The sequence below is a fragment of the Jatropha curcas genome, chromosome 4 (genome assembly GCF_041381405.1).
Source record: "Jatropha curcas cultivar XTBG-Jc1 chromosome 4, XTBG_Jcur_1.0, whole genome shotgun sequence".
NCBI lineage: Eukaryota > Viridiplantae > Streptophyta > Magnoliopsida > Malpighiales > Euphorbiaceae > Jatropha > Jatropha curcas.
The window spans coordinates 24949253-25077469 of record NC_143154.1 but is presented as its reverse complement, the minus strand read 5'-3'; the positions used below and the strand labels follow the sequence as shown (position 1 = coordinate 25077469).

The 128217-nt window shown below is 30.8% G+C and overlaps 8 protein-coding genes and 2 long non-coding RNA genes across 16 annotated transcripts; 4 read left to right on the top strand and 6 right to left on the bottom strand.

Annotated features, from left to right (window-relative positions):
• Nucleotides 1–19488: 19488 nt before the first annotated feature.
• LOC149497044 (uncharacterized) lies at nucleotides 19489–21737 on the bottom strand. The gene is made up of 2 exons (XR_016320568.1): nucleotides 21314–21737; nucleotides 19489–20656 (listed from the first exon to the last, which is right to left on the bottom strand). It is a non-coding gene; the product is annotated as an uncharacterized LOC149497044 (long non-coding RNA).
• A 4799-nt stretch (nucleotides 21738–26536) lies between these two features.
• LOC105638576 (putative calcium-binding protein CML23) lies at nucleotides 26537–27361 on the top strand. The gene has a single exon (XM_012222396.3). The coding sequence runs from the start codon at nucleotides 26614–26616 to the stop codon at nucleotides 27091–27093; it is 480 nt and encodes a 159-aa protein (XP_012077786.1). The 5' UTR covers nucleotides 26537–26613; the 3' UTR covers nucleotides 27094–27361.
• Nucleotides 27362–31773: 4412 nt separating this feature from the next.
• LOC105638608 (GDP-L-galactose phosphorylase 1) lies at nucleotides 31774–34762 on the bottom strand. 3 transcript variants are annotated; one of them, XM_037639211.2, is made up of 6 exons: nucleotides 34321–34762; nucleotides 33629–33903; nucleotides 33048–33233; nucleotides 32563–32820; nucleotides 32209–32436; nucleotides 31774–32009 (listed from the first exon to the last, which is right to left on the bottom strand). In XM_037639211.2, the coding sequence occupies exons 1-6, from the start codon at nucleotides 34430–34432 to the stop codon at nucleotides 31896–31898; spliced, it is 1173 nt and encodes a 390-aa protein (XP_037495139.1). In that variant the 5' UTR covers nucleotides 34433–34762; the 3' UTR covers nucleotides 31774–31895. The 3 variants fall into 3 exon arrangements, with proteins under 3 accessions (XP_037495139.1, XP_012077829.2, XP_089576184.1); XM_012222439.4 differs by having other exon boundaries at nucleotides 33467–33903; nucleotides 34321–34757; XM_089720058.1 differs by having other exon boundaries at nucleotides 31774–32436; nucleotides 33467–33903; nucleotides 34321–34757.
• Nucleotides 34763–41407: 6645 nt separating this feature from the next.
• On the bottom strand, nucleotides 41408–43851 carry LOC105638578 (protein C2-DOMAIN ABA-RELATED 4). The gene is made up of 3 exons (XM_012222398.4): nucleotides 43578–43851; nucleotides 42804–42899; nucleotides 41408–41912 (listed from the first exon to the last, which is right to left on the bottom strand). Exons 1-3 carry the CDS (start codon nucleotides 43686–43688, stop codon nucleotides 41622–41624), a joined length of 498 nt encoding a protein of 165 aa, XP_012077788.1. The 5' UTR covers nucleotides 43689–43851; the 3' UTR covers nucleotides 41408–41621.
• A 5052-nt stretch (nucleotides 43852–48903) lies between these two features.
• On the top strand, nucleotides 48904–56733 carry LOC105638579 (PROTEIN TARGETING TO STARCH (PTST)). Its single transcript, XM_012222399.4, has 9 exons — nucleotides 48904–49050; nucleotides 49537–49573; nucleotides 49810–50107; nucleotides 50447–50536; nucleotides 51214–51282; nucleotides 53854–53959; nucleotides 54439–54527; nucleotides 56229–56341; nucleotides 56431–56733. Exons 2-9 carry the CDS (start codon nucleotides 49554–49556, stop codon nucleotides 56531–56533), a joined length of 888 nt encoding a protein of 295 aa, XP_012077789.1. The 5' UTR covers nucleotides 48904–49050; nucleotides 49537–49553; the 3' UTR covers nucleotides 56534–56733.
• A 5594-nt stretch (nucleotides 56734–62327) lies between these two features.
• LOC105638580 (uncharacterized protein At4g22758) lies at nucleotides 62328–64453 on the top strand. Its single transcript, XM_012222400.4, has 2 exons — nucleotides 62328–62908; nucleotides 64019–64453. The coding sequence occupies exons 1-2, from the start codon at nucleotides 62626–62628 to the stop codon at nucleotides 64195–64197; spliced, it is 462 nt and encodes a 153-aa protein (XP_012077790.2). The 5' UTR covers nucleotides 62328–62625; the 3' UTR covers nucleotides 64198–64453.
• A 7690-nt stretch (nucleotides 64454–72143) lies between these two features.
• On the top strand, nucleotides 72144–73630 carry LOC105638581 (uncharacterized protein At4g22758). Its single transcript, XM_012222401.4, has 2 exons — nucleotides 72144–72762; nucleotides 73167–73630. Exons 1-2 carry the CDS (start codon nucleotides 72480–72482, stop codon nucleotides 73343–73345), a joined length of 462 nt encoding a protein of 153 aa, XP_012077791.1. The 5' UTR covers nucleotides 72144–72479; the 3' UTR covers nucleotides 73346–73630.
• Nucleotides 73631–86778: 13148 nt separating this feature from the next.
• LOC105638582 (DELLA protein GAI) lies at nucleotides 86779–88989 on the bottom strand. The gene has a single exon (XM_089720469.1). The coding sequence runs from the start codon at nucleotides 88749–88751 to the stop codon at nucleotides 86967–86969; it is 1785 nt and encodes a 594-aa protein (XP_089576595.1). The 5' UTR covers nucleotides 88752–88989; the 3' UTR covers nucleotides 86779–86966.
• Nucleotides 88990–105605: 16616 nt separating this feature from the next.
• On the bottom strand, nucleotides 105606–112307 carry LOC105638585 (calcium-transporting ATPase 2, plasma membrane-type). 5 transcript variants are annotated; one of them, XR_016320643.1, is made up of 8 exons: nucleotides 111768–112307; nucleotides 110346–110372; nucleotides 108321–110242; nucleotides 108067–108225; nucleotides 107502–107673; nucleotides 107125–107423; nucleotides 105922–106950; nucleotides 105606–105825 (listed from the first exon to the last, which is right to left on the bottom strand). XR_016320643.1 is itself a non-coding variant. In XM_089720792.1 (7 exons), the coding sequence occupies exons 1-7, from the start codon at nucleotides 112009–112011 to the stop codon at nucleotides 106711–106713; spliced, it is 3063 nt and encodes a 1020-aa protein (XP_089576918.1). In that variant the 5' UTR covers nucleotides 112012–112307; the 3' UTR covers nucleotides 105606–106710. The 5 variants fall into 5 exon arrangements, 3 of the variants coding, with proteins under 3 accessions (XP_089576918.1, XP_089576920.1, XP_089576919.1); XR_016320644.1 differs by having other exon boundaries at nucleotides 105606–105809; XM_089720792.1 differs by having other exon boundaries at nucleotides 105606–106950.
• Nucleotides 112308–123496: 11189 nt separating this feature from the next.
• LOC149497043 (uncharacterized) lies at nucleotides 123497–126800 on the bottom strand. The gene is made up of 3 exons (XR_016320381.1): nucleotides 126147–126800; nucleotides 125100–125875; nucleotides 123497–123781 (listed from the first exon to the last, which is right to left on the bottom strand). It is a non-coding gene; the product is annotated as an uncharacterized LOC149497043 (long non-coding RNA).
• Nucleotides 126801–128217: the final 1417 nt, after the last annotated feature.

Sequence of the window (128217 nt, the reverse complement as noted above, 5' to 3'; positions counted from 1 at the left end):
AAATTAAACCCGTAAATATTATTTTTTTTATATATTATTATCAATTGAACTTAATAAGCTGATTTTGAGGATTTTGAATTGATTTCAAGTAATTGATTTTAGTTTGATTAATTTTTCAAACTATTTTAGCTAGTTTTAGAGAAGATGCAAAGCAGAATCCTTTTAAACGCGGAGGAAGGAGGAAACTTGAAGGGAGCCCTACTCCTTGAAATTCTTTTTTTTTTTTTTTTTTTTTAAAAAATTTTACCTCATAATTTAGAGTTCAAACCATGAAACTTATAGTACTATTCTAGATTTATTTTGGTTCAAAATGGGTATGTGATAGGATAACTTGCATTACATCAATTTCAACAACTAAATGCATAAATTTACCCTTAAATTTTACAACTTTAATTTTTTAACACTTTGAACTTTGCGGATAGCCTATTATACACTTGAACTTATAAATTTTGATAATATTACACATTTTTCGATACTAATATCAACATTTTTTAAAGTTTTTAACTTTTATCTATAAAATATCGATTTCATAACATGATTTTTGGAACAATAATTTTCACAAATTTCAACTTTTTAATGAGTATTCAATTATTCTAGTTTTGCAAGTTGAAGTGTTTAATAAAATAAATTTAAAAATTAAAAAGTTTAATAGGTGTAATTTTATAAATTGAAGTGTTTGATTGATTAAAGTAAAAACAGAGGGTGCCACAAGATTAAATTAATAAAATTTATGGGTGAATTTATATATTCGGGATTTCCATTTGATACTAAACTTGTATGAAGTCTATATGTTCTTTTAATGTCAAATAATGAAATGAATGCCTAATGAGATAGGTAAAGTCTATCTTTATATGTTAACATCTTGAGGGAAGTCAGGAGAAATGGAAATATCATTTGATTGCTAACTGAAGCATAGTTTATGTCATGTGAAGGTTTCCAAAAGAGAAAGTTTATATCATGTGAGACATTTCATATTCTGGTCAAAGAATGTAAAGAAGATGGAGCTAATTGGGGAATTTAAAGAAGGAACCGAAATTATGTTACTTGCTGATTGCTAATCACTTTATTCCAAGTCGATATAAAGAGCTTATACTTGATAATATTCCAATGGAAAGTATGATACTAAATGGTTAAATACTCCTCCATGGAGGGGTTTTGATTCCCATTACTTAGAAAAGTAATTCAATAAAATAAAGTTAAATTTCCTAAACATATGCAACTTAGTTTTTACCTTTACACGTGCAGTGAGAAATCTTTTTTTCATCTCAAATATTAGGGGTATTAAAATGAGTTTGCATGTCGAATTCAATACCAATCCACTTGATATGCCACGCGATTAGGTTCGATATGAATACGACTCCACTTGATATGCCACGCGATTAGGTTTAATATGAATACGACTCGTTAAATAATTGTATCAAATATTTAAATATGAATACAACATGGTAATTGAATGAGTAACAGATGCGTAACCTGTTTAATTAAATGAATCATATATGAGTTGAAAAAATTCAACTAAATTGATTAAATGAGTTATAAACGAGTCAAAAACATGATGCGTACCGGCATAACCTACTTAACATATATATTATATACGAAACCACATTTTTATCCTTAAATAAATGAATTAGACGGGTTAGATGAGTCAACCTGTAATACGGTCGGGTCCATATAAACCCGTGTTGTATACAGGTCATTTATTTGTGACACTAACACACAACTCTAACCCATTTAGACAAATATACTATTATTTGTCGCTTAATATTTAGGTATATAATGGTGTAGGAGGAAAGCTAATGTTGGAACTCATTCTCTTGCTCGGGTTTCCTATTATTATGCTGGGTTTAAAGTGTGAAATTCTATTTCGCAATGTTTATTACCTTTGTTTAATGCAAAAATCTGATTTTGCTTTAAAAAAAAATATATGTTGAGTTATTATTGTAATTTGTTTCACTTTATTTCATATGTTTCCATAAACTAACCAAATACTGTAATTGTACATCTCAAAATAAAAATTATTTTATAACCAAACATGATCACGATACATTCTTAAAATTATTTGCTTGAAACCTTATTTTCTCAGGAAATATTACACATATAACTCTTAAATTTTGACAAAAAAAAATCTCGTGGCACTCTGAATTCCTCCTCACATTAAAAATAATAATTTTTAAAGTTTCTTTTTACTTTGATGTGTAAAATATTATTTTGTCATGTGATTAATATAATTTTTGGAACAATACTTTATACTTCCTCTATCCCAAGAAGATAGTTCATCTTTTTTTTTTTTTTTGGTTTGTCCCAAAAAAATGTCCACTTTTCTTTTTTGCATTATAGTTAATATTTAAATTGTCTACTATACCCTTATTAAATTTTACCTTATTTTCAATAACCCTAATTAATTTTTAGTTATTTTCCAATATAATAATTACTCATGTGTTATTTAAGATAACATAATATAAAAGTTATATGAATAGAATTATTTTTTAATCATATTTCTTAATCTGTGTAAAAATAGAGAGTGAACTATTTTTTTAGAACGGAGGGAATATAATTTTTAACTATTCAATAAATATTTATCCAGTCTAATTTTGCTAATTGAAGTGTCCAATAAGTCAAATAAAATATTTAAACTGTTGAATAAATTAAAGTAAAAATTAATAACTCCACAAAAATTTTCCATGCAAGTACAATGATAAATTTGTACATTGAGCGGTATTCAAACTCCAAACTATAGCAGCATGTTTTTTTATACCTGTTGCTAAAGATGGAATTTAGCTTTAACATTTTGTACGGGAGTCAGTATTGGGCTTGGGCTAGGGCTTTTAGTTAGGATCCTCAAGTTGCCACGTTGTCATTTACTTTGCTTCTCCTTAGCTTGTAATCCAAAAGCGTTTTAGGTTATGTAGAATTTTTCTACACCAAAATTTTCTCATTACGTGTCTCATTTCATTCCTTCAACTTTATGTTTGATCACTTCCATATATTTTAACAAAACGTATAGTAAGGTTCATTCAATTTCAAGGAGAGGATTTTAAGTTTCAAGTTTCAATCTCGGTTGTGTTATTTGGTTGACACTTAAGGGAGTGTTAAAACTCCCATGTTGTTCAAACATTAAATCCATATACGCATATAACGATGGAAAACATACAAGGATTGAAAGCTAACTAGCTAATTGGTTAGTACTAAACATAAACTCTCTCTTGTACTTTTTTATGAAAAATCTTATGGCACCTTCAACTTTTACGTTAACTCCTCAAACACTTCAACTTGTAAAATTAGACTAATTAAACACTTGTTTAAATAATTAAAAATGTAAATATTATTATTCTAAAAGGCATATTAATCTTATATCAAAATCAATATTTTACATATAAAATCAAAAATCTTAAAAATTGCTATTTTTAGTGCTTGGAGATGTGAGATTATTAGAAAAGACGAAATTCAGGGTGCCACAAAATTTTATTTATCAAAGTTCAAGGAGGGATAGTGAAACAACCCGAATTTTTATTTTCAAATATTTTTCAATTAAATTTAATAAACTGACAGCCTGGAAATGTATTTAATTATTTAAATGCAAATCAATAATTCGTACAGTGACAAACCGAACCAAAAACCAATTGGAAAAATCTAGAATCGATCAAAAACCAAGATTTGGGCTGATTCGAACCTGAATCGAACCAAACCAGCCCAAACCATCTAGAAACATCTCCTCCCCTCTTATCTTCAACGCTCATATCCCTCCCTCACTCTGTCTTGCGCCTCCCGACCACCCACCCAGCACCACTGCCTTCCTCTCCTTTCTTCTTCTTCTTCTTCTTCTTCTTCTTCTTTCCTTTCTTTTCTTTCTTTCCCTTTCTTCTTCTCTGCGATTGTGTCTGTGTCGCGTCCCAACTGCTCCAGCAGAAACGCAAGCCACCAGCACGAGCTCAGCCACGTAGCGCCACCTCGCCGCTGGTCCACGCTGCAGTAGCTCCGCCATCGCTGTCTCTCTCTCCGTTCGATTCCAGCGAGGTCGACAGTCCACTACCTCCATCGCGCCGGCGAGCCTGTCACGTCTCCCTTGAAGTTGCGTCGCCAGCTGCTCCGCCACAACAGATTACGCATCCGCCGACGTCACAGCAGCTCTGCTGCTGCTGCAGTGCATCTCCGGCCACCGCTTGACAGTCGCAGCGTGTATACTTCGATCCAACACGCGTAAGAATCCCCGATCTAGCGCAAATTCGACAAAAATTATATTTTGGGGTAAAAATTAATTTTAATAATTTTAGTTACTTGAATTAATTTTATTATTGTAGTTAATTAATTTAGTTCATTTAATTTTTAGTTATTTTGCGTAGTTAATTAATTTTATGTAGTGAAATTAATTTAAGTAGTATTAATTTATTGATTAATAAAAATATTTAGTTAGCAATTTTCGTTATTTAGTTAGTTAAAATTAAATTCAGTATGAAATAATTTATTGAGGAATTTTGATAATAATATTATGAATGGAATGAAATGAGGAATTGAGAATTTAAGGTAATGTTGATATTGATATTCAGATGGAGGATGAGAAAATTGAATTGATTGATTGCCCGATGGATGGGCTGTGTGATTTGGAGTTATTAGATATATTGTTGATATTTTAACAGGTGGATAGTCCAATTTTTAGGGGAGATGCTGCCGAAATTTCGGTAGAAAATAAAATAAATTTTAATAGAAAATAAAAATAAGAAATAAAATATAATTCAAACGAAAACAAATAAAATAGAGTTAGATAGGAAGATAAAAATTTTAGTACAGAAAAGAAATTAGATATTGAGATTATATTACGTAGAAAAAAAAAAAAAATTTAGAATATAAAATAAAATTCTTAGATGGGTAAGGAGATATTTTGTCTGATAGAATTATTTCTTTTTGTGTCATTCTTATTTTGCTTAGATCGCCCGGGTCCATCTAGTGCTCCTCCAGGACAGAATCAAAGCTAGAATTTCGCTCTCCACCACTGTGAGTAATAATAAATAATGCATATCAACATGCATTTGCATAGCATTTTTTTTACAAACCTTATATATACATATATATTTTTTGTTATATTAAAGCTCATATTTATTTTATGTTGCATAATTGTATATTTTTATGTATTTGGTGCAGTACATTGAAAGAATTGTTTGAATAATTGTGTTGTGCATATATTGTGATTTGTTTGTGTGGAATTGGGATGAAGTGGGTCACCATGGGACTGTGAGACCGTACCGTTATATGGATCCAATATGATTACTGTTAGCCGGGTAAATGGGAGATCGGCGCCCCCGTGTGCACCTACTGCTATGATCTGTGTGATATGGAAAACCACAGGTTGGTTTCTTTATTGGGCGCACCTGATAATCTAGATTTGATCGCAGCCCGCAGGGTGGCCTCCTGTTGTGAGCGCCTGATGATCTAGATTTGATGGAGACGACCGGGTTACCTCCTGTTGGTATGAAAAAGAAAAGAGAGAATGGAAAAACAATGAGAGGGCTGGTCAAGTGAGGATTAGACCGGTCGGCCAGTATGGGGGATCGGCTCCCTGGTGCACATGTGAGAGGATGAGCCATGTGGGAGGACGGCTCATCGGGGGTTCGGTGACTCCACTGACTAATCTCCACGTGATGTGATTAATTGAAGGTGATATTGTTTGTGGGTGCTGATGTAATGTCATCTGATTGACTGATGTGTGTTCATTCAGTATACTAGGGTGCATTTTGCTTGACTGTATGTGGTGTGTATTATTTATTATTATTCACTGAGTTGCAAAACTCACCCCCTAAACAAATCTCCCAGGTACTAGGAAGTTGCCGGTTCGACTGAAGCTCTGCACTCTTCTCCGCAGAGTTATAAATGTAAAATTTGTATTCCTGTTATTTAATTTGGACTGTATAAATTATATTTTTATCTGACTATTATTGAGCTCCGCAGTTATAGGGTTGTGTATTTAAATTGGTTTTTATTGTTAGCACTACGCTATAAATTAATTATTGTTTAATTAGCTGCAGGTGAATCAGTAAGCCCATATTGTGATTATGATTTATTATGAACAGGCCCTGGTTAAATTTTATGTATTATTGAGATTGGGTCAGATGTTTGAAAAATTTTATCAACTTGTATCTTAAGTCATATGGGCTTACTGTTTTGATGAAATTGGGACAGATAGTTAGATAGATTGGATAATTTAGGCTTACTACGGGCCTCGGGGGCCTTAAGCTTACCTGGGCCCTAGTGCCGGTCCGGCCCACGGAAACGGGTCGTGACAAAAGTGGTATCAGAGCAAAAGTTCATAAGTCTAGATATAACTGCGGAGTAATTCCTGTCATGTCTTGACATAGTCTTCCTTGCTTTCCTCTTCAGCGTTGTTCCCAACTAGATTAGGGTCAAGTTGTTTAATAAGTAAAATTTGTATCCTTGTTCTTTAGAGATGTGATTTAGTTACTGATGCTAAGGGGATGGTTTAAACAAAAACCCTTTTATGGAATAAATAATATTCATATATAATTTAAGTATGTAAGAAGATAAGTTATATAGGATTAATAAGTTGAAGTTAGTTGATGAAAGTGTGCTATTTTTATTTAATACGTGTTGAATATGGAATACATATATAAGAATGCATGAATGTGTTTAGATGTGTGCCTGCGGAATTGAGAATGAGTTGCTAATTATTTAATAAGAGAACTAAATGATTCGTATTCGAGGACATTAGAATCTATTTATTTAGAGTATTGAATGAGTATATGAATTTGATGAAATTTACATGATGTTGGTTAGTGGAATTTCTTATATTTATTGAGATAAATATTTTCTGGATGGAATGGATATACATGATTTTTATAAGGTCTGAATGTTGAAGGATTTGGTGCGATTTGGTATAATAATTGGTGATGAGTATTTTTCATAAAGAATAATGTTGGTGGAATTATTGTATGAAGTGAGTTTTATTTATGAGTAATCACTGCTTGGTAGAGTAGAGTGTATTGTTGTAGTCATCAACTATTCTTTTTTAGGTGTGTGAATATAAGGAATAATATAAATTATTGTGGTTATAAGAAAAGTAAATTGTGATTCTTAGTGAAAGATAAATTACTCTAATCTTTATGTATTTAGTGGTGGATATTGTGTGGATCGTGACATCTTATGGTTTAATATGGTATAAGTAAGAATTAAATCTAATGGTATTTAGTCTTTTGATGTTTAAAATAATTGTTGCATACTCGATGATATGTGAATTACAAACAATGATTTTTGTTTAATGGGAGATACTATGATCTAAGGAGTTAACGACTCTATGAGGGAATTAAAGTAATTATGTTATGTAAATAGTGGGCTATGATGATTAAGTATTGATGAATGACATTGGACATGGAAAGATAATTGTCCAATTATTGAATTGATGTTATACTAATGAATTAGATAAGTAAGGATGGATCTAGTCCTATTATTGTATGGATATTAAGAAAAGAATCAATTACAGAAACGTGAAGAGTATGAATTAGTGTGATTTAAATGAGGATAATTAGTATTTAGAGGTTTGACAAATTAAGAATAATTGTTATAAGATTTGATGCAAATAGGAATAATGATACATCAAAGGATCTAAGACGAAGATTTTTTTTTATTTTTGGGGATTTCACTGAGTGTAAAAAAAAAAAAAAAAAAGTTGAGTATGTAGTTAGTATTAGGCAGTAATATGGAGTATTTAGTGATAAGTTGGGTAATTGTGTTGAATTGTCTATAGAATATTAAATAAATAATTGATAATGTTATAACCAAACTTTTGAGTTGAGTTAATCGGGTCTTTGCGAGGTGAGTTTCGAGAATTTAGTGGTTCATAAATAGTAAATTTAAATCTAAAAAGGGATCAAATGTAGGAAGCTATTGAATGTCTTATGTTAAACAAATAGATAAATGATTCGAGGATTGTAATCCCGATGACAAAAGAATTTAGTACTTATATTCAGAAAGAAAGATAGACTTTCTATTGGAGAGAAAGAGAGAAGAGAATTTTGACTACTGTAATTTGATAGCATCTAGTTGGAATAATAGTTGATAAAGGATCACGGGACTTAGCTTGAGATGACAACGAATGTAAATAAATTTAAATTTCTTGACGTAAAGCAATTAAAATAAGGAATTTCTATTAATTAGTGCAACTTTTGCAAGTTACTTGTTTTATTAGATAAAGAAGGGAAGTTATATTTATGTCCTTAGTAGAACATGAAGGTAATTAGAGTATTTTCATTCATTAGTAAGCAAGCTGAGTTTTAATTTACTATTTGCATGGAACAGTGAAACTTGGTATAAGAAGGAAAAGGTGAATTTGGGATAGTTTTAACAAATTAATGAAGAGAATACATGTTAGTGTTTGAAGACTAAGGATATAAACTAGAGGATTATTGGATGTGATAACAGGATGGTTTAAGACTACATCTTGATTATATTGGAGTGCCAACTCATGTGTGTCGATTAGATCACTAATCAATTCAAATTGCTCATGGGACTATTGAGGTACCAATTAGAGTGAAAATTATTGATACATAATGTAGAATCAATGTAAACCTACTCTAAATTCCTTAGCAATTGGTAGCAATTATGATTGAATGAATAGAATTGTGTTATAAATGGTAGTTGCGACATATCTAATGGTTTAAGGGAATATTTAATTAGTTAGGTGCATTTGAGGACTGGTACATTAAAACTCAGATGTTGAGGAATTCAATGAGCTATTAACCTTGTTTGGAGTAAAGAATATAGAGAGAACATAATTGAGGATGAGGATATTCCTAGATCGTATTAGGTATAAATTTTACAGGTGATAGACACTACGATAGACTTGGAGAAAAGGAATAACCCAATGATATTATTATCTGAATATTCATAGGCATTCATGGGATTAAGAATAAACATAAGACAAAGGACATAGTCTAATCAGGAGCTGAATTATGGGTTTAACATTCTTAATCTCTTAATTAGCTAGAGCAAAAGGCATTACTTGTTTAAGATTCTTGATTTCTAGATATGTAAACTTAGATCTAAAGGATTGATTAAAGACGGAAGAAATATGTAAATTGGCTTGGAGAATTTTATATCACGATTAAGCTTGTAAAAAAAAAAAAAAAAAATGTAGGCTGGATTTCTTTATGGAATTGAGTATAATAGAATGGTGTTTGCAAATTTTCAAAAATAAATTAAGAATTATCCGGCATGACAACAGCTAACTTGGCTAGTTGCATAAATTCTTGTCATAATTAGTTAAGAAATGGTATGGTATGACAATTTGGGAAGAGGGATAGAGAAGTTAATAACTAAAATAGGGACTTGATGGTCAATTTAAATTCTCTCTACATAATTGATGCACTACTTGTTTTATGGGATTCTCATTAGTAGGATTTGAAATGAGATTGTATATCTATCTTTCGTTGGAAAATTGTTAAGTTGATAAATAGGTGATGTGCTTGGGATAGAAGCCAAAATCTCCTATCAGTTGATAGCAATTAGCTAGAGAAATGTCATGATTTTGTTTGAAATAAGCTTGTAGTAATGCCATGAATTTGTTCTCTTTAATTGGAAAGGATTGAATGGTAATGGTAGAATTGATAATAATAATAAGGATTCTTGTATCAGTAAGATTAAATACTTGATTTGTGTATGAGCTTCTTATGGAATGATGATCATTGCCTATAATAGCTAATGAGAGAAAAATGAGGCGATACATCAATGCAGGACACATGATATATAGCTAATGAAATTAATATCCCTTACTTAAGCAGAGGTTATGAAGAGCTTAAATTCTTACGTGTAAAGGTGAATATTAGTGTTGAATCTGTGCCTTGGGTTATGAATGGTTTACTTGATTTGACTTGTGGATATAGTACAACTCAAGTTTAAATTAACTATGGTGATAAGGTAGATATCTAGCTGTTCATAAGAAGAAGTATTCTCCTGAATGTGAATGTAATAATTTTTAGTAGTTGCAGCATTATGTGAGAAGTACAACCACCGTTATCGTAAACAACTATTGCATCCTAGTTTCTTGCTACTTTTAAAATTCGAGGACGAATTTTTATAAGGGGGGAAGATTGAAACAACCCGAATTTTTATTTTCAAATATTTTTCAATTAAATTTAATAAACTGACAGCCTGGAAATGTATTTAATTATTTAAATGCAAATCAATAATTCGTACAGTGACAAACCGAACCAAAAACCAATTGGAAAAATCTAGAATCGATCAAAAACCAAGATTTGGGCTGATTCGAACCTGAATCGAACCAAACCAGCCCAAACCATCTAGAAACATCTCCTCCCCTCTTATCTTCAACGCTCATATCCCTCCCTCACTCTGTCTTGCGCCTCCCGACCACCCACCCAGCACCACTGCCTTCCTCTCCTTTCTTCTTCTTCTTCTTCTTCTTCTTCTTCTTTCCTTTCTTTTCTTTCTTTCCCTTTCTTCTTCTCTGCGATTGTGTCTGTGTCGCGTCCCAACTGCTCCAGCAGAAACGCAAGCCACCAGCACGAGCTCAGCCACGTAGCGCCACCTCGCCGCTGGTCCACGCTGCAGTAGCTCCGCCATCGCTGTCTCTCTCTCCGTTCGATTCCAGCGAGGTCGACAGTCCACTACCTCCATCGCGCCGGCGAGCCTGTCACGTCTCCCTTGAAGTTGCGTCGCCAGCTGCTCCGCCACAACAGATTACGCATCCGCCGACGTCACAGCAGCTCTGCTGCTGCTGCAGTGCATCTCCGGCCACCGCTTGACAGTCGCAGCGTGTATACTTCGATCCAACACGCGTAAGAATCCCCGATCTAGCGCAAATTCGACAAAAATTATATTTTGGGGTAAAAATTAATTTTAATAATTTTAGTTACTTGAATTAATTTTATTATTGTAGTTAATTAATTTAGTTCATTTAATTTTTAGTTATTTTGCGTAGTTAATTAATTTTATGTAGTGAAATTAATTTAAGTAGTATTAATTTATTGATTAATAAAAATATTTAGTTAGCAATTTTCGTTATTTAGTTAGTTAAAATTAAATTCAGTATGAAATAATTTATTGAGGAATTTTGATAATAATATTATGAATGGAATGAAATGAGGAATTGAGAATTTAAGGTAATGTTGATATTGATATTCAGATGGAGGATGAGAAAATTGAATTGATTGATTGCCCGATGGATGGGCTGTGTGATTTGGAGTTATTAGATATATTGTTGATATTTTAACAGGTGGATAGTCCAATTTTTAGGGGAGATGCTGCCGAAATTTCGGTAGAAAATAAAATAAATTTTAATAGAAAATAAAAATAAGAAATAAAATATAATTCAAACGAAAACAAATAAAATAGAGTTAGATAGGAAGATAAAAATTTTAGTACAGAAAAGAAATTAGATATTGAGATTATATTACGTAGAAAAAAAAAAAAAAAATTTAGAATATAAAATAAAATTCTTAGATGGGTAAGGAGATATTTTGTCTGATAGAATTATTTCTTTTTGTGTCATTCTTATTTTGCTTAGATCGCCCGGGTCCATCTAGTGCTCCTCCAGGACAGAATCAAAGCTAGAATTTCGCTCTCCACCACTGTGAGTAATAATAAATAATGCATATCAACATGCATTTGCATAGCATTTTTTTTACAAACCTTATATATACATATATATTTTTTGTTATATTAAAGCTCATATTTATTTTATGTTGCATAATTGTATATTTTTATGTATTTGGTGCAGTACATTGAAAGAATTGTTTGAATAATTGTGTTGTGCATATATTGTGATTTGTTTGTGTGGAATTGGGATGAAGTGGGTCACCATGGGACTGTGAGACCGTACCGTTATATGGATCCAATATGATTACTGTTAGCCGGGTAAATGGGAGATCGGCGCCCCCGTGTGCACCTACTGCTATGATCTGTGTGATATGGAAAACCACAGGTTGGTTTCTTTATTGGGCGCACCTGATAATCTAGATTTGATCGCAGCCCGCAGGGTGGCCTCCTGTTGTGAGCGCCTGATGATCTAGATTTGATGGAGACGACCGGGTTACCTCCTGTTGGTATGAAAAAGAAAAGAGAGAATGGAAAAACAATGAGAGGGCTGGTCAAGTGAGGATTAGACCGGTCGGCCAGTATGGGGGATCGGCTCCCTGGTGCACATGTGAGAGGATGAGCCATGTGGGAGGACGGCTCATCGGGGGTTCGGTGACTCCACTGACTAATCTCCACGTGATGTGATTAATTGAAGGTGATATTGTTTGTGGGTGCTGATGTAATGTCATCTGATTGACTGATGTGTGTTCATTCAGTATACTAGGGTGCATTTTGCTTGACTGTATGTGGTGTGTATTATTTATTATTATTCACTGAGTTGCAAAACTCACCCCCTAAACAAATCTCCCAGGTACTAGGAAGTTGCCGGTTCGACTGAAGCTCTGCACTCTTCTCCGCAGAGTTATAAATGTAAAATTTGTATTCCTGTTATTTAATTTGGACTGTATAAATTATATTTTTATCTGACTATTATTGAGCTCCGCAGTTATAGGGTTGTGTATTTAAATTGGTTTTTATTGTTAGCACTACGCTATAAATTAATTATTGTTTAATTAGCTGCAGGTGAATCAGTAAGCCCATATTGTGATTATGATTTATTATGAACAGGCCCTGGTTAAATTTTATGTATTATTGAGATTGGGTCAGATGTTTGAAAAATTTTATCAACTTGTATCTTAAGTCATATGGGCTTACTGTTTTGATGAAATTGGGACAGATAGTTAGATAGATTGGATAATTTAGGCTTACTACGGGCCTCGGGGGCCTTAAGCTTACCTGGGCCCTAGTGCCGGTCCGGCCCACGGAAACGGGTCGTGACAGATAGATTTACCAATATCCAAGGCAAGAGAAAAATTAACTCTCCTAGCAACTGGCACCTTACAAAGAAAGATGCTCACGAAAGACCAGCAGCAAAATAAAGGCCTTAACAACCAGAGAATAGTTTTAGTTAACCTGGTTTACTGTTTGTTACCGGTCCTGTTAGAAGTTTCCCCGAGGAAGGCTCATTTCATGTAGTTAGCCAGTGGGAAGGAAGCAGGAGTTTCTGGCATCCCCCATCTCTCCCTGCTATTAGTACGCTTCATCTCGGATGATGGACTGGCTATCTCCCTCTCCTTGACTGAGGCAAGGAGTGGCTCTTCCCGACGTTTCACTTTCTCATGAGAAAAGGCTTGATCGCTGTTTTCATCCAACAAGAAATCTCGTAAGATAAGACAGCAACTTTTACGCCTAAATTATGTATTCCACCAAATTCATTTGCTTGTATTTCATAAAATATCAAATTTATGTGAGGTTATTAGTGTTGATTGTTAACTGATTTCATAAAATGAATTCATTTTCTGTGTTTGCATATTTTTGTTTCTTTGAGATTATGTGATTTGACGGGCGTCGAATCCGCCAAAAATAATTAACCTGCTCCCCTACAAAATAAAACTTGTAAATATGGTGAGAAGGATCGAACCCTAGGGATTAGCTTTGTCGAAAATAGACCAAAACTGAAAATAAAATTAAAAATAGATATTGAAACGGGGGAATTTAATAATCGAACTAAACGAATTAAAATTAAATCAAAGAAATAAATGCAATAAAATTAAAAATTGAACCTGAACAATTGATAGAAAATTCAGCCAAGGCATACCGCGGATCGAAAATTTGATTCGAGTGATCATTGATTCAAGATTAATTCCTTAATTCATATTACAGACAAGTGGCAAAATAAAACTTTAACCTGCTCCCCTACAAAGCTCTTTCTCTGTGGTAGAGTAGTTGCATTGGGCATTGTCCAGCGTTCTTGATGCATAGTATATGACATGAGGATTCTTCTCAATACGCTGTCCAAGAACAGCCCCTACAGCATAGTTACTCGCATCGCACATAATCTCGAAAGGATAGTTCCAATTCGGTGGTTGGACTATTGGAGCAGAAATGAGCTTCTCCTTCAACATATCAAACGCTTCTCTACACTCCCCATTGAACACAAAAGGCACATCTTTTTGCAAAAGCTTGCAAAGCGGTTGAGCTATCTTTGAAAAATCCTTAATAAAGCGTCTGTAGAAACCTGCATGGCCAAGGAAAGAACGAATCTCCCGCACACTTGCAGGGTAAGGTAAGGATTTAATTACATCAATTTTAGCTTTGTCAACCTCAATGCCTCTTGATGAAACAATGTGTCCTAGAATCAAACCTTGGTCCACCATAAAATGGCATTTTTCATAATTTAGCACTAGGTTTGATTCTATACACCTCTTTAAGACTTTTGTAAGGTTAGTTAAGCATTCATCAAAACAATTACCATAGACAGTAAAATCATCCATAAATACCTCAATAATCTCCTCTACAAAATCTGAAAATATACTAACCATACACCTTTGGAATGTGGCTGGTGCGTTGCAAAGACCAAACGGCATCCGTCGATAAGCAAATGTACCAAAAGGGCAAGTGAAAGTCGTCTTCTCTTGGTCTTCGGGTGCCACTGGTATTTGAAAGAAGCCTGAAAAACCATCAAGACAACAATAATGAGAACGACCAGCTAATCTTTCCAACATTTGGTCAATAAATGGAAGTGGGAAGTGATCTTTTCTTGTGGCTGCATTTAACTTCCTGTAATCTATGCACATCCTCCACCCATTTTGAACTCTTGTAGGAACCAACTCTCCTTCAGCATTCTCCACTACAGTAATTCCTGTCTTCTTAGGCACTACCTGTACGGGGCTTACCCATTTGCTATCAGAAATCGGGTAAATCATACCAGCATCTAACAACTTCAGTATTTCCTTCTTCACCACCTCCATCATAGGTGGATTCAACCTCCTTTGAGCTTCTCTTGTGGGTTTGCTTCCTTCTTCTAGAAGAATCTTGTGCATACAAGTTGATGGACTCAACCCTTTAATATCTGCTATTGTCCATCCTATGGCCTCTTTATGCTCCCTAAGAACTTGAACCAAGCACTCTTCTTCAACCTCACTAAGTTTGCTTGAGATGATAACAGGCAGTGTGTCTCCATTCCCCAAAAATGCATATTTTAAGTGGCCGGGCAGCGGTTTCAACTCTAACTTGGGTGCCTGCAAAACAGATGGTAAAAGCTTCTCATGGTGAGAAGGCAAAACAATATGGCTGTGGCTGCTTGTTAGGGGCTGATTTGTCTCCATCTCACACACAATTTCCTGTACATTTTCATTAACCAAGAAGGTTTCCTCAATCTCTTTAATACTGTCCATATTAATATTCCTGCAAAGCACTAAATCAAGCTCGTCAACAGCATTTAATTCAAACATTTCTTGTGCTAAAGGATCAATTGCATCAATAGAACAAATACTAGACACATCACTAGGGTACTTCATAGCCTCATAAACATTAAATTCGACTTTCTCACCATCGAACTCCATAGATAATGTGCCTTCATAAGCATCAATTTTTGTCCTTGCAGTGCGGAGAAAAGGTCTCCCAAGCAATAAATCAGCTACAGTCGAGGATTTATCATCCTCCATATTAAGTACATAAAAATCTGCTGGAAAAATTAAATCACCAACCTGAACCAAAACATCTTCTAGCAATCCCACGGGATACACTATAGACCTGTCTGCCAATTGAATAATAATACGCATTTCTTTCAAGGGACAACCCTTGAAAGATGAGTAGATAGATAAAGGCATGACATTTATAGAAGCTCCTAAATCACACATAGATCTCTTAATCCCTACATTGCCTATTTTACAAGGAATAGCAAACATACCTCGATCTTTACACTTTGGTGGGAGTCTCTTCCTTTGAATCATGGCGGAGCAAACTTCACCCATCTCTACCTTCTCAACATTATCTACCTTCCTTTTGTTGGTACAAAGTTCCTTGAGAAACTTTGCGTACTTCGGTATTTGCTTAATAGCATCCAATAATGGAATATTCACCTCCACCTTGCGAAAGGTCTCCAAAATGTCTTTCTCTTCACTTTCCTTCCTTGTTTTAACCAATCTCTCGGGAAAAGGAGGCTGAACAGTAAAGGTTTGGGGCTGCCGTACTTCAGGTTGTTCGGAAGGCCCATTTCGGTGAATTTCTACCTCCTTTTCAGCTTCTTCCTTAGAACTGCTGCTGCCTTTTTTAGGGCTGCTGTGTTTAGCTCTTTACCACTCCTCAAAGTGATCGCACTTGCATTTTCCCTTGGGTTTACCACCGTTTGGGAAGGAAGCTTCCCTTGTGTTTCCAATCTACTCAAGGAAGATGCAAGTTGACTAATTTGTTGTTCCATATTCTGCATTCCCTTTCTTGTTTCTTGCTGGAATTCTTGTTGAGAAGTGGCAAGTGACCTCACAATATCTTCCAATGGTATTTTTGGGGGAGGAGCTTGTTGAGGAGGTGGTCTAGCTGGTTGGTATCCTTGGAAATTTTGGTAGTGGCTTCCATAGCTAAGATTAGGATGATTCTTCCAATTACTATTGAAGGTGTTACCCATCGGTCTTTGGGGCTGCCCGAAATATCCTCCCATAGCGTTAACTTGCTCTTGATCACCATACCATGATGGACATGTGTCAGTTGGGTGATCGCTGCAACATACCTCGCACACACTTCTCTTCACAGGTTGCCCTGCAGCAATAGATTTAACAATAGAGGTTAGTTCATTCAGTTGAGACTGAATGGAAGAATCACATACCTGATATAGCTTCCTGGAGGGTTCTTCAACTTGGCCAAATTGTTGTGAATTGGCGGGGAATGTGACCATCTTTGCTGAAATTTTTAATTTTACTGCCATGTGTTGTTCTTAGTACTTGCTTATGTTTATGCTGCTGCCATGTGCATATTTGGTATGAAACTTGACCGGTTTTGACTGTTTTGTAAAAATGCTCCTAGAGTTTTTATTTACCACTTATCCCATGAATATTTTGAGTAAAATTTTTTATTTTTGAGCTGCATTTGGGATTACTCTGGGACTTAATTGTGTCTTTAAACATGATTTAGAATTTATAGGATATCTAGAGAGGATAACTTTGCTTTTGAAACTTGGTCTGACTATTGTGAGAGCCCTAGACGACAAGACTTAGCAAGCGAAAACCATAACTTGAAATTGACCGTCATTGCACTCGTGAATCTTGGTTTAAATTGTTTACACTTTGAATTCTCAAATCGGGTTTTCGAAACTTAGCCTCTTTTGATAAGTGTTTTTGAGAGCAATCGTTGAAAAAAAAAAATTTTAGGATAGCTTCCGAACACTAGAACTCTCTTCTACGTTCCCTTGAGGCGAAATCCTAGGTGAGTCTCGACTTTGGAAATGATCTAGGCATTCTTTGGTCGATCTAAAAAAAAAAAAAAAAATTCTACGTTTTCCCACCTTGACGTTACCATCCTTCTTACCCCTTCTAGCCAACGAAGCATGCTAAATGCGTGTTTCCAAATTCTTTTCATAACCCCCAATATAACCATATAACACAAAAAGCTCTTTGCCCACCACCTTTGAACAAGGAAATACTCTTTTTAATCGTTGTTGAGCATGCATGTTTAAGTTTCAAGTTTTGGCGCGAATGCATTTTTGTTTCGTGTTTATGTTTGTGTTTTGGAATAAATAGTCATAGCGACTTATATGTAATTAGTCGTTGTGATGTCGAAAAAAAAAAGGAAAAGAAAATCAGAAAAGAAATAAAAAAAAAAAGAAAAAAGAAAAAAAAAGAAAGGAAGAAAGAATAAATAAACAGCAGCAATAAAATAAAAAAAAAAAAAGAAAAATAGAGGGAAAGGCTACAATGTTATGTTTTGTTTTGTGAAGTTGCATTTGTTGCCATCTAAACATTAAAGTTAATAACGTGCATTGCTCTTTGAACTTAATGTGAAAGACTTATTTTCTTGTTACTCTCTAGCCTTACATTATCCTTTTCTTTTGTAACCATTACCCTAGCCTAACCCATATAAAAGACCTGATGATCCTTAGTTGAGACTTGTCCTACATTAGTGGAGAGGGAACCGCGAGGAGAGCTTATGGTTGTTCATTATCTTGTTTTCTTGAAGCTACGAAAATGTATTTTATATGCTTTGATTATTGCTCGATAAAACATTTGTTGATTCAAGCTTCGTATGTGTGCGTGAGTGTTTTCAGAATTCTTAGTGTAACCTTTTTCGATTGAGTTCACGATGATGGGATGATTTTGACGGTTTGATATCCAATTGCGATGTTGCGTTGTTTGCGGTTTTTGCATATGTTGAATCGAGTTTCGTTGTGAAGTTGTGGTCTCCTATATAGAATAGATGTCGAATTCTAAGTCATGCTTAAGGACAAGCATGGGATAAGTGTGGGGAAATTTGATAACTTGCAAATCCAATTTTCTTTTATTGTTATATTTGTGTTGATTTGGTGTCATTTTGTGCTTAAAAGAGTGGTTTAACTTGATTTATTGTTTTTATGCTAGGAAAAGTTGGATTTGATATGAATGAAGCAAAAAGGAGCACAATTGAAATGTTTTGGAGCAAGGAAGGAGCTGCTGGAATTTTGGAACACAAATGCAAGTTGTTAGGCTCTTAGCCTTGGGCAAGACTAAGCAGGAAATCAGACCAGCGGACTGATTGTGACATTATTGGCTGGTCACGACTTCTTCAACTAATTCCAGCACGTTTTACAGCCACAGGATGATATTAGACACAGGTTTTAGTGGGTATTTTTATTGTATTAGTGGACCCCACCTTCTAGGGGCTATTTAAGTCGAAATTAGGTCTTTTTGTGGATTATCTTTCGCCTCCCTTGGGTTGTGACGAATTTGACAGAATTTTTTGAGAGATTTCTACCGAACTTTCAATTCTTGTGAGGATGTTTTCTTCCATAGTCATGTGTGGCTAAATGTTCTGTTCAGTTAAGGCTAAACCAAGGTAGAAGTTTGATTTCGATTGTGAGATTATATTGAACTTAATTAAATTTCTTTATTCTATTGCATTTATATCCTTTCTGTGATTTATTGGGAAAATATATCCCCTAGCGAAATTCTATTGAATGATTTAACATGCCCGTTATGTTGTTTGGTAGAAATTTCCATAGCTATTCGGCGTAATCAAATCCGTAATTGTTTGGTTAGGTTGATGCAGTAGTAATTAATATAACTTAATTGGGTAGAACTTTCTAGGTTGTATTAAGAAAGAATATAATCAGATTTAAATGGATGCTCGTAGTTTCTGTTAATCTGGACAGGGTTCTATTAGATTTTAAAGCGGTTAACAGTTAAATCCTTCGTCTTACTTAGGATTGCTAGTTGATTAGGGGTTGTTATTAGATCGTATCTTAGCAACCTATTCCTACGGTAGAATTGGTTGGGTTGACGTTCTTTCTGGCTATAACTTGTCTGTAATATGAATTAAGGAATTAATCTTGAATCAATGATCACTCGAATCAAATTTTCGATCCGCGGTATGCCTTGGCTGAACAGAACGTTTAGCCACACATGACTATGGAAGAAAACATCCTCACAAGAATTGAAAGTTCGGTAGAAATCTCTCAAAAAATTCTGTCAAATTCGTCACAACCCAAGGGAGGCGAAAGATAATCCACAAAAAGACCTAATTTCGACTTAAATAGCCCCTAGAAGGTGGGGTCCACTAATACAATAAAAATACCCACTAAAACCTGTGTCTAATATCATCCTGTGGCTGTAAAACGTGCTGGAATTAGTTGAAGAAGTCGTGACCAGCCAATAATGTCACAATCAGTCCGCTGGTCTGATTTCCTGCTTAGTCTTGCCCAAGGCTAAGAGCCTAACAACTTGCATTTGTGTTCCAAAATTCCAGCAGCTCCTTCCTTGCTCCAAAACATTTCAATTGTGCTCCTTTTTGCTTCATTCATATCAAATCCAACTTTTCCTAGCATAAAAACAATAAATCAAGTTAAACCACTCTTTTAAGCACAAAATGACACCAAATCAACACAAATATAACAATAAAAGAAAATTGGATTTGCAAGTTATCATGATTCGTTTTATGAAATCAGTTAACAATTAACACTAATTAACCTTTTTTTGCTCTCGCTCTACATGAATGTATAATCGCAGATGTGTTTTGATTAGTGCTAGGTTGTTGGATTAAACAGGAAAAAGAAAAGATTAATGCTTGGTTATTGATTTGAGTGTGCAGTGTCTATAGTGTAATGGCATCTTTGATTGCGCAAATGGTTTTCCCATTGAAAAGTGCACACAAGGTTTGGGAAGATCAGATTTTTATAGCTCAAATCATCATTTGCACTTAAACTTATGCAAAAAAAATGTCCTGTGGCCTTCTCTACTTTCAAAATGATCTTTTGGCGAACTGAATTCTTTATTTTTTTTTTATAACAATTACACATCTTATCAGAGCAGTAAATTGATTGTGCAACGCACGCGCGAATGACGTGGAAAATTACAATTTCAAGTCACAGTTAATTTTGCCACGTGGAATATACAACAAAAAATTATTGTACCGAATCAAATCAAACCTAAATCGAACCAAATCAGTGACTAACCCAAAATCCTTTCTCCCCCTTCCTGATCGCACCACAGCCCCCTCCCCTATCCCTTTTATTTTCTGTTCACCGGAGCTCAAAGCTCCACTGATCTGACCACCTCACATCACTGGCAGCACCTCTAGAGGGGCTTCATCTACACTGTTATCATCACTTACTGTTATCATCCACACTCAACATGAAAACAGCATACTTGAACAAAAAGAAAAAAAGAAGTTAAAAGTCCAAAACATTATAGAAAAAGCTCCAAAAACTGTGTCCTCTGTTTGATAATGGCGAAAATAGAAGAGGTGAAGTGCTCAGGTCACCAAACACTATACCAAAACTTTGATAAGCTAATAGAAGAAAAAGTTTTCGTCGAGGTTTAGGTTCGACTTGCAAAAGCAGAAAACAAACACTAAGCTCAATCAACACAGTGAAAGCCTACAGTTAGCATAATTTCACATTTGTCATTAGTAATCTGTAAAATTGAACTTGAATGAAAGCAAATTCAACAAATGCAGGTAAGCGCAATGGTTTAAAATGGAAAAGATTAGGCTTTTTTTTTTTCAGAAATGGAAATCGAAAAGCAAATTTTAGGCGACAAATGGAGTCAAGAAATTTACCATGGCTATGTCTCTGGTTTTGACTAATCCTTTAATAAGAATTGAAAGGTTCTTTTTATTGTTTGTTAGAATAATCTGGTTGCTGCCATATTGAATTTTTTTTTTTGTACCCTTAACTGATCCAAATCTCGCGGGTTCTTTTCGTGTTCTATTTTATGTGACTGGGTCTATGAATGTTGGAGTAGGACCTCACCTCGAGCTCAAGTCGCGCCGAGCAGTGCTTCTTGTCGTCGTTCCTCCGCCGCTCACTCCATCTCCGGTCTCTCTCTTTCTCTTCCGATGATCGCAGCAGAGAGTGAGACGCAGTCTTGCTTTTCCGCTTCAGCGCTACTCTCTGCTTCTCCGGTAAGACCAACCACAAGTCGGCGAGACCAATCAAGGGACATCTTAGAACGGAAGAAAGCAATTTCGCCTACAAATTTGAAAGTCCCACTAAAGTCCATTGTAGTTATATTAATTTAAAATTCAGAAAGATGAAACAAATAGGAAATTTTCATTAAAGGGACATCTTCAAACATCTAACTTAAAAAAAGGCACTTTTTATGATCTTATATGAATCTAAAGATTCACACTTTTGTGGATCGAGCAGTAGCATCATAAAAGAAAAATAGAGAGAAAAAGTGCAAAATAAACTCAACACGTTAATATTACATTTTGGTTTTATTATTATTAACTCAGCTGGTTCAATTTTGCTTTTACGTTAATATTAAACTCAACACGTTAATATTAATTTGTCATTCACATTAATATTAAATAAAACAATATTATATCATTACTTTTATGTTTTACTTTTATATTTTACTTTCTAACTTTTTTAGAATACTCTATTTTTAATTTTGCTTTCATGTTAACATTAAATTTAATAATACTATAATATTTTGGTTAAAAAAAATATAATATTAATTTGCTAATAAAATATTTTCCTTTTATGAAAGTTTTATCATAATTATAAGTTAATTAAGAATCTTAAAAAAAATTAATTTAATCAAGTATATTAGTTTTCTATTTGAATTTAATTCTATTGAATAGAAAAATAAATTATTAAAATAAAATAAGAAATCTTTAATAGTTTACAATATATAATTATAAATTTAATAAAGTAAAAATTTTAATGTCATCCTAATTGAAAATTTTTATACTCCTTTCATCCTAAAATTATAGTCCTAGTGTATTTTTTAGGTGTCTCAAAATAATAATCCAATTTATATTTTTAAAATTATTTGTTGTACTTTTCCAGAATACCTTATATAGTAATTTGTATCAATAATTAATATTAATTGCATTTACCAAATAACAAAAAAAAAGTCTTAATATAATCAACTTTGAAATCTTATATACTAATTATTCATCATATTTTGAAAGTCTCAAAGAATTATTATTATTATATTTTTAGTGTTTTTAAGGATAATATATTAAAAATAAGAAGAAAATTATAATTAAACTAATTAAACTATTTTTTAAATTGTGTGAAAAAATTTGGGATTATAATTTTAAAACAGATGGAGTGTTAATTAAAATTATAAATTATTATGAATATTTTTATTCAAATTTTATATGAAAACTATATTGAATATTATATTTAACTATAAGCTATTTTTATAATTTTGTTATAGGAATTAAAATAACGAATATCTATAATGCAAAGCACACTCTTAAATATTACTCCTTCTATCCCGAAAAAATAGTTCACTTTCTATTTTCACACAGATTAAGAAATATGGTTAAAAAATAATTTTATTCATATAACTTTTTTATTATGCCTATCTTAAATTACACGTGAGTAATTATTATATTGGAATATAACTAAGAATTAATAAGGGTTATTCAAAATAAGGTAAAATTTAGAAGGGTCTATTGGATTAAGAGCCTATTAGATTTTAAAAGATTTTAAAATTTCAATGGTATTTAATCTAGATTCTTTTAGAATCTATTAAAATTTTGTGGTATTCAATTCAGACTTTAATAAAATCCATAAAATTTGACAATATTCAATTATAACTTTTTAAAACTCCATACAAATTTGATGGTATTTAAAAAATTGCTAATTTGAAATAATTCTATAAAATTATTGATTTCGTTAGATTTTAGAGTGTTATGTACGAATAAAAATAGTCATTCACAAATCCATCTTTTAACTCAAAGATTTCAAAAAACTTTTAAAATCTAACAAATTCTCGATCCGAAAGCGAAGCGGTTATCCGCGAATTTTAAACTACTTGTATAGGTATCCATTTAAAATTTTACTATCCGTATTCATTCTAAACCCGTTTAAATACCTATTTAAGTATCCATATTCGAACCCGTTTAAATATTTACAACTTGTACCATCCAAAAACCCGTTGAAAGTATCTCTTACATGGGTAGGGCACCCGCGAATATTTAACTATTTAAATTTCGAACTTATTTAAAATACACTTTTTACTAATAATAGATAGGGTACCTACTACCGAACCCATTTAATATTGCGGTTAATAAGAGCGGGATGGCCGCTGCTGACGCTAGCCATTGCAGCCTTTGACTATTGGTGGTGATAAGTTTTTAATGAAGAAAATAATGATTTTGGAGAAGACGACGCATTTTGCTTTTTAGTCCCTCATTGTTTTTCAATTTTTATTTGGCTATAAAACCTTTTAATTTGTTCAATTAGGTCTTGAAATTAATTTTGATTGGATATATAAAAATCACTGTGATTCCATTAAAGTCAATCAAAATCTATAAAAAAAATCTCACAAATTCCATAAAACTCTATGTAGAATTCTGGTGGAATCTGTAGAAATCTTAAAAAATCCTTCAATTCTGTCAAACTCAGTAATTCTTTTAAAATTTAACACAATCCTGATCTAATAGACTCTCTTAATAAAAATATAGTAGACAATTTAAGAATTAACTATAGTGTAAAAAAAAATTATATTTAAAGAAAATTAAAAAGGAAAAATAAATTATCTTTTTACAACACATCGGTACCCATTTTTAGTAAAGAAGAAAATTTTTATTAAATTGTAGATTTGTAAAGTCTCGTTTCTGTCCCTATTCAATTCAGTTCACGCGTAAACAGATACGATCTCCAATCACGTACGAAAGAGGAAAATACTTTACTTGCAAGCTGAATATTCACTAATAAATCCCAAAAATAAATTACCTGTTCCGTTACTTCCGTATACTTCACTCACACTCCACGTGTCCAAACATGACAGGTTCTGTAAGCCATCGACCAAAAACAGAACGAGCTCTGACACACGGCACGAATCGTACATGTGTATCGGGCTTTTTTAATTAAAATGGTGGGCCATTGTTGTCAGTGTTAGTAAACTTTTGCACATCAGACTGTAAAGGCAGTTGAATAAAAAGGGCAAAGGGACTGAAACGTAGCTCAATTTATGAATGATGTAAGCATCGTTTGAAGCAGTGCAGCGCTTTGACAAGGAGGTAGAATCATGAACAGGACGCAGCCCCCTGAATTTTCTTTTATATTTAAATAATTTTTATTCAAAAAAGTTAAAATTTACTTAATTTGTGTAATTTTGTTTCCTTTTAAATTTTACTCTTTATAGCCTATTAATTTTAGTTTAATAATTATTGGTTTCTCCTGATGCATTATAATTTTGCAAGTTTAATAAATTAATTTAGATTATAATATTCAACTTAATGACATATTATATTTAATCTAATTTTAGTATTTAATAAATTAATTAATTTACAAGCGAAAGCGTGAATTTTTTAATTTTATATAATAACCATGTGCTTATTATTGACTTATGGAACAATATTTTTAAAAAATAAAAATCAGCACCATTAGATATTAATTAATCAACTATTCAGTTTGGTCATTTAACACCTTATAAATAAAATGTAAAAAATTTTAAGTTTGATATAAAAAATATTAGACATCTGGTAGGTAAAATTTACTTATTAATACATACGTGAGCTATTGATGATTGTTCAGTAATTTATATTAAAAGATATAAATTTTCAAGCATAACAGCGCAGTAATTATGAATAAATTCTAGTAAATAAAAAATAGGGAATGACTCTTGTAATAGGTAATTTTCTTTTTGTAAAGAATTCTCCTCACTTATATTTATTTTTTATATATTATTTTTATAAATTATAGGTTTTGATTTGTCCCCTCCGTGAATTTTCTGGGTGAAACCATGGAGTCATGCATGAGTGGATGTTGTATCTTGCTAAGAATTGTCGCATGTTTGAAATTTGAATTAGAGAAAACATCTAATCGTGCACAGTAATGCATTTGAATGAGCATTAACAATGAAATCATAGGTTATTAGTGCGGATTATAACTAGGGATGGTAATTTTACTGGATGGTAATTTTGCTTAACTCAGCGGATACCCGATCCGATTTAACGGATTATAAAGTATTTTTACTACCTGTATTGAGTTTGAATTCAAGGACTCTGGTATCTACTAGCTGTTTAATTAATATTTTAAAAATATTTAAACTAATTATTTTTTAAAAAGAAAATTATACATATACACTATTTTAATTATAATTAATGCTATAATTATATATAGTATTTATATTAATTTTTTATTAAGTTAAATTACAGTTTTATAATTTTTACTTGTTTTTATTTTTGAAAAATAAAAATAAAAATTTTTAATGGTAAAAGAGTATTTAAACAGGTTCGGGTACGTTAATGAATAATTATAATCAGATTTGAAATGGATTTGGACATTAAAAGTGAATTTTTAGATGGATTTAGATATTTAATTCCTAATCGAATTTGAATGCATAATTTATAATCGAGTTCGAATTCAAATAATAAATTTTAGATAAATACAGATTTATATACCTAATTTATAACTGAATTTGGACACATAATTTATAATGACTTTGGATTTCAACGGTAAATTTTAGGCGGTACCCCCACATTGCTGTCCTTAATTATAGATTGAAAGTAGAAGAGGATAAGCTGGAAGACTAACCCGAGAATGGCTTGGATGCAGGGACCGTAGCTCGAGGTCAATGAAGCCACCTCGTTCAAACGCCTTCTTTGTTATTCCGTCTAGGGTTTTAACCCTCGCTTCGTAAAACAAAAGATTCTTGTGGGTCCCATGTACATCATTAGCCTTTCCCTACGTGTTTCACTTTTTTTATTTTTGAAATTACATAATTAACCTTTCCCCTCTATAATTCCCTTCCCATGTACTGATTGACTTGCGTCCGGGTCTCCACACAACACTATACACTTGCATTATATTATTGTCGTACATACGTGCGATTCGAGCTGTTGATAATTTTCCAAAACGGAGACAAAAGTACTCCTGTCCCACCTGCAGCGAATCAGAACCCACACGAAAAGTAAACCTATGGCAGGTTTAGGAATTTAACTTCCTTAGCGCGTCTAAAGCGCGTTGAATTTAATAGAAACTTCTATGACTATATATAAGTATTGGTTGTTTACCATGCTCGGCTCAAACGAAAACAAAATTAGGATAGAACTTGTTCTTTCTGTTTCGTTTTCTCTGTAACAATGGCGAATCCATGCCCTAACAATAGTCTTGTTGGCTCCATGGACGAAATAAGAGGAATTTTCAACAAATTTGACAAAAACGGCGACGGAAAGATCTCGTCGGAGGAGGTTATCCAAAGTCTCGGCGAGCTCGGCACGAAAATATCACCGGAGGAGGTTCAGTGCATGATGCAGGAGTTCGACAAGGACGGCGATGGCTACATTGATCTAGACGAGTTCGTCGATTTCATCCAGCGTGGCGGAACTGATGGAACAACGCAGTCCGGCGGGAATAAGGAGCTTAAAGATGCCTTTGATCTGTACGATATTGATAAGAATGGATTGATATCGGCCAGCGAATTGCATAAGGTTATGAAAATGCTTGGGCTTAGATCCACTTTGAATGATTGTATGAAGATGATTCGCCAAGTTGATGAAGATGGCGATGGCAACGTCAATTTCGAGGAGTTTAAGAAGATGATGACTAACGGAAGTTTTTGATTAGCAATCCTTAACTTCGCAAAGAAAAAAACGAAAAAGGATTTCATGTGCAGGTAAGTTTTTAGCTAGTCTGACTCTTTTCGGGTCGTTTAATTGTAGTTTTCAATTTTGTTTCTGCCGTTTGGTTTAATTTCAATTTAACGGCAGAAACATTAGTGCATCAAGTAGGAGTAGCAAAGTTAATTTCTATAACTATTAACTCCAGGATTTCAAGTATCTCGCATGAAATTATGATATATGCTTAATTGCAGTGCATTGATTAAGTCAAGCTCGATTTGCTATTGCTTTGATTTTAATGGCTGCTTTTGATTTATGATCTATATTATTTTGAATAGATTGACTTGGAAAATTGGGTTTACTAATAGTGGATCATAGGTCTTTATTAATTTTTGTTAGCTTTTGGTTTTGTCTGGTTATGATAACTAATACTAGTTTGAATAGGACTATTATGTAAATACTATTTCTGTTTGCACACCGATGGTAAATGCATATAGATCAGGTTTGCATTCCGTCCCCAATACTGAAAAAATATAAGCTGTTTATGACTAAATTCGTAGGATGGAGCGGGGTATTTAGAGAACTAAATTCATATTCATCACAAACTCATGTAATTACTTGAGTCTAATCAATGAGTTGACTAGCACTACTCTAGGCTGGATGAATCCCACCATAATATTTCTAAATTAACTAAATTATCTTTTGACGAATAGGGGCTAGCTAGTAATAATTGTGGTGGATCGATCCTAAATTATCAAATAGGTATCTTGTGGCCTTAATTTTTTATGTGGATTATGAAAGGTTACAGAGCGAGTGTAAATGGAAAAGCGTGCGGAGGTTGTGGACAAGAAAAATTTTAAGTGCTTTGCTTGCTTCACGAAATTTGTGCGGCCATGCTTAGCTCAACACGGTGGGTGTAGTATATGCTAATACCTACCTTGAAGGAAAGATAAAGGAAAAGGTTACTTGTAGTTTGGAAATTGGAAACACGCGTTATTTCCTTTTGTGGTTCTTGAATTATACTCTTTCCTTTATAGTTGGCTGGTGCAACTATATTCAATGATGCGGTTAGAAATTATGAGATTTATAGTTGAGAGTTTTTTTTTTAGGTAGAAGGCAATGGATCCTTCGTGATACTTCAAGTTCCAAAAGCATTTGATATCATTTATGAAGAACTAATATTTTAAGAAACAAAGTATATTTTATCCCTTGAACTTAGTATCGGAGAGTAAAAATAAAAAGTTATAGAGTCTGTTTGGCAAAATTAGATATTTTCGAGTAGCTCTTCTAAAAGCTAAAAGTTATATGGCTAGTTATGCCATGTGACCGAACACTGTAAGAAATAGCATTTAATATTTTGACCAGTCAAAAGGTTAAAAACTACTTAAAAAGCTGTTGCAAAAAACAACCATAAAATTGACTTTTCGATCAATTTACCCTCTTTGACTTGTAATTTAAGCTCAATTTGCACAAAAAAAGCTTCTGAATTTGCCTATTCTCATGTGGATTTAGGCTTTTTGGGTAAATTCAATGTGAATTATAAGTTTAGAGAATAAATTGAACCGATCAGTGGATTTTGTAGCTTTTCTTACAAATTCAGATGACAAATTGAACTTTCTTCTAATATTTAATTTTTGAGTATTAAATACTTAGGATATTAAATACTTAAGATATATTTGACAATAATAGCTTGTTAGTTGTTAGCTGATTATAAAGCGGTTTAAATTATAAATGTTTGGTAAAAATAATAGTTTAATTAATTTAAATTAGAAATACGTTAATTGTTTAATTAGTTAAAAGTTCTCCTAAACTTTAATTGAATCCTATGATTAATAGGGATAGAGTTTTGACTTGATCAAAACGTTAAAAATTAATTTAAAAGATAGAGTATTGATTTTATCAAAACGTTAAGAACTAGTTTAAAGGTTGTTGGCGAAAGGTGAAATATAAATGCTTTTACACGTTTTATTTTGGCAACGTTATTGTTAAAGTAAAAAATGTTAATGTTTACTATCAATATTATATTTTTCAGTTTCCTTTTCAATCCTTTTTATAAATATTTTGTTTCTTTGTCTTCCAGAGTTCACTTCCTAAGTTATAATAATGTTTTTTTTTCTTTTTTTGTTAATTTTAATCCACTCCAAAGCCATCAGCTCGTATTAGTAAACATGTTGCTCACTTTCAAAGCCACTTTAAAACTCTTGCGAGAAAATGAATCAAGAAAAGAAGAATAAACCATTACTTTTAGAGTATAGCACACTTGAGTTTGTGGAGATTTTGAAATCAGTTTAGGAGTTTCCACAAGGTCTCGTTGTTGCCAAATAATTTTGTTTTTGCGTACACTATCATTCTTGACGCTTGGTGTTCCATGAAAAGTATTAATTCTATTATTATCTTATTAATATTATTATATCATGGAATCATTTTAAATGACAACGACAGTTTCAGGATTTGGAAAAAAAATAAAAAGCATTTATGAAATAAATGTACAAAATGAAATCAAAATAAATCAGCTAACACAACTAAATCAGTGATTCTATCGATCTTAATATTAGTAGGAGCAGTCAAGGAAGAGCCAGGATTTTTTCATAGGGTGAAAATATGTTTATTTTATATGATGAATAAAAAATTTTAATTTAAAAAGCGCTTAAAAGAGTGTAATTACATAAATAAATATATTCAATGTGGTAAAAAATTTTTTTAATGAAAAAAATATAAATAATAATAACATAATAGAGATTTTTTAGTATACATAATGATTTTCAATAGGAAAAAAAAATAATTTTCTAATATTACATAGTAGAAATTACAGATAAAATAATTATATAGTATTTAAAATTATAAATATGTTATTGCAATTTTAGAACTCAATCAATTCAATTTCATATTATTTTCTAAAAACTATTAAAATAGAATCATTTATTATAATATTAGATCTATCTCTTTGAATAAATTAAATATAATATGTATTTATTCATTGAATTTAGAATTTAAAGTTTTTTTAAGTCGTTAAATTTTAATTAAATAACTAATAATAAACAATTGAAATATAAATTTGTAATATATATATATATATATATATATATATATATACGCAAAAACTAATTAAAATTTTTTTAGCAGCTAAAATCGTGTAAAAAAACTCAAATAAAAAACAAAAAGTTGCAACTGTTGCCGATTCAACTCAAGTCTCATAACCTGAGAAACAAGAATTTTACCATCTAAGCTACAGAGTTGACCGTTAACATCAACCACATACAAGCCAGGGGGCGGTGGCCCGCCAGCACCCCCTTTCTCCGTCGCTAAGTAGGAAAGTATGCTTTAATATTAATGCCTTTTATTTTTGAGATATCATTCGAGACACGCATTTCATAAAATATTTGTTAATGTGTATATTGATATATTTCTATTGATGTTTATGGATGGAAGTGGAGCGAGTTTTCGCAGGTATCTAATTTATAAAAATCTATTTAAAATAAATTTGGATATTTTTTAAAAGCAGATTTGAATATTAATTAAAAGGTTTTGAAACGAGACAGATATTAAAAATTTATTAGTCATCACGGATTTAGGTCAAGTGTAGATTTAAAATTATAGGTACTCCCTACCAACCGAAACTCATTATTAACTTTGAAATATGTACATAATAGTAATGTAATTTGGGCTTAATTTTATTAAAATAAAATAGATTAAATCTAAACTCAAAACTCGAAATCCTAATTATCATCGAATGTTAAACAAATCAATTACCAAAAAACAAATTAAAAGAATTTCAAACAACTAGAATTTTGGATTATTTTTCACTCATGCTTCCCCTTTATAGTTTTTAGTCCAGCCCTAAAGAAGCTGAGTATTAGTTAAACAAGTTTTGGATCGGTGTAAGCATTAAAGTTTTAAACGGATTTAAGTATGAGTATTTCAAAAGGAAATTTAAATGAATTTGAAATGAATATTGATATCAAAATATCAAATGAGTTTAAGCATATGATAGTGCAAATTTTGCGAGTACTTGCCTCACTTTGATCCTTGATTTTTTTTTTTGTTATATGTAGAAGTCCAATGAACTGGGAGAACATATATGACGCACAATAGGAGTAGCTCTTTCCTTTAAATAAGATTTACCAAATTTATTTTTATGAGAAGATTCGAATTCAAGATTTTTCACTCACCACATTTTCTACAATATGAGAATACCAGCTAGATTACACCTTGTTGGCCTTAATTTGATCCTGATTAATATCTCTTAGCAAATAAATAAAAATTTTAAAAACTACAAATAAATAGTTTAAACTTTTCTTGAAAAGTGAATTTTAATATAATGTACCCAATTTAAAAAAATAGTTATCCCATAACTCGTAATTAATTAATTGTTAATAAAATAATCAAAAAATTTTAATTCAAAAAATATCAAATACATATCTATAATTTGCATGAATGATGAATAATTTAAAAATTATTGCAATATTTAAAGTATTATTTATATTTTGATATGATTACTATTATATTAAATATATAATATTTGAATTGGATAATGAATAGTATAAAAATTTAGTATCTATAGATTAATATTTGATGATTAATGATTTAAAAAATAATTATGTACACATAACTATATTATTAATTTTTCATTTATGAAATTATTTTTAACCTAATTAAGCCGAATTGACCGAATCTTAGCAGATCTAGTTATCAATCCAGTTCAACGTCCAGTCCAATTTTTAAAATATTGATAAATAATACATTCAAAGATATCTTCTGCAATGCTCTAATGAAAATTGAAAAACAGAAACAGAATCTGTTCAATTTTACACACGTTTTAAGAGCAAGAAAAGAATTAATATGAATGCTTCAAGTCTGTGGCCGTTGTTGCTCCAATTCAATTGATCTCCCATTTGATTCCACATAAAGAATTTTTTAACCTGTTATACACATGAGATGTTAGCCTCAATATTCTATACATACAGTTACAAGTTCGTTATAGCAACCGTAACAGATTCAGTTCTTGAATATTGTAGCAGAAAATATAATGTGTCAATGAATAAACACACAATCTGAAGGAAAATGTGAGATAGCTTTAGGAGAAAGTTGATATTCATCCTCATGATTTGTTTTCTTCACCTCTTCAAACCCTGCAGCTTCCAAGACCCGAGTCGTCACCTCTTGAAACCTTTCTTCTGATACAGAAACCTCTGCGAGAAGTCTCCATATATATGCCTCTGATGCATCCTCAAAATCTTTCCTTCTTTTAAGCACTATATGTCCACTAACCTCCCAAACTGCTGGATTCACTTGAGTGTTCAAAAGCTCCTGGCTTACTTCTCCAAGCGCTTGTTTTTCTGCATAACACTAGAAAATTCACTGATGTTTAAACAATCAATAGATTTTCTCTCCCTTCTAAAAATCGCATAAGGGTTAATTTATGTTCTAGCTACTAAAGAACAATTTGTTGCAGTAAGATCAGTTAATACTTACCTGAGGGAACAGAAAGATACGGTTTCCACAATCAGCAATCAACACATTGAAGGGGACATTGTTGTTCTGGAGGTAAATGCAAGAACTAGAAACTGAATCAGAAAGATCCTCAATTGTATTTCCACCTTCAAAGACAAGACCTTTCACTGGATAATTCAAAAGGCGTGACACTACCACACCTTTATCTCGAGTACCCTTCAATGTTATTCTTTTAGTAGGAGCTTTCTCAACTGGAAAGGATACTGCTAAATAATATGCCTGCAAATGTTAAAAAATTTCAAGAGTTGACTCGTTTGGTTCCTAGAATGAAATAGAATAGAAGCAACAATGCATGAAATTTGTATTCTTGTATGATAAATTATTACACATCAAACATTTCAAATTTGAATAATTATTCTGTTTCACCTTATTCTTTGAATTGAACAATGCCTGAGCAATAAGTACTAATTGAAAGCACCATATATGGCAATGGACAAAGAAAAAACCTGGAAATGAAGATGATTAATGGTAGCAAAAGCACCCAAACTGTTGTAACCAACTCTAAAGAAAGGATCGGATGCTTCTTTAGCCAGGTAAACAGCAAGCAAGAAACTCTCACTATCAATCCTTTGAGGCAAGCAATCCAGAATACGAGGTATAAGAAGAACATGACCATACTCAATTGGACTCACCTGAAATCAACAAATCTCAAAACAAAAGCTGAGGACCTGTTTGATATCATTGTAATGTTTTTTATTTTGGGTTTTGTGTTATCAAATTATAAATTAAGACCATACTATTTAAATAAAAATTGATCATGGCTATTTAACACCTTAAATTAAGGAAAACCTTTTCTACTACTAAACAAAAATGATATCAAACAGACTATAATTAACAAAAGTTACACATGGATGAAATTTATTACATTGATAGCAACAACATTAGGAGAGTTGGAATCGACAGAGGCAGGTGCAGTAGGAAAGAACTCACTCTTCTTATCATCAAGGCCGTGTTCGAACCTGAAAAGGACTTCTTCTTGTCCTATTTTATTGAAATTGAACTTACTCTCATCGAAATCTTGAAGTACCTTATCGACCCTGAATTCAGTAGGCCTTTTCTTGAGATGACGCCCCTCGTTAAGCTGTGCAATGAAACCATATCTGCCTGGAATGATTGTTGACTGGCAAGTAGTTACATCGTAGCGAAAAAGTCCACGAGTCATCCTATCCTCCCATTGACCCAACAACAGATTGTGCAAGAAACATATTTGAGCCTGTTGCCTATCTTGGGATGACCTCACCATCCCATTTTCTATTGATTTCTCTGTATCTTTTTTAAATGAATATAGAGGCAAATTCGAGCCTGGAATGATCAATAATTGCTTAATTATAATGGGGCTGTTGAGCTAATGAAGTTATAAATGAGCATAAGCTCGAGTTCGAGCCTGTAAATGAGTCGCAATTTTTACAATCCAAATTATACAAAACAGAGCCTAGCTCAACTCCAGTTTTTCCATCATTTTTCAAGTTAGGATTGAGCTTGAGCTCTATAATATCTTTAACATCGTTCATAGCACAAAGTTATATATATATATATATATATATATATATATATATATATATATATATATATTTTAAATTTGAGAAAAATAAAAATGAACAGAAAAAAAAAAAAAAGAAACATGCTGTAATTAAAGACATTTTTCTCAGCAACAATTTTTTGAACAAATGTCAAAAGCTAAAAAAGGAAAAAAAAAATTGTCAAAATAAAGAAACATACCAGGTAAGCAACAGTTTCCAAGGCAATTCCGGCCACACCCTTCAAGGTTTCTTTCGGAATTCTCCTCCTGATAATTTGAAACCACCGTTGGTACCTTCTTAATGGTCAACATCTTTCTTCTTTATAATAATAACAAATATTTACACCCATGTAATATATGAACAAAAAAATATATTTATATAAACTATATATATATATGTATGTGTCTATATAGAAAGAGGCGGCTATATGGCTGCCGCCATCGGCAAGGAAGTGGAGGTCAGAAGGAGAACCGCCGTCGGAAGGAAGGGCACCCCAACCGCCGTATGGGGAAGGAGTGGTACTATCTATTGGGATTATCCGAGGTTTTCTTCTTCTTCTTATTCTCCTCCTAGTCTGGTTCTTGCGGTAATTATGGATTAGAGGTTTGGATCCCTTTTTCTCTGCTACTATCAATCGGAGCTTTTTAGGTCCAGATATTCCCTGTGGCATTCCCCGTTTCACGTCCATATTTGGTCTCCTTGGACATGGCGGTGTATCAAAGATTTATGAATTAGAAAAGTCAATTTACAAAACTAACCTTGGGTTTTTAATTTCTTAAGTAAGCCTAAAAACAAAGTCCACAGAGAAATTTCAGTCAGCCCACATGTGCACTTTATTTCGACGAATTTTAGGGCGCAGGGCCCAACAAAATCGACCCTTTTTGTTTTAAATGTGTTTGAGTGAATCACTATTTAGTACCTGGATTACAAACTATTCTCTTCCTCCCATTTTCTTTGCATACAGAACATACTTATAAAAAATTTAATCAATAAAATTTATTTTAACCTTTTTTTTACTCTTAACTTATTAAGATATTAATAAAATTCTTTCGAAAGATTATGAAAATAATGATGTGAAAAAATAGTTGTTTATATATACAAATTTAGAAACTTTGTAAACATTTTATAACATCTAAAAAATGAATAACAAACAAATAAAATGATACGGGAGTATTCTATACCCCAATTTTCAAAAGTTTAATCCTTCTATTAAATCCATTATTAGTGAAAAGAATTAATTATTGTAATAGAAACAAATTTGAAGATTACATATTTTTTAAAAAGATAATATTAGGATTTCATTAAAAAATTTCAAGTCAAGACAAATATTGCATGGAGGAAATAACTCCTCTCTTGAAGACCAGACATAAAACAAAAACTATAAAATAATTATTATTTGTTGATTTAATAAGAAATCCTAATAAAAAATAGAATGTGAACTTGAAGAAAATGAATAGATTTTCAGAAGTGGTTGATTAGATGAACTCTCCGAATTTTCTATACATGGTGTAATTATCCATGAATTAGTTACTTATGAACGAACACAGAGAATTTGAACCACTGGATCCAATAGAGGAACAGACCGCACTGCCAATCTCCAAAAAATGAAGATCATCGTGTAGTTGAAAAATTCTCCACAAATTGCAATCTATCCAAATAAGCTAAACAAATGCCAACAATAAAACAAAACTCCACATAAAATAGAGAAATAATAAACTCTACACAAGATAGAGATAAAACATAAATAGTAACGAAAATATAAATAACATGAATTTATACTCATATAGGCGTAGATCTATAATTTATTTAACAAAAAATATTAAAATTTACAACAAAATTACAAATATGAGGAGAGACTATCACAAAATATAAGAATCAGCCCTCCCCATATCTATATGTTTGATTTTACGCTTCAATGAAAAGAATAAAATTTTAATGGGAAAAGAGAGGGCCGCGGTTTCATCCGCTAATTAATTCAATTGAATATAACATAATTAAATTTTAAAAATAAAGAATCTTAATTAATGTATTTGAATATAACTGGCCATTCTCCACATACCATACAACTAGCATGTGCATTCATTAAAGACAACTCACTAACAATTAATGTAATAATACCTTAAAAAAAAAAACAATTAATGTAATAATAAACAGAATATTTTCAAAAAATAATAATAATGTAAATGATATAAAATCGAATCATTATATAATTAAATTTTAAAATATGGGTGAATATCATATTTAAGTATAAGCAGAGAATTAAGTAATAATCACTACTATTATTTTTAAGGAAATAGTGACCTTTTAAAGAGTAAGAAAAAAACTTGTCAACACTGGTCTCATACATCAAGTTAATCAAAAAGGGTTTTTTAAATATATATTACAGTCAATTTCGAACAAATGAATCATGGTTGTAGAATTCATCTATTCATTTACAAATGAATTTGTTATGTTTGGTATATTATAATTTAAAATAAGGAATTCAATTGAATTCCATAAAATTATGTTTGGAATAAATTCTTAAATGAAAATTCATTGTCTTTATTTCTTATAACACCCTTGACATAATAATTTAGCAAAAATAAATAACAAACACCGATTATATTTATTATGTACAATATAATAACTTGTCATTTTTTATTAAAATATAAATAATAAATTTTATATAAATAATTACACTAATATTTCACACTAATTAATGAATTATATAAGCAGTAACATTCATCATAAATAATTATTTTTAATTGATGTAAAAAAATTTATTGATTTAAGTAATTAATTTGGAAACTAAAAAAAATATTAACAATATTATTGTTGTTTTTTTATTGCATTTGAAAATAATTGTTGATACTCAGTTTTTATAGTTTCGCAGTAATAATAACTAATGTTATTACTAGACTTCAAAACGAAAAAAAAATGTCATTACTAGTTTGAAATTTTTCAAAAAATAAAAATATAACTAACGTCATTATTGGATTAAAAAAAAATAACGTTGTTATAGTTTGAATTTTCCAAAAAAAAAAAAAGTAAAAATAGTTGAATTTATAGTGAAAGGTAATTTTATCAACAAGAGTTTATAATGAATGGTAATTTTATCAACAAACATTTGAATGGTAAATTTTGTGAAATTCATTTACAAATTCCATCAATTCTAGTAGAATTTGAGTTAAGTATAACTAATTTTATAGAATTCAATTTGTAGAATTTGAATTTATATTTTTTTCCTTTCAAACACAATATTTTGGATTCCAAATGAATTCTACAAAATTTTGTAAAATTTATTTTTTTCAAATAGGCTCTTACTGTTTTATTTTTTTCCAGTATATAATAAAAAATACTCTCATTTAAACTAAAATACGATTAATTTGATGTATAAATGATCATACACCGAAGGTAGATAAGGTTTTTTTTTTAAAAAAAAGTAAACCAACGAAAAGGCTAAATGTTACTGGCGAGAAATAACAAGTACGGTACATTATTTTGTAACGGTGAAAAAACCCACTTTAATGAAAGTAGTCACAAAGCCCAATTGACAGATTCTAAAACCACTGAAAAGCCTGTATGTGAATCCAACAAGGGAATAGATAGAATCAAACCCAATTTTTAATAATTAAAATTTTGAAATAATAATTAAATTGAATTGCATCAAATTATATTGAATCAGATGTATCTATACATATATAGGGTTTATACGTGGTGTTCTCATTCGTTTATGCATATAAATTTATATTGCTTATGCAAATAAAATTAATTCACGCTCGGATTTTATTATTTTTGATATCATTCTAGATAATCAAATGGATAACCGAATAATATTTTGCGAATTAATAACTAAACTAAAAAGGAAAAACAAATAATCAAAATTTATCAGTTGGAGTCCCTCCTTATAGGATAAAAGCTAGCAGCCTAGCACACTTGCTAGTCACTTGGCATTGTAAACAAAGCAACTTCTTGTTTTGTTGGTAGCTCAGCTTACAAAATTGGAGAGACAAGTAGGGATTAAAGCTTCTGCAGACAAATTGTTTAGGAGCTATAAGTATAATGTTTACCAGTTTCCCTCAAATGTTTCCTAAAACTCATAAGAGCTTGGAAATACCTGGAGGGGGAAATCAACTCAAAACTGGCTCCATGTTTATCGGCAAATAATTAGTGGGTGCAAAAAAAAAATTCAAAATTTAGAGGGAACAATATCTAAAAAATCACTATTTATAGATAAAAATTAAAATTTTTTATATTTTATAAGTTAAATTTCAAAAAAAAATTTAAAATTAGAGAATGGCAGCTACCGCTGGCCACTGATTATAATAATTGTTATATTTTTAGGTATAATTATAATCAATTAGAAAAGCTACAATTATAATATTATTAGAATACCAGTGATAATTACAATTCTATTTATTGTTTATGTTTAATTATAAAGTTTTTTGTCGAAACAACTTGATTCTTGAGAAGCAAAATTGGAGCATTAGGCGAAAGCCATTTGTCGATGCAAGTTGGTAAGCAGAAATAAAGAAGAACCGCCAAGTGATCACTCTTTCACACCATTTTAAGTTTTTCACACGTGTTAGGTCACACTCTACAACTACTGGTCACAATTTTTCTGTTTTTCACATGCTATTTTGATATGATTAGACTTGTTTAAGCGCGATTCATAGCAGGGATAAAATAAATCAATGGCTCAATTTTTTAAAAATAGCTTTCACTTTTTTTCTATGCATGGTCAACAAATACTTCATTTCAGCAGAAAATTATTTTTTTTACTGATTTAATGTATTCAGGTCCATATATTAGATTTAGGCAAGTTAAATCTCATTTTAATTAGGGGTCTCAAAATAAATTGGTGTGTCGAGTTCAATATAGATTTGCCTAATACGCGATATAATTAGTATCAATATGAACACGACCTATTTAATAATTGTATTGAATTTTTCAACACGACACTGTAACTCGTCTAATTAATTAGATCATTTATGGGTCAAAAAATTTAACACGGTCTACTTAACCTATGATATTTATAATCTATTTAAGGCAAATTATACTAAAAAATATATTTCATGAATAAAATGCATAGTTATGTCAGTTTCAAAATTAAAAATCATTAAAAGAATTAATACAAGAGTAAAATTTAAACTGATCATAAATACATAAAAGTTTTAATTAAAAAAAACATCCTTCAAATTTTCTATATATATATATATATATATATATATATATATATATATATATGAAAAATCTAAATTAGAAGCATGGGTTAACTTAAAAATAAAACTTTTTAACTAAAAAGCCAAGAAAATATAAAATCAATTACCAATACAAAGAAAATATTTGTTATTCTTAAACAAGGAACTCGGCTATTACGTGTGTCAACTCGTGATGCGAAATGTTTATATTTGTATCATAAATAGGTGACCTGTATATGATACGAATCTATTTAATCTTAATTTTAAACTATTTTATTCGTGTATCATGATCCATCTTGAAACTATAAATTTTAACGCGTTATGTCACATCTACAATGCAACACACATACAATCAGTTGTAAAAGTATTTACTAAAGAACTGCAAATTTGAAAGTAACTCGAGGAATGATATGATCGTGGCGAAGGAGTTTAGTCTAACTTATTAAACTAGTCAATACATTATTTTTCTAAATTATTGGGTTCTCTCAGCTAATGTTTAGCATTTTACTTTTTTATTGAAAATTTTTTTACAACCTTATCATTATCCTTAATTAATATAAAATTCTTTTATATTTTTTTATCCTTATATATTTTTTTATCTTTAATTAATATAAAATCTATTGTTATCACATTATGCGTTTTATTATCTTTATGTTTGGCTTATTTATAATTGATAGTAAAAGAAAAAAAAAATGTTATTCATATATTTGAATTGAAACTCAAACGAATATTAAAAATTAAAAATGTTGATCAACTAAAATATTAATAATTTTCAATTTTATTATAAAATAGTGAACTTTTCAATTTTTGCTCCTTGAAATTTTGTCATTTTTTGTCATTTTAAATTTATTGCCAATGAAACCATTATTTTTATCCAACAATTTCTCTTTCAACCACTATTTAAAAAGCTAACAGCTAACCGCGAATATCATCTACCAGCTAACATTTACTAAAACAACTAACAAATATTAAAACAGCTAATATTGCCGAATATTATCTGTATTTGACAGTAACTTTTTAAGTAATTTTAACGTTTTGACCAGTAACATAACATTTGAATTAACCTTTAAAAGTTAAAGCAGCATTTGATAAAAAGTTAACTTATATAACTTTTAGCTTAACATTTGAACTAACCGTTTTGACCAGTAACATAACATTTGAATTAACCTTTAAAAGTTAAAGCAGCATTTGATAAAAAGTTAAAGCAGCATTTGATAAAAAGTTAACTTATATAACTTTTAGCTTAACATTTGAACTAACTTTTAGAAGTTAAAATAATGTTTAATAAAAAGTTAACCCATATAACTTTTAACGTTAACATTTCATAAAAAGCTACTCAATCAGTTAACTCCTAAACTCTACTAACATAATTAAAAGCTATCAAAACAGCTAATTTTGCCAAACAGACCCCTTAATCATCGGTAGGATGGAGAAGCTTATTCAAAGAATATATATATATACACACGAAAAAAAAGTGACTAGACATAACTGAATTCTCCAGTAAATTCCACAGATTATTTGTAACGGTTAAAAATATAATTCATAGCTAATTTAAAAAAATAATAAAAAAAAATGTGCACATGAATCCGCCAGTAACAAATTCAAGAGGATTTGATTTAAAAAAAAAAATTGAAATTAGTCAATCAATAAACTAATACTTGTTAAGCAATTAGTGGTGGAAATGTTAGCTAAAGGAAAAGTACACATAAAAAATATGGAAAAACACCTTAATTTGATTTGACTTGACAAATAAATAAATAACTTTTATGAGACTGATAATAATTGAAAAACGGACCGACAATTTAATACAACTTTTAGCAGCAATCAAATTTATTCTCTCAATTAATTTATTTTCTAATATGAATTTCACTCTCCTAGTCTCAGATTTTAGTTTCTTTTTTTCTTTTTGGGTCACTCTGTGAATAGTTTTTCATTATCTTAATTGAAAGTAAAGAAATGAATAATCTTTGAAAAGTATTTTTCTTTTTCTAATAAAAGGGAGGAAATTAACCGAATAAACACTTAAACATGAACAGTTCTTGGCAAAAGAGTCCCAACCAGGAAATTATATTTAAACACAAATTATTTTACTATTAGAAAGTAATATTTGTTTCACTAATGTCATGTTGAGAACTAGATAAAAATAACCAAAAATACTAGCAGCATTTCCCATTACATCACTGCATAGCAGAGAAAGAAATCCGCCTATGGCTAACTTGACATACTCCTGCAAAACATATATATATATATATATATACACACACACACACACTGCTCAAATTCAAAGCAGTTAAATAAAACAGATAGATAGCTGCAAATTCTACAAACCCCTAATACCAGGAACATCAATCCACTGCAACTGGAGCTCTACTTCACCACACTCCACATTTCGCAATCGAAGAATAATATTTTGAATCACTTTCCCCTCAACCCAGATAATCTGGCTTTCATCAGCAAGGCAATTTTGTCTGTTCGGTTGAATTCTAGTTATTATGGTTCCGCTTGGAAGGTCTTCGAGTCGCATCTTCACAGCTTCAAGAAATGGACGGATATCAAACTCTGCATCTCCCATTTTGTCATCTCTGCTGAATGTGTCTTTGTCGTAAACAACCTGTATTTTCAAATAAAGAAGCAATGGAATTCAGGCAGCAAGCAAATATAACTATAACATAATAAACCTATTCTGTAGTAAACCAAAAATAACGGATAAGCTTTAACTCAATTGTACTAGTGTCACAAACACCCTGCATTTTCAAAAAGAGGCACTTTCATTTTAATTATATATGAATTCAGTTCAGGGAACAGCAAATTTCACAGTTAATCGTTCACCAAGAGATTTTCCCGCATAACTAAAACAAAACAAATTTTGTTCTTTGCGTGCAGTTACAAGGTTGTGTCTCATTTCTCAAGTTAGCCTAGGCTGTAAACAGTTGATCTCAACAGAGATCGAGCTCAGCTTGTTAGAGGTTTACTCAAGCTTGAACTCAGGACATTTACTATTTGAAGTTTTAAAAAAAATTGTAGCTCATTTACAAGCTCAAACTCGAATTCAAGCTCGGCTCTTTAAACTGTTTTTCCTGAGCTGAGCCTCTAGCAACTGATGGGAGCTTGGCTCATTTACAGTCCTAGTTAGCAATAGACAGTTAAATTAATTGAATTTGAGAAGCCGAAAGGGTTAAATTTGACTCTAATTAAAAATAAAAGGCTTAGTTCACTTTCAGCTGAAATTTTAGGGGCTAATTAGAGCTTTTGGCCAAAATTCCTTCATGATTATTCTATTTATAGCAAGCTAAACTGAAGATTTAATAATGTATATATGTACATAAAAATTCATTTCTTCTTTGCCAAGATTTTCTATTCTTGTTTTTAACACTTTGATTGGTAGAATCTATCCATCTAGGTCAAGATTAGCAAAAGATTGAGGATATGAATTACTTACGAGCTAAACACACAAACAAATCTATCAAAACTAAGACATGATCAAATGAATTGTAATACTTACAATCTTGATTGGAAGATTTGGATTCTCAATTGAGAGAGTCAAATCCTCATTCCACTCAGGATTGACATTTTGCTTCACCACTCGAGTCTTCAATTTCTGCAAAAACAATATATATATATATATATATATAAATTAAAGGTATATATTAAGAAATTAAATTCAACTCAAACTAAACCTGAAATTTACAAAATTGTGGAGATTAATTATATTAGTTCATTTCCTCCATCTCATCCAGCTCAGGAAGTAAGCAACACCTTACATGAAGTCAAACAACTTTTTATGTACTTTATATTTATAGACATCTTTATTCTCACAATTTACTATTATTGTGTGTTTTTTTTTTTTTTTTTTTTTTTTCTAATCTTTGATCTTTTGTCAGATTGATCTTTTCTGGTTTGGGAGAACCAAACAGAATATTAGGCTCAGTAATTTTAATGCACCAAAATTAGACCTTCAAACTGGAAAAAGAGTTGTAATTGAAAAAGAAAGATCGGAAAAATAAAAAAATAAAACAAATTTTGAAGAGAAAATAATAGAAAAACAGTTCAAATGGAAAAATAAAAAAGAATCTAAAACTAAAAATTATTTTTTTATAAATGCAAGCAGATAATTAATTCTGACAATTCAATAAACCTTTGGAGTTTGGACAGTTACAGTAAGCAAAAGAAACCCATCTGTTATCAAAGAAAAGCAAAACCAAGAATTTCCATAAAGATTCCTCAAGAAAAAAAAAAGATCAGGAAAAAGAAAGCAAATAATTCTATAAACAATTACCTGTTTGCCCATCTTGACAACAACATAAGGGTCACTGCTCATGACATCTCTAACAGCGAGGTTGATTCCCCTGTGCACATGAATTCTGAGAAGACCCAAAATGTTTTCCATGGCAAAGATCAAGAGAAGTGTGTAGAAACAAGTAAAGAGAGAAAAGATGACAAGAAATGAATGGTTGATTTTGAGCTCTGAAATTGACCAAACGAACAAAAAGGAATACTTAGTAACGACTGTGGGCTTTTTGCGAGTGGTGATTGCTCTGATTTCCAGAAACAGGTACCGTATTTATATCCAGCGAACCAAACCAATGTTTTTAGGTAGCTTAACTTCCTATATGTAATCTTAAATTTATTTATTTATTTTTTGGATTAACTGTAAAAATCTTTATTATTTCAAATTAATCAAATTATTAATAAATAATAACTCTACATTTTGTCTCTTTTTATTTAACACAAGCAATTTTTAAAAATTTCTAGGGGAGAACCAATTTATTATCATATTCGGTTTTCAAGTCAATTAATATTTTTGAAATCAAGTTAATTTAATTTAATTCAGTTTGATTAGCCGAATACTCACTCCTATATTCACGACCATATCCATCTTATATCCAATTAGGAAAAGATAGAAAATTATAATATATGATAAATAATAATCATAATTTGAAAAATATATATTAAAATGAAATAAATCAAAACAGTTTTGTTTTATAATTAATTCAAGTCTTTGATTCTGATTCTTTTTGGATCTATTTATGCTTATTTCGTGGATTTTGTAAATCAAATTCAAATGGTATCCTGATTTTTTTTTTATTATAACAGAAAAAGGAAATAATTAATTAATAAACAATAATGACGCGTTTGTTTGGACTTTCTCCATTTGGAGTGAGCTAGTTTTGACTTGGCGAGAAATGGGTATTCAGGCATTTTGGGTCGGGTTTGTGCATTAATTAATGTTGTTAGCTTTGTGACTGGGAGAAGACAATGTTGACGGAAAGGCCAATATTAGGCTGCCGGATTTGGTTGACTCGTATGCTTTGTTCAATTTACAAGATCAAGTGAAACACCGAAATTGGCTAAAATAAATTTAATCATTTCGGTTCAATTGTATTCAATTTTTATGGTTTTGTGATTCAACTCAAAAGTTATTACTCGCTCTATTTTAAAAAAATAATTCATCTTTTTTTTTTGTTTGTTCTAAATATAATTTTACTTTCTTTTTTTTTATTATAGTTAATTTTTAAATTATTTATTTTAGCCTTATTAAATTTTATTTTATTTTAAATAACAATCATTAATTCTGAATTATTATTTCAATATAATAATTGCATATCTGTTTTTTTTAAGATTGATATAATAGAAAATTTATATGAATAAAATTGTCTTTTAACCATAATAATAACTGCTGTCTTAATTTGTGTGAAAATAAAAAGTAAATCTTCTTAGAATGAAGAGAGTATTACTAATAAGAACCAAAGCAAAATAATCAAATTAACTAATTTTTATCTAAACCAAAACTAAAATAACAAAATATTTCAATTTTCTACTCAACTTTTGATTTTTTATACTAAAAATTAAATAGACTAAAAATAATTGGAAATTTTAAAATTTATAAATCTAAATTTTGAATTAGAGCAATTGAGTAACAATTTTTTATTACAAATTATTAGTATTCCCTCCGCTGTAGGTATGCCTCTCTTTACTCGTAAAAAACAACTGTGATCGAGAGGACTCGAACTCAAGAAATCAACTAGACCACCACCTGTTTGACTCTTACACTATAATTTAAAAATTGAGAAAGTAAAGTATAAAATATTATTTCGTTTAACATCTAACTAAGGACAACAAGTAAAATAACTGATTATAAACGACATATACATGAAATGAAGTATAAATTAACGCGGAAAGAGTACCAAGTACCTGTCCAGTAGATACAACTGTCAACAAAGACAATTTTTTTAGTCTGTATCAAAATGTAGTAAGGTTTGTCTACTCTTGAAAAATTTTATTGAAAAATTATTGCTGTTTTATTTTTTTTCTCAATAAATAATTAAAAAAATATTATCGTGACAATAAAAATTTATCTTTGATTGATTTGGTGCATGAAATGGATTCATACACTTAGTGTAACTAAGTATTTTTTTTAAAAAAATGTAAATAGTGTCACGCTCAATCATCAGAGAAATTGTTCGCTTTCAATCAAGCTAATTCCATCCCATACTGGAATGACAAGACTCGCAAGGTTTTATCTCGCAAGTGAAATGTGAAACTTTCCAAGATATCAGCCATTCTAGAATTTTTGTTAAGGGAGCACACTTAGCCCTGAAGTTTTTCCAACTCCAAGTCATTCCACCAAAAAAGACGTCTCTGATGATTATTTTTTTCATTTTTGTTACCGATTCATTTATGTGTCATGCATTCCACTATCCATAGCTAGTCTGTCATCCTAAAAGTTAACTAAGAGTTTTGCTCTATCTGCTCTTTTAAGATCACTTTGCCGGGTCGAAATGTCACATATGAATATTAATTTCAATTTCATAATTTTGTTCAATCTGAATTTTCTTCAATAACTTTTGATTATTATCATAAAAAAATTTATAGGCAACTAAAGTCTTATAATGTCAATCAAATGTAGTTTAGTTAATCTTTTAAAAGATACAGTAGTGAAAAATCTCGAGTTCGATTTCTCTCCACTGCAAAAGTTATTTACCAATTTGATGAATATTATCTAAAAGGGAGCACAACTCTTATTTTATAGCCTACAATGTTATTCTAAGTATAAAAAAAGAAAAAATAAAGTCGGATACTGAAGCAGTAAGAACAAAAACATTCAAATAGATTTTCTTTCCCTGTTATTCGTGTTTTGATATTCCTAAATATATCATATTGATATGAAAACATGTCTTGAAGATTTCTTGTAAAAATTATTTAATTTGGATGAATGTAGATTAATTCGAAAATCCCTAAAATATAAACGCCAGGAAAATAGAACTTACCTTAAATATGTTTCCGGATGAAAGGAAACACACATCTATGAATCATGAATATGTTGCAAAAGCAGAGACCTGCTAATTATTCATAATAATATCTCCTAGTTTTTTTTTTTTTTTTTTTTTTTTGAAAAAAAAAAGTCTCGCTTAATTTTTAAGAAAAGATATGATGTTATTATATACTAATAGATATTATGAATTTGACATTTTTCTTATAAAAGTATAAGCTATAGTTTGCATATGTGAATATAAAGAAGAGTTGTTCATTAAAATTTAATGGCTGAATTCCTTCTGGTCAGGGGCTCTCTCTCTCAAAATCTAAAATCCAAAAGCTTTCTCTTTTCTTCTTCCACAATGGTCACTGCTCTCACCGATGGTCACCCATTTCTCTTATTTATTTATTTTTTCAGATCTGTATATAGATATGAGTTTTTATCACTAAAATATTGAGTTTATTGTGCCCATATATTGAGATTTTGTTATTAAATAGTTATTGCTATCACCGTTATAGTGATTTTGTCTAACATCTTTTATCATATGGATAGTTATATAAAAAGAAGCACGAATCTTCTTTCCAATAAGAGGAAGAAATTTGAAGGTAATCAGATCAGATTTATAGAAAGACTATAGAATTGAACAGTGGCCATGAATAGCCACCAGTGGAGCAAGTGATCGTTTATGGCACAAATATTATGCTCTATCAACTCGATAAGGTACTTCAAATCAATATTGTATTTGTGTTTTTTTATTCTTTATTTATATAAATGATTTATTATTAGATTTTCTGTATAAAAACATAGAAACATATTGATATGTATCTATGTCTTATTTGTACCCCATATCCATATACAGTTTTCCCTAGTTTGGTTTCTTCTTAAAAAATGAAATTTCTAGTTTATTTATTTTTTTTAAAATTTAACGGCTGAAATAATTATTTTTTACGAAATGACTAAATAGTTTTAACGTGTGTATAGTATATAGATATTTAATATATTTACCAAAGAAAGAGAAACTGAAAAGAAATTAGAAAGGCTCTTCAATAACCTTCACAATCTGATAGCTCTCTTTTAGCTGTTTTTGAATACAAACTGAGTTTGATTAACTAATGAAATGTTTAAATTTCATCGCTCAAATTTAATCGATTCTCAAATTTAATCAATTTAAATCATTTTTTAATTTTGCAAGTTGCTTGAATCTTATTTGTTTTGAATTTCATGTAAATGCAAATGAGTTTTTAAATTGGTTGGATTAAAATTGGGTTTGTGATTGGGACAAAAGTTACCAAATCATTGCAAAAAAAGTTTTATTTAATAATATTATAACTATTGTAGTAATTGTGAATTGTGTAGCAGTGACTACATATAAGTCGGTTTAAAGCAAAAGCATTCAAAAAGTAATTATTATATCTATTCTATAATATTTTAAAATTTTATATATTTTAAAAAAGTTATTAAATTTATCTAAATTACAATAAATCATTGAGTATATTGATTATCTTACACTTAATTTAATATTAATTTTCTAAAAAACCATTAAATTGAAGTAATAATTATTGGTTATATATAAAGGGAAACATGAAAAAAAAAATATTTATTACTCCTTAGAACCACAAACATAACAAATATTTTGAAATAATTTATTTTTTCAAATATAATAAATATTATGAAACGGAGATAATATTTAATTACCTATTAAATGTAAAATAATTAAAAAATTTTAATTAATTATTTAAATGCGAAATGTTAAGTGTGATAACCTTTCAAGAAATACTAACTTCTAAATGCTACTCCCTCTGTTTTTTAACACCGGTCATTTTAGGATTTTTTTATTTTATTTCCAAGTAAGTGACATGCTTTATTCAGTCCCATTACTAGTAATATTATAGTCCATGTTAAACTTAAACTCTATTTTAAATTTACTTAACCACGTGAAATATTACCTTTTCAAAAAAATAGGAACTTAGTGTTTTTGGTCTTTATTTTTATTAAAATTTAATATATTTATTGCTCTTCTTAATTTCCGTGTAAAAATTTTAAACCACATGTTTAAAAAAATATATTGTAAATAATATTTTGTCAAATAATATAATCAAGAAAAATGATTTATATGTAAAAATATAAAAATATATTAATCTGTACCGCTCTATAAAAAAATAGAAAAAAACGGTGGTTTGACATGAATAAAACACTAAACACGAACGGGATTAACTCAGGTGCACGTGCAGCCAAAGCCATGATCCATTGTTCATCGACTCTGTACATATTCCTCACGTGCTCTTCTCTCCTCCCCAATTCCCATCTTTAGTGATCTGTGAACGACAATTCCCAATCTCTTACAACCCGCCCCCTGAAAAAACACGCAAAGAAAAAATCCTCGCGTCGCTCTCACGGAGCCAACCGCAAAACACGCGAGAAAAAAAAAATTCAAAATTCTCTCTTTAGTCCACACTCCATACTCCGCACTCTACACTTATTCTCCTTTGTTCTTGTAATGCTCTGAAAATCCCTAATCTCTTTCTATTCTATTGCTGGTTCTATTTTATTAATTGTTACTAGTTCGAATGCTAACCATGTTTTTTCTATTTGGAAATCGGTTGATTATTTTGTTTTGTCGATCATTCTGCTCCAGTGCTGCATTTTCTTTCAGAATTGAATTCTTTGTTTTTTTTTTTTAAAATTTTTTTGTAACATTCCATGTGTAATTGAATTCTCAATGGCTGCATTCTGCTTATATTAGTAATTTTTTCAACATTTCTTACAAGTTTGATGCTATTTTTGAATTAAACTATCCGTTGTATCCTTAAACAGCTGAATTTTGGTTCTTTTCTTACTTTATTTTTTGCTCAATGGAATTATCTCATAAATTTTGTTTATTTGTGACTTTTTATTTTTGGGTTATTTTGCTTTTTAGCATTTGTAGGTAAATGATGATACTAACGCTGTGTTTTTTTTTTTTTTTTTTTGGTTATTTTAGTTACAGGATCCATCAATATGGAGATAGGTACAACAGGGTAAGTATCAATAAAAACTAGTTTTATTTGTTTATTATTTATATATATTTTTTTAGGAGGTAAACCTGATACTGTGATGTGTTAAGGGCTAATGGGCTATGATAATCAGATTTAATACTTCTTTGGTAGGATTTTTTTCCCAATAACTTTAATTACTGTCTTTAAGCTACTATAAGATTAGTTAAGGATCTTTGGATGCTTACTTATCATTCTTGCTTCTGTTATGATCATTGTAGGTGTTGTATTGGAAGACAAGTACAGTGGCGTTCATTGAGTTTGCGAATGTTAGATTGGAAAAATCGACATAAACTTTATTACAATGCTATTGGCTGCAATATAAAGATGAGCTACCCAAGGTCATCTTATTCTCACCTACGATTTGCAGCAAAGCAGTGGATGAGCCATGAGTTATGGAGAACATATACCATCCCAGTTAGTTTCAAAACTTCTTCATCAATAAAATCAGAAGATGAAGAGAATGAATTTGTTGATTCACCAGAGGACCCACTTGCTCAACCATTGAGCAGTGATGAGGTAAGGTTATATATTATATCATTCTTTATTATTGATATCAAATGCATCATCTCTTATATTCTTAAACTTATATGGCTATTCTAGGACATATTGGGTATTGTTTGATAAAAGGGAAAAATAAACTGCTATTCAACAGATAGTAGTTTGCTTTTCATATCTAGAACTGGAATTGAATTATACTCATGCTTGATTGTAATGTATTTGAAAGAAACTTCCTAGGCTGTTATATGTATGTGCATACCATATAGGCACATGCTCATATTTGCTATGCACACGTACATATGTACATTTGCAACTTTTTTCCAATTCTGAGATGTACATTCTGTGAATTTCTAACAGTTGAAGTCACTGCTAGCTGATTCAGAAAGGCAAAAGCTCATTAGAAAACTAAGTGAAGCCAACCAACATAATAGATTCCTGAAACGACAGGTTTGTGTATGCTGAAATTTTGATATGTTTTTCATTATTACTTCTTAATTAAACTCTGATACAGTTGCGCATTCATAAGCTTTTTTTAGTGGTTGTATTGTAAATGCGTCATTAGGTCCAGTTCTATTTTATGACTTCCATTGCAACCTGTTCCACAAGAATTACATTTATGTTTGGCTTTTCAATGGAAAATTTGGCATCTTGTTTGCTCAACCATCATGGAGTTTTCATGTATGCACATAGGAAAAGCCAAATGAAATAAAGTTGAGTCATGACAAGAAATTACTTTAACTATTGACAAGTGACGAATTGATGAAAGGAAATGATGTGCGCTACAAAAAAAAAAAAAAAAAAAAAGGAAAGGAAAGAGATGAGTACTAAAACCTCAATTAACCTCCATAGCATTTTTGAAATATTTAGTTTCATTCCTTAATTTATTATTTTATTATGTATAGTTTGTTCAAAATGTATTGATTGTATTCCTACATTAAATAAGTCTATTGTTTGACTTCATCATACTATTATATTATCTTATATGGATTCTTGTAATTTAAATAGATTGATGTGGCACAGACATGGGTAAAACATTCTTGCTGGTGCTGCATGGTCAAGACATTTTGCCTTAATATAAAGACCTTAAGATTAACATCTGCTTTTTTTGCCCCTCTTCTCCACAGCTGCATGTAAAGGAAGATGCTTTGGTTAACTGGAAAAGTGAACTTGCTGTAATGGAACTTGAAATTCAGGTTCTCCCTATACATTTTCACAGTAGTTTCCTTATCCAAGCCATTGTCATATCTAAAAATCAGTAGATGCATCAAATTACTCATTCAAAAATAGTCATTCAAATGAAGATTCTTTCTCTATCATCATGGTAACAAGAATTTATTATCAGCTAGTGGCAAGGTTTGTAGACCAATTATTTATTTATGGTTATGAAGAATTGGCTTAGGAGCATGGAGCAGGGCCCATTGAGAAAGGATTAGGTCTTCAGACTTTCCTAATGGGGTTGTAATGAACCAATATGTCAAAAATGAAAAACACATTTTTTTTTCCTTAAAAATAACTCTATAGGCTAAGAGAAAAGAAAAATAAGGAGGGAAGAAATATAAGTTTCAAAATTCTCTTTCAAATTAGAAGGAAAATAGAAAAAGCTTTAACAGTTTATTAGTGGAGGGAAAATAATTTTAAATTCCTTTTGTATCCAAACATAAGTAAAGAAAGTAACGCTTATCAAAAATTTTCTTCTTCCTTATTTTCCTTAGTTTCTTTCCTCCCTCCTTTTGTCCCAAACAAAGTGCTAGGTAACCACAAAATACTCGTATGAGCATACCTTCTATATTTATCATGTCTTAATGTATCACAGTTTTGCTTGTCATTTAATTCATTCTTGCTAATTTTCTCATTTACCTCGTTGCACATACTTTCGTGCCCACATGAAACATTTCATAATCATAAGCTTTGTTATACTCCTTTGCACGTGGGAAACCTCCCAACTCCATTTGTGCACTTTTAGCCAAACTCTTTACTTTTAACATATTAAGCCATGAAGTTAGTTCTCTCTCTGTGTGTGTGTGTGTGTGTGTGAACTGAAGTGAGTTGTGCAATCATGGTTGGTAAATGAGCCGTGAAAGAGCTTTTCCTCTGTTCCCAAGAAATTAAGACTTAGATCCACATGATGCAGGAATGCTATTTTATATGCAATTTACAAAAAACCATAATTGGTTGATAGCCAAAATATCGCTCATATTTGAGTTTCAACTGAGAATTTTCAATTATCATAGTCCTTATCATAAGATGTTGAAATATGCCATTACTACATCTATTTAAACTTACCACTTTGGTCATTGTAATACTTGGGTACAAGATGTCGCGAAGATTGAAGAATATGTGACTCAAAGAAATCCTTGTGTAGAGGACTAGTGACTAAGATATATGTCAGGTAACAGTGGGCTCTGGGCTTGGAATCTTGTCATTGTCCTGGAAAATCAAATGGGTGCTAAAATAGTGTTTCATGGACATGTAAGTTATTTTATCGTCTTTGGATTCATGCCATGCATTACAGACAAACTCAGTTGAAGGATCTTGCTGCATGTTGGAGATTTGAGGTCGCTGATACCAAGTTGTTAAGGATCATAGATTATGGATCCTAACTGTTCATATGAGAAGATCATAATAATGTTTGGAAGGTGAGAAAAGAAGACAAAATAGAAGAATAGAGAAAGGGAAAGAGAGAGAATAGAAAGAGAGGATTTCTATATTCATTCATTCATTAACCTTAAACATCACAATACAAGAGTATATGTATGTGCCTGCTGATGTAGGGCACAGTCAGCTAAATATGCCACAACAGTTTATATCTCAGCAAAGAATTAATACCAGTTCAGTACCTAATTAATTAATTACAATGAATTTTCCAAAATCAATACTTATTATATCCTAATATAGTCCTGACAGATGACCTTCTGATATGATATGTGGGAACCACTGGGTGAAAATTATGTGTGGGTTTGATCGAGTTGCTAGGGCTATTCTGTTTCTCATGTATGGTTCCTGCAAAAAAAAAATACTCGAGGAAAGGTCAGAATTGAGGTGGGGAATTCTGACAAGCCAATTCCAATAATGAAGTCTGATCTGTAAGGTTTTTCTCATATAGGGATAAGAAGAGCATCCTTGTACAAAGGTTAATAGACTGGATAGTTGGCTCTGTAATGTACTATGTTCTTGCAACCTTCTCAGTTCTCAGGAGATGGAACCACATTTTATGCTCAGGTGGTCTGGTAAAGAGCATTTGAATCAGGCATGTGGTGAAACTTTGAATATGAATGAATACTATTTGCTTTGAACCTGTATCCCTGTGGATGCAGTAACTTCAGTTTGGAAATGGATAGGCTCCACTAATTTTGGACTTCTGAACCTTATCTGCAATGATTATTAATGTGAAGATAGTTATTCTTCATTAATCATCTGATATTTTAGTGTCGAGTATGCGATCTTACATGATATCCTTCGTGAATGGTATAAACCAAATACCATAATGAGAATGTTTCACATCTCAGAGGAACTATTCAGAGCCCCTAGTGACTAAGGATGGTGCAGTTTCTGTTGATGTTAATCTTCACCGGTCAAGAACATGGTGCGGGATTTTTTTTTTTTTAATCGAAACTGTGTGTCTGACTTATAGGTATGTGTTGTTTAGTTTTCACATGTTCTGCATTTGAGTTTCATTTTCTTGGTATCAAGGTAAGCATCTGTTGCATGTATTAGTGATACAACTAATTCTAACATTAGTTCCTTAATTTGTTTGGGATAGACAGGCTTTAGTTACATTGGCAGACGAAATAGCTAAATCTGTCATTCCAGAAGGTTCAAGAAAGATAAATGGAAAATACATTCAATCTCACCTCCTTTCACGTTTAGAAGGTATAATGATTTTTGCTTGTAATCTTATGTTGATAGGTTTTTTGCCCTTCTTATATATGTTTTTATAACGGTGGAATTCTTTCATAAAAGTTGTGATATTCTTTTAAGACAAGAAAAAATCATACAGCCAAATGCAAACTCTTAGACATTCAAGTTCCTCTTCTCTACTTTTACTTTCCTTGTTATTTAGTGTTTTCATTAATTTTTTACCCCCTACCATCTGCTTCTGGCGATCTACGGACTTGAATACATGGATTTCGGGTTTATGATACTGTATTTTAAAGGCCCAATTTAAAGAGTTGATTGGCAAGTTGGACCTGCTTGTGTTTCTATCTCAATTTGTTGGTATCCATTTGGATTTATAATTGTCTTGCTTTTTGACATGATAGACTGAGTTTAACAAGTTTGTTGGATGTTTTGTTCCAATGACCTTTTTCCATTCTTTACCTGACTATCCTTTCTTTAATGGTACTGTGAAGGTGTGCATGAAAAATTAAAGGAGCAAATAAAGGACGTTGATGCTGCACAGTCCAGGGAGGTTCACTTGTTCTGGTGTGGCATGGCAGAGGTAAGCATACTTTCATAAGCATAAGAAATATTTCCTTACTCATATAGGTTAGCAAACTTTTTTTGAGTGATTTGTGCAAATGTATGGAATAGGAAAGAATTGGTCTGTATGAACTACTTTCTGCTCCATTTGTTTTGTGGAAAATAACTATCTCTAGAAAATAATTTTTAAGGAAAACATTTTCTGGGAAATATTTTTCAAAGAATTCATTTTCTGTCTTATGCTTATAATATTGAAAATTAGTTGGACAATGTTGAACATCTCAATTTACGATCATGAAAATTTTTGGACCTATTATAACTTTGTAATTTCTTTCAATATGTTAAAAAAGTACAAAAACAATAAATTTTGGTGGTCACAGATGATTGTGGTCGAAGGTGGCTGATGGTGATGGTAATGGTTATCATTGATTATTAGAAGATTAATAATGATATTTATATGATTTCCTCTCATTATAATGAGGTTGCGGAAGTTCTGAAAATTACTTTCCCTTTTTAAGAGATGTAGGTTATTTTCCTTGAAAATGACTTAATATTTTGGCGAAGACATTTTTTGTTGATTAAGTTTCCTAAGCATTCCAAATGCTAGAAAGTAAAAATATTTTACTTGAGCGATTCTTGTTCTAACATAGAAGCTGATCTGAGCATCCATCCTGAGTCGCCAGTTAATTTTAGATAATTCAAGAGACATTCTATTCTCCATAAAACAATTGGAGCTTGTCCTTTCTTTTATCATTATAACCTGAATTACCTAGCCTTTGGCTTCAACTCTTGCCTAGTTTGATGACTTAGAGAGGTGAGGTCATAGGTTAAATTGATGATGATGATGGTGATGTGTGCTCATATGAGACGCGTGAGGATGTCTATTCAATATTTCAGCCCTTTCCACTGGATTATGATAATATCGTTCCTTTTGTTTTGCATGATAAGTATCCTTGAACCTTTGATCTCATACACATTAGAAAAAGTATTATACAAATATAACATAAAGTGATTTGCGAATAGTTTTAAGAGCTCTAGAAGCTTATTTCTTTTCATATCTCTCTCTTGAGCGATCATATGAAGGAACCATTGCTTGGTATTGATGGTAACTTTTGGTTGTGAATTGCAAGACCTACAGATTGGTTGACAGTGGCCATCAAAATTTTAAGAGAGTGGAATCCTAGCAAAACATCTCTTCTAGGGGTTGTCGAGATAAGTCCAATACAACATTATGGCTACAGCTGAGGCCTATGAAAGCGGGTCAGAATCCTAGACCTGACAGAGGACAACTCGCTGGCTATTAAGGCTGGGTTTTAAATTATTTGAAAACTTGAATGTGTAGAAAATTCGATAGGCAGTTTGGGTTTGTTGAAGGGTGGAATTGTAATCTAAACTAAACAAGAGAAAGTGTTGAAGAGGCTGTTTGCATAGTAGAAAAACATTTGATTATGTTATATTCCATTCTGACTTATCAAATGCATCTCAAAAAAGTGTGTAGGTTTTAACCAATGTGCAAAAAATTATATGCTGAGGATTAAGTTTAAAATGCATAGCAAGATTGCTAATGACATTGAACCATTCTTTGATTGAAATGAACTCACAAGTGACAGATTTTCTTTGCCTCATCTTCAGTTGGAATCTCTACTGTACTTGGTATAGCACTCGAACTAAGTTTTCAGAGATTAGTTTTAACAGTAGATGAAACTTCATCTGTTTTCAGGATGTACAAGTAATGGGCAGCTTTGACGGTTGGAGTCAAGGAGAGCACTTATCACCAGAGTATGATGGTTCCTTTACTAAGTTCACAGCAACATTAATGCTTAGACCGGGAAGGTATATTAGTGAGCATTCTATTAATTAGTTGGTGTTTCTGATGATCTTATTCTTCTTGTTTCATAACCCATCATTATACGTTGTCAAAGGTACGAGATAAAATTCTTGGTGGATGGAGAATGGCAACTGTCACCTGAATATCCTGCCGTCGGTGAGGGACTAACCAAAAATAACTTGTTAATTGTTGAGTGATCCAGTTAAGATGTTAAACAATTTAGACTTGCATCTTAGTATGAACTGCTTTCTCTTGATGCATTTTTTATTAGCTTAGCTTATTAAATAGTTTAATTTAATTGAAATTTGCAGCTGAGTTTCATTCTCCATACTATAACTGGAAATGTATATGTTTTTGGTATAGATGAATAAAGGTTAACTAATTATTTAGTCTCTGAGTTTTAGTCTTAATTACAACTTCATCCCTTTTATTTAGTAAATACAATGATCCATGGGACTTAGCTCCATTGAATTATTTAAGAGTTAATACGCTCTAATATGTGACTATTTAGTCTTTTAGTGTATTTAGTTTCTTATATTTTTTTATTAAATTACTATTTAGTCTCGGTTAAATCTACGAAAATATCTTTAACTGTACGATTTGTTGCAAAATAACTCTAATTTAACTTTATGTATTTTGAGCACTTTTATTTTAAAATATAGACATATTAACATCCATTTTTAAATTGGGATCAAAATTGAAATAAAATAATATTATTCTGAGACCACAATTTTGCCATGGGTTAATTTAACTCGAGATCAAAACACACCGATTCAATAAAACAGTTACTCCCCCAGATTACCCTCTCTCTCCAACAATTCCTTTTCTAAAAATCTCAGATCACTACTGTGTCTCAAAGCCCAAATCTCTTGCTGCTCTTAGCTTTGGTAGTCTAGAATATCCTCCATTGTAGACCACCATCATCACCAACATCGGCCTCATCGGATCTCCGAGCCTCCACGCACCACCAGTTTTGCCACAACCATCACGAACACTTCATCTTGGAGACCTTGCCTATTCATATTACTCCATTTGTTGTCTTTTTCAATTTGTTGCTGATTTGAAAAGGCATAATTTTGGCGCAACTTAGAATAAAAATTACAATTGTGATTGTGTACCTAAGGATTGGGGTACACTTCAGCAATTGGATGAAAAAATGGATTCACTTGATTTCATCGTTTTATATAATTGTTTTGTTGTTTATTTCTACTGCTGTGAGTATGTTTGAGAGGGATAGAAAACTCTTGTTTGAACGGGATAAGGGAAAATTACTATTTTATCCCGAGTGTTGACATAGTCATTCCGTCCAAAAGGTGTTTGATTTTCTGTTAATTTTATATAAAAAACACAAAAAAAGACCCCTTATTGTGGGGCCCGCAAATAACAAAACTCATAGCAAAACCCTAAACTCATCCCCCTCCCCGTCGCAGAAGCAACGATCTCGCCCCATCCCCTCCAATCGATTTTCCGACCTCTAAATGGTCGGCGGAAGGTGGCTATTGAACCTTCAGGCACCTATAATCACGCCAATGGTCTTTCTTTCACTGAACGAAGCCCTTATAGCGTGAATCAACGCTCTCCATCTTGCGGCGGCGCCATGCCTTCCGATCTACTTCCGCGAGTTCCAAAGAGTCTGTATCTACTTGCGGCGGCGTCATCCCTTTCGTCTACTTCGGCGAGTTTTAGCGAATCTGTATTTACTTACGGCGGCGCCATCTTTTTCGATCTACTTCTGCGAGTATCATTACGGTTTAAAGTGTTGCCATCATAGCTGCCTTGATTTATAGTTTCTAGAAGTGGAGAGCCAAAAAAAAGGTTATGATAAAAGGTGAGAAACTGAAAGGCTGCTACTTTACTTATTGATTTATAGTTTCATTGATAGCTATTGTTGCTCTGAATGGCCGAGCTTCTTGTTTTGAATTTTGTTCTTTGATTTGGTGGCCGGTTGGGTTTGGAGAAAGCGAAGGAAAATGGAGTGGTGAGGGGTGGAGGTGACTAGGTGAGTGTAAGTGTGAGGAGAGGGATGAGAGGAGACGGTGGCGGGTCTAGCAGAGGAGGGAGCGGCAGAGGCGGTGGAGGTGAAGGAGTTCGATCAAGTTTTCTGAGAATGGACGTCATTTCCGTATAATGATTTTTTTTTTATTTTTATTTTTCGGGTTCCACAGAATTGGTTTTTTGGTCTTTTTCGTGTAAAATTAATGGAAAATCACTTTTTGGAGGGAATGGCTATGTCGAGGCGGAGTCAAATCTTAGGAATGGTCGAATAATTCAAATAATTTGACCAAAATTCATGAATAAAGTTATTAAGCAAGTTAAAACTCAGGAACGAAATAGTAAATTTCCCATGGGATAATGCTAGTGTTTCTATTGGCAATTTTGGTTGGCCATTAGTTAATACTGCTCTTTTTGAATTACTTTTGAGTGAGAATAATATTGATAAGATAATGTATTTCTATAACAAAATTTTTAGAAGGGTAATGGTTGAAGGCAGAAAGGAAAATTTTGGAAAGCAAATTGTTTTATCAAAAAGGTGTGTTTCAATCCTTCGGGTTAAGTTAACTCAAGTCAAGCTACAAGTCCCATATTATTTTATTCTAAATTCTAGTCTAGTTCTAATATATTTATATTTTAAAATGGGGGTGTCCGAAGTATAAAAGTCAAATTAAAATGATTTTTGCAACAAATCATATAATTGAGGATATTTTTATAAGTTTAACCATTTAGTCTTTTATTTTCACTCGACATTAAAAACGATACATTTTTTAAAGGAAAACCAATAGTTTATCGAACCTAAACATTTGCGACTAATCAATATATTTACCAACAAGTGAGATGAAGTTGTAATCGTGACTAAGCGGATTAAATAATTAGTTGATCTAAATGATGATGGTTTACCTACACATATGGGTACATGAAAAAAAAAAAAATGTCTTATTAATGTTTATATTTTTTAACTATTTAATAAATATTTAATTATTCAAATTTTGCAAATTGAGATGTTCAATAAAAAAAAATTTTAAGTTGAATTTTTAAATAAGTGCAATTGTTTAGATTTAAGTATTTGATAAGTAAAAATAAAAATTGAGAGTAACATATTTGTTTAAATACAATAATATATTTATGCATTTACTGAAATTAATATCTGTCTTAATTGTACAAAGCGTGATAGTGCAAGTTCACTATTGATTATTGATTTCTTGACCTTGCGTTGCATGCCTCTCGTATTTTTAAAGAAAATGATTAAGTTAGGGTCCTAGCAAGTGAATTTTTATATTAAAGAAGTTAAGTCGACAAATTAACTGCAAAAGTGTCTCCGTTCTTGTACATCCATCGTACCAATCTTACATATAGTAAAATTAATTATTTTAATAACCGTTTAAAATTGTCTTAATAGCTAATTTTTTTCTTTCTTCGTATTTTTGTTAACGCAAATCTCATATACTATGTTATAAAATTAACTATTTGTATAATATTCGATAGTTGTTATATTGATTTTTTATCAACCGTTAAAAGGGAATAATATTTTATAATTCATCGTGTTGACCTCTATTATAAACGCTGTGACACTGAGCACGTAAATATAATGCTGGACTTCAATACTAATAAATTTAGTTGGCTTATAACATGTTCTTCAATAGGTATTTAGGTTGTTATAACGGTGTTAGTGTTTGAAAGGGACTGTTATACAAAAGGAATGACGATAAAGATACACTACATAGGTATAAAATAAGAATACGACTTTATCACCAAAAATAATTATTGTTCAATTTTTAATCTTAAAATAATAGGGTTAGTTGAAGGCGGCAACTGCTTTATCATTCATGGAAGGAGCTGGTTGTGTTTACACCTCATGTATTTCTGGAGCTTTTTAATTAAGTTAATTATTCTAATTAAAATAATTAGTTTACATAATTTAATTTGGCTTGATATGTTGTAGTGAGCCCATCAATTATGAAAGGCATATTAAATTAAATAACTACTAATTAATGAATTTTAATTAATTAATTAATTTAGTTAAACAAAGATAAAATAACGAGTTAATTACTCTTTTGCCTCCATAATTAATTATTTTATTTCCGTAAATGGTTTTATCCTTAATATTTGATTCTGTCAACTATTTTATCATTTTGTCTATTTTTTATCTTTTCCGTTAAAAACCTTTGAAATAATTAATATTTTTATTCCTAAAAAATACGAGGATTGAATAGTTAATTTTGACAAAAAAAAAAAAAAAAAAAAGACAGTAAGTATTCCTAGGTTGTTTAATGGAAAAATACATAAAATAGATAGAAGGATAAAATCTATCTATTTTTTAAAATATAGGAATAAAGTAGTTAATTATATAAAATATATGGATAAAATAGTAATTATCTTAGAACAAAATAGTGAGGGATTAGCTTTAAATTGTAGAGTTGGTTATAATTAATTCATGGAGAAAGTTATGTATTCTTCAACAATGTTCAGAACCTACAGAGTTTCAAAGGAGTGAAGAAGAAGATAGAATCCAAAATCTTCCAAAAAGACTATAAAATGAAAGGACAAACACAACAACCCCCAACACGTCAACAACATTTTCAATTTCAATTAGGCATGCCAATTCCATCAAGTGGCAATTCCGGTTCAGTTTGAAATTTTTAAAATATTAAATTTGAATTAATATTAAATTATTGGTTTCAGTTTAATTTTAATTTTGATTTTTCATTGCGATCCGATTTCCCCGCAGTTTTAGCGATAAAAATATTGTTTTTTTCAAAAAAAATAATAAAAAATTTTAATTTAAGGTTACGTCTTCCTTCTGAAAAATAAATATGAATTTAAAAATATATAAATAAATTTTATTTTAAATAAATTTTATAGTACTTACATTCATATAAGAAATAAAATTTATTAAATTTATAAATAAAAAATTATAAAAAATAATCAAACAAATTAAGATTTTATTTATCCAAATATTATTAATTAAATAAATAGTTAGAAAAATTTAAAGTAAACAAATGTTTCAATATAATTTTGAACTAAATAAAAAAACTCTATTGAACAGGCATCTTACCAAACAATATAATTTTGAAATAAATAATTTATTTCTTTTCTTACTTTTGCTTTTTTTTTTTTAGACTTTTAACTTTTTAATTAGTCAAGTGTATCATATAATAGCAGTTTTCTTTAGTCTTTTAGTTGGGAATATGATAGATTAGGCAATTAAATTTTTTTAAAATAAAATAGAGCAGTTTGAACCAAATTAAAATACTCATTCTAAATGATTAATGTTATTTTTTAACATTAACATAAACTTTAATCAATTTATAAACCGCTGATCTTAATTTAAATTTTTAATTGATGATTTGGATTTAATTTTATTTTATATAAAATATAATTTGACTTTGATTTAATTTCGATTAGAACCAAACCAGTGATCATACTATAATTCCAATTAACATTTTTAATTCAGACGTGATTTATATTTCTGCAAATCCCCATTTTCCAAACATGAATATTTGATGATGCTAAAGACAACAAGGAGTAGGCTTTTTTCATAGGTTGATAGGGGCAGATTTAGCATGGGGTCAAGTGCCCCGTTGCCCTTAATAAAAATCCTTTTTTTTTAATTATTTAATAAAATTCTTTTAAATTATATGAAGAAAGATTAAATGATAATTTAGAAACATGCCTGAAATTTACTCACAGAGTATAACTCTCTCTATTGCATAAATATAGATATATTCTTTTTTCCTTTTTCTAAAATATAGTCTTACCTTTTTTTAAAAGAGAATAATACTCTCCATTTTTACTCTATTCCTATTCGATATGTATTTTATTAATAAATATTATTATTATTATTATAATTAATTAATTAATTAATTAATTAAATCTTGAAATAGATGTTTATAAAAAAAAAATAAATAGAAAAAACAAGAAAGCGAACCATAATCCATAGATGGAAGTGTTTCTCTATGTGCTTGGTTTCTCCTATTTATAGAGAAGTCCTTAAACTATACACCAACAGAGGTAGAAAAAACACTGAACAAATAACAAAAACACTTGGCAATTGTATCTCTCTCGATGCCAAGTGGTATATATACCCTAAACACTCATTTCCATTTTCTTTTTCTCTTTATATTCCCTCATCTCTAACCCTAATCCTTCAATTGTCTTTTTCCCATACTTCCTCTCTTTTGATGCTACTAGAAAAACCCACTAACCCTTTGATGAAATCTCTCCTCCTCCTCGTTTCATTTTCTTATAACCCAGCGGCGCGTGTTCTTGACGCGACCACTCTTTTAGAGAGAAAATGATGAAGAGAAATCTGATGGGTGAGAAGCTGATGTTGAATAGGCAAAAGAACAATAACAAGAAGAGTATCGATGAGAAGAAGAACAAGAAGAATAGGTTTTTGATAAGTGTAAATGTGATTGGAAGTGCTGGGCCTATAAAGTTTGTGGTGAAAGAAGATGATGATGTTGCTTCTGTTATTGACATTTCTTTGAAGACTTATTGTCGTGAAGGTCGTCTTCCAGTTCTTGGTTCTGATGCTAACAACTTCCTTCTCTACTGTCCAAAAGCTGGTTTTGATGGTAATGATCATTTTGGTTAAGCTTTTCTTATTCCTTTTTGTTTTTTAATAAAATGTCATTTCCTATATATTTGAAATGAGTTAATTGATGAGTTTTTCTTTTCCCTTTTGTCGTTATTAATTTTTTTATCCGAATTTCTTTAAAACGAAAAAAGAGATTAGGATATAATTTATTTATCTTGTAAACGTAACAAGACAAATTGACTGCTACTAAACTATTATTTAGCTCAACATGAAAAATGCCACTTCTTATACCGGCTCAAATTGTAAGATATAATTGAGTTGTGACGATTCCTGGAAAAAGCATTCGAGGGGGGAAAACTGTTAACTGATTTCTTTAATTTTTTCAAAATAGAAATTTTCGTGGGCAGTTCGTTTGTTGGTGTTCTTTGATTGTGATGGATTCTTGTTCCTTCTAGCAATGTTCAATCTTCTTTTAGAGAAAAAAGAACGGCATGAATGCTCCCGATCGGCATTAAAAAAGTAAAAGCAATCTGTTTCAAGTTATATGCTGCGGGCCGCGAGCTCTATTGTCCGCTATTTCTACTTGGTGAGGGGGCAGTGTGATTATTTTTCTCTAGAAGGCTGAAATACTTGTAGAAATACTTACAGGGACGTAGGGAATGGCTTTTCAATTCTCGGTTTATGCATAATTCATATTCCAAATTAGAGATGAAATTAGAATTTAAAAGTAAGAGATAAAATATTACTATAAAATATTACTATATATTTTTTTTTTTTAAAAAGAGAAGGGGAGCAATTGTCCCATTCTAAAAAATGTAGCTTCGAGCTCCTCCAAACCGATCAAAATTAGTTTTTTAAATTAAACTCATACACTGCATGTAGGCAAGTCTTATTCATATGTACTATGAATAATATATTCATCTTCCATACACTCAATCAATAATAATTATTATTATTTAAAAGATCATCATTTTTTATTACTAATTTATCTTTTTTTTTTCTCTCAATTAAAAAAGAAATACTCATATTTTTTTATTTGTGGTAATTATTATTGTTAAATATACACATATAGCGTAAAACATTTCTGATTTATATTTCATTCTTTCTAATACTATAATTAACCAATGTTTTGGAATTGTTTGTGAAGCTATGAAGCCATGGGAACCGATAGGACGTAGTGGAGAAAGAAACTTTGTGCTATGCAAGAAAAGGGAGATGCCACCACAAATGACTGAAGCAAGATCAGAAATGATAGAACATAAGACACCTGGCTGGAAGGCATGGCTCAACAAATCCTTTATTAATTTTAAAATCTTATCTAATTAAGGACATCATATATCTTAATTACTTAAGTTTTTTTTTTATACTATCAATTTTAAGTACAAACCATCCGTACACGCCTGTGTTAGTGATGTCAATTATCGAAATAAAAATATGCAAAAAAATATTGTTAATGATGTAACCAAACAGTGAAGCATATGTTCTCTTGTCTATGATTGGCATAGTATGCCTTAATAATACACCTCGTAATAATAAAAAAAACGTATATATATAATGACATCTTCCTTTGGTATTTCTTAGCAATTTTATTCTTATTACTTGTCTTTGACTATATATAGTTATTTTCAAAAGGGAAATATGGGGAACCCATGTGGTTTTTTTATTTGCCATTGTTAGAGGAATATAACTTTATTCTAATAATAATAATATTTGTATATATGCATTATTCTAAGTACTCTAACCGTAATAATATGAGTTTAATTAGCAGTGATTTGGCGAAGGTTGAGAGAGGTTCAATTCAAAGTTCTTACTGAAAACCTTGCACCTAACAAACATGTACTGCGATGTGTTATTAGTATTTAGGGTGTGTCAAGTAAAATTAGCTGTGTTGGTAATTGTTAGCTGTTTTGGTCGCGTTTAGCTGTTTGAGTAGTTTTTTATGAAACACTAAAAATTTAACATTACATGAGTTAATTTTTCATAAAATGCTATCCTAACATCTAAAACCTAGTCCAAATGTTATATTACCAAATAAATTTTTAGGTAGAGTTTAGCATTTTTACCGGTTAAAACTAAAAGATACTTGAAATAGTTTTAGTTTCAAGTTTCAATGGTTCAAAGGAAAAGATTTTGTCTAGGGAATATGTATATTGTAAGGCAATTACACGGTGAGAGGATCGGACATGACAATAAATAAAGGGCGAAGTATTGGATCTATTCGGATTTTTAAAGAAGTTGGATTACATTTTTGTGGGTGAGAACACTCTATAAATTGATCATTAATGAAATAAGTGTACAATGCTATTTAAATCATTACCATTAAAAGTTAATAAAATCACTTTAAGGATGTGATTAAAATATTTTATTCCCTCAAACTATTTAGAAGGGAAAAATGAAGGAGAACATTTGAAAGCAATAAATGAAATTAAATGCATTTAATGTATTCAAGAGAAAGAATTGAAAGTTAGGGCATGAAACGCCATGGATTGAAAATAAAATAGAGAGAATAGACTTGAGAGAGAGAGAGAGAGAGAGAGAGAGAGAAGACGAGAGAGGAAAGTCTTTCAGCACAATAACACATTAGCAGACAATCCTGCAACACTGACACGTTCAGACTAAAATATTTCAATTAAATCCAATCTAGAAACTCCCTTCAAGCATATACAAGTTTTACATATGCAGTTGTATCCTAACTTTACCATATGATAATTTTAACACTTGCGGTTTTACTTTTATAATTCCCATTAACTCAAAATTCTATCATTGTTGAAATTAATCCTTGGAACAAATGAATTTTAAAAAATTAATCAAACCAAATATGAAAATTCATTTGCAAATGAACTTTAATAGAATTCAGTTATAAATAAATTTCATATTTTGAATTCATTAATACCAAACGGATAAATTTTAAATTTTATTTCTAATTTCACCTTATAATTCCGATTTGAACGTATAAATTTCAATTTTGAATTATAATTACAGAAATATGGACTAAAGTAACTCCACAAGTTAATCGGTAGTAGAAACCGTACCCAAACTAACGATGCCATATGATATAAATGAAATTCTTATTCAATTGTTCAACAAAAAATAAATAAATAAAAATATATCAATTTAATTCTTATAATTTCCGTTAACTTACAATTTTAATATTACTGAAACTGAATCTCAAAATACCTTATAATTCGAGTTTGAACTTATATCGATTTCAATTACAAATTTCTATGCATTTTTTGGGTGTTGATGGTAGATTTAGCTTTGTGTAAAGTTTGGTGAGTTTTTTCAGATTTCAAGAGTTTTATGAAAGCAATTGTATTTGCTGACCGAACTCTTTACAATCCTTTCTAATATATAATACATATGGACGTAATTCTAGGCTAGAATCAACTTAACAATCACTACAAAGTAGGAAATAGCCAGCTATACAAATGATATAGTCAAAGATACATATTAACAAAAAGATATACATAATATTCTATCACACCCCCTCAGTCTTAGCAGGAGGTTTGTGGACGTTAAGACTATCCCTGAAATCATTAAATAAGACACGAGGAAGGCATTTTGTAAAGATGTCGGCGATCTGATATTGGGATGGAACATGAAGAATACCAACCTCTCCTTTCTGGACCTTTTCACGAACAAAATGGATATCTAGTTCAATATGTTTAGAGCGTTGATGTTGAACTGGATTTCCTGACAAATATATAGCACTAACATTGTCACAGTATACCAATGTTACTTTCTGGAGTGGGCAGTGAAGTTCAAGTAGAAGATTCCGTAGCTAACAAGATTCAAAGACAACATTAGCAACCCCTCGATATTCAGCTTCGGCACTTGATTTAGATATTGTAGGTTGACGTTTAGAAGACCAAGAAACCAAATTGTCGCCAAGAAAGACACAGTAACCCGAAGTGGAACGACAAGTGTCGGGACACCCACCCCAATCAGCATCTGTATAAGATAAGAGGGACTGTATCGAAGACTTAAACAAGTGCAAACCGTAATGGAGCGTACCTTTGACATAGCGAAGAATACGTTTCAAAGCTCCCATGTGTTCATCTTTTGGATCATGCATAAGAGGCACACCTGTTGAACGGCATAGGATAAATCCGGTCTCGTGAAAGTGAGATATTGGAGAGCACCTGCCAATTGTCGATATTTAGTTGGGTCTGCATAGGGTCTACCGGATTGGACGCTGAGTTTCCCTTTAGTATCAACAGGTGTGAGACTCGGTTTACACGATGTCATTCCTGCGCGGTCTAAAATTTCAGCCACATATTTTTGTTGAGAGAGGAACAAACCCTTAACTGTATGAGTGACTGCAATGCCTAAAAAATAATGTAGTTTCCCCAGATCTTTAATAGCAAATTCTACACTGAGAAGAGAGATAATAGACTTTCGAAGAGAAATAGAGGAAGCCGTGAGAATAATGTCATCTACATACAATAAAATATATGCAATGTCTGATTGTTTACGATAGATGAAAAGAGAGTGATCTGTTTTGCCGTGAGTGAAGCCAATAGTAGCAACAAAGTCAGCAAACCATTGATACCATGCTCGAGGTGCCTACTTCAGACTATAAAGAGATTTGCGTAACAAGCAGACATGATCAGGCCGTGTTGAATCTTTAAAACCCAAAGGTTGATGCATATAAACAGTCTCATTCAAGTTTCCATGCAAAAATGCATTCTTGACATCTAATTGATGAATGGACCAAGATTTTGACAATGCAATGCTAAGAACTGTTTGAATAGTAGCTGGTTTAACAACTGGGCTAAAAGTCTCCTCACAATCAATTCCTTCCCTTTGCGACCTGCCATCACCTACAAGACGGGCTTTATGCCTCTCAAAAGAACCATCAGAATTTGTTTTATGACGAAAAATCCACATTGACCTAATTACATTCACATTAGATGGGCGAGGTACTAAGTCCCACGTCTTATTTTTAATTAGAGCCTGATATTCATCTAACATAGCAGATTTCCAATTCAGGTCATTAAGAGCTCGGACCGAATTTTTAGGAATTGGGGAAATTTGTGGATGATCGACATGGAAGGCCTGGTGGTATTTTGGATTTGGTTTAAAAATCCCATGCTGGCTACGTGTAGTTATGTGAGGAATTATTGGTGGAGGCTGTGCAGGGAGAACGGCTGGGTTTGGCAACGGGTCAGTTGGTAATGGTGATAGATGGGGTGAGGGTTGCGGTGATGTTTCAGAATGTGGTGGATCAGTATTATATAGACGATGGAAATCTAAGGGAGACAGTCCGTCATCCAAAAATTCATAGGAAGAGCGATGTGGAGTATGAATTTTGGAGAATAGAAATTGAGTTTCATCAAACTGCACGTGACGACAGATGATAATTTTCTGACTAGACAAATCATAACACTTATACCCTTATGGTTTGGAGGGTATCCGAGAAACACGCAAGGTGTGGAACGGGCTTGAAGTTTATGAATAGTGCTATATGGGAAAAGAGGATAACACAAGCAGCCAAAAACTCGAAGATGGGTATAAGAAGGATCTTTTTGATATAGAATTTGAGTTGGGGATTGGTAACCTAAAACTTTTGTAGGAAGAATATTAAGAATATAAGTTGCCATAGCAAGAGCATGATGCCAAAAAGATGGTGGCATAGAGGAATGAGCAAGAAGAGTACGTACCATATTATTGATAGTTTTGATTTTTCGTTCGGCTTTGCCATTTTGGGAAGATGTGTGTGGACATGAAAAACGAAAAGACATGCCATGTTGTTCACAAAATTTTTGAAAAGATGCATTAACATACTTACGGCCATTGTCACATTGAAATGTCTTAATATTTTTGTCAAATTGGGTTTTTATGAAGGTATGAAGTCTAAGGAAAGTTTCATGTACCTGTGATTTGTGAGAGAGAGGAAAAGTCCATAAAAAATTAGTGTAATTATCAAGAAAGAAAACATAATAACGATGTCTAGAAGAACTAAGAATTGGTGATGTCCACACATCACTATGAACTATATCAAACGGCAATTGAGTAACAGACAAAGAATCATAAAATGACAACTTAACAAATTTCCCAAGAGGACATGAACTGCAAAAAGAAATACTAGACGTATTACAAGATATAAAATTAGTTTCCCGAAGAGTACTAAGAATTGCTTCACCAGGATGACCCAGACGATTGTGCCAAAGATTTGGAGAAATAGCAGTAAGAGTAGAGTGAGCGGAAGACGAAAAAACACGATTGGAAGTGGTGAAAGGATATAATTCTCCCTTGCTGTCACATCTCAGCAGTTTGCTCCCCGTCGGATAGTCCTTCACAGAAAATCCATAGGGATCAAATTCCACAGAAACCATATTATCAGTGGTAAATTTACGTACCGAAATGAGGTTTTTAATGAGGTGAGGAGCATGTAAAACATTTTTGAGTGTTAATGGTGGGTTGGTATGTGGAAGAGAGGTATTACCATAACCATGAATTGGAATCATGCTACCATTACCAACAATTATTCCATTATTACGGCTCAAATTAAAATAAGAGGTGAGAGTACCTAGATTGGCAGTCATGTGATATGTTGCTGCAGTATCCATATAACATTGATCTTCAGGTTGTTTCAAAGAGAGAGTGTGCATGGCATGTTCAATGTCAGTAGGAGCATAATCACTTGAAACTGGATCAGCAGTGTAAAATGCTTGAGATGGTCGGGCATCTAACACCCCCTGCTGCCGAGTCGCCGGTGGTGGTTGTCGAACACCCCATGGAGTGGTAGGATGGGGACATGGTGGGGTGGTCCACGGAGAAGGTGGAGGAAACCATCCGGCCCAAGATGGATAATTCCAGACCTGCTGTTGTGGAGGTCGCTGCTGATAGCGAAAATTACCATGGCCACCGTAATTCTGCTGGTTGCACTGGTTATGATTACCACGCTGCTTGCCTTTTTGTTTCTTGCCTGTATTAGATGAATTATTTGAATACATGGGAGGATCATTCTCATTTTGCTGTCCACATGAGGGAATAAGCTCAGGTTTTGATTTCATTAACATGGCAGCAATGGAACTGGATTCAAGTTTGGCTCTCTCGGCCTTTGTGGTTTCATCAAGGAGAAGTATAGATCGGGCTTAGGCAAATGTGGGCAAGGGTACTTTGTTCTGAACCGCAGTCACAAAGCTATCATATGCGTCAGTCAATCCATTGAGAAGACGTAGCACCATGCGCTGATCAGAGACCTTAGCTCCGACATTAGCTAACTGATCAGCCAATACCTTGAGACGGCGAGTATACGCCTTAGTATCAAGGAAATCACGCAAATAAGTATTTGCAAATTCAGTCTCTAGATGGATGGCTCGAGCAGACTTATTATCCTGGAATAATTCCGCCAGATGATTCCAGGCATCTGCAGCCGTGTCGTTAGGACTGATAATGGTGTTTAAGAGATCATGGGAGATGGTGCCATAAATCCATTGACGAACGATGTTGTCAATGCAATCCCATTGGGCTTGCTGTTCCATGGTTCTGGGAGGAGAAACCGTAGTATCACCGTCGACCGGAGAAGGAGCAATATGGTCGTATGTGAGTGTGGCTTTAGCATGGAAGGTGAACAATGTTGCCCAATTATTATATTCAACAGATTCATAATCTAGTGTTAGGGGTATGGCTGTTTTGATGTTGGTAATTGTAGTGGCGGGATGGATTCTATCAGCCATGGAGAAAGAAAGAAAGAAAAGATAATGAGGTAGAAGAAGAGGAGATTTAGAATTTTCTAGAAGAGATAAGGAAGGTATCGTTTATTGCTCTGATACCATGAAAGCAATTGTATTTGCTGATCGAACTCTTTACAATCCTTTCTAATATATAATACATATGGACGTAATTCTAGGCTAGAATCAACTTAACAATCACTACAAAGTAGGAAATAGCCAGCTATACAAATGATATAGTCAAAGATACATATTAACAGAAAGATATACATAATATTCTATCATTTTATTTTGTTAATTATGTTTTAATTTAATATTGTAATGAACTGTTCATAGGCTTGAGTCGAGGCAGTAGCAATCTGAGGATCGGATGATCCAGGAAGAGGAATCAAGTTCTGTTCCCCAACTCTCCCCTGATTGTCTACTCCATCTTCAACGTCAGTAATTATGAAGGAACCATTAATCACGATGAAAGGCAAGGGAAGAAGTTTATGTTTCATTAAAAATAACGTGCGGTGTGTTTCCTGCTCACCAAACCAATTGATATCTTTTTTTTTTTTGAATCAAACCAGTAATTCAAGAGAGAAAGTGGATGAAAGTTCTAATTGATCGCCTTCCATTTGCTCTCCAAATAGCTCCAGCAGTTGTAATTAAGTTAATTAGATTTTATAAGACGTTCTTGGCTAGCTATTTAGGTTGCTATATTTTCTTTAGCTAACTTTGTTAATATTTTGAAAGGGACTCTTTTACAAAAGGAATGGACGATAAGTGTGGGGGGAACACATACAAATAAGAATATGACTTTATCACCAAAAGTACAGGCTGAGGTTTAACTGCAATGTGCATATTCCATTTTTCATCTTGAAAGAATAGGTATTAGTTGAAGGTGGCAACTATTTTATCATTCTTCCTTTTCTTTGTTTTGAAAGAAAAATACTTCATGCATTAATTTCAACCGATAACAAGAAATCCGGGATAGAATCCCAACAATGCAAATCAACATATCTGTACGAGACTTTAATTAGTTAACTAATGAATTTGGCAAATCAATATTTATGATCTAAAATAATCTTACAATTCGAAACCACTAATCTAAACATTGATAAATCATCTTTATGGAATTTCAATTTGGCATTGCACTTATAAATAGTTTTTATAACAACTTTATTTTTATCAAAATCCCTACTTTTTGGTCATGTAAAAATAAAAATGTGTTAACTTTCTCTCTCTCTCTTTTTTTACTCATTTTAAATAATAGTTTTATTTTTCTTTTCATAAATAATTTTTACTATTTCTATTTTATCTCCATTTTTATCATTAAATATATTATTATCACTATTAATCAAACCTTTAAATGGATAAGTAAAACATTAACCTTTCATATTTTGAATTTAGGAAAATATTATAAGATTATGTTAAGAAAAATTTAAATAAACATTATGGTTTATTATACTAACTATATTCTCTTTTCTAAATTTTTGTTAAAGTGCCACTTTTAATGTGAGGTAGTATAATATAAGAACAAAAAAAAAATTAAAATAATAAATGACGAAAAACAAGAAAGCCAAATAACAGTTATGTGTGCTTATATACAGAGGAAGTTCTTAAACAATATACACTAACATAGAAAGAAAAACTGAACAAATAACAAAAACACTCGACAATTCTCTCTCTCTCTCTCCACACACACATACACACACATATATATCTCAATCTCATTTCCTTTTCTCTTTATATTAATTCCCTGATCGCTCCATAAAAGAAACCCTAATCCTTTAATGTTTGTGTTTTTCCCATACTTCCTCTCTTTCTTTTGATGCCACTAGAAAAACCTATTATCCCTTTGATGAAATCTCTCCTCCTCCTCATTTCATTTTCTTATAACCAGGCGGCGAGTGTTCTTGACGCGGCCGCTCTTTTAGAGAGAAAATGATGAAGAGAAATGCGATGGGTGAAAAGCTGATGTTAAATAGGCAAAACAGCAGCAACAAAAAGAGTATTGACGAGAAGAAGAATAAGAAGAATAGGTTTTTGATAAGTGTAAATGTGATTGGAAGTGCTGGGCCCATAAGGTTTGTGGTTAAAGAAGATGATGATGTTTCTTCTGTTATTGACATTTCTTTGAAGACCTATTGTCGTGAAGGTCGTCTTCCAGTTCTTGGTTCTGATGCTAACAACTTCCTTCTCTACTGTCCAAAAGCTGGTTTTGATGGTAATGATTATCTTGGTTAAACTTTTCTTCTTCCTTTTTGTTTTTTTAATAAAATGTCAATTCCTATATAGTTGATATGAGTCAACTCATGAGTGAAATATCAAATATTGCTTCTTCATGAATTTTTTCTTTTGTCATTATTAAATTTTTATACGAATTTCTTTAAAAGAAAAAAGTGAAATTAGGATATATAATTTTTTCATCTTGTAAACCTAAAACGACTGAATGCTACTAAACTTCTTTTACTTAATACAGATTTAGTAGTTCAATATCTAACTTATAATCCTAGAATTTAGGGGTTGAAAAAACTCTAATGATAACTGTTTTCCTCGAAATATTTCTGATTTAATATTTTATTCTTTCTAATACTATAACTGATCATTATTTTGGAATTTTGTGTGAAGCTATGAACCCATGGGAACCCATAGGACGTAGTGGAGAAAGGAATTTTGTGCTATGCAAGAAAAGAGAGGTACCACCACAAATGACAGAAGCAAGATCACAAATGATAGAACACAAGACACTTGGTTGGAAGGCATGGCTCAACAAATCCTTTATTAGTTTTAAGATCTTATCTCATTAAGGCAAATCATAATATCATTTCCAATATCTTAATTACTTTGTTTTTTTTATATCAATTCTAAGTACAAAAACAAACCGTGCACGCTCGTGATGTCAGATGTCGAGGTATAGATATGCAAACAATATTGTTAACTGATGTAACTAAAAAGTCAACTAAGCATATGTACCCATGTCTGTGATTGTCTTAGTATGCCTTAATAATACACCTTGTAATAATAAAAAAAAACAAATAGAGTGTCAGCTTCTTTTGGCATTTCTTGGCAATTATATTCTTAGTTATTTTGAATATTGGGTTCTTTCTTCTTTTTTTTTTTTTTTTCTGTTTATAATTTTATTTTTAGTTATTCTAGAAGGCAAATATTGTCATAGATGGGAACCCATGTGGTATTTATTATTGCCATTGTTAGAGGAATATAATTTTATTCGAATGGCAGTAAGTATAGTATTATTTGTACGCATTATTTATATATAAGTACGCTACATCTAACAGCAACAATAGAAATTTGTACCGATCAAGTGGTTGATACTCTCACTTATGTGAAGAATGAAAAATCTCGAATTCGACTACAGTTGTTTTTACCAATTTGGTAAGTCAAATAGAGGACTTTTCCTATTGTACAGTCCGCAACGTTATTTCCGCCCATAAAAGTCTCCAATGAATTAAAAAAATAATAAAAATTTGTACATTGTAAAATAAAGATAATTACACGTTCGAGAGGATGACGCATGAGAATAAATAAAGGTAAATTATTGAGTCAATTAGATTTGATTAAACATTCATGAATATGCTCATATTTGGAGTTATACATTAATTTACGTGGGTGAGGGTGTAATCATTTTATATATTAAAAAAAATCTTACTTTAATTCATATTCTTACTTATTTTTTATACAATAAGAAGAGAAATAAAACTAAATAAAAAAAAAGATACAATAGCGACATCATGATCAAGCCAAAATAAGATATCAGCTGGATTGAAAATCTAAACCTCTATATGCACTATAGAAGCAAACTTGGACATTCAAATTCGTGCTTCAACTATTTCATTTAATTCAATATATATGACATAATTCTTCTTTTCTATAAAATAAGAGTTAACAACAAAGTGAAGTCATTTTCTAGGAAAATAAATTTATGTAGTATACACTTTTATACCTAGCATCACATAAATAATTTTATGATGATTTAATTATTTCTACTTAATGGCTTTATATAGAGATCTAAATAATTAATAATCATCTTATTTATAATTATCTAAAATTAACAAATAACTATTAAAAATTATTATAAAAATTTTAATATTATATAACGAAAGATAAATTATGAAATTAATAAAAAAATTTATCGAACAACTAACATTCATTGACTAATAACTATCGTGTACCAGTTATCTGCTGTCAATAAATTATCAAATACTAGCTAATACAAACAGTTAAATCAAATAAATTCTAAATTATATTACAAAATTACAAACCAATGGGTGGAATCCAACACGTGAAATAATTTTTTTATTTTTTATTTTGGAGCAAATAAAACGCGTTTGCTCACAATTATTGAGATAATTCTAATTTCGTGTAATCAAAACTCGTTAATAAGAATAGATGAATCTTAATAATTCTAATCCCACCATAAAAATCAATCTCGTTTCATTTATTTATTTTTATTTATTGGGATGCCAGCAAGCTGATAGAACATTATGAATTACACTACAGGAGGTAACTCTTTTCTTTATTCACTAAATTGATAAGAGAGCTGAAAAATTTATTTTATTTATTTATTATGGCTCTTATATAACTTCCAAATTGCAAAGGCATAAAATATGAGTTTCATGGGGAACAGACAATCCAATTCTATTAACTAGACAATTCAAATAAGCAAAATAATTCAGTTGGGCCGCCCCTTGATATATATGTTACAAATTCAAAGCCCATTCACAGTAGTGGTACTTTGGTAGGCCGTAGGCCTCCATCGGTGTTTATTTTTATGTTTAGTTTTAGCGACAGAAATTAATTGTTTACCGGCAGGAATTTCTCCCTGAGATTTTTGTAGTGAATCAAGTTACAAATTTCAAAAAAAAAAAAAAAAAAAATTTAATATAGAATTTTATTTTTCCTTTATTGTTTTCGTTTTTCCCCTTTCTGTTCATAAGCGTAAGCATGATAATGAGCCCACTTATATTTTCCTCGCCAATGGGAGACTGTATTAGGCCTTTGGCTTCAAATTCCAATTTTAGGATAATAACCCAATAGCTTTATGCAGACAAGCTCATTTGTGGAGGTTAATGAGTGCTTATGCTCTTAATCTTGTTTGTGAGTTTTGTTTTTCAAAGTAAACAAGAGTCTTAATCTTGTGTTGTGAGCTTTTTTTTTTTTTTAATAATGTAAATGAGAGTGTTAATCCTGTTTCTGAGTTTTCTTATAATGTAAGTGAGAGTTGATGAAAGTTAAATATTTATGCATATTAACTTCTATACGAAAATGTCAATGAAAAGTGGTTTAATTGGTACTTTCATCAGGAGTGAAAGGTTTTAAGTTCTAGATATCTTATCATAAAATGTAGAAATTTAAATAGTTATACATTAATTAACCTACTATTTTTTTTAGGAATAAAGGCTAATTTGACCCCTAAACTTATTTACCAGGATAAAAAAAAGTTAGATTTAATTTTTTGGATTAAATTTAACCCTTGAATTTGTTTAAAATAATTAAAAATATCAGATTTAATCCTTTGGATCAATTTATTCATTGAACCTTATTTAAATGATTAAAAAAAATCATATTTGACCTTTTGAGTTAATTTATCCCATGATTCTCCACAGTACTTACAATATGAGAATCATTATATAAATATTTATCAAAACTATAGTTGTGATTGGACTGACTAATTTATTAAAAATAATTAAATTTAGAACCTAGGAAAATGATATATGAACTATATTGTATTTCTCTTTACCTTGATTGATGTTTTTGAGTTTATAAATATGTATTAATTTGAACATTTTAAAATTGACCTCTATTACTAGGTTATTGCATATGAAATTTACGCATTTTTTATGTTGAATAAATTAAATTTATAATGCATGATCATAAATTTATTATAGTAGAAGAAATGATATTTTTATGGATTTTAAATTTCTAATCATAAGTGTTGGAAAATTTTAATCTGAATATTTTTAGTGTAGGATAAAAGTCAATCATGTTCAATTGAATAAATTCATTAATTTGTAAAAATCAAAATAAATTCAGAGTTAAATTGACCTAAAAAGTGAATTATATCTTTTTAATTATTTTAAACAAGTTCAGGGTCAAAATTGGGCTAAATAGTCAAATTTGATTTCTTTTATCTTAAACGAGTTTAGGGGCTAAATTAGCCTTCATTCCTTTCTTTTATGTCATTTCTTTACCTTCACTAACTTTTAATTCTATCTATATTACAAAATTGAGAAGAGTAGAAAGACTCAAATCATCTAATCAAACCAAACTGAAAATCAAATCCATTTATTTCGGTTTGATTCGGTCAGCCGCTCAAATAAGAGTTTGGTTGGTCAATTTATTTAGTTTAGACCGAAATTATTATTTAGGTCGGATCGGTTGTACAAAAGTTAATCAATTAGGTTTAAAACTTAAGCCGATTAAAATAGCCCATCTAATTTATTCGATTCAAGTCAGTGGTTCAAACCTCATCCTCGGTTCGGTCCTTTTAAACATGGATAGTTCAATTTTATATTTTTCACCCTTGATTTGTTTCAAACCGCCGAACCGACTGGTTGCATAAAATGAGTTTACTTAAACTTGAACTAACCAATGATAAAAAGTTAGTACAAAGTACTAGCTAATTACTATTTAGTTTTTTACCCTTATATGCCGATGGATGTGGTATTTATTAAACATGAGATTTTTAACACTATTCTCTTAAAAGTCTCATGCAATACAAAAGCTTGTGGGGAAAAGAGAGCCGCAAAAGATACATAGAGGATTAGAGCAAGTGGAGATGCTTGACTTTTATTTACAGGTCCAATTCAATTATTTAGATTTGCTTGACTTTTACAGAATTAAACGCCGCAAGCCGGCCTACAATGAAAAAAGTATTGCTACTTTGAGCCTATAGTCTACCAAAGGATTTGAATTCCTCCGAAATTTATGGAATTACTAATATTTTAATATGAAAAAATCATTGCTATATTCAATTGTAATGAATTTATAAAGGAAATACTTATATCAAATCAATGAAATTAAAAATTATTTTAAAAATATTTTTATTTTATTCTTTTTTTTCCAAGTGTATGGTAAAAAATATTCTCGTTTTAATAAAATTTTTAATTTCATTAGTTTGATTTAGAAGTAAGGTTATTGATTCGATCTAGAAGTAAGGTCATTGATTTGATCTAGGTAAGCTTTTTCCATTTTATATAGTACTCCCTCCTTTTCAATTTAATAGCAACATTTAATATTTTCACAAGGATTAAAAAAATGATTGGAACACATTGATTTTCTAAAAATATATGGTAAAATATTTAAATTGCTCTTCTTAAAATGAAAAGCTCACCATTTAATTTTGCTACAAAACATCTAATAGATATAGGTAAAATTGAAAAAAAAAAATTAATACACTCTCGAAACTCTAAATGAGCACTTAAAATGAAACAAAGTAAAATATCTATTTGTTGCTATTAAAGTGAAATAAATAGAGTATCATTATAGTTTATTAGTTATTCATTGTTTTTTGTGTTGTCTTGTGTTAGATAATATGCTATCTTGAGATGTTAGCTTATCCTCAAACAAATTCCACTATCATATAAGTATAAGAAAAGAGGTGGAAATGTAAGTGTTAGAATGTGTTGAACTTGAGAGAGGCTTTTTGAAGACGATGGTGTCACTCTTTAGAAAAAAAAAAAAACTATGTAAATTTTATCAAATCCAAGATGAGGTGGAATCGGGTTTCATAATCTCTCATCCAACCATTAAAATGGATTACACAATGAAAGGATATGTATTTAGTAACTAAGCAAATAAATAGAAAATTTTAAAACACCTAATGTCTAAAACTCTCATAACCATATATATATATATATACACTAATACTATAATGGTCATTTTAACATTTGATAACACCAATAACATGTTAATGGTGTTATTTATTTATATTTAGCAATATCATTAACATGATATTTTGAATATATATGTGTTTTTTTTTTTTTTAAAAAAAAAAAAAGAAAGCTTCTACTTAAATTGAAAGTTGTTGTTTGTGTAATATCATTTTGTGAACTTCAAAGAGTTGAAAAAAGAAAATGTTATTATATCTACTAAATTGCTAATTTTAGCTATATCATAAAAATAATATATGTGGATATAATTATATATTAAGATTGTCAATTGATTGGATTATTTATAGCTGGTATTGTATTTTCAACGATAATAACTATCGTTTTCTCGATCTGTATATAACTATGGCATATCGTTGTCAACATTATAACTCGTGTATTTTCAGCAACAATGACACGTTTTTTTTTTTTTTTTTTTTTATTTTCAACAAAAAGATTTCATTGAAGCAATCTTATTCAATTAAAAAATATACTAAAAAAAAAAAACTAGTAGATAGCTTCCTATATATGTATTCTATGTGGATATTGACAAATACTTAAATTTCTCTATTCCTATTTTCTTTTTTTTTTTTTTTTATACACGGGAAATCCAATAAACCGAAATAATATTGTGGGCTACAAGCAGGAGGAACCCTCCTCTTTGAATAATATTCACCAAATTAGCGATAACCTTTGTGGTAGAGAGGACTCGAACTCGAGACCTCTATTCCTATTTTCTTTAAATCTCTAAAATCTCTCAAATCAAATATATTCTAGAAATTTTACTTAATTCTAGAAAATAACCATTAAATCAAACTTAACCAAATAAGGCTTTGTTGGATATAAATAAATACAATAAAATTTTATGTAATTCATTTAAACTATCAACTCTTCATATTTGGTATAGATAAAAATACTCATTATACTACCAAAAACTAAATTTTAATGGAATTTAATATATAATTAAAATAATTTATCTTTTATAAAGTATATATTTTAAATCCATTTATGTTTAATAGTTTTACCATTACATCTCACCTTTTCGAATTACTTACGCTCATTTTTTATTTCAATAGTACTCCTTAAATTATAGAATAAAAGAAATTGTACTTTTATTTCATAAATTTTACCAACTTTATTATAGATTTTAAAAGATTCTCAATTCAACTAAGCATAACTTAAAAATCAAAATTCTAAAATAAATGGAGATCCCCCTCAACCCAAAGTCAACTTAGTAAGTTATTTAAGAAATTTGCATACAATTAACTTCAATTCTTGTAAGGCAATACCACCTTAATTCTCACTTTTGACAATTGTCATAATCAACAAAATGTCTCCAATTCATACACTCCTGTGGTGACATGGCATGCTCCTACTGGCAACAAATGGGTTTATAGTAATGATTGCAAAGGTTTCCAATAGAATAGGAGCGAGTAGATAAAGATTAATCCCAAACTTTTTAATCAAAATATTTTAGCTTACAAAGATTGGAGGGAAGTGGTCTACCATGCACTCATGGGAAAAAGGAAGATTTTAGAATCAGGTGTTGAAAAGCTCTCTGAGAATTTGAATGTGTGAAGGTGTAAAGAGAATTTAATGCATTGAGGGCCCTTTGTGTTTTTCAAATGAGAGCTAGTTGGTGGGTGGTGTCACAATCAGTGAGCCCCTAGTCAATATCAAACTTCCCATCACTGTCAATATGAAATTGGAGGGATGTTGACTAAGGATATCCGTGAATTTTGAGTCATCGATATTTATTTAAAATTTTATTATTTATATTTATTTTAAATTTATTTAAATATTTATTTAAGTATCAAAATCATTTAAAATTTTATTACTCATATCTGAACATTTTAAATTATCTAAATTCAGATTTATTTAAAATATATTTTTTTCTAATAAATGGATAGGATAGCCGTGGATATCCATTGCTAAAAATGTTTATTATAGCAAATAATGGGCAGCGAATATCCAGAGTCTAATACCCATATCTATTACGGATAGTAATTTCACTACCCATATCCATCTAAAAACTTTTTATAATGATCCGTATTTTTGTTAAATGAATCGGAGCGGAGCGTATACCCTAAAATACTCATCTCACTTCCATCTCTAATGTTGACTCATTAGCCAATTAAGAGTATTACATAAAATAGAGTCAGTGCCTCCTTTCATTTTCATTTACGCTATATATATAGAGAACCGAGAGCTTAATCTCTTTCGGATCCTTCAATATAAAGGTTTTTATTTTTCCACTAAAGTGTCATTTCTGAAAATTGAATTTTTTCTTTTATTTTTATAGGGATTGAAGTTGCTTACTACCCCAGGAAAGGATAGAAGTAGGGCGGATATCCACGAATTTTAAGCTACTTGTATTCGTATTCATTTAAATTTTACTATCCGTATTCGTTCTAAACTCATTTAAATATCCATTTAAATACCCTTGTCTGAACCCGTTTAAATTTTTATTACCCGTATTCATCTAAAACCTATTTAAAGTACCTTTATACCGGTGAGATACTCGCAAATCTTAAACGATCCAAATTCGAACTTATTTAAAATACATTTTTTTTTTAATAATGGATAGGATATCCATGGGTATCTACTGCGAAACTCATTTAATATAGTGGGTAACGAGTAGCGGGTACCAAAAAACCTATACTTATATACTATATGTATTCATAACGGGTAATAATTTCACTATTCGTACTCATTCCAAATCCATTTATAACTATCCATATCCTTTTTAAATGGATCGAAGCAGGACAAATACTCTAAAATACCCACACCGCTTCCATCCTTATCCCCAACCAATACATTTATTGGTTCCTTTCATTTTCTCTTAATGTAGAATAATAGTTTTATACACGACAACTTATATTTCAGAAGTTCATATGCATAGTATATGCGAATCTATGTTTCTTCAATTTGTGAGCTAATTTTATTGAAATAGTAATGAAGTAGTCCAGAAGGGATAATTATAATATGTTGAGATTATTAGAGCTCTATGCATCATTCTCTATTTCATTTTTTTTTTTTTTTTTTTGTCTGCAAAGTAGTTTAGGTGCAGTTTTAGCAATGATTTTGCTGATTTATTACTAGATTTTAGGGTCTTTAATTTTACTGAATAGTTTGTATTATATGTGCTACGTGGTAGCAATTAACCTAAATTCTAATTATATACTCGCAAATAAGTGTTTGCATTTTTCTTGTCCATTAAAAAAGTCATCCAATTGCCTAATTTGTATTCTCTCTGTCCCAAATATAAATCGTTTTGAATATTTTAAGGAGTAATAAATGATATTTTTCTAATATTATTCTTATTTACATTAGATACAATAAATAATTTCATAAGTAAAATAACTATTGGTTTTGAGATAAATGATAATTTAGTCACTTTCCCTTTGGTTTTGTTATAATCTAGGAGAGTTAATTAATTCCTTAATCATTATGCAAAAATCTAAAATGACTTATATTTTAGAACAGATGGAGTAATAAATTATTGAATAAATGTCTACATTGCCCTTAAATAGAGAGGGAGATTTTTGAAAATTATAAGGTAAAAATAGGAAAAAAAAATTATTGTTTCTAAAATCCATAAACATGACATTTATTTGTGAACATGGTATTTTTGCAAATGCAACACTTATTTATGGATGGGGGAGTAAGATAAAATGATATCAATTATTGGATTTGATGCAAACAATGATAATTAGAGGGCGACTCTTGTAGATTAAGGTTTAGTTATTAAATGATTCTTATCCTAATTAAACTATGTTTATGTTGTTAATACCAATGTACCCAATACCGTTGTGTACTGTCCGAGTATGCTTACAATTTCTAACTGCCTTCCTGAAACTCAATCCAAGGCTGCCTAATTTGAATTCTACAAAATTTGGCTACTGAAATTCAAAAGTTAAATAGCTCAAATTGGTTTGAGAATATCTTCAACACCCAACCCAATTTAGAATAAATGAATTTCACAATATTGATTAGAATATATACATATGTGAAAGAATAAGAAAAATTGTTTGAATTGTCATATTTTTCATTACAAAGTAGGGTTTATTTGAGTCAAACCAGGATGAAAATTACATAATTTCCAATCATATTCTAAAATATAGAAATGTAAAAAAATAGATTTTGAGTGTGGTCTCAATAAATAATGGATATTTGACCGATCACTTTAGAAGGGAGAAATTACAACCAAATAAATGATTAAGAATCAAAATTATTTATTTTAATTTTCTTATAATTATTTCATGTAAAATATAATTTTTCTAATAGAGTATTAATCTTTATAATGACATATAAAATGAGAGTAAAGATTAAAAGATAAGAGAGTAAGGTGGGTAATCTCTTTCTTGAATAACTTTATACACTAAGGGAAATGAAATTTTGTTCAGTAACATTATTAGCTTTTACTTTTTCTCTAACTCCATTATTTAGCTTTAAATTATTATTTCAACATCTAATCAGATTTGGATTGATGACTTTACCCAAAAACACATTATAGCTAGTTGTATGGACATTGATGTTTCTTCATCCAGCATTTTTAAATTCTAATTATTTATAAGGCCTTAATTAAAATGGTAATCAAACAATATATATATAAAGGTAAGAAAAAGAGTAGCTTCTTTACATTTAAGTGCACGGTAGTTCATTCGTAAAATTCAGCGTTTCATAAAGTTAATTTACAAAATTTAAATTTGAATTTACATATTCAACGGCTCTAATCGGATGAAATATAATTATATTTTATAATATTTAAAAAGTAGGATTCGATAAAAGAAAATAAAAAAGTGTTTTCAAAAAAAAAAATTATTAATTAGAAAGAGAATAAAATGAAGCAAAAAGTAAGTGGAATAATAAGTCACAATCAATTGGGAGATGTAGTAACTAGTGACAATGTGCATATTGTTTTGACGGGCCGTCCATGGCAGTGAATGAAAGCAACCATTTGAAAAAACGTACGCACAAATTAATTAAATAAATAAACTTGATTTTGATAATATTATTTTAATTAATATTATGTTTATTATATTTAATCACTATCATCATTATCATTAAGAAAAAATGCAATTACATCATACTAAAACAAATATAATGCATGTAAGTCCAAATCATTTGTTTTTCTTTAGAATTAAGTTGAATTGAAGTTTAAAGTATTAATAATAAATGTTTAAACTATATTAATTTTAAAAATAATGCTCAATTTATCAACTGAACTTGATCGTCTGATCTATCCAAAATTAAGCTTTTGATTAATCTTGAATCAATTTTAGTAAGAATTTACAGTCGGTAAATCAATTGATCATTTTTTTTTTATTAAACCATATATATATATATTTTTTTTTTTTTTGAGAATTAGACCAAATGTATTGACTAAGTCATTGAGTAAAAATAGATAATATGTTTTAGCTAAGAGAAAATTAGGCCAATGTCTTTTGGATTAAGAAAGTTAGCTAACTGAATTTTTCTTCCTAAAATGCCCTTAATAATTAACACTTTTAAGCTTTTTATTTTTTTTTTTCAAAGAAGATGCAATTACATTTTGGAGCAAATTAATGAAATATGAATAAGAAAATAATTAATCCCACAAAAAGATTCTAGACAATTAAAAATATTCTTACAACTAGAATGAGATAGAACAAATATATTTGGGAAATGGACATCAATTGTTGCAACTAGAATGAGAAGAAGCTCATACATTAGTTAGAGATTCCTATTTCATATGCTTATTTTCAAGTATGGGAGACCATACCTCACTGTCTGTACCTTTTTATAATCAGTAATGCATTTGTATTTCTTAAAAAAAAAAAAAAAAAAAGCAATATTTGGGAAATTCTATAAAAATTGCCAACTTGGAAGGGAAAACTTTTTCCGCTTTGAACCTAAAATCTCTTGAATTATAAAATATGACATCCAAATGCATTGGTTGAAGTAATTTTTACTTCGACTAATGCAATTATTGTCTAAATTGATCGGTAATAATAAAAAAAAAGGGCTTATCCGATTCAAAGATCAAATGTTGTAGAATCATGAAAATTAAATTTAGTACTTGAAATTGATACTTATAATTTAGACAAATGATCATGGTTTTTTTTTTTTTTTTTTTTTTTTCCTTACATGATTTATCTCACAATCAAACAATGTCTTACAATCGTAAGATCTCTTACAAGTGTAAGGCATGTTCACACTTATGTATCATCATTTTCTCTTACACTTATTGAATTTAGGATTTGTTTAAAGTGTTATATTAAATCCTTAAAAGGTTCTGTGTTCTTGTGGAGATTTTCATTTGCTTAGATTTTAAAAGTAGTTCAGGATTAGTGATTTGCTTTTAGTTAATAGGATGATTAAATAAAATTAAATGAATACGATCTAAAATAATAAAAAGAACAATATCATGAAGCAACCAAAATTAAAGACGGACAAAAAGTTGACAAAGAATCTGGAGATCCAATTTTAAGTTTGAGACATAATTTAGCTAACTAATCGATATAAAAAATTAATTTCACGAAACACATGCGAGATTTACGGTATCCAATCAAGCTGGAAGAACTGTTGAAGAGATAAAACCAAAAGCACAAACAGATGTTGGAGGTCTAAGTATCTCCTCTAACAAGTTGAATGGCAAGGAGATTATCAGATTCAACCATAATATGGGAAAAGCCTATGGAGTGAGCAAGCTTGATACCCTCTAACATGTCCTATAACTCAGCACATAATACAGAAATTTGGCCAATTCCAAGAGTAAAACCATCAATCCAATGGTCCAAATTATTACAAAAAAATTGTATTACTATGACCTTAAAAATAGGACATTATTCATGTTAATCAAGATGGTAAACGGTCACGATCTCTACAGGGATATAAACATAAATTTGACTCCTGTAGATCGTACTTAATTGGAAGTGTTGAAAACTTTTGCACTCCACATTTTAAGGTGGACTAATATCTCTTAGTTTTAACAAATAAAAAAAAAAAGTCATTATTCTTGCATATCAGTCACAAGATCTTCTTTGTAAATATTAGATATTTTGGTAGTTATTAGCTATTTTAATAGGGTGTAATTATTAGCTGTTTGAGTAGCTTTTTTGTGAATCGCTAAAAGTTTAACGTTACATGGATTAATTTTTCATAAAACACCAACTTAACTAACATAAACATTATGTTACCAAACATCATAAAAAATAATGTTTAAACACTAAAACTATCTGAAAGCTACTGCGGAACACGATCGTAGAAAGAAGTTGCCTTTTGCAAACAAATACATCATTAAGAAGTTTAGGGGGAATAGAACTCTATTCTTGTGAACTAGTCATAGAAGAAGTTGTCTTTACCAACAAATGAACAATATTATTTTACTTATGGTCTAATAAACACCATACAATGACCTATCTCTTTCAAGATATTCTTACAATTTTAAATATGTAAATCAAAATAAGAGTAACATGGGAAGAAGACCCTTTTGAAACATATATTATAATCTTTAATTTTAATGATTTAAATCGAAATTTGTGATTTCGAATTAATTTACAGATTTAATCAGTTCTATTGTCAAAATTATAATAACTATTACAAAATAAAAAAAATTTCAATCTAACAAATATTTCAACTACTTTTTTTTCTAGAATTGTCTATTTACCTATAAACTGTACAAATTTTAATTTTAGGATTAACGGTCAAGAATTTTAAAAATATTAAAATTGATTGATTAGAGAAATTATTTAGAAATAGAGTATGCGTAAAGATCTGCTATATACAAAGGATATTCCGTTGGATGTAACGCAGAACAAGTCTGGCATCATCATGTTCATGTCTTTGCATCCACCTTAAAAGATGCCACCGAATCTACTCTGGTCCAAATTTTGCAGGCCCAACGGAATGTTCATACAAACAAAAGAGACAGAAATTGAACTAGTCTTCCTTATATGAATATGCTTCATTTTTTCTTTTTTCTAGGGTTCTTCTGCCATCAAACCACTAATAAGTTCGTTCTTACCTATATTTTTTAATTAAATCAGAGATGTTATTCAAATAAACCGCTTCCAATAATGGACAATATTATCTTTTTCGGTGATAATTGAATGGCAGACCGAATACTATAATTAATGGAGATAAAATTTTAATTTAATCAAAATATTAAAAAAGCTAATTTAAAAATTGTTGCCGAATACGTTTTTCGACTCTGTAACTTAATTACAAATAAAGTTTGATTAAGGAGTAAAATTGCCGAAACAATATGTTGGTATATAAATCCTTTTTCTAAGAAAACGAGCAATTTTATTTTAAAAAGTTAAATACATACATATTCTCATTGACAAAAAATTAAAAAAAAAAAACCAAAAGAAAACAAAAATCTAATATTACATTGATAAAAAGAAAAAAAGGACCAAGAGGTTAAAGAAAAAACACTGGAAATTACACACTTGGATTTGTTTTTCTTACTTTTACCCTCTCTGTGTCAAGTCTCACTCACACCCCCAGGCTTTGAGATTCACTGACTCGCTAACTTCAACTCAGTCGCTATACTGAGTTAACTCGAACCGCCGGGTTTCCAAGCCGAGGTGACAATTAGCGGTCTCGTATGCCAACCAAGCATCAAGCATCCATCTTTTTCCTCTACTCTATACCCATCACCACCAGCGAATATATCTAACAACATGCCAGCTTGTTTATACGCGTTTGAACCAAGGTGAACCGGTTCGAACCCAGCTGCATCAATCCGAGTTCTCCACTGAGCAAGCGTCTCATGTCGCTCAACTCGGTCTGCTCCTTCCCAAGCTACAACATTACAAATCTGCCTTCCTAAGTATAACTCGGACATAACCAGGTCTTGACTCGGTACAACTGACCCAGATCCTTCCAACGAGTCAAACAAACTCGAATAGTAATGCAACGCTTCAGTAAACCGGTCTAAAAAAACCGGACCGTTGTGGTTTGCTTCTTGTTCAACAATGGTTACAATTTTAGGCTTCATTGCTTTAACAGAGGAAAGAACTTTATCAATCCCACCTGGACGGGCCAGGAGGCGGTGAAGCTCGAAAACCGAATTGACGGCGACCGTCTCGACATCAGGGCGGACGTCGAGCATTTCCGGCTGCAGATCCGCCAAACTATTCGCAACGAAACCACGGAATTCAAATTCAACACCAATAGCTTCCGCCAATTGCGCTAACTTCCAACCGACTTGCTGCAAAGTATCGGTATTATTAGGCTGCGGTGGTCCAATCCCGGTTAAACGGAAAGACGGCGGGCCACCTGGCCTCAAAGCAAGTGCTTGCATAAGCGCCGGCCACTGCATACCTTGTTTAAGCCCAAAATCAATCACATGTACTCGATTTGCAGTTGAAAATGCCTCGAGAATGGCTTGATTAGCTGTGAAATGAGCGAATTTGAGGTAAGGACAGGTTTCGTAGAAATGCATCTCTAAAGTATCAGAATAGGAAGGATCCAAGCTCTCTTGAGGGTAGATTTTGTAAATTCGACGAGCTAATGCTTCTGCAAAATAAGTAGCGACTTTTCTCATAGAACTAGCTTGAGACGCCGCGAGCAAACCTATGTGCTTCAATAATGCTTCTGCTAGTTTCAAATTATCTTGTTGAACAGCTTCTGCACACGCTAAAAGCGTATGTACGAGTCGAATTCCAGTTTCCTGTGAGTCGATTAGGACTACAGGCCGAGCTGACTCTGACAAATTACCAGATATCGTAATTTGTGATGGCGGAGAAGGAGATGACAGTGAAGATGAAGATGAAACGGTTAAATTATTATCAGAACCAGAAGCCATTTTCATACGCTTTCTTGAGTTTGTACTTTCTCTCTCTAATGAATCGTTTTGCTGCTGTTGTGGTGGCGGCGGTGGATAAGCAATCACACCAGGAATTGCACGAAGATCGTATTCGGAGTCGTCACTGAAAATTCCTGGTTGTGGATTCCTAGAGAAAGAAATTGTAGAATCTTGATTTTGAAGGATATCAGAGGAATCAAGACCGAAAGGGGAATTATTAAACTCAGAAAGCATGCTTTGAACCCAACCGGAGAGATCTGAAGGATTATAATGTACAGTATCAGTAGAAAGATGAGAAATCCCATCTTCTTGAGCTGTACCCATTACCATCTCAAGTTGTTCAAGCTTTTGAGCAACGTCGGCCATGTCCGATGACCGGACTTTGTAACCTAATACAGCAAGTAATTCATCTACAGCCCCACTATCTTGCTCTTCATTCCATAATTTTCCTTTCCCCATTGACAAAGATTCACCTTTGCCGTCGCCGCCGCCACCCACATCGGAACTTTCTTGAAGATCTCTTTTCCTCATTTTCTTGATTCTTTTTATTGGAAAAGCGTAATTAGAGAAACATAAGAGTTCTATTGGGTGATAATTTAGAAGGAAAATGATAGGAAGGAGAAGAGATGGGTGGAAGGTCCAATGGAGGAACAGGAGAAAGATTGTAGAATGGGAATGGAGAAGATAAGGAAGAAAGGGAGGCCATAATAATAATTTATTATTTTATTTTTAAAATCTTTTTTGGGATTTTCTTTTTTTTTTTCTTATAAAAAATTAATCTATCTATATTATATGGGGGATGTATAAAAATTTGGGTCCGGCCAGTGCTTAAAGGCATCGAAAAGAGCCGTGGCAGCACCGCAATGCTGAAAAAGATGCCTTCAATTGGTAATTGTGTACAGCTACTGTATACCCAAATTTTTATTTTTAGAAATTGAAACATGGAATATGCCATATAAAAAGAAAAAAAAATATATTTATTATTTATTTGTATCAATTATTAGGATATTTTCAAGTTAATTTGTGTATAATAAGTTATTATTTGATATAGATGTGTCTGTAAAATAATGATATCAAATGGAATTTAATTTTTTTGATGTGAGAGAATGCATTTTTATAATTACTTTGGAAAAAGATTTCACATCACAAATGAGTAAGTCCGAGAATATCTTTTTTATTTTAATTAAAACAATTCAGGAGTTAAATTTAAAATATTTAATTTGGTGAGACATATAAATAAATATAAAAATCATATTTTTAGACTTTCACTAATAAATTTGGGTTTTTAGAATTGTCAGGCTGCCGTACTACGCTATCAACTAGCAGATTTGTTTATCAAAATCGCCATGGGTGGTAAACACTACCTTTCTACAGGCGCGTGTTGGACGCTCAGGCTCTATTTTACTGTAAGGCTTGGTCTACCTGATTTTGCTCAATCAAGTTTATAACTTTCTTTTATAATATATATTATTAATAAAATCTTAAAATTCCATTCAACAGCATGTCTTAATATATATTAAAAGAAAAAATCTCTTTTTAAAATTTTTTTGACATATTTTTTTCATTTACTTTTATTTTCTAATTGACTTAAGCATCACAATATTTAGGAAAAAAAAACACATTTCTAAATTATAATGAAATTTACACACATCTCCTTTTATATTCTAGAATTAATTAATATGTTAATGGTTAAAATGGTCATTTCATTTGTCATTTAACCGGAACAAGACTGTTTTTGAACGGAAGAAGGTGATTGTATAACGGACGATTTATTTCAAAAGGCATGTGTTAATTTTAGAATATAAAAAGAGGTATGTGTAAATGTCACTATAATTTAAGCAGGTTTTTTTTTTTTTTTTCATGTTCATAGACTTACCAACACTTTAATATTATTCTCAAACTAGACCACACCACGTCGATATCAAATTTATACCTCGTTCTTATCAATTATAAAAATGTCTCATTTAAAAATGAACTAAATCGTAATTTTATCTCATGTAGATTCTAATAAAAATTTGTGTACCCTTGATGATAATATAATCGAATAAATTTAAGTCATCATCCTTTTCTTCTTTGTTTAATTTTATCACCAATGTTTATAAAATTTATACTTGAATTTTGAAACATTCGTTTTTTTTATATATAAAATTTCTTAACCATAATTTCTTCGTACTCAATTTTTAAATTATTTCAACATTTTTTATAAAGTGTATGAAAAATATGTTCATGTCCAAATTAAAAATTATCACAATGAAAATTATTAAATTAAAAAAATGAAATTCATTTTAAAATAATAATATGTTTGCATTTTATTTTTAAATAGAGTAAAGTAAAAAAACTAAATAATCAAATTTATCAACATTTGACTATTAAAATAACATTTTTTTAAAAAAATGTATAGTTTAATGTAATAATTAATTAGTATATTTATAAAATAAAAGGGATGAAACTATAATAATGATTACATTTAACATCTATTTACCATAACTGGAGCACTTATATCTAATTTAAAAGTTTAAATTTTAATTTTTGAATTAAATATAAGTAATTGCAATAGTTTTACTAATGAATTCCCTTCTAATCTCAATTCAAGAATTCCTTTTTTTTTTCAATGTAACTCGTTAATAATAATAATATCAAGAATTACAAATAAGCATATAAATGAGACATAGAACTTTATTAACTAATGAAGTTCAATGATCTTCTAATGAAAGAATGGTTTTCATGTCATTTTGAATAATGACATTAAAACTAAAAAATATAATAATCTCTCTATCCCATTTTATTTGCATGATTTGACAAAACACACATATTAAGAATCTAGTCAATAAAAATTTTTTCACCTTTAATTCATTAAAATAGTAATAAAAGTCATCATTTAATGAACAATCATAAAGGTTATTATGCGGAAAATAATTATTTTAAATATACAAATTTAGAGACATTGTGAACCTTTTAGGATATCCCAAAAAGTAATAACAATCAAACGAAATGAGACAGAGGGAGTATTAGATTTTTCCTTCTGGGTTGCTCTTGACAAAAGATATAAATTTTCATAGCAACAACTAGTTTGTTAATTAATTTGGACGTCAAAATAATAACTCCTCTAGCTCTTCTATACCTGAATTGTTTTTCCAATAATTTGCAGCAAATGACGAATAAATATGAATTTTTGTTGCTATGCGTCAATAGTATCAATTGAGGAACTGACCGCACTACCAGGTTCCATTGGTCGAAGACTCACACGTGTAAATTAAAATCTAAAATCTCCAATCAAATAAAATCAAATATCATAATTTTATTTAATAATAACCTCATAAGAAGGGACTACCCTCATAAAAAAGGAAAAAAAAAGCTCTAAATACAAAAATAACTAATTATAATAAAAATAAATACGAATTTATTAAAATAAAAAAAGATTAAAAGAAAAAAAAGTGAAGGGAAAGATAGTAAAAAGGAAGAAGTAGGTTTTTTTTTCTAGGGTAAGAAAACTACAAAGAAAAGAGTGATAATTTTTTTTTCTTTAACACAACTTAGAGAGCGCTTCAAGAATTCCCTTTTAATCTTGCTCTTACCCCTATTGTCATTCTCCTTCCTACATTGGCTTTTTCTTTTTTTTTTTAAATAAATAAATAAATAAAATCCTACACGTGTAGTGTGATCGATAAGGCTGATAGAGCGATTGGCAAACCACGCACTTCCTAGAAGAAGTGGGGAAGACCCGTTTTACTTCCTACAAGACCACATGAATGCGATCTATGGTCAACTTTAGAACAGATGCGCCGTTTCCGCGAGTAAACCCCAGACGCCAATGAGATTAACCTTAGTGTCCATTTCCAGCCACACGGCACAAGGACAGAGTCACGTGGCTGCACTGCAGCTAGGCTGCGAGTGTGGCAAAGACCCAACACCCGTGAATATAATGTTATTTTGAGAAAATGGGGTCCACGGTAGAGTACGAAGATGAGGATTCAGACGTCAACATCGCTTCGAGGACCATCGCACCCACAAACACCACCACCCCTCCCACCCCCCCGCCCCCACACTGGGACCCGCTCAAAGTCACGGAAATTCAGGCTAAAAATGATAACGGCGTTAAAGGGTAACATGCGGCGACTCCCTGTCTCTGCTCTGCCTTTTTCAGTTCGTTGCGTGCCGTTTGTTTGTTGCAGAGTGGCCTCTGTGAAACGGGCTATTAGAGGTGACGTCGTGGCATTTTTATCTCTTTTTTTGTTTGGCCAAATCCATTTTTGAGTCTATAATCTATATATAGGAAAATTCTAAAAAACTCTTTATTTAATGAGCTTATTTCTTTTTTCTCTTCAAATTTGGTTGTGAGATGTTTGGGTGCCTCAATTTTATTGAAAAAAAATTTTTAAAAGTAAAAATTTGATGTTTATTTTTATTTCTAACTTTTATTTTTATTTCTAAGAATAAAATGATAAATTTATAAGGTATATCAATTTACATAATTCGCACGTACTTTTTATAATAATGTAAAGTCTCAAACAATCCATTTATTTTCTAGTAAATATAAATGAAATATTTACATATTTTAGAAATTCAAATCGATTATTTTTCTTATTAATTAAATAAAAATACACAAATAAATTTTTTGAAAATTTTTATAACTGAATGTTTCCTGAAGGTATCAACTCCATTGAAAGTTTAATTTAAAATATACTAAATATTGGAAGTTTATATAATACTACCCTAAAAATAAATAATTAATGATAATTTAGTTATTATCTGAAAAATATTGATTAATTTTTAAGCACTCTAAAAAACTTAAAATTATGAAAGTACATTTTAAAATAAAAACTTTTGTTGTTTAAAAACAAAAAAGTTAATAAGCTAAAACATTAAGTTTATCCTTTCTAAAAATTAAAGAAAAAAGGAAAACATTGGAACCAGGAGAAAGAGCTCTGACAACTCCAACTCTCATGTTGGCCCATCACCATGTGATTCTGCCACGTTATGCAGATTCTCATCTTATGGTGGTCCCCTCCACCATTTCCCATCCATCACCTTCACCTTCCTGTACTACACTACTACTAGTAGTTTCTTACATTTTTTTTCTCAATTTTCTTTTAAACAAATTCCTTTTATAAAATAATTATTGTAATTAACACTGTTTATTTGTGTTAATTTATAAAATAAATTTTTAAACGTTTGTGAGAACATACTTTTAAAATTATTAATTTTCTTACATATCTCCAAGTTAAACAATGATGTTCATTGTATAGTTTTCAAAATCTTCTTGCATTTTTTTAAAGAGCATATTATTAAAATCTTCTTGCATTTCAACATCACTTACCAAGAGCAATTTTCAAACTTGCATAAACATGTTTTAGAATAGCTTTTTAAATAGTTTTACTATTTTTTATAGTATTCAGTAATATAATGTTTGAATTAATTTTTGAATATTAAAGTAGTATTTTAAACAAAATTAACCCATATAACATTGAGCTTTTTATTATTTTATCAAAAGCTATTCAAACTGTTAACAGCTAAATGTTACTAAATCAGCTAATAACTAGCTAAATAACTAATTTTGCCAAAAGACTAACCTAACCTCGCAAATTCTCAGGACTAACTTCTTATGCATACCTATTCCAACACAAAGCTAAAAAGTATAATTATAGATGAATCCCACTGCCCTTTACCCAATTTAGCATAGCATGTTGTATCATATATATCATGGTTAGATTAAAAATAATTTAGAGTTGATTTAAATTTAGTACAACATTACTGTATGGTAAATTTTTGTTGGCACCATAAAAAATAATTAAGATTGTCTAATAGTTTAAGCCCCATGCATTGAAGTCTATCAATCACAAAAATAAATGTTCGATCTAAACTCATAATTAGAGGATTGAATAGATTTGGCTTCACACGATAAAACAATTTACTGAGTCCTGAAATTAAATAAATTATATAGAAAATAGGAATTGCAAGAAAGCAATGCAGAAAAATAGAGATTGGTATGAAATTGAAAATGATTGTATTGAAAAGATTGCAATTGTGAAAGACGAATCAACTGTATTTTGAAAAGAAATACAATGAACTGAAAAGAAATTGAAATTGTTTGAAATCTCATTGTAATTGCATTGATTTTGAGTTTGAATTTTTGGAATTGGTTGTTGGAGCTTTCTTTATCAAATCTACATACACATCTCAACAACTGCTCAGTATACTAGTGTGATTATCTCAATTGCTCTTAATCGTGGAGTTCATGTTGACGATTGCTCAACTTGAAGTCCAAATCACGTTGCGCTATCTGGACAAACTCGGCTTCTAGTAAAAACACTTTGCACCTTTTTATTAACTTCTTGAATCTGATAATGAAAGTATCTATTAATTCACTTCTTCTTTTATCTCAGCCTTGGATAACTCGATTAAACGCTTCAAGTTTATTATTGAAGAACTACGTATGGAACAATCACTTCATTTTCTTGTTAAGAACACAAAAAATTACTAGGAAGTGTGGAATTCGAAATGAAGGTAGTACCTATTAAAGAGTTAGGAAATTGCATGAGCTTATAATAAGGAAAATTCCAAGTTTACTGGTTTCATACCTATTAAAGATATAGGAACCAACTTACATAATAAAGGTACAACTAGTTTATTAGGAGTCTGAATCTCTTCTTTTTCTTAAGGATCAGATCCTCATTAGCATGTTCTATATTATGTGGAATAGGGGTTCCAAGTAACTCATCAAAATAAAATATAAAATATTATAAGAATAAAATATGCTAAAGAAAATATTATAAGAAATTAATATATTTTATCAGATTGAATTCATGATTTGGGATATGCTTGGCTGGTTGAAAATAAATTTTTTTGTCCATTTGTATATTAAATATGCCTAATTTTCATTTTTCGTTTTAGGAACGTATACAAGTCTAATTTGCAAAATCTCAACTTTGAATTTTGAAAAACTGTTATCCTTTTACAAAATAAATGGTGCATTTGTCACAACTTTGTTTGGTGTTCTAAAAAATTACATTCTTTGGCGAATTAAGTAATGGTCCACTTAGTACCATTTTTATTTTGAATTATTTTTTTTAAAATAATATTATATTCATTGAACTGCAATAAAATGAAATGAAATATAATATAATATATATTTAAAAAAAATATATCATTGATCACATAACATTATATTCTGTTACGTTGAACAAGCAGACTCTACAAATTTTTGCAATAGAAAATGAAAGTTAGTCATTTATTTTCAAATGACTATTTAATGACATAATAAGCATAATCCATCTCATCAAATTAACTAATTAAAATCAAACATAAAATTAATTAGAAAGAAACGTGGAAAAAAGGTGTAGTCAAAATCATCTTATAACACCAGCACTTGTCCATCTCAATCCAAACCATCATCACATGGTTGTCTACTTCTCACACGTGCTATGTTCCAATATAATCCTTTTTTTTTTTTCTTAATTGTCATTTGCATCTTTTTGGGAATTAATTTTTCCCATATATATATAGTTCAAATAGAAGTCAATAGTTTGATTCCTTAGCTCTAAATTAAGATCTCACCAGATGGATACTATGTTGTCACATTACGTTAACCCTTCAATTAATTATTGTGGATCTTGGTGCATAAGATTATAAATTATGATAATTAAAATTTAATTAGTCACATAATTAAACTAATTGCATAATTTTAGATTATTGTACCTTGATTAAGTATTCTTGCAGGCTGCAAGTGATGCTTACAGGGTTTGATTAAGAACTAAACAATTTATTTAATTAATTAATATCTTAGTATAATTTAATTATACCCACTTGGACATAAGAAATGGAATATAATAATTAATTAACTGTATGCAACTTGCATATGGTTAATGAAATTGTTAGAATATATAAATGTAAGAATGATCTCCTGTTGATTAATGCAAATATTTATCTATAATAATAAATCTAATAATGATAATTGACACAAATAATTAAAAATATACTTGTCTTTTTATTGAAAAAAAATGCACAAAACATTAATAAAAAAAAGCAAGGAAACGTTTTTTGAGTGACAATTAAATATTAACTACTCTTATAAGAAATGGATATGTGCCAAGTATATCTAAAATGTTTTCTTTAATTAAATAAATAGTTTATTAAGAGTAGAGACATTCAATCAAAATGGTTTGGATCAATTTCACTCAAAAAATTTGAAATTTACACTCTGTTTGGATGGAGGTTTTTTTTTTTTAAAGGAATCAAAATAGCCGAAAAAAATAGCTGTAGAAAACAATTTTACTTTGTTTGGAAAATAAGGAAAAATTAATTTATTTTCCTCCCTATCTCAATAGAATTTCTCTATTTGAGAGAGAAAATAATGGTGGAATATTAAAATTTTTTAAATTTTTATGCAATTATCCAAATGCCTAAATTACTTTTAATTAAATATTAAAGATTTTGAAATTATATGATTATCAAAGTCCTTTAAAAGGATCAGCGAGGTTAAAATTTTACCTTTTTTCAAACAAATGAAGTAAATTTATTTTTTTCCCTTCATATCCAAACACAAGGTGAAATATAACAATAGCAAAAAAATTGAAAAATATATTTATTTCAAATTTTATAATTTTTCATATTTAATAATAAAATTAATTAATGATAAGATTAATTAAATAATTACACCATCTAAACTTTTATGAATAAGCTAATTTAAGAAAGATTAATAAAGAAACACAAAAGTATATAAAAGAAAAAAGATGAAGAAGAGAAGAAAAAAGAAGATGAAAAAGAAAAAGAAAAAGAAAAAAGAAGATGAATGAAAAGAATGAAGGGGGAAAAAGAATTGTTTAGAAAGAAAAGAAGTAGAGGAAAAAAAGGAGAAGAAGGAAAAAGAAAAAGAAAGATTAGGAGAAGGGAAAATAATAAGAAGAATAAGAAGAAAATAAAAAAAAAAGTAGAAAAATAAAGATGGTGAATTATATTACTGTTTACTAATAAATACTAAGATGGTGAGACTCTTTTAAAAAGATAAGACTATGATTGCAATTAATTGAAGTATTTTTCATTAAATAAAGAATTAATTTGATACTTAGGAAATAATATTTTAATTATAGTTTTCTAATTGTAGCTTGTATTGTTATCATATATTAATTTTATAATTATAACTATTTCAATTAAAGATGATTTTTTTTTAATATTATTGTAATGTGTACCTATAATCTTTCTAATTAAATGTTTACTATTATAATTAGTATTTTATTTGATAAAATTATTGACTCAATACATAAATTGATCCATGTATTTTTTACGAAAAATTTTACAGCACTCTCAATTTTTACTTTGACCTATTGAATACTTAAACTTATACAATTGCATATATTAAAAACACGTATTGGATTGTTAAAAAATGTATAAAATTATTGTTCCAAAAGTTGTACAAACTACATTTCAAATCAATATTTTACATGTAAAAGCTAAAAATCTTAAAATTTTATTATTTCTACTGCAGTGAAGTGTGAGATTATTGCAAAAAGAGAAGTTCAGATGCTATAATATTTTAAAGTTGAGGTGCCACAAGTTTTTTTTTTTTTTTTGGTTAAACTTCAAGGGTTAAATTTTGTATTTGTAAATGAATTTTCATATTTAGTATGATTAATTTAAAATATGTAATTCAATTGAATTTCACATAAACATGTATGAAATAAATTCATAATTTGAAATTTATTTGCTTTTGTTTCTTAAATATCCTTGAAATGGTAATTTCACAAAAATAAATAATATTATATTATGTTATGCTATATAATTTTTTATAATTTATTAAAATAAATATATAAAATAAAAATAATATTCATAAAATTGTTTGCATTTAACTTAGTGATAGATGACTATTTAACTTAAATCTCTCTTATCGATAGTAAAAAATGCTAAAAAATATTAAAATAAAAGATGAAAAATATTAAAATAAAAACACAATAATAAGAAAAAAATTTTCTAAAAAAATAAATTTTGGTCAAGTTTGATAAAATAAATAATTCAAATAAGTAAAATTATAAAATTGATTTTGTAGATAGAGAAATGTAGTTTTGACATAAAAAGTTAGATTTCTTAGTTTTGTGGAATTTATTTGGAAATTCCACCTATTTTTATGGAATTTGGTATAGTCATATTAATTCTAGGGAATTGAAATTTATATTTTTCAAATACAAAAATATAGATTTCTAAACGAATTTTACAAAATTTTATGAAATTTGTCTATTCCAAACAGGGGTTAAATAATTGACATGGTTACATTACTTTATTTTTACAATAATATTAAGTTCAATTATGTTTTAAGACTTTGTTAAATTATTATTATTATTTTAATTTCTTTATTTTAATATTTTACTATCTAAAATAAATAGGAATCATTAATGTATGTTATCAAATATTGATCATAATTGATTTTATTGTAATCTTATATGTGATTAATCACTATAGAACTGTTCGGTTTTGATATTTCAAGGGTCTGAATAGAAACTATAACTGCATAGCTGTAAATAAAGTATATTTTAAAAAATAATTGCTTCACCATTAATTATTCATCTATAAAAAATTCAATAAAATATTGCAAAATGTGATTTTATATCAATGTAATTTGACTTATCTCTCTTAATATTTTTCACATTACTATTTGACTGAAAAAAAAAAGTAAAAAAATATTTTCTTTCCATAACAAAAATATTAAAATGAGCATACTTTGAACGAAAAATTATTTGTGTAATTGAATGTAAACTTTCGGTGTAAAACTATAAAGGGGTCCACCTCAAAATGAAATAAAATCGCGACCGTCTAATTGTACGATATTAAGTGGGATCCACCATCTGAGGCGGTAAATGCACGTGATGTGATGCGTATTAACTGCACTATAGCAATTAGCAATAACAATATGGGCTGTTTGGTTGATTTAATAGTTTGTCTGAGTGTCTGTCCATAATGGGGCCGAGGGGCCCAAAGGATTTTTTTCGTACCCTTCTTGGACATATGGGCCTCACATTTATAATGATAGTAATTATTTAATTAAAAATTAAATTTAAATATAAATTCAAGGGATCCTATGCTTTTGCCCTTAGGATCAATTAAGAAGCACGTCAACAAATTTATATATATACATATACTCTTTTTTATGCCATGTGTTGACAATGCTCGTTTTCTTTTTATTTTTTACACTCTTTTAATTTTTTATTTATATAATATTAAAATATAAATTTTTGTTTAGATTAAAATAAATACAATTGGTTAATTTGTATTAGACTTTCTCGTATAAGTTACTTGTAATGTTTTTTCTTATGTACTTGATTCTATTTTTATACAATGAAGTGATCTCAAAATAAAGTTCAATTCGATCCTTATACCTAATCCTTCAGTCCCTAATAAATACAGATTACTAAAACCATGAAAGGTGCTCAAAAAGAAAATCAAGTTATCACTCAATTCCTAACATTTGCCCTCAGTCCTAAATCAATATCTATATATAATTATAACGAAAAATAATAATAAATTTTTTTCACCGGTAGGTAAAAGAAAAGGAATGAGAAGTACTTATAATGTTTTTTCTTATGTACTTGATTCTATTTTTATATAATGAAGTGATCTCAAAATAAAGTTTAATTCAATTTTTATACCTAATCCTTCAGTCCCTAATAAATATAGATTACTAAAACTATGAAAGGTGCTCAAAAAGAAAAGCAAGTTATCATTCAATCCCCAACATTTGCCCTCAGTCCTAAATCAATATCTCTATATAATTATAACGAAAAATAATAATAAATTTTTTTCACTGGTAAGTAAAAGAAAAGGAATGAGAAGATTATCAGAATTAATAATGGTAATCATTTTGGCTATAGTGATAATATTACTTACTCAGTGCATTAAAGAAAAGAATATATGAACATACACACAAACTCTTGGAATCCAGAAAATGAACCAAAATAGAAATATATAGTTCTAGTTTTTTTCAATTTCATAAACACGATTTTTCTTTCAAGTCAAACATATTTAGGATATAAAAGAAAAAATATCAACAAAATTAAAAATGCTTGATTAGGAGGCCATCTATTTATTGCAAGGGAGATATAAATCTCTTACTAAATTAAAGTGATAGTTATTACAAATTAACTCAATAATGAAAAAGAAAATAAAAAATGGCAAATTTTTTTTAGAATAAAACTCTTTTAAGAACTCAACATATAATAAAAAATAATTTATATTAAAAGAATTACCAATTTGAATTTCAAAAATAACTCTGAAAAATGCTATAATTTAATTGATTTTGATTTTGATGGAAAATTAAACTAAGTCAATAAATGAAAATTACAAAGGAAATCATGCTAGGATCTAATAGTGGTAGTTAATTAAGTATTTTGTTTTTCTATCGTTCTAAGCTGCAGATTTAAAATAAATAAATAAGTTAATTAAATAATAAAAAAGATTATATAAAAGAAACGTTATATGTTTTTCAAATAAACCCACAATTTTCTTACAACCATAAAGAAAAGAAAAATACACTTTTTTTTCTTTTTTTATTATATATATTTTATTTATTTAAAAAATAATTTTAGAAATTATATCCAATCAAATAATAAAATGTAACTTTTCTTTTTTTTCGTTTTAACCATACGCATCCCGAGCCTACTGGATTATAACAAAATCCTGCTTATACCAGGTCGACCCAAGAAGGGATAAAGTGCTCATAGCGAGTATTTACTCTATCCACGAGGATCGAACCCTCGACCTCATCTAGGGAGAGGAGTGTCGAACCACTCATTCAAACATTCATTGGTATAAAATGTAATTTTTGAATTGGCTATGACTAAAGCTATTTTAGAATATTTTAAATTTTATTGAGGGCAATATTGAAAATTTCATTATTTTCCCGTATTCCTATATATATACATAGAGAGAGAATAATTGTCCATGTGCATAATTTATGATAAGGTAAATTAACACTTTGTTTTTTTTTTTTTTTTTGTGAAATTTACACTTTGTTTTTCTATTATTTTAGAAGTCGACAAAATTTTATTATATTAGAAATTTTAGAGAATTTGAGGCTTTTATTATTTAAATTTTAATAATTTATCGCACGAGATAAATAGAAAGATATTCCAACACTAAATCATTACTGTAATGATAAAAATTCACAATTTTTTTTTACCTATTGTTTATGAAAAATGAAAGTATTAATTAAAATATTTTAATAATAAATAATTAAAGAACTAAAGTGTTGCTGAACCAAAAGTCTCCTTAAAAACCTCTTACCACTCTCTCTTTCTCGCCCAAACTTAAAATTTTAAAGATATTTTTTTCTTTCACGGGCGGCCACCGGTGAACTCTCTTTTTCTTTTTTAGTTTATTTTTGTTTTTGCAGAATAATCCTCAAAACTATATACAGATTTTAGTTATTATTGCCCAATTATTAAGATTTGTGGTCGTACATACATTGAAATTTTGTTCTCATATCTAATTCTGAATTTTTGTTGTCACTATTACAGTGATTTTGTCTAACGTATTTTATTATTTGGATAGTTATGCAGAAATAAGTGTAGATTTCCAGAAGAAATTTGAAGATAATCATATTGGACTTGTAGAAAGACCATGAAGTCGAACAGTGACCATGAATAGTCACCAAGTGGAGCAAGCGATCATCGATGACACAAATATTATGCTCTGTCAACTTGATCAAATACTTGAAATTAAGATTGTGTTTTTTTATTCTTTGTATAAGTGATTTATTATTAGATTTTCTAAAACAAAAATATAGAAACATATTGATCTGTATCTCATATCTGTATACAGTTTCGTTTTAATAAAATTTCTAGTTTGATTTCTTCTAAAAAACACAACAACTAAAATGTTAATTATACTTTTTCATGTTAATACAAACACGTGAGCAAAATACTTTACTACAAAATTTACATGTTAATTAATAATCCACAGTACAATTTTTATATTCTTAATCAGGTCTTAAACCCATTCATAGAATTGTAAACTGTATACATTTTTGTATTAATAAATTTATTTATTATAAATCATTTTTTGCATATCTCCTCATTATCGTTTGATTTTGTACCCAACTTTTCAACTTTTCTCCTTGAAATTCACTGCATTTGGTAGTAAATTAACTCTTAATTTAACTTTAACTCATTTGGTAGAAATGAATTAAAACTTTAACTCTTAATTTTTTTTAATACAATCACTCAACTACTAATTTAATGACTTACACATTGTACATGCTTTTCCACAATTTGCAATAAATTAAATTAAACTCAACTATTTTCCCATCTAAAAAATAAATAAGCTAATTATTTCACAAGAATATATAAATCCAACTGTCTGGTCTAAGATCTAATTCCCTTCTTAGAATATATATAGTATGCACATGTCAAAATATTAATTTTTCTCCCCTTTATAAAGTTTTCATTGCATGGCCAACAAATAATAGATATTAAATTATTAATGGTCTTCAATTGAAAGAAAGGACCTATTTATTGCCTCCCAAATTGTCCTTCAACTGGAATTCGGTCACCTACACCACCAAACATGGCCGTGCCTGTCACCCATCTGCCAAGCCTCTAGAACCCGCAAACATACTGTTTGTAGGACCTACGACTAAAATTGGATATCCATAAATTTGCTACTAAAGTTTATATAATTTACCTCGTGGCACCGTTAAATTTGAGGGAAATCTATTATGATTCTATGCTATTATATTTCATTAATAACTATTTCTCTCGTCAAAATAAAATAATTTTGTAAAAATTCAATCATGATTATGCATTTTATATTTTATTTTGGTGAGGGACAAAATTATTATTGAAATGTAAAAATTTAAGGTCATGATAAGTTTCTTGCAAATTTAATAATGCCATAAGGCAAATGACGTAAACTTCAGAAATAAATTTATGTATTATGAAAAAACAAAATGATGCAATATCTACCATGTGCATAATGCGTCCCGATACATTACCTTAGTACAAGCATCAATTGGAATCTTGAAGGCTGTATTATTCCATTTTCTATAGTATAATGTTGGGGACCCAACCCCCCTGATTTAGTGTTGTGTTGAGTCAAATAGGAAGAAAAGCAAAAGGAAGTGCAATTGTTGTTTCTCCCAAATGACCCACATATGCAATGCCATGTGACTTGGTGTCCACAGTCCTATTTAATGGCCACAAAAGGGTTATTAGGCTTTAACAGAAATTTACCTAACTTGTATCAAACTGTGCCCACTAAAAGGACAAGACTTGCCTATAGGTTGGAGATTTTACAAATATATTAACACAATGTTTGAATTAGAAAAGGAAAACAAATGAGGGAGGAAAGGAAATGAAGAAAAATAAAATAAAATTCTCTGTTATTTTTTTTTTTTCTCTTTTGTTTGGATGGGAGGAAAGTGTGTATAAAAATTTTAACCATATTCCAGTATATTTTTAAAGGGATATAATATGGAAAAGTATTATTTTGATTATGTAAGAATAGTGAAATTTTTCATTCATTGGGGGATCATTTTCCTTTCAGTTTGGAGAAATTTCCATTCTATAGGGTCTGGAGGAATTTAAATAATATTTTCTTTTCTTTGTTTTACATTCCTCACCGTTTTCAAACAATGAAAAAAAAAAAATTTCTTTTGTCATTTTTTTTCATATTTTTTTCCTCCAATGTCATAATTTTATTTTGAGGAAATAAAATTTTTTTATAAGGATAATTCAATGAATTCAATCACCAATCAAATTGACAATTTTAATAATCTCATCTTTTTAGTGTTTATCTTTAATTCATGATTTGAAATTGTTAATCAAATTGATAGCTTCGTTGTAACATTTGATGGGATTTACACATTATTTTGAAACTAAACTGAGAAAGCTACTCATACAGTATAAAACCCTTTTTTAATTTTTTTACATCGAAAAAATATATAAAAAAATATAAAATATAACTTAATATGTAATTTTAAAAAATAATTTCAAAATCAATTCTAAACATAATATAATTATAAACATAATAACAATAAAATAAAAGGGTGAATTTGTGTATTTAGTGAAAAAGAAATTAAAATGAATGTTGTGGTGGAGATATGATTATGTAAATGGGGTGAGGTACAGTGGAAAACAAAAGAAAGAGATGTCAAATCCATGTAGTCTTGAAGGCCATAAAAAACACTGAAGAAAAGATTTCTTTGAAATCTTGGAAGTACTGTCAGTTAGCATTTGGAAAGCTATGTTCACATGCTTTGTTTCTTCATAATACCTAAAGATTTGATGCTCCATTTTCTTCAATACGACAACTCATCTCTATGTCAGAGGATCAACTAATGTCTCCCTTCATAATTGCCCTCTTTCCTTTTTTCAGAGGAATAGTAAAAATTAAAGAAATACAAAAGCAATAAATCTTTTAATTTAATTCATGAAATGGACACTAGAATTAATCTCCTTATTGAATTTGGATTATTTTGATTTTATCACCATCAGTGAACAGACCAATCACTACAAATCCAACTCCGATAATCAAAGTAATGCAAATCCAAATTTTCTTTTCTTTTTTAGAACTGTGGTTTAGAAGCATATTTTCTACATTGAAGAAACCAACACATGCTTTTCTTTTACTATATAATTATTCAACAGTCCAACAAGATTCATAGCCACCTTCTCAAGTTACTTATTTGATTTTTTTTTTTTTTTCCTTCTAATTTATGATCCCCAAAAAATAAAAAATGGACTTTGGAAGTTTTGATGGTTTTCATTTAATAAGAGAAAAAAGAATCAAAATACTATTGTAAATATATTTATTAATATTGTAGACAAATACCATTATAAGTATGGATTTAAAATGAGAAATAAACAGACAGCGTATCAGAAAGAAGGTAGAGAAAGAAGCCGTTGATCGTGGGAAGTGATGGAGAGAAAGGAACAAAGAGAGCACTTATCAAGGGCAAGATGAAAGAGAAATTAGGTAGAAGAAAAACAAAGTATATCAGAAAGTTTTCTGTTTTTCAAGGCTGATATGGCATTAAAAATCCAAATAAAAGGCGACTTGGAGCTCCACGTCAGCTTTTCTCTGTGTCTTCATTGCGAATCAGGCAACAGTCACTTTTGTGTTATACAAATTGGAGTTGAGAAATTTTTATGGTCGAATTGAATTCGATAAAATTAATCCGATAAATGAGCACCAAATCAAGACTTATCAGAATCGAGCACAACAATAGTTAATTTGATGCTAAGAGAGTGTAATTAACTCAATAATAAAATAATTAAGCTTGAATTATTCAAATCAATCAAAGATTGGAGAAAAGTTAGAATAAACACACAAATTTAGATTTATAAATGAATTGGACAAAATTTTATAGAAATCATTTATTCTGAACAAGAGATTAATCTAAAATTTAATAAAAATCATTTTACTGTTCCATAAATTGAAATTTGAATATTTCTTGTTACATTAGTGGTAAGTTGAGCTAAAAGGAGTGACAATTTTACTGTTTTGGCTTGGCTTATCAACTGTTATGGACACTTTTATAATGCTGAACTCTGAATAATTCGCGATGAGTAAAACTTATTTGCAGTCCTTGTGGAACTACTAGCTTCCCTAAGAAGAAGGATCACTCAAAAAAAAAAAAAAAAAAAAAAAATCAGACTTCACAAAAATAAATAAATTTTAAACTCCAAGAAAGTAAGTTGATTGGAATGAAAGCCTTTACCTGACTCTACAAACTTGAATTTCAGCTACAAGATGCCTGAAAAATTGCTGGCATCTTTTCGATTTGCTAGAAAAAGGTGAAAATCTATGCTGCCAGTTGCTGCTATCTTAAAAATAACTATTCTATTTTCTCTGCTATAAACATCAGCTTTTAAATACAGCAACACAGTTAAGCCTTATTCCTAGACTAGTTGGGATCGGCTCTGATCAATATTCTATCTTTAATATCCGCACTCATCAATATCAATGCAAATCAAAATTTAGCTAGAGAAAAATAATCATATACTTTATGTAGAAAACATCTTTACAAGAAAATTTTAAAGGTTAATTACTATATAATTCCTATGTTTTTATCAAATACATTAGTAAGGATCCTAGTTTTCAAAATTACACTATTTAGTCCATGCATTATAATTCTATTATACTATTAGGTCTAACGGTTAATTTTTCCACTAAGTGGTTGTGAAATATAAAAACCGACATGAAGAAAAATTCCTATCTAGGAACTAAACAATGTAAATTATAAGAATTGAGGTCCTTAGTCGTTCATTTCACCAAACCATGAGGACTGCACAATAATTATTTTTAAACATATTTTTGATATTTCACAGTCACTTGAAAAAACTAATGATTAAACCTTATAATGTAATAGAATTATAATGCAATAGTATAATTTAAAAAATCAAAGTCCAGCGACTGCATAGTAATTACCCCAATTTTAAAATCATTTGATACATGCAGAAAGGGGCTTTTATATGCGATTCAAGAAAACCCACCTCCAAAATGCAATTTATACTGGTATCATTTTTAAGAAAGCAGCAACTGGCATGCCTACAAATCCGATGATTAAACAACCTAGCCATTGTGATAAAGAGAGAGGTACTGTATTTGCATAAGTACCTATAAATTCCACTATTATAATTTGGAAAAGGACAGTACAGCCAAGAACTGCAATGAACATGGGGTTGTTTTGTATGCCTTTGAAAACATTGATTTTCTCCATCTCTCTTGAGCTTATCTCATTAAAAACCTGCAAAATGAAATAAAGTGCATTTATTTATTTGGTAGAAATGGAATTAATACCAACTTGAAATTTACTTTCTTGGAAATTTAACACAGATGTCCACCCATTGTCAACTATAGTTTAACAAATAACATATCCTATACTAGAAACACAAGTAAAACGAGAAGAGTGAAAGCTTACCTGACAAAAGACAAATGAATTGAATATGAAAGTGTTCAGGACAAGATCAGAATCAGGGCCATCTATATCAAATGTATCTTTCCATTTTTCTTGGAGAAGGTATATTACAATGAACTGATATAAGGACTGGCCTAAGATATTCCTCCACATCACATTACTAATAAATTTCCCTTGCTTCCCAATTGGTGCCCGTTTCATTAATTCATCATTTGGAGGCTCTGTTGTAAGTGCCAGAGGTCCTAGAATATCCATGATGATACTTATCCACAAAAGTTGAACAACAGTGAAAGGAACAGTCCCTAAAAATTAGTTCCACCCACAATCATTAGGCAATATGAAAACAGCGTTGTCATACAGAAGAAAGCGGGTTTTCTTACCTGTGAAACAAGCTGAAAAGAAGTTAACGGTTAATGTAACGAACAAAACTGTAAGATGGAACTGTACAAATTTTTTAAAATTTATGTAAATGGAACGACCCCATTTGACCACTTGAATGATAGTAGCGAAATTATCATCCAAAATTATTATATCAGCACTCTCTTTAGCCACCTGAAATTTGAATGAAGTTGATTAGTCAAACTATCATTTGTTTGAAATTATATTAAGAAAATCCATTGAGCAGACCAAAACCATGTGAATAATTTCCTTAGTTTAATGTACTACCTTAAGATCTCTAAAAATTTACGTTCTGATTCTATTTCTATTTCACACGTGATAGTTATTCTCAATATATTGTTATATACGGACTTCATAAAACCAATGGCCTCGGTGCTAAAAACAGAATGAAAGTCGAGCGCTATGAAAGAAATCAAGGAATTTTAATCAAATCAAAATGGCTAACCAAATTAGTATGCTGCGGGTAAAAGTCTATTTTCATCATTAAAACTCTGAACTTGCTAGATGAAGCAAGATCAATTTTGCACTTGGACATGATAAACTCACCTCGGTTCCAGCAATGCCCATTGCAAGACCAATGTCTGCTTCATAAAGAGCTGGGGCATCATTTGTTCCATCACCAGTAACTGCAACAACTTCTCCAAATGTAGTTTGCAACTTTTTTACAAGTGTATGCCTGTCTAGAGGTGAAGATCGAGCCATCACCTAAAATTAATTCACATAATGAGTTTTAGCTCAAACATTTGTTATTAGGACATTCAATTATTTATATAATGCACAAAACAAAAAGTAAAGAACACCTGAATTTTAGGAATTAGTTCAAGCATCTCTTCCTGTTTCTTCTCTCTAAAATCTGGACCTTCGATGGCTATACCATCATCAGTGAGAATCCCACATTGTTTAGCTACAGCTTTAGCAGTATTTATATTGTCTCCAGTAACCATTCGTACAGCAATACCAGCTGAATGACAAGCTGCAACTACCTGCTTAACACCAGGACAAACAGGATCTTTAATACCCACAATTCCTATACAAGTATACCCAGACACTGGGATAGAATTGTATAAGTCACTTCCCAGGTCCATATAGGCCAGACAGAGTGTTCTAAGAGCCTCACTAGCAAAGTGATAAATTATATCATTAAGATGATTACGCAGTTCTCCATCGAGGGGAACAATTTCACCTTTTGGGCCTATCACCTTGTCACAGGCAGCCAGAACAATTTCTGAAGCACCTTTAGTGTGGGCTCGAAAGCCTCCTCCAGGAAGCTTCAACAATACCACCATTCGCTTTTTTGTGGAGTTGAAAGGCTCAACTTTGACAATTTTGACTGCATGTCTCGCTGCCTGAAAATCCCCACCTAGGGACAAGCCAAACTCTAGTAAAGCACTCTCAGTGGGTGTACCCAATATATCGAGTTTTCCATCTTTACTAATCTCAGTTTCACCTCCAGTGTTATTAAATATTGATTCTAGAAGAAGTTTCACAACAGAGTCAGGTATTTTAGAGCACAAGCTTGAAGTTCTATCAGGTTGGCCTAGTTCCGCAATATTCAAACCAATGAATGATTTCACAACAGTCATATGATTGGTAGTCAACATTCCAGTTTTTCCACAACAGATAGATGTTGCTGACCCCATGGTCTCACAAGCTGCCAAGTGTCGGACTAGGGCTTTGTCATTCATCATCTTTTTCATTGCAAAAGTAAGGCTCAATGTCACAGCCAGTGGCAGGCCCTCTGGAATTGCAACAATAGCAATTGCAACTGCAACTGTGAAGTATTTTAGCATCTCTAAAGCTTCATTTGCAGAGAAACTCAAATGGGACCCTTCATGCCATATACGGCTAAATAGGCCTTGCATTAAAGCTGCCAAAATCACTATAACAAAAGCAATGCCTATCTTGCCAATGATGGTTGCTACTCCATTTACTTTCACCTGCAATGGGGTTTCATCATCTCCTTCACTAAGAGTTGCCATTAATTTACCCCACAAAGTTCTCAACCCAACAGCAGTAACCATCATTTTGCACGACCCATGTTGGACCTTTGATCCAGATTGCATAAAAGGATATGCTGAGTTTACCATTCCTATTCCACTCGTTAAACTTGATTCATTAATTAATACAGAAAATCCTGAAACAAAAAGCCCATCTGCAGGGACTTGATCTCCAACTGCAAGATGTACAATATCACCTGTAAGCAAATCATATATAGATAATTTCTGCCTAAATCCATTTCTAGTGACCTGAACGGTGATCTTCATTTTCTCCTTGTCCAAATCCCTAAATAGTAACGATTGACAATAATCACTTGTTGCTGTCACAAACACTACCAACAAGATGCTAGCAACAATTCCAAACCCATCATGAGCCCCTTTAGGCGATCCTTCTCCTGATATGCCAACTATTGCAAACACAAGAGCACAGACACCAAGTGTCATAAGAGTCATGTCATGAAGGGCTTCCCAAACAAATATCCAGAAAGTCCAAGTTTCACTCTTTCCAAATTTATTGATCCCATATACCTCTTGTCTGAGATTCAGTGAATCATTATCCATAGCAAGCCCACTAGCAGTTGAAGTTGAAATCTTTTGTGCAATGCCATTTACCCCACCATGTAACATTAGCTTGTTCATATCATGGCCTTTGACAATGGTTCCCAACTCTTCAGCACAAATCTCGAAACCTGCTGCCCTGACTTCTGCCGGTACAATATAGTCACCTGGGGGCACACCGGCAAACATTTCAAAACCAGTGACTGAGAATAAAAAAAAAAAAAGGTTTAAAGTAATAAGCTCTAATTTCTGATGATATAAGAAACTCACAATGGATAACTTGAAGTTGCGTGGAACCTACATATTAAAAACAACAGAAAAGTAAAATCCTACCAAAGTCACACAAAAAGAATATGGGAGATACCAGTGAGCTTTGGCTCAGCGGCAATAAAGTTATAAAAAGGTTTCAATTTCGGTTCCCTCGATCGCAACCGAATAGCAATCGTATTTTGGGCGCATCAGTATGACATTATGACATAGTGGAAGTGTAACAGTCAGCTGACGCTGTAACAAATTTTAAAAGAAAAATGTAAACATTACTAATGAAATACAAAATAAGTATTTAATGTATTGAAGTTTGCCATAATTATTTAATTAATTATTTAATTAGCTTCTATTTATAATGTCTATAAGATTTGTTTCTGTCATAAGAGGCAGTTTGATTATCAGCGGTGATTCTATTCACCAAGTTTGTAATATATTTAAATTTCATTAACCTCAAAAAATTATTTTTTCCCCAAAATTAATATTTTTTTATAATCATTTATTTATAGTTGTTTAAAAATAGTAACGTTCTATAGAAAATTATTTTAAATTTTTTGATTTATATAATAAATTAAAATAAAAAAATAATATGTTTACTTTAAAATATATATCCATATATATTATATGTCGGCTGTCTCTATTCTGTATATAAAAGTGAAAATTTTCTACTGCTTCCATAGTTGAAAGAATGAACTATAATTGAAAATTTTAAGGAAAGAATCAGGGAAAAAAAAATGAAAAGATGTCTGGAAATTGAACCTTCTTAGCCAAAATTCAAGTTTCTACTGGATTTAAGCTTGTTGAGAGTGGGCATTATATTAAAGGGAGTGAGAGGTGACTCTTACGGAAGTGGAGGTTGGTGGTGGCTGCAGGATGACTAGATGATAGAGGAATGGAGGTTTCATTTTAGGAATTTTGAGAGAAGAGGCGACAAAGAATGAAGGAGATAGAGATATAGGTGAAGGTTGACGATGGTTTGATCGGGTTTCGGTGTGGGGTTTTTAGCTTCCGTGGTGGTTTGGTGATAGGAGATTGTGGTTGGCGGCAACGGAGTGGTGGTTTGTGGCGGCGGAGAGTGGCGCTGGGCTGAGGAAGGCGAGAGAATTTGAATTCTAGGTAGAGCTGTTCGGGATCGGTTTAGTTTGGTTTGGAGTCATAATCAAAGCAGATCTAAAGTGACGATTTAAAGAAATTAAAATTATCAAAAAATAAAAATCAAACCAAATTTATTGGTGGCGGTTTGGGTTGAATTAATCCAATTTGCGGTTTGAAAGAAGAAATTAAACTTCCTCGAATATAGAAATAGAAAAGGGATTAATACGAATGATTATATAAAACACACATGATTATAGAAAGGGGAATTATTAAACTCAGAAAGCATGCTTTGAACCTAACCGGAGAGATCTGAAGGATTATAATGTACAGTACCAGTAGAAAGATGTGGTATTCCTTGAGCTGTATCCGTTAGTATCTCAAGTTGTTCAAGCTTTTGAGCAACGTCGGCCATGTCCGATGACCGGACTTTGTAACCTAATACAGCAAGTAATTCATCTATAGACCCACTATCTTGCTCTTCATTCCATAATTTTCCTTTCCCCATTGACAACGATTCACCTTTGCCGTCGCCACCGCCACCAACACCGGAACTTTCTTGAAGAACTCTTTTCCTCATTTTCTTGATTCTTTTTATTGGAAAAGAGTAATTAGAGAAACATAAGAGTTCTAATGGGTAATAATTTAGAAGGAAAATGATAGGAAGGAGAAGAGATGGGTGGAAGGTCCAATGGAGGAACAGGAGAAAGATTGTAGAATGGGAATGGAGAAGAAAAGGAAGAAAGGGAGGCCATAATAATAATTTATTATGTTATTTTTAAAATCTTTTTTGGGATTTTCTTTTTTTTTTTCTTGTAAGAAATTAATCTATCTATATTATATGGGGGATGTATAAAAATTTGGGTCCGGCCAGTGCTTGAAGGCATCGAAAAGAGCCTTGGCAGCACCGCAATGCTGAAAAAGATGCCTTCAATTTGTAATTGTGTACAGCTACTGTATACCCAAATTTTTATTTTTAGAAATTGAAACATGGAATATGCCATATAAAAAGAAAAAAAAAATATTTATTATTTATTTGTATCAATTATTAGGATATTACGAACATTACTAATGAAAAATTTAAATATTACTAATGAAATACAAAATAATTATTTCGTAGATTAAGTAGCTTTTATTTATGATATCTATAAGATTTGTTTCTATCATAAGAGGGAGTTTAATTATCAGCTGGTGATTCTATTCACCAAGTTTGTAATATATTTATACTTCATTAACCTCAAAAAATTATTTTTTAACCTCAAAAAATTATTATTTTTTTCTAAAATTAATATTTTTTATAATCATTTATTTATAGTTGTTTAAAAGTAGTAATGTTCTATAGAAAATTATTTTAAAATTTGTTGATTTATATAATAAATTAAAATAAAAAATAATATATTTACTTTAAAATATATATACATTATACATCATCTATATCTATACTATATATAAAAGTGAAAATAAAGGAAAATAATGAGATTTTCTATATTATAAAATTTAAAATACTCTAAAAATAACCTTAATCATAGCTAATTAAAAAATTTTAACACACATATATATATATAATTATATATATATAATTTGATTGGATTTTTTTTAATAGATAAATTGAAACACCCTGAATTTTTATTTTCAAAACTTTTAAATTTTTATTAAATCAAAAATCGCAAATTTTGGCCGCGTGGGTTGCAATTGTAACATAGTCCCAATTCGAGCCCAAATTTTCGAATTGGGCCTAAGCCCAAAACAATTCATTCGGGAATTTTCGATTTGAGGACAGTTAAAAATTTTCGAGAATAACGTGAAACACCAGGATTAATCTATTATATATATATATATATGAATTAATTATTCTAAATTAAAAATCATTACTATTAATACTTGTATTATTAAGTAAGTGGAGGAAAGGTTGCAAAACATAATAAAAATAATTAAAATAAATCAAACCGGACCTGGAAATTTAATCGATTTATCGAAAACCACACGAATAATAGGAAAAACTCGAAAACCGAACAAATGAGATCAGATCACTAATCGGACCGAACCGGTTCGAATCGAACCGGAATGGCCCAGCCCACTTTCCTTCCTTCCTTTTCTTTTTCCTTTCTTTTCTCTCCTTCTTTTTCCCTTCTTCTTCCTCGCGCGCGCGACAGTCTCTCCTCTCCCTCTCCTTCGCGTTTCCGGCCACCGCTCAACAAGATGAAGGCGGCGATCGGTTCTTCTGGCGATGCTGGTCACGTTTCCAACTTCCCCTCGCTCCGATTGGACCTCCAGCGGCGCGAATCGAGACCATCTCCTCCGACAGTCATACTCTTCGATCTCCGGCGACTTCTCGCCATTTCCGACGGGCTCAAGGTGAACTGAAGGTCTCGATTGACTCCTCTCCTCCACGTGAACAATTCCCCTCCATTGGTACGTGATTTTGCTTGAGTTTTGATGAACCACCATGGATGGCGGCTTGAAGGTGGCTGTGGAGGTCGATCCGGCCAAACGAGCCACTGCCTCATCAAACCGATGGTAGATTTGGACTCCTCGCGAAAATTGGAGTCAGGTGGTGGTGACCTTGCAATTTTCTGGGCGGTTTAGCTTTTCCGGCCACCGTGCACGGCGGCCGGCCGGCGGTGGTCCGGTGACCGGCCGACGGCACTCCGGCGAGGCCCCGAGAGACAGAATCCTCTTCCCTTCGCGCTGATCATGGAATCGTCGCCCGATTCCCAATGGGTACGTTCTAAAACTCAGTTCTCAATTTTTATATATAAAGAATTAATTGAATTATTTAATAGACTAAATTGAATAACAAGAGATTAACTTATTGGATTAACTTGAAAATATATGAACATTTATAGTCTTTTGTAAATAAATTCTCAACCTTTTCTAGTATATTTCATGAATTTTGTGATTTAGAGGGTGATTTGGTGTTATTGAGGTAATTTTTATTTATAGGCTAAGAATTGGATAGATGGCAACAACTTGTGATTAGAGAAATTGTAGTTTTCGGTTTAATTAAGTTCATATATATGAATTTTTAATTACTGTTGAGGCAGCAGCTAGTTTAGTTATTTTGGTTAAATTTTGCTTAATGAGTAGCAAAGGCTATAGTGTATTGAGTTACAAATTCAATTCGTGCTAAGACTTGATTAGCTAGAGTATACCTATTTAGTTATGCTTAATAGATAATTTAAATAGGACGTTTCCTATAATCTTGCTTGGTGAGGATAGTGATTCACGGATTATTAAGTTGTTACATAAGATTCTAGTTAATGTTGGTCAAAGAAATATGAATCATAACTTGTATGATTATTGAAGGTATATATGATTGGATAGTTTAAAGAAGTAGAATGTGGAGATTAAACAAATAACCATTTTCATTTAATTGCGTATTTATTTACTTATTTGTTTAATCTTAGTAAAGCTATGAATATTTTTGTATTAGTAGTAAACTAATTTGTATCGATGTTGAAACCATGGATTAAGTAAAGCTAAGGTTTTGTATAGATGGTTAAATAATTATTTTGTTACTTAGTTGGAGGAAGGGAGAATAAATTGATTGATTGCCCGACGGATGGGCTGTGTGCTTTAATTGATAAAGATATAATGATATTGTGATATGTGAGCAGGTAAATAGTCCAATTTTTAGGGGAGGTGCTGCCGAAATTTTGACAAAAATTAAACTAAATTTTAATTAACAACATAATTAATAAGTTTATTTAGATTAGTTCTATAATTTGGTACATAATAAATATAGTGCTCTGGTTGTTTATAATCTTTATTATTCATTTAACTATTTACATATTCATTTATTTATTTTATTATTGTTGTTAATTGCTAATACTATTTATTTATTTATTTATTTGCATTGATTTTGGATGTTTAATTGTGCATTGTATTACGATGTCTAATTGAATAATATGTCTGAATTTGAATGCAATGTTTGATTTATTGTGTTGTGATATTGCTGTGCTTTGTTTGTGTGGAATTGGGATGAAGTGGGTCACCATGGGTTTGTGAGACTGTTTCTGTTATACGGATCCTGATTCTGATTTCTGTTATATGGATCCTGATTCTGTTTCTGTTAGCCGGGTAAATGGGAGATCGGCGCCCCCGTGTGCACCTACTGTTACCGTTACTGTTAACCACAGGTTGGCTTCTTTATTGGGCGCACCGGATAATCTAGATTTGATCGCAGCCCGCAGGGTGGCCTCCTGTTGTGAGCGCCTGATGATCTAGATTTGATGGAGACGACCGGGTTGCCTCCTGTTGGTATGGAAAAGAAAAGAGAGAATGGAAAGAAAAATGAGAGGGCTGGTCAAGTGAGGATTAGACCGGTCGGCCAGTATGGGGGATCGGCTCCCTGGTGCACATGTGAGAGGATGAGCCATGCGGGAGGACGGCTCATCGGGGGTTCGGTGACTCCACTGACTAATTTCCACGTGATGTGATTATATGAAGATGTTAATAATTGTGAGTGCTGGTGATATGCCATTTGTGTGACTGGCTGTGTGAGCATATACCTAGTCGGATGACTAGGTTGATATATTTATACAATGGTGTGAATGCTTGTGTTGTGCAATAATTATTATTCATTAATAAACTCACATCTCTTTTGTTTAAATCTTTCAGGAAGTAGCATTTTCTAAATCCCAGCTATAACTCTGCTCTTCACTATAAAAAAAGAAATTCGCTAATTTTCGTATTGATCAATTAAATAGATAAATGTCCGAAGACTTATATGTATACATCCGTCAATGAACTCCGCAGTTATAGAATTTGTATACTTTTAAGTTGTGTATTATTATAGATGGAATAATTCTGTGAGCCTGTTTTATTAAATATAGTGAAATTTGTAAATGTTTAAAATTATATTGAGATAGCAAATTTGTAGTGTTTCAGGCTTACTACGGGCCTCGGAGGCCTTAAGCCTACCTGGGCCCTAGTGCCGGTCCGGCCCATGGAAATGGGTCGTGACAAAGTTGGTATCAGAGCTTAGGTTAGGGTTCTAGGACACAACTGCGGAGTATAGGAATTTCTTTATGTTGGGATCGGCCGTAACCAACATAAGGAAGGAAACTTGTGATTTTCCTCTCTAGGGATGGTGGACGCACTAGACCCTATGAGGTGGGAAAATCCACACCTATTGTGTAGATCAATAGACTATAGGGAATAGAGTAATACCTGAAGGTAGTGGATTGGCCTGATCACCCAGTACACTATTTTTCATGTGAACTCTATTCCTGTCAGTGAGTAGAATAGTGTAGAGAATAAATAGGATTTTCATTGGTATGGTAGATTCATGAACAGAAATAATAACTTTGGGGCAATAAGAAATTTGTGTCTAGTTTTCAACACAGCTACTGAATTTCTTTAGAGTTTGTTCAAAAATATAAACTTTTTATTTTTGTTTTTGTTTTCATTTTATCTACCTAAAATTTTAAATTTAAACCCCCATTTTAATTTTGAATTCAAATTGTGTTATGATAAATAAATTGAAATTGATTATTTATTTAGAAAATTATTTTTGGAAGCTGTCTATTTATATTACGGGCCAATGGGATTAGATCATAAAATGAAATGGTTACTAGGATAGTAAAATTTTGAAAGAAGTTTGGAAAAAGAAGAATAAGACTGGTGGAGATAATAATAAGTAAGTAGACAGTTAGATTCAAGTTCAGAACATGAACGCTGGAAATGTTGGGTAGTCGATTTTGGTATAGAAGTTAAGTGGCAATTAGATTTGGAGTATGTGATTGTTTAATGTATAAGTGAGGAAGATAACAATAGAAATGAACTTGGATAGTTTAAGGGTAAGACATAATAGGTAACAAATTGCAATATATATATTAGGAGTAAGTGGTAGATAAATTTGAAGAACTTATAAATACCTTACTAGACTTGAATAAGGGAAAGATTGATTGACTAAAGATAGATAAAATAGGTAAGTTGAATGTGAAATTGACGTAAGGTAGTGATAAGTAGATGCGAATCTTGAGTTAATAATTCCACGTAGAGAATTGAACCTTTGTTTAATTAAGGTTCTAATTAAAATGTTAGAACCGTGGGTTGTAAATTCTAATCTAGGCCATGAACAGGAAGTGAGAGGTTAGTAGTAAATATAAACTGGACAATGAGGAGTTATTGAGATCAACTTAATGTAATATTTGGATGGTAAGGTAGTATTAGGTTGAGAATTAACAAAATTCAGTTGAAAAATCAGTGTTGATAGGTATCAGATAAAGGTGAATATTTAAGATAGGTAATAAATACTAAGTTAAATTATTGGTGATTAGGCAACATTAGTAAAATGAAAGGTTATCAGATGAGATTTAGGTTGAGAACGGAAGTGCGAATTACTAAGAGATATTATTATGAAAGTTAAATTTTCGTGATGAATATTAAGGCGACATAAGGAATAAGCGTTGGAAAGAGAAGTTGGTGATTAAGTGGAAGGAGTGAAAATTCTCACAGGATTCAGATAGCTAAGGGATGCAGTGATTTAGGAGCTGTATAACAGATGAACTAATCTATAGTAAAGATATTATAGAGACAATCGAATTTGCATAAATGAGAAATAAAAACAGTTATTTCGAAGCGGCCTGTGATATAATGGATAGCGGAAATTACAGATGATTTTGCCTATAGTTTTGAAGTGAAGCAACAAGTTTTCAAAAGTTTTGATTACTAAGGGTTTTATTAAATAACACATGTGAATTGAACGAGTTAATTCTTATGATTGTAGGTAAATCATAATTACAATTGTTTGCCTTTGTAAATTATGTTTGGCCTTCACAGAAGAATGTCTAATAAAATTTAAATTTTCAAATGAAGTTACATAATTTTGAGAAAAATCTATGATATATGATATGTACTTTTCTGTTAAACCTGATTTTATTGTCAAATTTTTATTCAAGAAAGATTTTCTAAAGAGTTCAGTAGCTGTCTAAAGATAATGATTGGAGATTTAGGTAATAAACTCAAATTCTTGTGAGTGTTAGCTAGGTGGCACTAAAAATGATGGTTGGCGAGAGAATTACAATTGGAATACTTGACCCTTTTCCTTCCTAGGTTCACATTATGTACTCTCGAGATGTGCCCTTGGTGTTGGAAGTAATTTCTTATGGCTTTGAAATTCTTTGTGTGTTCATTCTTACTCTCTCCTACTAGATTTCAATTCGAGGACGAATTGTCTTAAGGGGGGGAGATTGAAACACCCTGAATTTTTATTTTCAAAACTTTTAAATTTTTATTAAATCAAAAATCGCAAATTTTGGCCGCGTGGGTTGCAATTGTAACATAGTCCCAATTCGAGCCCAAATTTTCGAATTGGGCCTAAGCCCAAAACAATTCATTCGGGAATTTTCGATTTGAGGACAGTTAAAAATTTTCGAGAATAACGTGAAACACCAGGATTAATCTATTATATATATATATATATGAATTAATTATTCTAAATTAAAAATCATTACTATTAATACTTGTATTATTAAGTAAGTGGAGGAAAGGTTGCAAAACATAATAAAAATAATTAAAATAAATCAAACCGGACCTGGAAATTTAATCGATTTATCGAAAACCACACGAATAATAGGAAAAACTCGAAAACCGAACAAATGAGATCAGATCACTAATCGGACCGAACCGGTTCGAATCGAACCGGAATGGCCCAGCCCACTTTCCTTCCTTCCTTTTCTTTTTCCTTTCTTTTCTCTCCTTCTTTTTCCCTTCTTCTTCCTCGCGCGCGCGACAGTCTCTCCTCTCCCTCTCCTTCGCGTTTCCGGCCACCGCTCAACAAGATGAAGGCGGCGATCGGTTCTTCTGGCGATGCTGGTCACGTTTCCAACTTCCCCTCGCTCCGATTGGACCTCCAGCGGCGCGAATCGAGACCATCTCCTCCGACAGTCATACTCTTCGATCTCCGGCGACTTCTCGCCATTTCCGACGGGCTCAAGGTGAACTGAAGGTCTCGATTGACTCCTCTCCTCCACGTGAACAATTCCCCTCCATTGGTACGTGATTTTGCTTGAGTTTTGATGAACCACCATGGATGGCGGCTTGAAGGTGGCTGTGGAGGTCGATCCGGCCAAACGAGCCACTGCCTCATCAAACCGATGGTAGATTTGGACTCCTCGCGAAAATTGGAGTCAGGTGGTGGTGACCTTGCAATTTTCTGGGCGGTTTAGCTTTTCCGGCCACCGTGCACGGCGGCCGGCCGGCGGCGGTCCGGTGACCGGCCGACGGCACTCCGGCGAGGCCCCGAGAGACAGAATCCTCTTCCCTTCGCGCTGATCATGGAATCGTCGCCCGATTCCCAATGGGTACGTTCTAAAACTCAGTTCTCAATTTTTATATATAAAGAATTAATTGAATTATTTAATAGACTAAATTGAATAACAAGAGATTAACTTATTGGATTAACTTGAAAATATATGAACATTTATAGTCTTTTGTAAATAAATTCTCAACCTTTTCTAGTATATTTCATGAATTTTGTGATTTAGTGGGTGATTTGGTGTTATTGAGGTAATTTTTATTTATAGGCTAAGAATTGGATAGATGGCAACAACTTGTGATTAGAGAAATTGTAGTTTTCGGTTTAATTAAGTTCATATATATGAATTTTTAATTACTGTTGAGGCAGCAGCTAGTTTAGTTATTTTGGTTAAATTTTGCTTAATGAGTAGCAAAGGCTATAGTGTATTGAGTTACAAATTCAATTCGTGCTAAGACTTGATTAGCTAGAGTATACCTATTTAGTTATGCTTAATAGATAATTTAAATAGGACGTTTCCTATAATCTTGCTTGGTGAGGATAGTGATTCACGGATTATTAAGTTGTTACATAAGATTCTAGTTAATGTTGGTCAAAGAAATATGAATCATAACTTGTATGATTATTGAAGGTATATATGATTGGATAGTTTAAAGAAGTAGAATGTGGAGATTAAACAAATAACCATTTTCATTTAATTGCGTATTTATTTACTTATTTGTTTAATCTTAGTAAAGCTATGAATATTTTTGTATTAGTAGTAAACTAATTTGTATCGATGTTGAAACCATGGATTAAGTAAAGCTAAGGTTTTGTATAGATGGTTAAATAATTATTTTGTTACTTAGTTGGAGGAAGGGAGAATAAATTGATTGATTGCCCGACGGATGGGCTGTGTGCTTTAATTGATAAAGATATAATGATATTGTGATATGTGAGCAGGTAAATAGTCCAATTTTTAGGGGAGGTGCTGCCGAAATTTTGACAAAAATTAAACTAAATTTTAATTAACAACATAATTAATAAGTTTATTTAGATTAGTTCTATAATTTGGTACATAATAAATATAGTGCTCTGGTTGTTTATAATCTTTATTATTCATTTAACTATTTACATATTCATTTATTTATTTTATTATTGTTGTTAATTGCTAATACTATTTATTTATTTATTTATTTGCATTGATTTTGGATGTTTAATTGTGCATTGCATTACGATGTCTAATTGAATAATATGTCTGAATTTGAATGCAATGTTTGATTTATTGTGTTGTGATATTGCTGTGCTTTGTTTGTGTGGAATTGGGATGAAGTGGGTCACCATGGGTTTGTGAGACTGTTTCTGTTATACGGATCCTGATTCTGATTTCTGTTATATGGATCCTGATTCTGTTTCTGTTAGCCGGGTAAATGGGAGATCGGCGCCCCCGTGTGCACCTACTGTTACCGTTACTGTTAACCACAGGTTGGCTTCTTTATTGGGCGCACCGGATAATCTAGATTTGATCGCAGCCCGCAGGGTGGCCTCCTGTTGTGAGCGCCTGATGATCTAGATTTGATGGAGACGACCGGGTTGCCTCCTGTTGGTATGGAAAAGAAAAGAGAGAATGGAAAGAAAAATGAGAGGGCTGGTCAAGTGAGGATTAGACCGGTCGGCCAGTATGGGGGATCGGCTCCCTGGTGCACATGTGAGAGGATGAGCCATGCGGGAGGACGGCTCATCGGGGGTTCGGTGACTCCACTGACTAATTTCCACGTGATGTGATTATATGAAGATGTTAATAATTGTGAGTGCTGGTGATATGCCATTTGTGTGACTGGCTGTGTGAGCATATACCTAGTCGGATGACTAGGTTGATATATTTATACAATGGTGTGAATGCTTGTGTTGTGCAATAATTATTATTCATTAATAAACTCACATCTCTTTTGTTTAAATCTTTCAGGAAGTAGCATTTTCTAAATCCCAGCTATAACTCTGCTCTTCACTATAAAAAAAGAAATTCGCTAATTTTCGTATTGATCAATTAAATAGATAAATGTCCGAAGACTTATATGTATACATCCGTCAATGAACTCCGCAGTTATAGAATTTGTATACTTTTAAGTTGTGTATTATTATAGATGGAATAATTCTGTGAGCCTGTTTTATTAAATATAGTGAAATTTGTAAATGTTTAAAATTATATTGAGATAGCAAATTTGTAGTGTTTCAGGCTTACTACGGGCCTCGGAGGCCTTAAGCCTACTTGGGCCCTAGTGCCGGTCCGGCCCATGGAAATGGGTCGTGACATAAATGCATATAGATAATTAAGCATTTGAAATTTTACATTATTATCTTATTATGTCTAATTATTTTTTATTGCAGTATATTATTATATAAACTATTAGTAATAATTTAATAATTTTAATAATTTATTATTATTATTTATTGTTTTTATTTTTATTTACTATTATTGTAATTATCTTCAACATTATTATTTGAAATAAATATGTGTAAATATGGGACATTTGAAATTTTTTATTTTTTTAAAAATTTATTTTAAATAAATATATTTAGATAATTAAAATTTTGACTTAAAAATTTCTTTAATTATAAATTGCACTCTAATTTGGTTGGCCAAAAATTATGATAAAAAAATATTATTTTTAAACATCTGTTTAATAATACTAATATCTTATTTAATTCAAATCATATTCTTTCTATTAAGGAATATAATTTTATTAACAAAATTTTTAAATAATTTCATGATTTTAATTGACTAAAAACGTAAAAATGAAAAATATTATTATTGATAAATATTTAATTTGTTTAATTAGGTTAGTTTCTTATTCTATTGTTAAAATATATTTATTTACTAAAAGAGATTATAGTGAAAGTTATTAACAAAATATATAAATTAATTATAAAACGTAAAATAAAAGTTATATGATGATTTTTTACAAATTAATTTGGTGCTTAAATAAAAATAAAAGTAACTAGCATGTAATAAGAACTATATGGATTCGTATGTTAAAGAGAATATAAATAACATATTTCATATTTAAATTGCTATTGTAAAGGAAAACAAATATATGAATTTTTTTTTCAATGAAGTATTACAGTGCAAGACATATAATTAAAAAAAATATTTTCCTCTACATATAAAAATCATTATATTTATTTTAATCTAAATAAGAATTTATATTTTAATTATATAAATAAAAAAAGCTAAACGAGTATAAAAAATAAACATGTAACCAATATAGTCAACGTATATATCATAAAAAAACTAAAATATATAAAAATAAATATATCCTTAATAATAATTTTTAAATTTTAACAGTAACCACCGTCAAAATTTTACCAAACACTATCATTATCGTCTTCCACTCTGGTGAACATCTAAACGGGCCTAAGTCTTTCCATAAAAAAAAAAAAAAACACATTTTTTACCCTTAATTTCATAAAAAGACCAAGTTATCCTAAATTTTTTAATTAACATATCCTGCGTTTCAACTCATTTTTCTCTCCTTCTAACTTGCTTACTTCTAAGTGGCTTACAACAAAGTATTAAGAAATCCTACCTAGATTGAATCTACAATCCACTTATAGACCAATTCAACAGGATAGAGAATTTTTATTAAAACAAAGACATTTCTCGCCATTGTCACGACCCATTTTCGTGGGTCGGACCGGCATTAGGACCGAGGTAAGCTTAAGGCCCCTAAGACCCGTAGTAAGCCTAAATTATCCAATCTGTCTACCTATCTTTCCCAATTCATCAAAACAGTAAGCCTCTATACAAACATCTGGCCCAATCTCAATTAACACGTAATATATAACCAGAGCCTATTCACAATAAATTATAATCACATTATGGGTTTACTAGTTCACCTGCAGCTAATTACATAATATTTAATTTATAGTGTAGTGCTAACAATAAGTCCAATATTAATACACAACTCTATAACTGCGGAGTTCAATAATAATCTGATAATAGAATAATTTATACATCCAAAATTAAATAACAAAAATATAAAGTTTACATTTATAACTCTGCAGAGAAGATTGCAGAGCTTCAATCGAATCAGCTGCTTCCTAGTACCTGGGAGGTTTGTTGGGGGGGTAAGTTTTGCAACTCAGTGAATAATAATAAATAATACACACCACATACAGTCAAGCATAATGCACCCTATTATACTGAATGAACACACAACAGTCAATCATATGGCATCACATCAGCACCCACAAACAATATCACCTTCAAATAATCACATCACGTGGAAATTAGTCAGTGGGGTCACCTAAACCCGATGAGCCGTCCTCCTACATGGCCCATCCACTCACATGTGCACCAGGGAGCTAATCCCCCATTCTGGCTGACCGGTATAATCCTCACATATATATATATATATATATATATATATATATATAAAGAGAGAGATTAAAAAAAAAAAAAAAAAAAGACCGGTTGTGTGAGGATTATACCAGTCAGCCAGAATGCGGGATTGACATATATATATATATATATATATATATATATATATATATATATATATATATATATATATATATATATATATATATATATATATCAACAGGAGGCAACCCGATCGTCTCCATAAAGAAGCCAACATGTGGTTAACGGTAACGGTACGTGCACATGGGGACGCCGATCTCCCATTTATCCGGCTAATCATAATCAGGATCCATATAACGGTAACGGTCTCACAAACCCATGGTGACCCACTTCATCCCAATTCCACACAAACAAGGCACAACATATTCACAGCACAATTAATCAAACAATTCTTTCATCGTATTACATCAAATCCACCCAAATATACAATTATACAATATGAAATAAATATGAGTTTTACTATAAAAGTATATATAAGGTTTGTAAAAAAATGTTATGCAAATGCATGTTGATCTGCATTATTTATTATTACTCACAGTAATAGAGAGCGAAGTTCTAGCTTTGATTCTGTCCTAAAGGAGCACTAGATGGACCCAGGCAATCTAAGCAAAGTAAGAATGATTTATTCATCACACTACTAATCTTAACCTATTTAATTTCTATCAATAATATACTATCTATAAATAATTAAATTTCTATAATAAATTTTATTTACTACTGAAATTCATTTTATTTTCTATCGAAATTTCGGCAGCATCTCCCTTAAAAATTGAACTATCCACCTGTTAAAATATCAACAATTTATTTAATAACTAAAAATTACACAGCCGGTCAATCAATCAATTCAATTTTCTCATCCTCCGTCCGAATATCAATATCAACATTACCTTTAATTCTCAATTACTCATTTCATTCCCTTCTTAATATTATTATCAAAATTACTCAATAAATTAATCAAAGGATTTTAATTGAATCAACATTTATATTATAAATCAATACTGACAGTGGCAAGGGAAGGCGAAGATGGCGCGACTCGCTGGAGCTGCGGCAGGCTGGCGATGGCGCGACGAGGTGGAGGAGCAAGCGGTGGCGATGGCGCGCGGCTCTGCTGCTTTGCCTCTGTCTCGCCAAGAACGCAAGCGCAAAGGGACTAGAACGAAAGAAGAAAGGAAGAAGAAAGAAAGAAGAAGAAGAAGAAGAAGAAGAAAGAGGAGGGGGAAGAGGTGGCAGTGGCAGTGTGCTGGTGGTGCTACGCGGTGGTCGGAGGCGTAGTGAATGGGTGAGAAAGGATGAGGCGCATGCTGGATATAGAGGAAGAAGGGTTTCTAGATGGTTTGGGTCGAACCGGTTCGATTCGGCCCTAATTTTCGATTTTCAACTGGTTTTCAGCTTTTTCAATCGGTTTTCAGTTCGATTTCTTATAGTATTCGCATTAAAATATTAATATTAATTTCCAGGCTGTCAATTGATTAAATTTAATTGGATAATTTTTGAAAATAAAAATTCAATTTATTTCAGCCATCCGAGAAAAAAAAAAAAAAAAAGATAATTTCGAAATACTTTCAAAAAATATTTAGTTTATTTTGTTTAATCCATGGGCGGGTAAGTAGACGCTCTCTAGGCAAAGTTTTCCATCTTTGATAATGCCGCTGTTGGTACCTACCTTCAAGCAGTTGGACATTCACTCCCGAAGTGGAATTATTTTGACCCACAGCACACAGTGCCTGAAGAGCCTTTGTTGTCTCTTCCTCACTAATATCACATCGGTTCATTCCAGGCCTGCAAATTTTACAAAAGCATATAAAAATCAGGCACACAGATGTTTATAATTGCATTATGGATTAAGTATATCTTGCCACATAAAATTTTCTTTCAAACAAGTTTATAAGAAAGAAACTGATAGGACCCTGATTAATCACAATAAGTTAGAAGAATTCTATTGAAAAAAATCAAATGCCAAATCTTTCCATTAGAACTAACCGATATTCATCTCCACAAAACACATTAAGAAAAATGAAAAACAAAACTCAAAGCCAGTTCAGCATACTACATTGCCGCTTCTCCGGAAGTTGCTCAGGATTTCCTCCATAGGGTAACAACCGCCAGTTCTGACAGCTATCACAACAGACCCATTTTTCTACTGCTTCCATAGTTGAAAGAATGAACTATAATTGAAAATTTTAAGGAAAGAATTAGGAAAAAAAAAAATGAAAAGAGGTCTGGGAATTGAACCTTCTTAGCCAAAATTCAAGTTTCTACTGGATTTAAGCTTGTTGAGAGTCGGTATTCTATTAAAGGAGGTGAGAGGTGACTCTTATGGAAGTGGAGGTTGGTGGTGGCTGCAGGATGAATAGATGATAGAGGAGTGGAGGTTTCGTTTTAGGAATTTTGAGAAAAGAGGCGACAAAGAATGAAGGAGAGAGAGATATAGGTGAAGGTTGACGATGGTTAGATCGGGTTTCGGTGTGGGGTTTTAGCTTCCGTGGTGGTTTGGTGATAGGAGATTATGGTTGGCGGCAAGGGAGTGGTGGTTTGTGGCGGCGGAGAGTGGCGCTGGGCTGAGGGAGGCGAGAGAATTTGAGTTCTAGGTAGAGCTGTTGGGGATCGGTTTAGTTTGGTTTGGAGTAATAATCAAAGCAGATCTAAAGTGATGGTTTAAAGAAATTAAAATTATCAAAAAATAGAAATCAAACCAAATTTATTGGTGGCGGTTTGGGTTGAATTAATCCGATTTGCGGTTTGAAAGAAGAAATTAAACTTCCTCGAATATAGAAATAGAAAATGAACTAATACGAATGATTATATAAAACACACATGATTCGAATAGCTATCGAAAGTTTTTAAATTAATTTTTTAATCTATATTTTGATTATGATCCAAAAATATCTAATAAGACATTAATTATGCAATTTATTGGTATAACATTTAAATATTGGTTATTTCTATATTTAGTACTAAAAAATTATAATAATTATAGTTCACATGAATTTTTAATAATTGAATTTTTTATAAAATAATTATATAATTTTCCTAACTAATAAAATTATGGTGTAATTATAGGGCAATAAAACTTAAGCAAAGCAAAGAAAATTCTCATTCAAAAATTGAATTAAATTATTTATTATTTAGAACTTCAAATACACATATGGTTTGATTTGAACAGTTTTAACTTCAAAATTGTAACTTGAATCAAAAGTTTGGTTTTTCAATTTTTAGAAATTAAATCAAATCATCAACTTCTAAAATTTTAAATCAGTTTGTACGATTTGGATAGTTTTAACGGGCAAAGTGTACTGTTTAAATGAAAGGACTAAGTAACTATAACGGGCAAAGTGTACTGTTTAAATGAAAGGACTAAGTAGTATAATAAAAGCACTTATTTCTATGTTTATAAAATTTGAGTAATTTTCAATAAATTTTACACATGATAAATTTAATGAATCTATTTTTAACCTCATAAAGAAGATGAGGAATATTGAATAAATTTTTTTTTTTATAAATAGAATAAAGTATTTAATTTGGAAAGAATGAAATTCTATAATATTAGAAAAAAATAAATTTATGGAATAAATTATGATTATAATTTTTGTCGACCATGTAAATATTGAATTACAAGTGACATAATAATAAAGAGAAAATGGAGATACTGCATGGTTGCTTGGGCAATGTGGAAAGCTAGAAACCTGAATTTTTCAGAAACAGTTGCAGATACTGCAGCATGGGACGAGCCTGCTTTTTGAGTCTCAGGAATTAAACTCTCAGCCTATACCGGGTTCAGACCCTCCAAGTGGCAACATACATTCAGATTTTTTTTTTTTTCTTTTTTTTGAATTACGTTTTACCAATTAGTGAACCGAGTTGAAATCCAACCAATTGATCCAACTTAGGTTTGATCAATTTATGGTCAAACCCATTCAGTGCACTTAATCAACCAACAAATGGATTTGACTGTACAACAAACCCGAAAAAGTTGCAAGTTCTAAATGGAGCTTGTTACATCAACCGTTCTAATCAATACATTTTACCAATTATTAAATCAAACCCAAATTGAACCGAGTGATCAAACCAGTTGGTTCACTAGATCAACACCAAACGGGCAGTTGGTTCACTAGATGAACCAC

Coding starts and splice junctions, on each gene's coding strand:
- LOC105638576 (XM_012222396.3), top strand. CDS start 26,614: ATGGCGAATCCATGCCCTAACAATAGTCTTGTTGGCTCCATGGACGAA.
- LOC105638608 (XM_012222439.4), bottom strand. CDS start 34,432: ATGTTGACCATTAAGAAGGTACCAACGGTGGTTTCAAATTATCAGGAG. Junction 33,904..34,320: donor TGGAAACTGTTGCTTACCTG/GTATGTTTCTTT, acceptor TGATCATTCCAG/GCTCGAATTTGCCTCTATAT. Junction 33,234..33,466: donor CTAATGTTGTTGCTATCAAT/GTAATAAATTTC, acceptor TGTTGATTTCAG/GTGAGTCCAATTGAGTATGG.
- LOC105638578 (XM_012222398.4), bottom strand. CDS start 43,688: ATGGAAAACATTTTGGGTCTTCTCAGAATTCATGTGCACAGGGGAATC. Junction 42,900..43,577: donor TTGTCAAGATGGGCAAACAG/GTAATTGTTTAT, acceptor TTGTTTTTGCAG/AAATTGAAGACTCGAGTGGT. Junction 41,913..42,803: donor CAAATCTTCCAATCAAGATT/GTAAGTATTACA, acceptor TTGAAAATACAG/GTTGTTTACGACAAAGACAC.
- LOC105638579 (XM_012222399.4), top strand. CDS start 49,554: ATGGAGATAGGTACAACAGG. Junction 50,108..50,446: donor AACCATTGAGCAGTGATGAG/GTAAGGTTATAT, acceptor AATTTCTAACAG/TTGAAGTCACTGCTAGCTGA. Junction 53,960..54,438: donor CCTCCTTTCACGTTTAGAAG/GTATAATGATTT, acceptor GGTACTGTGAAG/GTGTGCATGAAAAATTAAAG.
- LOC105638580 (XM_012222400.4), top strand. CDS start 62,626: ATGATGAAGAGAAATCTGATGGGTGAGAAGCTGATGTTGAATAGGCAA. Junction 62,909..64,018: donor TCCAAAAGCTGGTTTTGATG/GTAATGATCATT, acceptor TTGTTTGTGAAG/CTATGAAGCCATGGGAACCG.
- LOC105638581 (XM_012222401.4), top strand. CDS start 72,480: ATGATGAAGAGAAATGCGATGGGTGAAAAGCTGATGTTAAATAGGCAA. Junction 72,763..73,166: donor TCCAAAAGCTGGTTTTGATG/GTAATGATTATC, acceptor TTTTGTGTGAAG/CTATGAACCCATGGGAACCC.
- LOC105638582 (XM_089720469.1), bottom strand. CDS start 88,751: ATGAGGAAAAGAGATCTTCAAGAAAGTTCCGATGTGGGTGGCGGCGGC.
- LOC105638585 (XM_089720792.1), bottom strand. CDS start 112,011: ATGAGGAAAAGAGTTCTTCAAGAAAGTTCCGGTGTTGGTGGCGGTGGC. Junction 110,373..111,767: donor AATACCACATCTTTCTACTG/GTACTGTACATT, acceptor TTTAATATGTAG/GTTCCACGCAACTTCAAGTT. Junction 108,226..108,320: donor AACTAATTCCTAAAATTCAG/GTGTTCTTTACT, acceptor AATTAATTTTAG/GTGATGGCTCGATCTTCACC.